Source organism: Centroberyx gerrardi, chromosome 19, assembly GCF_048128805.1.
Source record: "Centroberyx gerrardi isolate f3 chromosome 19, fCenGer3.hap1.cur.20231027, whole genome shotgun sequence".
NCBI lineage: Eukaryota > Metazoa > Chordata > Actinopteri > Beryciformes > Berycidae > Centroberyx > Centroberyx gerrardi.
In genome coordinates, this window is record NC_136015.1 from 2,427,551 (window position 1) to 2,571,729 (window position 144,179).

The 144,179-nt window shown below is 40.4% G+C and overlaps 8 protein-coding genes across 11 annotated transcripts; 6 read left to right on the forward strand and 2 right to left on the reverse strand.

Annotated features, from left to right (window-relative positions):
- The first annotated feature begins 860 nt into the window (after positions 1–860).
- Positions 861–3,991, forward strand: c19h6orf47 (chromosome 19 C6orf47 homolog). Its single transcript, XM_071919145.2, has 2 exons — positions 861–1,862; positions 3,158–3,991. Exon 1 carries the CDS (start codon positions 927–929, stop codon positions 1,860–1,862), a length of 936 nt encoding a protein of 311 aa, XP_071775246.1. The 5' UTR covers positions 861–926; the 3' UTR covers positions 3,158–3,991.
- A 3,065-nt stretch (positions 3,992–7,056) lies between these two features.
- On the reverse strand, positions 7,057–9,881 carry ppp1r11 (protein phosphatase 1, regulatory (inhibitor) subunit 11). The gene is made up of 3 exons (XM_071919172.2): positions 9,603–9,881; positions 8,739–8,847; positions 7,057–8,124 (listed from the first exon to the last, which is right to left on the reverse strand). The coding sequence occupies exons 1-3, from the start codon at positions 9,678–9,680 to the stop codon at positions 7,940–7,942; spliced, it is 372 nt and encodes a 123-aa protein (XP_071775273.1). The 5' UTR covers positions 9,681–9,881; the 3' UTR covers positions 7,057–7,939.
- Positions 9,882–10,280: 399 nt separating this feature from the next.
- vars2 (valyl-tRNA synthetase 2, mitochondrial) lies at positions 10,281–35,394 on the forward strand. The gene is made up of 30 exons (XM_071919137.2): positions 10,281–10,501; positions 10,599–10,810; positions 11,300–11,381; positions 11,497–11,597; positions 12,415–12,536; positions 12,644–12,710; positions 14,059–14,156; positions 14,255–14,336; positions 15,450–15,569; positions 15,855–15,963; positions 16,046–16,134; positions 17,517–17,607; positions 18,123–18,250; positions 18,795–18,898; positions 19,984–20,065; positions 20,884–20,960; positions 21,221–21,308; positions 21,915–22,008; positions 22,792–22,862; positions 22,957–23,082; positions 23,672–23,776; positions 24,531–24,599; positions 24,695–24,773; positions 25,620–25,750; positions 26,450–26,602; positions 27,507–27,752; positions 28,685–28,796; positions 33,507–33,712; positions 34,379–34,528; positions 35,036–35,394. Exons 2-30 carry the CDS (start codon positions 10,622–10,624, stop codon positions 35,111–35,113), a joined length of 3,249 nt encoding a protein of 1,082 aa, XP_071775238.1. The 5' UTR covers positions 10,281–10,501; positions 10,599–10,621; the 3' UTR covers positions 35,114–35,394.
- A 1,754-nt stretch (positions 35,395–37,148) lies between these two features.
- On the forward strand, positions 37,149–48,700 carry mgat1b (alpha-1,3-mannosyl-glycoprotein 2-beta-N-acetylglucosaminyltransferase b). 3 transcript variants are annotated; one of them, XM_071919142.2, is made up of 3 exons: positions 37,149–37,468; positions 41,971–43,285; positions 46,328–48,700. In XM_071919142.2, exons 2-3 carry the CDS (start codon positions 42,413–42,415, stop codon positions 47,027–47,029), a joined length of 1,575 nt encoding a protein of 524 aa, XP_071775243.1. In that variant the 5' UTR covers positions 37,149–37,468; positions 41,971–42,412; the 3' UTR covers positions 47,030–48,700. The 3 variants fall into 3 exon arrangements, with proteins under 3 accessions (XP_071775243.1, XP_078146444.1, XP_071775242.1); XM_078290318.1 differs by lacking the exon at positions 37,149–37,468 and adding an exon at positions 37,629–37,705; XM_071919141.2 differs by lacking the exon at positions 37,149–37,468 and adding an exon at positions 38,199–38,237.
- Positions 48,701–49,319: 619 nt separating this feature from the next.
- Positions 49,320–70,752, reverse strand: ddx39b (DEAD (Asp-Glu-Ala-Asp) box polypeptide 39B). Its single transcript, XM_071919144.2, has 11 exons — positions 70,687–70,752; positions 68,577–68,809; positions 67,910–68,037; positions 66,873–66,965; positions 66,580–66,763; positions 66,139–66,257; positions 62,553–62,684; positions 53,235–53,344; positions 52,488–52,632; positions 50,601–50,748; positions 49,320–49,831 (listed from the first exon to the last, which is right to left on the reverse strand). The coding sequence occupies exons 2-11, from the start codon at positions 68,797–68,799 to the stop codon at positions 49,815–49,817; spliced, it is 1,299 nt and encodes a 432-aa protein (XP_071775245.1). The 5' UTR covers positions 68,800–68,809; positions 70,687–70,752; the 3' UTR covers positions 49,320–49,814.
- Positions 70,753–70,803: 51 nt separating this feature from the next.
- Positions 70,804–73,742, forward strand: polr1h (RNA polymerase I subunit H). The gene is made up of 5 exons (XM_071919181.2): positions 70,804–70,903; positions 71,489–71,608; positions 72,744–72,847; positions 72,926–73,035; positions 73,222–73,742. The coding sequence occupies exons 2-5, from the start codon at positions 71,491–71,493 to the stop codon at positions 73,244–73,246; spliced, it is 357 nt and encodes a 118-aa protein (XP_071775282.1). The 5' UTR covers positions 70,804–70,903; positions 71,489–71,490; the 3' UTR covers positions 73,247–73,742.
- Positions 73,743–74,124: 382 nt separating this feature from the next.
- gtf2h4 (general transcription factor IIH, polypeptide 4) lies at positions 74,125–85,376 on the forward strand. 2 transcript variants are annotated; one of them, XM_078290594.1, is made up of 15 exons: positions 74,125–74,240; positions 74,944–75,062; positions 75,165–75,269; positions 75,431–75,562; positions 76,726–76,911; positions 77,425–77,533; positions 79,252–79,320; positions 79,453–79,536; positions 80,686–80,757; positions 81,548–81,728; positions 82,299–82,429; positions 83,182–83,229; positions 83,344–83,422; positions 83,957–84,018; positions 85,035–85,376. In XM_078290594.1, the coding sequence occupies exons 1-15, from the start codon at positions 74,238–74,240 to the stop codon at positions 85,143–85,145; spliced, it is 1,491 nt and encodes a 496-aa protein (XP_078146720.1). In that variant the 5' UTR covers positions 74,125–74,237; the 3' UTR covers positions 85,146–85,376. The 2 variants fall into 2 exon arrangements, with proteins under 2 accessions (XP_078146720.1, XP_071775268.1); XM_071919167.2 differs by lacking the exon at positions 80,686–80,757.
- Positions 85,377–86,234: 858 nt separating this feature from the next.
- sh3bp5lb (SH3-binding domain protein 5-like, b) lies at positions 86,235–97,909 on the forward strand. Its single transcript, XM_071919179.2, has 6 exons — positions 86,235–86,504; positions 86,871–86,933; positions 87,111–87,239; positions 91,322–91,483; positions 95,150–95,323; positions 96,538–97,909. The coding sequence occupies exons 1-6, from the start codon at positions 86,235–86,237 to the stop codon at positions 97,156–97,158; spliced, it is 1,419 nt and encodes a 472-aa protein (XP_071775280.2). The 3' UTR covers positions 97,159–97,909.
- Positions 97,910–144,179: the final 46,270 nt, after the last annotated feature.

Below are 144,179 nucleotides of genomic sequence, written 5' to 3' on the forward strand. Positions count from 1 at the left end.
AACAAGCAATGCTAGTACAGATCTTCCAGCCAAACTGCAGTGAAGGTGAGCTTCCATTATCAGACTAACGTATTTTAGAAACTCACAGGAAACAATTGGCCAAATAACTTGCAAGCTCTCATGACCTGAAAAATATTTTTTTTCCTAGCTTGATGTTTGTGAATGTTACCTACGTTACTGGCTAACGTCAGACAGGTAAGGTTAGCTAGCGTCAGTTGCTAATTAGCTGCTAGTGAGGACTTACCTAATGTTATCTGTATAACTCATACTTATGTTATCGTGGAAATTTAAGTCTGATTTCATGCTTAATTGAAAAGGTCTTTCCTTGGCAGGTACGGGGAGTGGAGGAAAACCATTCGGGAAAAGCTGTTCTGATAAAGTTGGACAACCAAAATAGTCAAGCACTAACGTTAGCAAACGTTATTCTAAAACGGGAAACCTGAACCAAGCCAAGCAGTCCATGGTCAACCTAACCAGTTCAGTTGTATCTAGCCAGTGCTAACTGCATATCTGAAATGTTATTGAGTTACTGAAAGCATTGCTGCAGCAACGACCTAACGTTAGCAGCACAAGGGATTGCCAGGTTAATCCAAAGATAGATATGTAGACCAGAAACTTTAGATATTTATGCAATAATTTTATCAAGGGCGTTGATACTAGTGTGGGGGGAGTGGGGGAGGCCTCTCCCTTTGTTTCAGTTGAACTGGTAAAACACACCTACAGGTGTGTCCATGGCCTGAGGAACTCACTTTGCCTTGGCCTCAACCCATGTGAACAACTACTGCTTTTAAACTGAAATCACAGTAGGCTCATGCTTTTTAATAAAACTCACGGAGCTGCACAGTCAACTAAAACAAGGGGAACCTAGAATTGAATGTCTACAGATTTTGTTCACATATAAAGTGAAACAAGTGTAGTGAGAAGACATGACAGCTGTGATAGGCAGAGTATGGGGGTGGGTTCGCCCATGGGGCAGCAGTGCTGTGTCAGAGAATACCACAACGGCAACAACTGAAGGCCAGAAGACCAGCAGCCGGGGCTTTAGAGGGTTGACGTCCTGGGTCTGGGGAGCGTGTAAGAGTCAAAGTGACCAAACCAATCTGGTAGAAGAGTATTGGGAGGCACAGGAGAAACTCCAGCCAATGGAAATTGAAGATCTCGGCGCGGGGAAGCAGGAGACAGAGGCGAAAGCAGAACATGTTCCTAAATGGTGGAATAAGTTTCTTCCAACCTCTTACTTTTTCTGGTCAAGACAACCAGAGTCAAGCGGGCTAAGAGGAAGGAAATATGCTGGTTGGAATCAAAATGCTTGGGACTCTGATAATGAAGGGGAGTTTTCTGACTATGGAACTCCTCCACCATCTCCTACACCTCCTTCCTCTCAGCTCATGTCTCCTTTACGACTCTTTGCGAACAGCTGGAAGGGGGAAATTTTACCAGAGCACTACGAGATCTGCTTCAACTTTCTCCGCCACTTGTTTGACCTGTTTGTGGTCGGCTTCCTGTGGACTGTGTCCCCTCCTACCAAGCTGATCCTGGAGGTTTTGGGGGTCCATGGAGCGCTGAGGCTGTGGTTTCATGGGATGGCCATGTTCTTCGTCTCCACTGTGGGAATGGCAGGGTTGCTTTGGTTGATCCAGGAGTACCTTCCTCAGTTTGCTTTGATCTATGGTATTGTGCAAGCATTGGTGATCTCCGTCAGCGTCAGACAGAGTGTGCTCCTAGGAGAGGAGGAGGAAGAAAAAGAGGAAAATGACGATGAAGTCAAGGAGGGTGAAGGAATGAAAGATAATGGGGAACATAAGGAGAAGCATGTGTCTGCAAAGGACAAGATTAAGCCTGGAGTAAAAGTTGGAATTTAGGTAAGTCTCACTCTTAGTGTTAATGAAATTTTGGTTCACAGGACAGTGCAAACACCAAGAATAAATGAAAGAATGCAGGATAATCATGTTACTGTTTAGAGAGCATGAGAGAGTGGCTTAATATTTGGCTAAATTGCATTTTCTTTTCTGTGAATTTCTAACCCCGATACTGTAAGAACAACGTGTAACATTTGAACTGCTCTCTCAGCTGGCACGCATCCCCATACACATTCAGCCAGCCCGTCTTGGAGCTATTTTAATCTTGCAACCAGAGAAAAAGAACTGTGACATTCTCCAAGTGGTGTGAAACCAACTCGACCCACTGACAGAGAAGACAAGGCTTCTTCTGGGAGACGGATAATTGAATTTATTTGCCTGGAGTCGTGGTGTAAGAGCAGGCGGATATGAATAGGAATTCTTCTCATTCTTTGTTCTCAATCACTTTTTTTCATCTACCACTGTTCCCACTCTCTTTAAAACATTACTTTAAAACAAACAAATATGAGAGAATACTTTGTGAAGTTTGTAAGACTAGAGACAATTGCAACTTAACTTGGCAAACCCTTGGCCAAATTTAGACACACGGTCTTTGATATGACATTTATTTTATTTTAGATTATAGCTGATAAAGTATGATATCACGTCGCTTGACTTCCAGCAGGAAAGTGTTCAACATTTGTGTTAAAAGACTAGAGGTAACTAGGCTTGGTCCCACATTCACGAATATCGCGATATTTCACGAATATTGCAATGTTTTCCGTCTGGCCACGACACCATGAGTTGCTTAGATTACAGTTATGCAAACTTTTAAACTGATAAACCAATAATCTACTAAATAATCATAGTTGTAGTGAAAATTTTGTTCAAGTGGGTTCCCTTTTCCACATTCAGACCATTTTCCTGGAAATGGCAGGAATGAGCAAATTACACCAAATGGCCATTGTTTTTGCTTGAATAATAAGATCAAATTTCTAGGTTATTAATAATAATAATAATAATAATAATACTATGATGATGATGATGATGATGATGATGATTATTATTATCATTATTATTATTATTTGATGTAATTTAGAAGAAATAAAATACAAAAAAGGGGGGGAAAAACAACAACAAAAAAACTCATCGCATATTGCGCTATTTTGGCGGGACAGCATTGCAATATTACATTTTGGATATTGCCCAAGCCTACTGGTAACTGTACCAAAGTGTGTGTGTCCGGAATTGGCCACCGGTAAGAGTGCAGCGGTTTCCAGATAATCTGTTCATTAAGGGTGTTCCTTTTTTCCCCACAGGCGGCTTCACTTGAGAAAAGTTGCTGTGTATTTTGGGAGTCCACCAATGCCAAGAGAATCCCAGTTGGATCAAATCCCCTCCAGATGTTTGACACGTATGCAGTGGGACTACAGAGACTGACTATATTTCACTGCTGGAATGAACTTGCAATGGGACTGAGGCAATGCATTGCACATTCACTACAAACTCATAGAAGTCGTACTTATTTCACTTTATGTTCAACACTATTGCTCTGCCTTTCTTTGGAATCTTTCGTCACTTGACCTTAGTGTTATTATTATACCAGAATTCTGACTTTGATACCAATACTAAGTTTAATATCTAAAAGTAAGATACTACAATACCACGGCAAACGAGAAAATCCATCAAGTAATGTCACAGCCACTTTGGTTTATTTTAACAAGCTGTGTTACCACATTGACTTGGACAGCTTTGGAGCAACTTATTCACAGGGGTTTTAATGTTGGTTGGGTGTTCGTCTTTGTCGGCTCTGGAAGTGAAGTAGTTCCACATTTGGCTCTGGCACCAGTTGGTCAACCAGTTTAGGTGGACTGGGATCCAGTTCAACACATGGTGGACTGTTTGATGCTGTCGTCGTGGTTTCAGCGCTGCAGTCCACTGTCAAGAGCCGGACTGACGCTCTGCCTATTCCAATCCCTATCACTCACATTTTGTGAGCTTGGAATTCTAAGGTTTTTATCTGGGTGGAGTGCGGTTCTGGGATATTTACCATCAGGATTCAAGATTTGACATACCAGCTTGCACAACTATTATGTCATTTAGTCTTTTGAAATATTGAACACCGAAAGGTTGTTTTAAAAATAATGCCACCATACAAGCATAAAGTAACATTCAAAGATCATGAAAACAAGAAAAGTCAGACAAAACCTTTTAATTCCAAGCTCACAATTTGTGAAAGTATTGAACATTTGTAAAAATTCAATATTCTCTGTGGTAACGGCATGGAAGTAGTAGAAATTGCAGAGAGATTCCTCAAATTTGAAAGCTCTGAGAACGTGACAATATTGTTGTCTGTTGACGTATCTGTTCCGATAATTTGAGTATCGACGCAGAATACCAGCACTTTTTGATATGTGTTCTCTGTACAAACTGGTTTTGCCTTATGTAGTTTTCTGTGCCACGATATTGCTTGTTTAAAAGTTAAATAGGAATACAGGCCACTGTCCTTTTCCGCAAGTATTCTTTTTATGTATTTCCTCTGCCTTGTCATGTTTTGGTTCCAAAGGCACAAATTATAAAACCGTACATGTTTGCAAGTTACTGTATACTAAATTTGGTCTTAGTGCACACTACACTCCTATGTAACCACATTTGACTTGCAATATTTATAATTTTCTCTGTAGCACATGCCACTAATTAATTTCTTCATAAATATAAGGATTTTAAGTTCCCTATCTGCATCACAGCTTTTAAGAATGTCAAAACTGTCGTGGGTAATTTTTGTGTTGTAGCAAAGTGAAGCTAAAGCTGTCAGTTTCACAAATTTACATTAACAACGGGACCCCAAATAGTGACACAATGTCTACATCTGCTTTGCCTTTAACTCATTGTGTTTGCTCATGTAGGGCTTTTATCCCAATGGTATTACCGTGATAACTTCTTGTAAAGAAAGATATTTTTGTAATGAGAGCAGCCAATGCCCCTAACAAGTGCTGGATCACTGTAGCAAATTACACCTAGTCCTAACTCCTTAAATAAGGAGGGAGATTCTCAACCGTACCAGTGGTATATTAGTATCTTGGAAGAGGTAAAGAAAGTATCTGCTGAGACCTCGAACTGTACATCTATTTTATGGCCATTTTAAACCCATCACTGTACACCGATCTGGAAATGGTCCCACTGGCTAAATAAAACTGTGGCGTTTTTTCTGGATTTTCTGCTTTGGGTTTGATTTCCTACACAAGTTTTTCTTTTGTATGCGTTCTGTGGAATAGATAGTCTGTTACATGAGACAGATGTTACTTTAAATACATGTTCCCTGCCACCATGTTGCTCTTGTGCTAAGGCCAGCCAAGTGAGAGAAACGAGCAGTGTCTTCATGTGAGATTGGATTGACTCACTTTGGACCAAATGATTGATGGCAGGGTTCCCACTGGTCATGGAATTCCTGGAATATCATTGAGTTTTGAAAGTATTGCACACAGGGAAAGTCAGGGAATTTGATGAGTTCTCTGTGGAATTTTACAAGAATATAGCAGAATGTATTTTCCAATTTGCTTCACACATTCATTGCATTAGATGCTTTTTGGTCCAACTGGAGTGCAAAACAGACTGAAAAACATTAACAAATCTGTAACATTTTTAGGTCATGCAAATGCTCCAAGTTATTTATGGAAACGCCTGGAAGAGTTCTGGAGTTTTACATCAGGAACCCTGCTGGGAAACGCCTGACTCACTTTTACAACAGGTTTTCTGTCAGCTACTCATACTGTGTACTAATATGTAATACACATTTATCAGCCAGTTCAATCACAGTTCAAAACTTTTATTCACATTAAATCTGCTCTCATATGCTTTATAGTATATACAGAAAGGTGCATTACCAGTACAAGAACAATGTACATATGTAACAATGTAAATTTGTGAGTACTGATGTTATAGAAAATGGTGGCATGGATGACTTGTGTGTAATCCACAGTATTGTCACATATCAAACACGAGTAGTGCTGTCTGAAACCATTAAGGATGATGTTGGAGACTTTGGAAAGTGAAATTTGGTCACAGTTGAGACACGAATACAAAGCCTGGGCCAGCAATCATGCACCTTCAACTTGTCTATACTGAATGCCACATTATGTTTTATCCAGTTACATATGTACAGCGTAGTGGGGAATGTACCTAAAATCAAAGAATGCTGCCTCTTTTTATTTACTCAACTCACCCCAATAAAACACATCAGTTTCTCTGTAGAACACAGCAGTAAAAGCACAAATACCCACAGGCTTTGAGTACAATAAAGCCTTTAGTCTCAAATTGCAGATTTTCACAACCGACATGCAGCTGAATTTAACGGTAATGTTTTGGTACATCGTCCTAAGGAGTGAAGCAAATGAGTGCACGAACAAGAATCAACATTTGTTACTCGTCCACATTGATCTGTGGTGCTGACAACTCTTCTTCCTCCCTTCTCACGTTACGCATTAGCATCCTGCTTTCCAATGCAGCATCAAATCAATGGCAATAAATAAAAACAAATGTCCTGATGCAAAAATGTTGAGTCTGCTGTGCTGTACTATGATTTATCATGTAACAGCGACGGAACAATTTATGATGGCCATAAATTCTAGGATTGTCCTTACTGGATATTATGATTGATCAAAAATGTTTACTGCATCAATTAAGTAAATGAGGATTCATAGGTTAAAAATATGAACACTCAATCTGTTACTGATCCGATATGAAATCGAATTCTGCCATAAAAGGAAGTAAGACTACATGTGCAGTGGTCTGAAATTCATTCATTCATTATGGGGAACTGGTATTAAGAGCTCTGCAAATGGATAGAGGAATACATTTTTCCCTCAGAAGCTTTGGGCATGGAAGCGTGAACAGTACTGGCAGCCTTTGGCCCAGTCTAACTCATTTCAAGAACGGGGGATGTCTTGCCTGAAGTTTGGTTTTTGCCCCGCAGGTCACTACCAGAACTCTACTACTGTTTAGTTTGGGCTGGCAGAAGTATACAGTATACTGATGGTGCCAAACTGCATGTGTAGTAATAATATCATTACACTCTACTGTTCAATGTTTTGACATCGTTCATCACAAAGGTCGGCATTAGCTTTGAAACTGGCTTTAAGTCCAATCAAAAATAACAAGTGTCCACTCAGTACATTATGAATGAGAAAGAGTGAGATCTTTGTTCATAAGCAGATGAACGCTCAAGTTTGTCTTTCGTGATAAAAATCCACTCAATTAAAATGCTCGCACGCTAATCCCGTAATTCCAATGTTACTACACAGACTATGGTCAACTGCATGTCAAGTATTACCAAATCAAGCATTAAGACAAGCAAATAAATAAGGTAATCTTTAAAAAAAAAAAAAAAAGGTTAATTGCTGTATTATATACAATAAACTCTGCCACTTTGTCAGAAGGAAGAAATACATAGCCACATAGCATCTTTTTCCTCTCTATCGCAATCTTTTCACAGCTCTTCTATTATGCTGCGTTCCAGAGATGTCGGAAAGTTGGAAATTCCGACTGGGAAAAGTGCAATGGAACGGCCTTTCAAGTTGGAATTCCAAGTAGGATACTCGGTCCAGATTTGTCAACCCTGAGGTTTCTGAGATGCGGTTATGGTAGCATACACTGTAAACTCTACTCAGTATTACTTTAACATGTTTGGAATCCAGTTTGATTTACAGCATTGCATGACCTTAAATCTGTCACAATGCCTGTGTGGTAAATGGTTAAATATAAATTTGAAATGCAAAGTGGCACTTACAGTTGCTAACGTTCTGTGATAACTAGCTAGCCAACGTTGCTAAATATCACTGACATTAGCTGTTCCATGGGGAACAGGTTTTTACGTTCGGCAAATTAAATCTCGTGAAAGTCCATGTTTCCCTGGGTTTTCCAAGTTGGAGCACAAAGAGGTTGTAATTACGACCTACCAGCTGGGAATTTCTGACTTCCAACTTTGACTGGAACGCAGCATTAGGCCTGGCTCCCAGTAACTCAGTGACGGAACTAAACAAAAAAAAAAAAGTGTAGTTTTGTAATGTGTCATTGTCATGGTGAGAAATCCCTAGCAGTGCTCATTAGTGGGCATTTGATCCTCCAGAGTTTGGGGGCACTGGTGTCCCACCGCCCCCCCTCTGTCCGTGGCCTCCTCTGCCATGGCCCAGAATGCAGTGTGCACTTCCACAGCCTTCATCGTCATCTTCTCCCTCGCTTTCAGAAGACGACTCTCCAAACTGTCTGGGCTTCTCATACACACAGCAACCTGAAACGCATGCGAGAGAATTAGTATTGACCCAGATGAGCTACATCTAAAGTGGGAAACAATCACATGATGCGTTCAGGGTCTCCTCGTAAGCTCCAAAAATGCGACTTGTGACTGCTTTCAAGTGTTAATGATCAAAAATAGAATCAAAAGGGAGCCTGTAACAAAAATAGTTTATGTGACCAGTGACTTGTTTTATTTTAAAAATCAAGCAGCACAGAAATACTTTGTGCTGCAGCAGCAGGATGAAGAGGAGGAAATGTGTATCAGGCATGTAATTTGTGTTTTAATGAATTATCAAAATGTTGTACAGTGTATTTGTATATGCAAGAGAACATCTTGTATGCATAAAAATGTGTGACAGCTACAAGTTCGGGCAAAAATAGAAACATACATCAATACTAATTACTTTTGTAGAATGCCACACGAATTGCATACAATAATAAAATATATAACTTTTCCCAACACTTGGTAACATGGCTTCCAAGCTCTCCTCCCAGTTTAATGGGTCGTTCATGTGGGCTCAGCTCAAAATTACCATATTTCCGACAGCACTTGAAGGCAGCACAAGCTATGAAATGCCATATTCAACCAAATGCTGAAGAGGAACTCACATTTTGAAGACCTCCTTCCCAGATGCTCGTTGTCAACCGTGTCGCTGGACCACTCCACTTTCTTCTCAGTCTTTCTCTTCCTCAGCTTGATTGTCAGGCTTCGTCCCTCCTATCACACACGTGCAGAGGGTTTAGTGAACTGACGCCCCTGGTTTTCCCCATTCAGAGGCAATTAGGTTGATATGCAAGGATGGATGCAGTTTGTTCTTTACATAGGATAACATTACACTTGCCTTGTGCTATGAGGACATACCTTGAATTACGGTACATAGATGGATGTTTTCAACTAAGGACTACAAGGAAACAAGGTCTCAAACCAGTACAACCCTTCAAACACTTTGATGTGTGTATCTTAGGTCCGAATGTGTTCATGTGCTACTGTTACTCTGCATTGCCCCTGTCCTGTATTAAGCAGTAGGATAATCTAGTGTTTAGTATGATCATCCCCCAAACAGAGGGCTCGGGTTCGAGACCCTGCTAAAGTATTCTGGAGCAAGACACTTAACCCCTACCTCGCTGACCCTGTGAGAGAATTTAGCTTTTAGTGGATGAATTAAGTAACGTTACATGACATGCTATGTGATTTAAGTTAGATAGACCAGCCTCTTTATACTTTAATACGCCAATACCATAAAACAAGCACCGTCATCTTGAAGTGGCTTCGCCGTTATAACAGGCCTCGGGAACTTTGATATGGCAGCGCTAGAGGCTGTGTTCCAATTTCAGGCTAATAACGTGAACGTTGTGTCAGTAGACGGTGCGGCCTCATTGCTGTCGGCAACAGCTGATATCAACGGCTAGCTAATGTATCATGAATTAGCAAAACAGTCAAAAGGTCGTCGTGACCAGCTGTTCATCATTTACCTGCTGGGGCGGCGGCGGTGTGTTAGCCTGAACAGTCTCCGTTATCGTCTCACTAGAAGTCCCGGGAACCTCCGCCATCCCTGACGCTGCTTTGCTAACGCTAATGTTAGCTAGATAGCTTTTAGACGTAAGAGAACTGGAGTCAACCGTCAGTAAGAGACAGTGTCTGGAATACAACGTTATTATAGCTACAATAACTGACCTCGGTTCATAAAATCACAAAATCAATCAAAATTGAAGCGCGTTAGCCTGAAGAATATGGGGTTTGAGCACTATGGTCAGATGTGGCCAGCAGAAAGTGGGGCTGCAACAAGCAATCCAGAGTTAGCCAGAATATGACCGGAAGTGTAATGATTTCGCTTCCAAAATAAAAGCGTAGAATTTGTCACGTTTGGAAAAATATATGTATGTAAATATTGGTGCCGCACAACAATAACAAATCACGCCAAAACATTAAGTAAAATCGTTACATTATACATGAAATGAAATTGTAGCTAAGACTTTAATAGCACACTGTAATTCGTGAATATTATCTCAATGGGTTTTATTTTGAAAATTCGACAGAACGTTTTGTTTTTTATTCTGGCTAGCCTGACACTAGTAGAAAGTGTTTCGCTGTTGTGGGGAAGATATTTCCAGACGGACAACGGTCACTTCCATTGGTCCGTAAATTAAAATAGTCCGCCAATAAACGACATCCTTGTGGCGAGAATTAAAAAGTGTTTTGGATTATAAAAGCACAATTTCAATGGGACACATTATAATTTCGTGAAATTAGAATGTGTTGGAGCGTGTACACGTGAAGTATTTGACAGAAATGCATTTTCTCCGCTGTACAGGCGGGTGTTGCTGAAAGGTCGTAGCTGGCAAGTCTGAGCATACTGTATATTGAAAGTACAGTAAGTAGAAATGTTTCTCCTCATCGTAGATACCTCACAAAATACCTGAAACGATATCAGCTTGAATTCATTTTTGTTTTCCTGCTTCTCCATTCAGCCTCCCTCTGTGTTGTATTGAGGATGTGGAGGGCAGGTCGTGTCCTCTGCTTGATGCAGACAGAGAGAGGAGCAGCCAGACTCTGTTCCAGCAAGCCGCCAAAACCTTCTTCCTCCTCTTCATCACAACCGAATTCCTCTCTCCGGACCCAGACCGAGAAACAGAAAAGGAGACGAGAGAGGGACAGGGCCATACTGTCAAGTCAACACAATGTAAGTTATTATCAGGTCTTCCAACACCTGTTTTCTAACTCAGTGGTTCTGAAAGTGGGGTCCGGGGACCTCCAAGGAGTCATTGAGGGGGCTCCAGGAGGTCCCTAGCAAAATGAGAAACACTTTACTATGATTGAATTCACTAGAAAATAGCCCAATTAGAGAACATATAAGAATGACTATTGTAATCACAAGTATGACTCACCACTATTATCTCCCCACAGACAATTCAACAATCCAATACTAAATCAACAACAACTAAAATCTTCCCATATGAGTCTCTGGCTGTAAAGCAGCCTATCTGTTACAATTCTTAATTTATTATGTGATTATGTTACAGTTAAGACAGTGAAAAACAGGAATCAGATACCCAACCAAGCACCATTGCAACTGTGTTTAGAACAAACATTTTCCCTGGACTTTAAAGCCCAGTGCACACTGTGATTTTTACCGTCTTTAGGTTTTCTCAGACAAAATGTTCACTTTCAGAATGCTGAAGATCAAGGAATGAAATGGAGCGAGAAAGAGAGGATAGAGTACACTGCTGCAACAGCTTCTGGAGAGAAGAAAGGTAATATGCTTCCTCCATATTTTTTTCCCCCTCATTCCTATCATAGGTGTTGGTCTTTTCCAGCACCTCTCTCTCTCTGCAGACTTAGCGAGCTGTCTTTGTATTTCTTCGGCAGACACCACCCTGCCTTTCCCATCGTCCTACAGCCCAGAGTATGTGGAGTCCAACTGGTATCAGTGGTGGGAGAAAGAGGGATTCTTCACTCCAGAGCATCATGTGAGAATTTAAACTTTACAACACTAACATACAATGACAGTACTTTCTTGAACAATGCTGCAATGGCTTTACAAGAATGTGGTGTAAGGATTGTAGAATAACTTTTCATCTACAATAGGTCTCATCATTACCTATTGGAATGTAGTGTTGAATGATGCTGATGTTTAGTATGAGCTGTGGGAATTAGAAACTACCAACTGTCCTTGTATTGTAAGATGCTAAAGGTTGTAACATGACTTGTAAACATGTAACACAAATGTCAAAATATGTACTCCAAAAAAATATGTACGCCAATCAGTAAACTTAAAAAGCGAAATGCGTGTGTATGATACAAATTGCAAATTTCCAATGTATTTTGTAATTGTAAACAGCTATTTGCAAATGTGTGAAATACATTTTGCAAATGAATGTATTTGACCATAGGAGCTATCATCAATTTTTACTTTTGTGAGTCATCAAAAATATTTGCAGTGTCCACTTGCAGAAAAGTCATGCTACAAGCTGTCATACTCGTATTATAAGGTGCGTGAGGTTGTAACATGACTTGCAAATGTATAAAACACATTTTGCAAACTTGGGAAAATATTTGTGAACAAATGTATTTAATTTCCTTTTTTAAATCATTAAAAACATTTGTAGCCATTTTGTGTTTTGCAAGTCACGTTTCAACCTCACGCATCTTATATTACAAGTACAACTTATTTCAGCATTGTCTTATTACCATAATGTACTGTTGATGTGTTGTGTGCTGTAAAAAAAATGACACTCTGAAATAATGCGTATATTGTATGAAATATGTGTTCTCATACCTCTTCAGGACAGATTAGCTCATGCTGTGGATCAGTCCTTCTCTCTGTGTATCCCTCCGCCAAATGTGACTGGCACTCTACACCTCGGCCACGCTCTGACTGTAGCTATAGAAGATGCCCTGGTTCGATGGTAACTACCACCAACATATATGACATATTGGGTGGATTGGAAAACGTGGCTGGTTGAGAACTGAATCGGGATGATGGAATTTAATTCACCATTTTATAATCCATTAGGAGGAGGATGCAGGGCTACAAAGTACTGTGGGTCCCTGGATATGACCATGCAGGTATCGCTACACAGGTATGGCAACTCCTTCTCTATCTGTCTTTAAGAAGTTATTTCTCTCTTACAAATAATACTGTTACTTTTAGGAATGTTTGGGGGCTGAAAGTTGCAAAAGGTCAGACTGTATTTAAAATGTCAATTGTACATGTAGCCCATACATGTACAATTGACATTTTAAATACAGTCTGACCTTGGGCTGGTGGCATTGTAGATATTACTATATTCAGTTATTTTTTGTGAATAATATTTTAATATAAGGAAAAAGACATTAAACATAGCAGTCATATGCTGAAAAAAAGAAAATACAAGGGTGAATTGGATTGACAACAACAAGACATACTGAATATTTTAGAGGAAGATTAAAAATGCTCCAAAATAAAATAAACATAATCATAGTTTAGAGTTTTTGGGAGATTGTCCCATTGGTCAGCTGTGTCCTTACGTGATGAGAACATAAACACCAAAATCATCCATGTGTGTCCCTAGTAGATCGTTGGCTCCATACTAACACTTTAGCATACACTATGTTGAGTGATAGTAGGCTCCATTCTTTAGCATACATTGGCCCTGTCTCTAACCCAAGGAAACTTCTTATTTAGGTAGCATTTCTAGGTAGGAAGTCAAAATTTTCAAGTTTGTCTCATTCGGGTAGGACACAGGAAGCATACTTTTAAGGTACCTTGTTTTGGCTGACTTTGAAGGAAGCATACAGTGATCCTCAGGCAGAGTAGGACATCCCACAATACCTTGGAACATCAATGAAGAAGAATGAAAGTTACACAAAACTGCCAGACTTAGCTTCATATAATTTAAGCATAGCATATACATAGCTTAGCATTTAGCTTTAGAGCTGCTACAAGTTCTCATTTTCTCACTCTCGATAATGCCTACTATCAGTCATCATAGTGTATGCTAAAGTGTTAGCATGGAGCCTACTATCACTCAACATAGTGTATGCTAAAGTGTTATCATGGAGCCTACTATCACTCAACATAGCATATGCTAAAGTGTTATCATGGAGCCTACTATCACTCAACATAGTGTATGCTAAAGTGTTATCATGGAGCCTACTATCACTCAACATAGTGTATGCTAAAGTGTTATCATGGAGCCTACTATCACTCAACATAGTGTACGCTAAAGTGTTAGCATGGAGCCAGAGCCAAGGATCTACTGGGGACACATGGATAATTTTGATCTCTCTGTTCTCATCACTTAACAGTTAAGTTGACCAACAGGACAATCTCCCAAAATCTTGGTGTATTCCTTTAAGCTCAGACATGTGAATAGTATCTCCACAATGTGGCATGTGAGGAAACCTGTTGTGCCTCCTGTCTTATTTTGTCTTTTGTGTTTCCATCAGACAGTGGTGGAGAGGAGATTGCTGAGGGAAAAAGGGAAGCACAGACAGGACTTCAGCAGGGAGGAGTTCCTACAGGAGGTCTGGAAATGGAAGAACGAGTGAGTCCGCCATCTTCACATCCATATTCCTTATCACCGATATAGTCTTTGGTGTAGTGGATGGAGGTTTGCATTGGTTTTGTGTCTGTATGTCCCAGTAAGGGAGATGAGATCTACCACCAGCTGAGGAAGCTTGGAGCTTCTCTGGACTGGAGCAGAGCCTGCTTCACTATGGATCCAGTAAGACACCAGTGATATACGTTACTTAGTTAATAAGCTGTTGGCATCCTTGACAAAGATGAGTTTAAAATTCTATATAACTTGGATAGAGATGGATAATGTGTGTTAAATTTTCACTGGCAAATTCCCTCAGAGTCAATATGAAAAAAGCTTGAAGAAAATACCATAAAATTAGCTATCTTTGTCTTGGTGCATGGGGATAGTACTGTAATGATTTTAGGATAGTTTTAGTTACCTACAAATCCAAATATTTTGCCATTATTTGGTTAACCATATACTCCACACTATATGAGTAAAAAATCCATAACCTGATTGTAGCAACTGATAATGAAACAACCGACAATATTGTAATAATTGGTCAAAATGTAACTAAAGTGTCCCTTTTAAATGGGTTGCAAATGTAATAATGTGTTACATTAGCAGGAAAACAATATTACAATGTCAGATGTTATTGCATTATCCAACAGTTTGATACCTCATCAAAAGGTTTTATTACATTTTAAATAGTATATATTGTTTTCTCACAATCATGTGTTCCTGAGGGGTTCAGATAACTTTTATACTTTTATCTATTACAGACAGAAAATAAACTTTCAATCGAAACATTTACTTTTAAATAAAAAATTTTTTTAACCTGAGCATTAAAATATGACCCATTACTGGTCTTTTTTTCATTATACATAATTTAAAACTCATCTTTAACAGGCGTGCCAATACATTCCGCTGCAGCTGTTATTCAGTTGTATTATATCCAAAATATATTGTGTAGTAATGATGATATTAGATGTTAAATGTGCTACATGTAGCATTTTAACATTAATTTCAAGACATTAGTATAACAACTGATATGATATTAATATTATATTGATATTATATATTATTATATATATTATTATTATCAGCATTATTGCTTTATTGTATTTCAATGGAAGCAACAGGGTTTATGGGAAATGTAGTCTTAATTTAGAGAAACATTAGCACTGAACATACCATGGTCTCATTTGTTTGTGGTAATAATACCAAAGTATCACATTTAATTTGACAATGATATTGATGTTGAAGAATGATACACAAAGCATTTTAAAATGTGAGTGAGTGTCTTGTGCTCTTCAGGGTTTCAGCAGGGCTGTGACCGAGGCTTTTGTAAGGCTGTGTGACTCCGGTCTGATTTACCGCTCAGAAGCTCTGGTCAGCTGGAGCTGTGCTCTGGAATCTGCCATCTCCAACATAGAGGTACCAAAGTTCTATATGGATGTATATACAGTGGATGGAAAAAATAATAGAAACCACCTATACAGGACTGAAACTTGAAACTTGAGCCCAGACTGGCTTACGTTCAACCCACAATGTGTGTTGCCAACTGTTAAACATGATGGTGGATCTGTAATGGTAGTGTAATGGTAATGTAGCGCCATCTACTGGGAGTCAATATGTTTCAGGAGTTAATCATTTCACCGCTTTTAAAATTGAAATAATAGATGATGGATTTTAATTTTAAAGTTGTGGTTTTGTCCTCAGGTTGACTCAAAGGAGTTGTCTGGTCAGACCATGTTGTCTGTTCCTGGCTATCAAAAGAAGGTGGAGTTTGGAACAATGGTTACCTTTGCGTACCCTATAGAAGGCCATGGTGAGTATTTTGAACCATATTCTGTTTTGGTCGTCTGTTTCTCTGCGGGTTTTTAACTTTGTTCCCTTTGTCCGCTCTCCAGACGGAGAGGTGGCAGTGTCCACCACCCGTCCTGAGACTATGCTGGGAGACGTGGCCATAGCCGTTCACCCTGATGATCCCCGATACCAGGCTAGTACCAGTCAAAACAGTTTCTGATGGCAGGGTTCCAAATGGTCCTGGAATTTCTGGAATGTCATTGCATTTAGAAAGGTGTATTCCAGACAGGGAAAGTCAGGGAATTTGATGAATTCTCAGGGAATATCATGGAGTTTTACAAGTGGGTCACTTTGCAGGAATATAGCAGAATGTATTTTCCAACTTGTTTCATACATTAAATTGTTGCATTAGATAGTGGTTTTCAGCCCACTGGAGTGGAAACCAGGCTGTTTACAGCTTTATAAAATCAACATTAACAAACCAGGAAGGAAGAACATTTTCAGCTCATGGAAGCACTCTGGCTTTGTTATGGAACGTCATGAAAAAGTCATGGAATTTTATATTGGGTTCACTGCGATGGTTTATTGGACACTTTAGTTTGGTTTAGCTGCACAGTGCTAAAATATTGAAGTGATGTGATAAAAACGCTACGATAGAATACATTGATTTAAAAACAAAGAAAAAGCAGATGAGATTAAAAACAAAACACAGAGAGAAGAAAACACATCTCAGAATGAAGAAATTCCCGCAGTACATAATTATTTTATTTACTGTTTCAGTCCACATTGATCTTCATCACAGTATGGACATTTTGGAAATGACAATGTATCCACTATAAATAGTTGTAGCAACCCCCCCCCCCCCCCCCCCCCCCCATACACACACACACACACACACACCTGCACTTATGTATTACTAATGCGTTATTAATGTAAGAGATATGCACAATGTTAAATGATAAAGGGTGAATTTATTTAGTCATCCTCATTCAGGAAAACGTCCTATCAATGATATTATCACCTGTTCCACTTCTGTTATATATACAGTATATATGATCAAATGTCCATGTGGTTTGATGTATGTTGGGAAAACCAGAGAATTAGTGAACATAAAAGTTAATCTACGAGAAATGATAGTGATTACCCAGTGGCGGTCCATTTCAGTGACTTCTCGTTAAACTTCAGTGATCGAAGTGGCTGATATTGGGGAAGTATACTCTACAGACTATATCACCTAAGGGGTTGAATGATGAGATCCTATGACATGTAATACTCAGGTGATAATCTAGATATGGTCCTTTGAATGACTGAAATTCATTTTATGAAAGATGTCATTGGCAATCTTTGTCTGTGTTTGTATTTATTTAGTGATTCCAGTTGGTTTTGAAAATCAAATTTATATGATATAACCTTTTATATAGTGGATTATTGGATTATTTATGTCAATTTTTCTCTCATGTTTGTTCATCTCATGTTTGTATTTATAGGCCCTATAGACAGTTTGTTTAGCCAAGCTCATATCATCATATTCTGTACATTTACCATGTTTATTTTCACCTGCTATTGTTTTTCCAGGATGTTCATGGAAAGCACTGCAGACACCCCTTCACCAACAGACTCCTGCCCATCGTCACTGATACAATGGTGGATATGGAGCTAGGAACGGGTAACAACCCTTACAAAAAAATCACGTGAAAAACATGTGAATTCACTGCACATGTGCTTTTTGGACACATGTCGGTTTTAATATGTGAACATGTGGAATTCCCCATGACATTTTTACCTGTGAATTGTCTCTTTGCATGTAAAATTCAGTTTTCACATGTGAAATCTTGTCATATGTAATGGCAGGTGAAAATGTGAGAAAAACAATTTCACGTGAAAAATAAACAAAAGCACTTTTAACCTTTAACCTTTTAACCTATTAAAATTTTCACATCTGAAGTAAAAACTGTCATATGGGATGTCAGAGTACAACATGAGAAAAACTGAACTCACATGTAACTTTTTTGTTAGGGAAAAGCAGTATTGTATGATATTAACATTGTAGTAGGTTATGTAGATAATGAACAAATCTATGCAAAGGAAATGTTGTTGGTTTAGTGTTCTTTGCACTGTTGAAGCTTCCATATCCTCTGAGCTGGTTGCCTTCATGAATTTTCCTATCTGTATATTTTATAGGTGCGGTGAAGGTGACTCCGGCCCACGACCACACTGACTTCTTGCTGTCACAGAGACACTCGCTTCCACGTCTCACTGTGATCGCGGGAAACGGGACAATGACGCCTCTCTGTGGACAGTGGCTGGAGGTGCATGAACATCACTGTCATTGTCTGATAGGGTTAGACCATAGACTGTAAAAAAAAGGGTTAGACTCATATATATTGGCTGAGATTGGGCCAGTCATCCACCTCTGATATGGTGGAGGTGGAGTGATTACAGCTAGTGAATATGTTTTTATTTTATTTTTTATATCAGATGTCTGACCAGTGAAATCATTCCAGTGTGATGTGGGAGGATTTTACTAAACAGTATGCAAAACTGGCAATGAAACTCTGCCTTAAGGAGCTGCTGACCCACTTAGCAGAATTTAATTAGTCTTGCTTTCATTGGAGAGTTTTAGTTTCCCATAATGGTCTAAATGCTGTTTCAGAGGCTTTTTCCGCTGAATACTTCAATTATTTTGGGAATGAAAATGGTCAAATTTAAAGATGACTATCCGCTATCTCCAGCTTCAACTAAAAAATATCAGTATTGGCCTCCCAAAACCCATATCGGTGGACCCCTAGTCTCTTCTAGTCTTTTCACAGTTCTTCCTATCTGTCTGCGTGTCCTTCCTCTGTCTGTTTTAAGGGGGTGAAGCGTTTCGAGGCCAGACAGCGAGTCGTGGACGCCTTGGCCGACAAGAAGCTGTTCAGAGGAAAGAAGGATCACGCCATGGCTTTACCCATCTGCAGGTAAAAGAAGACATGCAGTCAAACCAGACTGACTCACTCTGGCTCTCTCTGTGTACATTCATCTCTCTGTTCCTGTTCATAAAGTGGTTTTTTAATGGTCATGTTTGAAGCTGCACTAGGCAACTTTGCTGGCGGCTCCAAATACCAGCGTGAAGTAGCCTAACTATTTGACAAATTTGATCTTCCAATACCCAGAATTCCTCTAAGGTGACGTCAGTGAACTGCACACAGCAAGTTCATGTTTACCAACCCGACTGGTGTTGTGCCAAAATTTGTATCCCCTAAAAAATGTGTTTCCTCTGTGTGTTGTTTTGTTACTGCACATTAAAATTAGAATTAGAAAAAAGAATACCAAAGGGATGAATTAATGAAATGAAGATGTTAGTTCCCTTCCCAGGCTATTTGTGGGTCCTTAAAAAGTGTCACAAAATCTTACAATAAATGATCTACATTTAAAGCCTTAAAATTTATTAGAATGTCTTCAATACAGTTATTTGAGGTCCTATTTTTTTCACCATATAATTACTTTGTGCTGCATGTCCCCTCTTAGATTAATACAGAACAAGGTTAATAGTATCTGCGATCTGCTTCACTAAACACAGTTGGACTTCATGTTTCTTTCCTTTCATTTCCTGGCGTCCTTTTTCTTATTCTGCCCATTTATAGTTTCAGAACCTCCATTAGACATGTTAAATCAGAAACAGTCTGGTTTTCCTTGCTTTTGGTTGTTAAAATTGGTCTTAAATTCAATTCTAGGTAGCATTAAAAAGGCAGATAGCCTGCAGATAGCCTGAAGTAAATCTCTTATTTAGAATAATGAGCATTTCCAGCAGGTAAAAACAGGTTACATCATAGTTCATTTAGAAAGCCTTTAAGGCGTTTCCAGTGATGTGACATGAAATTTGATCATAGGCCATCTTCTTGCTTGTATTTCACTTGCCTTCACCTTCCTGATACCAGACAATGGCAGCTACACTACACCACGGTAAATCTCTTTTGTATACTTGGTTTCTATGTGTCTTATGTCTTTTACGGTATGTCTACTTATTTTCTCTTTCTTTCCTCCCTCTCCATCTCCATCTCAGCCGCTCGGGGGATGTCATCGAGCCTCTGTTAAAGAAGCAGTGGTTCATGCGCTGTGATGAGATGGCCAACAGAGCCATACAGGTAATTGGAGTTGAGGGTTGTGGCGTTATGCTTTCTAGGTCAACCATTTGTGCATAGGGGTTTGCAGTTACACCACAAATCCCCTATCAACCACGTCTGAATCCATCATGGAGTGGAGAATTGGCTGTTACTTAATAATGTCTAAATATATAACAACCAAGCTAGAAAAAGAGAGATACCTGAAAAACATTGTTGTGGTGTGGCTGCAGGTCCATTCAGTAATGTTAGTCGTAAAAGTGAATAGTGTGCTAAGGTGGATTTGTTTCCAAATGTAGGTTACTGTGACACAGTAAACTGTCTTGTCTTTAGCCCTAGTCTCTACTCCAAAACACTCTGAGTTGTAGCTTGAGAAGAGTCAGCTCAGTTAACCTGAACAAACAGCTGGTGTTTGGCTTTGTTAGCTAGCTAACTAGCCAGCAGGCTAATTTACCAAAGCATATACCAGTCACTGCCAACATTAGCTTCTACTAGATACGTTCGCTAGTGTACAAATCAGATGTGTTAACACAAAACAGTTCGCTTACTAGATACTATGGTTAGCTAACTAACAAGCTGACATTATCAAAACACAAAATTGATACGATTTATTAGCGATGAAATGACCAAATACGGCACAGAAATTAACCATGTCTACTCAGTACTGTTCGAACAGCCAAGTTGTACATTTAAAAACACATTCAGCTGTTGCCCAAGAGCTGAAGACCTCCAATATGGCTGCCAGAGGTGTGTGTTGCGTCACCTGAAAGCCCTCCATATCCTTCAACGTCATTTACGAACAGCATTTACACGATACTCAACTGTGACTCTTTCTCTCTCAGGCTGTGGAGGAAGGACAGTTGGAAATCATCCCTCACTTCTACACCAAAACATGGAAAAACTGGCTGTCCAACATCAGGTAGCCTGTCTTTCACCTGGAAAAAGTTAATGTATTTGATAATTGCCAATGGACAATGGTGCGAGGTGGAACAACACTGGTTTGTGCCGTCACTACTGGTCTGACATCAGTGTGAAGTGACACCACTAGGCTATGTGATTTGGGAACACAGCCATTGGTTATCACTGCCCTTTTCTCTAGTATAGAGATGAGATAAAAGAGTCCTTGTTTCAACATATGGGATGTCAACAATGTACTTTCTGTTTGCTTTCCCTTCACAGTGATTGGTGCATTTCCAGACAGCTTTGGTGGGGTCATCAGATCCCTGCTTATCGGGTGGAGCTTCCCAATTCTCCTAACAAACAGGAGGTTGGTATATTTCCAGAATGATACTGTCATGTATCGTTACGTTCATACATTTTCAGTCATAGGCCATGGTGTTGTCATGTATCACAACATACATGTACTCTGTCAGTAGAGAATGTGTCACAGACTAGGTAGTGCGACCGATTCGATTTTTTGAATGCCGATACTGATATTTTGGGATTGAAGGCACAGATTTGTCCCAATATTCAATATCTTTAAATTTGACCATTTATATTTGCAAAACATCCCAAAAATTATTATTATTATTAAAAGTATTAAGTGTTCCCCCCAGAATTTTATTCTTGCATTTACACCAACACAACCACCCCATTGAAAGTCACACTAATTAAATTATTTTATGTGGGTTAGCAGCTCCCACACTTCTCTGTAATGATTTATCTGGTCAGATATTTGATATGAAAATAACAATAACAATGAAAACATATTCACTAGCTGTGGTCAAGGACGAACCTCATAGGGGAGGACATTGACTGGCCTATATCCAATATTTAATAAAATGCTTATATCGACCCTGTATATGGATCTAACCCTGTTCCAGACAGTCTTTACAGTGGGGTGAGCTGCTGTTGTTTATGTCATCTCTGGTAGGAGCAGTGGGTTTGGGGAAGGAGCGAGGACGAGGCCAGACAGAGAGCTGCTGTCAAATATGGAGTGAAGCCGGAGTCCATCACTTTGACTCAGGGTGACTCACCTCCATCGGGACCCATCACATATCATCTGATCGGAACATTACATTAACCTTTGCATTCACTAATTGCAGCTCATTTATCCACTGATCAACCACATGTTTGCTACTACTACCACTACTGCCACTACTGCTACTACTACTACTACTACTACTACTACTACTACTACTACTACTACTACTATACTACTACTACTACTGCCACTACTGCTACTACTACTACTACTACTACTACTACTACTACTATACTACTACTACTACTGCCACTACTACTTCTATTACTACTACTACTACTACTACTACTACTGCCACTACTACTACTACTACTACTACTACTACTACTACTACTAATATTTATACTAACACTACTGCTACTAATAATTTTATTTGAAAGGTTCCTACCAACATAGTGCTTTACAGACATTAAGGCAATAAGATAAATGCTCAATAAAAAGGCCAGACCTACTACTGCTACTACTACTACTACTACTACTACTTCTTCTTATATTATACAATAATAGTAAGACTGCTGCTACTACCAATATTTATACTAATACTACTAATAATAATAATTTTATTTGAAAGCTTTCTACCAACAAATAAGATAAAAACAAACAGGCAAATCCAACAGGAAGAAACAGGTTAAAAAACAATTACTTAAAAGCATGTCTATACATTCATATTTTGATCAAAGTAGTGCCACTTGTATTAACACTGACATTTATATACGGTAGGTATTTTGTTTTTTTGTTGTTGACATGTGCATGCTCCCTGTTTCAGACACTGATGTTCTGGACACTTGGTTCTCCTCTGGGCTCTTTCCATTCGCCATGCTGGGCTGGCCTCAGCAGGTACTGGATTTCCTTCACCGACAATAACTCCTGAGACACCCACCCATGCACACCCTGTCACCTTGCATTATAACTACACTCTCATTTCCCGTAGACCAGCGACCTTCAGCGGTACTACCCCAACTCCATTTTGGAGACAGGGAGTGACCTCATCTTCTTCTGGGTGGCGAGGATGGTGATGCTGGGCACGGAGCTGACGGGCCAGTTGCCCTTTAAACAGGTAATCCATTAACAGCAAATCATTTCTTACTGTTAAAATGTGCAGAATGGATGTTAAAGGGTCTGAAACATATAGATGTAAATCGTCCAATTAAAGAGACACTTTATGTTTGGTCTCCTAATGCCTGAGAATGAAGAGTTGGCCTTTAGAGCAATTGATAAAGGCTCAATGGTAAGAGCAAAAAGGAGGGGAGAGAGCGGGCAGCCTTGGCATGTGCCTTGTGTTACTGGAAAAAAACTTGAGCTAGATGAATTTGTGCATACACACGCTTGGAGCGAGGTATAGAGCATTTTTATAGAGCGTTTGTAAAATTCAAAATTTCCCCAAACCTAAATAGTTTTAACGTGAAGAGCACACAGCCCCACTCCACCCGATCAAATGCTTTCTCCGCATCGAGAGAAATCACTACTTCGGGTTTAGAAAAGGAAGATGGGGAGAAAATGATATCAAGAAGCCTTTGTTTGTTTGAGAACATGTATCTGTTCCTTATGAACTCTGTTTAGGTCAAATCATTTCATGGACGAATCGCTCATTCAGCCTGTTTTCTTGTTTTTCTCTCTCTCTTTTCTGTTCCGGTTATGGCTCTCAGGTTCTGCTTCACTCTCTGGTGAGGGATAAACATGGCAGGAAGATGAGCAAATCTCTGGGAAATGTTATTGACCCATTAGATGTTATATCTGGCATCTCTCTGGAGGTAGGTGGCATGTGGGCTCAGCCCGCAGAGACATATTACTGTTTACGACTTGCTGTTATTCATCACATTGAAGGGTCAGGATTGTAATGGTGCCTTAAAGTGCTGTCGGAAATATCGTACTTACGAGCGCTCGCCAGTGGCTCAGCTAAGTGGTAAATACAACTGAGAAAGTGGGAATTTTCTGCCTGTGATGTTTAGGAGGCAGAGAGCATGGAGGCCTAAAAGTGATGTATTTTATTATTAGATGTTATTGTTTGGAATTCATTGTAAATCAGTAGTAAATAATTGTCCTATTTTTCAAGTTTCACTCTTTAACTTTTAGTTCCCGTGCTGCAGCACAAAGAAGCTCTGTGGTGCTGGATTTCTAAAATAAAACAATAGCCACCGAAAAACTACTTTTGTTTCAGGCTCCATCTTGCTATTATTTAGGAACTAAAGCACCAGAATACACAACAAGTCATATTTACGACTTCCACACTCGGAAGTAGGCGCTTATGATGAACACTTGAAGGCAGTATTTATCCTCCGGGATGTAGGAAGGACACTACTGTCACAGAATTGATAAGTGTGTTGTGGTTGTGAATAACAGCAGAGAAGAGGCATGGGATGCTGCAGTGAACTTTACAATAAAGCTGACAGTTGCGCTTGTTAAACAGCCCCTCTGAGACCCCTGTCTATCCTAATCCGCTCAGCTGGATTCAAACATAATGTCATTTTGTCGTCAAATTCCTCTTATTTTTCTTTCTCCTCCCAGAGGCTTCAAGAGAAAGTGAAGGATGGAAACCTTGACCCCAGAGAAAGGATGGTTGCCATGGAAGCACAGGTCAGCCCGCCCCATATATGTTTTCTTTTCTGGCTGACTGAGCACACTCATTACATCCCCTCTCATCGCTCTCCGCTCTATCTCCTTCCCTACAGAGAAAAGACTTCCCTAAGGGAATCCCTGAGTGTGGTACCGATGCTCTGCGATTCGCCCTTTGCTCTTACAAGATACAGGGTGAGTGACTCTCATCACTGTTCACTTTATCTGACAAAGAAGACCATTTGTCAAAGCCACTCACCTCTGTCTATTCTCTGTCTATTCTCTGTAGCTTTACTCTTGGTAGAAGCCTGGGGGGATAAAGCGGATGATTGTGGGTGCTCTATTGTCAGAGAGACAAGTGAAATCACTTCACGGTATTTTCAAGAGAAACCTAGCAGTAAACGTCCCTTCTTTTGAGAATGTACTAAGATAACATGAAGCTTTAATGATCCCCGTGGGGAAATTGGGTCGTTGCAGCAGCAGCAAATAATAATAGGATACAGCTAAGAAAATAGAATATAAATAAGAATATTATGGGGGTTACATAAACTTACACAACTGACAATTTCAACGCTAAAACGTAGAAATGTACAAATGGAAAAGACAGAGAAAATTTGGGTGTGCAAAATAGCAGCAGTAGAACTTACTACTTGTTGACTATGGCAGTGGTTCTCAATGTGGGGTCCAGGGACCACCAGGGGTCCTTGAGGGGGTTCCAGAGGGTCCCCAGCAAATTGATGAATTGTTAAACTTCATTATTTCATTTACAAGAACAATTAAAGAATGTAGAAGAATGATTATTTTGATCATAGTTTCTCTGTTATCTGTCTTCCTACAATACAGATAGTCATGGAATTCTGGACAAAATCATCTAACAATAAAAATATTCTCAGATTTGGGTCCAAGAGACAAAATCTCATCAAATGGGGGTCCGTGGCCCTAATGTGGACTAAATTAGGGGTCCTTGATATGAAAAAAGTTGAGAACCACTGGACTATGGGACTGTCTGTCTGTCTGTCTGCCTGTCTATCTGTCCGTCAGGAGAGGACATCAGCCTGTCTGTCTCTCAGGTCCTGAGCTGCAGACACTTCTGTAACAAAATGTGGCAGACAGTGAGATTCACACTGGGAGTGTTGGGTGACGGAGGAACACAACTGGGAACACTGGAGGAGGTAATGGAGACACAGCACAAAGAACCAGTCTGTCTGCTGTGCCGCCTCTTATTCTCACTACTGAAGACTTTTTGAGAAATAAGATCTTTGAGCAACTCGGACTGGTAGCAGTTACTGTCTTCAGTGTTTAGTGTGACATGGTGTTTTTAGAGATTTTTACATCAATAAATCATTACCACATTAGTTTTGAGACATTATAATTACTATAAACAGATGAGACCAGATGAGAAGATTGGTAGCCTCTACACTGCATTTTACATTGTGGGTCACTGTCTTTATGCAGAACAGGAAGATGGCGTTGTTCTTCCTGCACACACCAAGCCCAAACTTGCAGTTTCTGGCCACGTGGCAGATGGTGGAAGGGGTGAAATGCTGACGGGAATATCACATCCAACATGTTCATCTGATGTTCAGTAAAGACAAAGACACCAGGGAGGGGGAGGGGGGGGACAGGAAACTGCGGGGCTTATGGGAAATGTAGTCTTAATTTTGAGAAACATTAGCACTAGCAATACCACTGGTATGAGATAGAGGCTACCAATCTACCTACAGCGTCTCAATTAGGGGGAGGATAGGATACTGTCCCACTTTGAGACGGATGAAAATTCACTTCTAGTTCTAAGTAATTAATTGAATATATTATATATGTTGTCTCTTGTTGTCTCTAAAGACTTACATTTCCTTTTTTACAACTTTCAGACCGCTCCTCTGAGCAGTATGGACCGCTGGGTGTGCTCTAGACTCTACAGCACAGTTCTGCAGTGTGAACAGGGCTTTGAAGCCTGTGAGCTGCACACTGTCACGTCTGCCCTGTATTCCTTCTGGGTGCACAGTCTCTGTGACGTCTATATGGTGAGGAACAGCTTACTGCTTCACTGGTTCTTATATCTCTGTCCTGCATTTTTGCCAAACTGAAATCCAGGTTAATCAATTAGTCACTTCGCTCCTCTATATGCTATATAAGCTATACGCTATTAAACTACATTACTCCTCTACACCTGTATACTATCATTACATCACGGTTTGGTAAAAAATTATTTACAAATCTGTTAGTTATTGAGCAGTTCGTATATAATAAATAGAAGTTGTATTACTGTAAAACGTAACTTTAACAATAAATCTTCACATCTTAGCTGCAATTTTTACACAACCCCCACAATCCTTTTCTTGCATGCAAATAATTTAAATGATGTCACACGATAGGAGAACGTACTTCTGGGTTTTTCCTCAATTATTTTGTAGTATGGTAATATATTACTCCAGTAACCTGGTTTTGGGTCGACACATGTAAACGTCATAACTGTGTTAGATTAGAAGACTCTGATTATGAGAAACCAGGTTAAGGTCCCTGGCTTACTCCCATATTAAACTGGTTACTGTGGCATGGAAACATCGTACTGCTTCCACTTTTGGTTTTCACCATCAGACTCTCACAGGATTATGGGGTTTTTGATGTCCATTTTGATGTCAACAAAAAACATTGTACAGATAAGAATTGGGATCATCATTGTATTATAAGTAAGCTACTATTGCTCAGTCAAACAGGGAGGGGAATATTCTGTTAACTGGTTTATTCCTGACAACAGTTAGACTCAATCACAGGGTATCAAAGGTTCATGGAAACAGATTAACCTGAATAAGACCTTAATCAGAGTACGGGCAATAGCCGTCCCTCTGGCATGGAAATCGCTGTTTTTCATCGCTGCTCTCTTTCTCTCTCTTTCTGCCTGTGTGTGTGTGTGTGTGTGTGTTGCAGGAGAGCGTGAAGCCAGCGCTGGGCCAGCAGGATCAGAGGGCAGCGGTCCAGCTCCACACAGAGCACAGTGGCCGAGCGAGGCAGGTGGCCAGCAGCGTCCTCTATCACTGCGTGTCTGTGTGTCTCGCCCTCCTCTCCCCCTTCATGCCCTTCCTCACCGAGGAGCTGTGGCAGAGACTCCAGCCATTCAGGCCCGCCGCCGGGGCCAGCCTGTGCCTCCAGCCTTACCCGCGCTCCTCTCAACTGGTACGACAGCAACCAAGCTTACTGATGATGGAATAAAATGTTATCTGTTACCAGTCAAAAATTTGGACCCACCTGATTGAATGTACTATGTTTTTAATTCTCTTAAATCCATTTTGATCTAAAGGCTTATGCTTAAATGCAAATATGAATAGTGAAGTTGATCCTGTGTGTGAATTTCTTTCCAAAGCCATTGCCTTTCCATCAAGGCAAAGGGCAGCTACTTTAATGAATCTAAAATATAAGATAGTTCTTTGTTTAACATTTTTTGGTCACTGCATAATTCCATTTGTGTTATTTCATAGTTTTGATGTCTTTACTATTATTCTAAAATCTGGAAAATAGTAAAAATAAAGAAAAATCTGGTGTACCCAAACTTTTCCCTGGTAGTGTAGGTATATTATATGCTCTAGGCTGTTCCGAGAGAAAAATATATATATAATTCAGTTCAATTTACATCAGTGTTTGGATGAGATTAGCAGATAAGGATACAGGATTTCATTCAGTCAGTTGTATTTTACCGTGCTACTTTGACATATCTCATATTGGGAAAACTACAAACCTCCAAAAAAAAGACAGTGTTTCCCCTCCAGAATGGTGACAATATTAATAATATTAATGCAACCATGAATCCCATCACGATGTCTCATTAGAATCAGTCCAGGTTAAGGTCTTCCTATAGACAACCAGTGTAGTATTGATCAATTCTACAATAAATATGTAATCAGTCAAACTGCATCATATCCATCATATCAGGACTGGACCAGGTCTGATTTTTAATAAAAAGCCAATATCAGCCCTATATATTTGTCTAATCCTAATCTATAATTCTGACATTATTTTCTCTTAAATGTGTTACATTACATTGTTTGTTTTGATTTTCCACTTTCCCTGTGTTTTCTTTGACCTGGGTTTTAACTTTTCCATCCTGCCAGGCACACTGGCATTTCCCTGAAGAGGAAAGAGATTTCCCACTGGTCCAGGAAGTGGTCAGAGTGGCCCGCTCCCTCCGGGCCCAGTGTGGCATGACCAAAGAAAAACCTGACAGTAAGTCATATTACAGTTCAAAACCACTGACAACATAACTCAAATTCACTTGGACACAAATGTCCATATACACGATATAGATAAATACTCAAAGAGTGCTTCTTTGGATGTTACACAAGCTCCGTTTCCATCCAACTGTGAGGCAAATTTTACGCAAACGTATGAAATGTTGCAAAAAATAAAGTGTGAATTAGGTGCACTTGCATTTGATGGTTGAAAAGAATAAATAGACTTGCTGAATATCAAAAACACATCCACCAGAGAAATGGAGTCTTTCAATAATTGATGATGTTAATAAAATAATTGATAATGTTGGCCATATTTCATGCTTTCATCTGAAGATGAAAAGAAAGAAATGCACTTGTTGATATTCTAATGTACAAACTAATGGCCATACAACCATGATGGAGACTTCTACATGTTGGAACACATATGATATTTCTGGGAGGTCATATTGGACAGATGTTTCAGACATTTCAGAACGTCCAAAGCCAATTTTGAACTGTTCTACAATGAGACTGAACCATTCGTCAAACTGATTATTCCAAACCTACGTCATAATATTTTTGAAAAATGTATTTCCAGCATCATTTATTGCAAAATTTCATTATCAACAAAGAAATGTTTGGCTTCAAGCGAGTGTTAAAAGTTGATTGATATTGATATTTATTTCAATTTCAACTACAACAAAGCTCCCTTCAAAAGAAATAATTTTATTTATCTTTATTAATTAACGTCAAGTTACTGAGAAAAAAAGTAGTTCAAAAATATGCCACTGATTAGGTAGGCAGTGGGATGGGTTGGACACAGTGTATTGTCTGGACCTTCAGCTGTCAGGATGAAAATAAATAGGGAGGTTGAATCAAGACATGAGAGGCAACAATTTAAAAAAGCATCGACAAAACTAGGCCACATAATTCAATAACCATCAACATCAGCTACACAAAGTAGTTGTCAATTAGTCTCCACAAATTGTATAAACTATCTCCAGATTTTTGAAAAGATCTCTGACTTGTACATGTAGTAAACTAGTTTTATAACATGTAGTTAAACTAGTTTAGTTACATGGAGTGAAACTAATTACATGGAGTGAAACTAATTACATGGAGTGAAACTGGTTTAATTACATGGAGGGAAACTAATTACATGGAGTGAAACTGGTTTAATTACATGGAGGGAAACTAATTACATGGAGTGAAACTGGTTTAATTACATGGAGTGAAACTGGCTTAATTGGCTTAATTACATGGAGGGAAACTAATTACATGGAGTGAAACTGGTTTAATTACATGGAGTGAAACTGGCTTAATTGGCTTAATTACATGTAGTGAAACTAATTACATGGAGTGAAACTGGTTTAATTACATGGAGTGAAACTGGCTTAATTGGCTTAATTACATGTAGTGAAACTAATTACATGGAGTGAAACTGGCTTAATTGGCTTAATTACATGTAGTGAAACTAATTACATGGAGTGAAACTGGTTTAATTACATGGAGTGAAACTAATTACATGGAGTGAAACTGGCTTAATTGGCTTAATTACATGTAGTGAAACTAATTACATGGAGTGAAACTGGTTTAATTACATGTAGTGAAACTAATTCCATGGAGTGAAACTGGTTTAATTACATGGAGTGAAACTGACTTAATTACATGGAGTGAAACTGACTTAATTACATGGAGTGAAACTAATTACATGGAGTGAAACTGACTTAATTACATGGAGTGAAACTAATTACATGGAGTGAAACTGACTTAATTACATGGAGTGAAACTAATTACATGGAGTGAAACTGACTTAATTACATGGAGTGAAACTAATTACATGGAGTGAAACTGACTTAATTACATGGAGTGAAACTAATTACATGGAGTGAAACTAATTACATGGAGTGAAACTGGTTTAATTACATGGAGTGAAACTGACTTAATTACATGGAGTGAAACAAATTACATGGAGTGAAACTGACTTAATTACATGAAGTGAAACTAATTACATGGAGTGAAACTGACTTAATTACATGGAGTGAAACTAATTACATGGAGTGAAACTGGCTTAATTGGCTTAATTACATGTAGTGAAACTAATTACATGGAGTGAAACTGGTTTAATTACATGGAGTGAAACTGACTTAATTACATGGAGTGAAACTGGCTTAATTGGCTTAATTACATGTAGTGAAACTAATTACATGGAGTGAAACTGGTTTAATTACATGGAGTGAAACTGGTTTAATTACATGTAGTGAAACTGACTTAATTACATGTAGTGAAACTAATTACATGTAGTGAAACTGACTTAATTACATGTAGTGAAACTAATTACATGTAGTGAAACTGACTTAATTACATGTAGTGAAACTGACTTCATTACATGTAGTGAAACTAATTACATGTAGTGAAACTGACTTAATTACATGTAGTGAAACTGACTTAATTACATGGAGTGAAACTAATTACATGGAGTGAAACTGGCTTAATTGGCTTAATTACATGTAGTGAAACTAATTACATGGAGTGAAACTGGTTTAATTACATGGAGTGAAACTGACTTAATTACATGGAGTGAAACTGGCTTAATTGGCTTAATTACATGTAGTGAAACTAATTACATGGAGTGAAACTGGTTTAATTACATGGAGTGAAACTGGTTTAATTACATGGAGTGAAACTGACTTAATTACATGTAGTGAAACTAATTACATGTAGTGAAACTGACTTAATTACATGTAGTGAAACTAATTACATGTAGTGAAACTGACTTAATTACATGTAGTGAAACTAATTACATGTAGTGAAACTGACTTAATTACATGTAGTGAAACTAATTACATGTAGTGAAACTGACTTAATTACATGTAGTGAAACTGACTTCATTACATGTAGTGAAACTAATTACATGTAGTGAAACTGACTTAATTACATGTAGTGAAACTGACTTAATTACATGGAGTGAAACTAATTACATGGAGTGAAACTGGCTTAATTGGCTTAATTACATGTAGTGAAACTAATTACATGGAGTGAAACTGGTTTAATTACATGGAGTGAAACTGACTTAATTACATGGAGTGAAACTAATTACATGGAGTGAAACTGGCTTAATTGGCTTAATTACATGTAGTGAAACTAATTACATGGAGTGAAACTGGTTTAATTACATGGAGTGAAACTAATTACATGGAGTGAAACTGGCTTAATTGGCTTAATTACATGTAGTGAAACTAATTACATGGAGTGAAACTGGTTTAATTACATGTAGTGAAACTAATTCCATGGAGTGAAACTGGTTTAATTACATGGAGTGAAACTGACTTAATTACATGGAGTGAAACTGACTTAATTACATGGAGTGAAACTAATTACATGGAGTGAAACTGACTTAATTACATGGAGTGAAACTAATTACATGGAGTGAAACTGACTTAATTACATGGAGTGAAACTAATTACATGGAGTGAAACTAATTACATGGAGTGAAACTGGTTTAATTACATGGAGTGAAACTGACTTAATTACATGGAGTGAAACAAATTACATGGAGTGAAACTGACTTAATTACATGAAGTGAAACTAATTACATGGAGTGAAACTGACTTAATTACATGGAGTGAAACTAATTACATGGAGTGAAACTGGCTTAATTGGCTTAATTACATGTAGTGAAACTAATTACATGGAGTGAAACTGGTTTAATTACATGGAGTAAAACTGGTTTAATTACATGGAGTGAAACTGACTTAATTACATGGAGTGAAACTGGCTTAATTGGCTTAATTACATGTAGTGAAACTAATTACATGGAGTGAAACTGGTTTAATTACATGGAGTGAAACTGGTTTAATTACATGGAGTGAAACTGACTTAATTACATGGAGTGAAACTGGCTTAATTGGCTTAATTACATGTAGTGAAACTAATTACATGGAGTGAAACTGGTTTAATTACATGGAGTGAAACTGGTTTAATTACATGGAGTGAAACTGACTTAGTTACATGTAGTAAAACTAATTACATGGAGTGAAACTGACCTAATTACATGTAGTGAAACTAATTACATGTAGTGAAACTGACTTAATTACATGTTGTGAAACTGACTTAATTACATGTAGTAAAACTAATTACATGTAGTGAAACTGACCTAATTACATGTAGTGAAACTAATTACATGTAGTGAAACTAATTACATGTAGTGAAACTGACTTAATTACATGTTGTGAAACTAATTACATGGAGTGAAACTGGTTTAATTACATGTAGTGAAACTGACTTAATTACATGTAGTGAAACTAATTACATGTAGTGAAACTGACTTAATTACATGTAGTGAAACTAATTACATGGAGTGAAACTGACTTAATTACATGTAGTGAAACTAATTACATGGAGTGAAACTGGCTTAATTACATGGAGTGAAACTGACTTAATTACATGTAGTGAAACTAATTACATGTAGTTAAACTGACTTAATTACATGTAGTGAAACTAATTACATGGAGTGAAACTGGCTTAATTACATGGAGTGAAACTGACTTAATTACATGTAGTGAAACTAATTACATGTAGTTAAACTGACTTAATTACATGTAGTGAAACTAATTACATGGAGTGAAACTGGCTTAATTACATGTGGTGACTTTTGAATAGTTTCAGATCTGGCTTCTCACAGACTGTGATGGCTCCCTTGTGCCTTTGCTCTGTGTTTCAGTGTGGGCAGTGTGTTCGCCCAGCCAGGCCCAGACCCTCCTTCACTTTGGTTCAGCTGTTCAGACTTTAAGCCGGATCTCCGGCCTCCATATCTACTGTCCTCAGGGAGACGACGGCCTCCTCTCCCTCCCCTCCACTCCTCCTCCGCCTAAAGAAAGCCTTGTGGGTGTGGTGGATCACTCATGTCAGCTCCACCTTCATGTTCAGGTAACTATCATCAGCTTCTGTCTTCTGCTGCCTTCAGGTGCTCCTCGTAAGCTCCTTCTTCTTTTTCGGTGGCTGTCGTTTTACTTTAGAAATCAAGTCACACAGATCTGCTTTGTTCTTCAGTGGCAGAATAGGGGAGACAATGTGTATCAGGTGTATAATTTATGTTTTAATCAATTTATTCAGCACTTAAAGGCAGCATGACATTCATTGCACTGTACACTGCGGTTGGCTGCAATTTTAAAGACTATCCAGATGGTGCCGAACTTGTGGACAACTGTTGCAGCAGCTCTCCCATCATTTTCTATTATTCTTATATTATATTTATTCTATTATATATTATTCTTTATTTTTTCCCACCGTTCTACTATACTGCCTGACTATACAGCATATTGTAAAATTGTTGATGTGAATGCAATCCTGTGTATTTTGCTGTAAATTCACATATATATTTTCTTCATATTCCCATGTCCTTTACATTGCATACATATATTGCTATATTTATAATTTTTCCACTTACTTCATACTGCATACATTTCATATGTTTGGTATATTTTCATATCATACATATTCTGCATTCACTTTTTCTTTTGGTATTTTCTACACATTCTAATGCTGCAATCCATATTTGTTCTTACTTTTCATTCACACATTTCTACTTGACAGAGTGGAATGAACATCGACAAACAGATCCTCCAGCTCTCCCAACGCAAAGAGAAGCTGCTTCCCAAGCTGGAGGAGCTCCTCAGGAGAACCAGATCACCGGACTACCTGGAGAAGGTTCCAGCACATGTGAGGCGGGAGACGGAGAATAAGGTGAGTGGATATGGTGCGGGATAGGTAGTGGGAGTGGTGCTTCATCAACTCTCCACTGACTAAGGGTGCGATCACACCTCCATTTGGTTTTCTTTGGTCTGAGCCAGAGTGGAAAATATGACTTTGTTGCATTTTTGTATTTGGTTCATTTCAGTGAGCCAGGGCTCATAAACAAAAGTTAGGTGACTCATACGCAGCTTGTTTATTGGACGGAGTTTTGGTAACCTGTCATCCTGCCAGGTTAGAGATTTTGGCAGCGGGTGATCAAAACAAATCCAATTCCAGTCCCAGCTTTTTGTTTCTTTATTTTGGTTGTTAAATTGGTCTTAAATCCAAGTCCAGGTAGCATTAAAAAGATCTTAAAAGTCTTACATTTGGCTTTCTGAAACCTGCAAGATACCTTGAATACTGGAGTTTTGAAGTTGCTCTCATTGTTTGCTATGCAGATATATTTTACAAGATATTGTCATAACACTACTTCATTCCTTTATACTCGTGTCTGTTCAGATCTCAGCCTTGCAGCAGGAGGTGAAGAACATGGAGGAGCAGCTGATGGTGCTGCAAGAGACTCGGACGACAGCATAACGACACTAAATGATAAACGGCAGCTCGCTGGGTGGACTGCACGACATCAGAACTGAAAGTGATGAAAAGTGAGCAAGACAGCATGTCTTGACCTCATCCTGATGAACTATTTATATACAGACGTCTGAATCAAGATCTCTACGCTGCAGAATGACGGTCAAAAGCGATGACTTCTAGGTGTTTTTCTGCAGACTTTGGTCACTCCTGATCAGCCAGTAGTTGTGTCCTGTCGTGGCATTTTAAGAGTTATCACAAAATTACATTTGTGTGATGAAAATCAATCATACTGGTCATTTTATTTGAAATGAATGTATCATTCCTTAAACTTGACTACAGTCATTTCCTTGTTGGAGATGTCAAAATTCAGGAAGCTGGAGAAATCCAAGATAAAAATCGAAAATTATCAGTTTTATTCTGAGTGAACAGTATTTTCTAGTAGTATTTACCATCTGAATGCTGAGTGAACAGTATTTTCTAGTAGTATTTACCACCTGAATGCTGAGTGAACAGTATTTTCTAGTAGTATTTACCACTTGAAAGCTGAGTGAACAGTATTTTCTAGTAGTATTTACCATCTGAAAGCTGAGCTGAACAGTATTTTCTAGCAGGAGGTTCTTATTTACTATCTTTCCCATTGAATTGAATGCAGCATTAACAGCAGCTTTGGCCAGCTGTTATATTTGGCGTGGTTTCCAGCTGCAGCACATGTTTGAATCCAGATATGTTGCAATGCGTGCATAACAAAAAGAACATAGCAACAATGCAGTCATTATTTTAGAGAATTATTTTATACAATTTTGCACACTTTCTATTTAACATAAGATTCAACTTTATTGATCTTTATTGGGGAAAATTGGGCTGCAGCAGCAGATAGTAATAGGATATGGCAAAGTAAAATAGAATATAAATATGAATAGAGGGTCACATAAATATAACACAACTGAAAATTTCAACACTAGAACATTAAGTAGAATATATGAATCAAAGTATGAAAAGGTATGGATTGGAGCATTAAGAGAATGTGCAAAATAACAGGAAAAGTATCTAGGGGAGACTGGGGCATGTTATCACACTTTTTACTCATTGGTCAATTTCTCAGCAGTGCCTTACTACTGAGATACAACATACTGTGTACATTTCAAGATGAGGTCCTCAAAAAAAAAAAAGTCATTTTTACATTTTGAATAATTTACTGGAAGCAAAAGTTATTACTGATGAAATACCACTTGACAGCTTACCCCACATCATTCTGATATAATTTATAAGAGTGTGATATATTAATGTACATGTAATATACACAAATCTAATTTGATGTTTTAGCAATTGTAGTAATCCTCCTACCTACTGTGGTTGTATGTGAGGCTGGGCCAGCAGTGAGGCCACTTGCTACACAAGCCAAAGGTTTGTGGGCTCAAGTACCAAAATCATATTTATTCAGAATAAAATAATGTTAAGTTATTTCTAGACAAAAAAAACTATTTGGATATTATGACACCATGCCCTGAAATCAATATGACAACATGCCCCAACCAGGCATTCCTTACAAAGGTCTCTTCCCTGAGCACATAGCTTCACTAAACCATTCAACTTTATTATCAGGTTATAGCTTTTATGTGTCACAATATATAATTATTTTGACTCCCTTATTAGAAAAAAATGAGAAGACAACAATATATGCAATACATAACAAATGACAGGAAAAATTAGAATATGATGAAAAACTTAATTTAAAGCTTAAGTACATCATGTGCACAGCACATTAGCAGGTCTCCAGAATGGGGGGAAAAGGAATATCTTATCAATATAGTTTAGTTACAGTGTCAAACCGCTTTGTCGTCAGGGTGAAGTGGTAGGAGAGGGGAGGGAGGGGACGGCTCGGCTCGGCTCGGCTCGGCTCGAGCTTAATGAGCCAATCCGGAAGTGTAGTTTGTGTACAGAGTCAAATGAAAAATGCCGTCATCATACATCATGAGACTGTGAGAGCCAGTGCCTGGTAGACCCTGCCGGACTGAGGGAAACTGATCCAGGGCAGAGTAAAGGACTTCTCGCTGCAAAGTGACACTGTGGATACACAAGCTGCTGCTAAAAACCATCTATGGCGGAGCCGACGCTGTAGACAGCTAACGGTAGTTAGTGCGGGGTAAAAGACCAGGGGGAATGGGAGCCAGAGGTGGAGGTACAGCCAACACTGGGACCGCTGAGAACCAGCAGAGAGATGTGTTGTGAATGTGACACTGAAGGAAACACAAGGGTGGCTTTACTAGCTAGCTAGCTAGCCGGCCAGTACTGTAGCTTGATGCAAGCTTCCTTTCAAGATGCAAGCCGCACCGAGTCCTGCAGAAAGGCATGTAAAAGGTGAGTGAGATTTCTTCCAGCTGCTTCATCCATGCAGTCAGTGTGGGTTATGAATGAGAAAACCCTCACTGCAGCTGCTCAGAGTTAGCTAGCTTAGCTAACGGCACGTCAGCATAGCAGGTTAGCTTGCTATTAAGATATATTTGATGTTCCTGACGCCCAGAAATCATGAAAGCTAACCTTATAGCAAAACACTGTGAGCGAGTTGATGCATCAACTTGGTGTCCATGTGTCTTGGTATGTTAACTTTGCTAATGTTTGTTTGGCTTTAGCTAGCCTTATAGCAGCTTGCTAGCTAACGGTTGCTTAAGTAGCTTATTAGGTAGCGTGAATAGTAACAGTCGGGGTTTATCTCAGCGGACTAGACAGTTAGTGTACTGGTGACCTGCTGTTTGTTTCACTTTGTAATTTTGCATCAGTTGAGGTTAAATAGTATTCATTGACTGACAAGTCTCATTTAACCTTGCAATATGATTATTGCCTGAGCCATGGATGGAGCATAAGTTGGCTAAGCCATGTCAGGAGGTTACAGTACTGATGCCACATTAGGTTCCTCTGAGTGATCCTACCAGCCAGTTCCACGTTGTCTGGAGAAGGGAGGAGGGGGTTAAAGAAGAATAGAGTTTCAGCTGGTACAGTTTCTCAGAAGAGCAACAGTTCCCTCCCACTCTGCCCGTCCTCCCTCCTATTTCACAGCCTCCTCTTGTCTGTGAGCTTACTATAGTACTGAAAGGGAGACATGGCAGATCTCTAGCTGCTCTGAGTTCAGGTACAGTTTTTTTCCCCCACACCTTTTTATACCTCAGCTGTGGATTTCACTTCTTGTCAATGACTTAACCTCTATAGCTGAATCATTTTATTCTTCTGGCTTGGATGTCTCTGCCCCTTCTCTGCTCACGCCACACAATGCCCAGGAGTTCCTTCAAAGCTATCCGACTGTATCTGTCTCTTTTCCTTTTCCTTTATATTGTTTCTGTTGCTTTTCTACTTTAAGGTAGAAGCTCAAAGTAATTTAAAGCCTAACCGTGTGCTGCTGTGCTAAATTGTGCTCGTGCTGTCCCATTCTTTGTCAGGAAGGATATAGGTTTAGGTATTGGTCATTTTCTTATCAACACTGTAATTTCACCTGCTATTTCTTTGTGAGGTGACAGTAATGCGGACATAAACGGGTTTGACTGGTTTGTTATAGCCTACAGAATTGTGTTTGCTCTAGCCCGGAGCAGTTGAGCCCAGTCAGAAATCTGTTACTAATCAGATAGTTTGTGCTTAGTAGTCAAACATCCATCCTTACAAGATTATTGTTAGCCTATATTTATCAGCAGTAATTGGTTTAGGCACCTCTTCTGCTCAGGATCTCCTGTGGAGTAGGCAGTGTGACCTTCCTCAGCCTCAGTTACTCCTTTCATCCCTCCTTCAGTCTGCAGCAACACATAATACCTTAACTGTAGACACTGGTAGTAGCTTTCTTTGCTTAAAGAGGACAATTCACTGAGAGTTTGTCCTGAACGCATAGTGTTTCCTGCTTGATCAGGGACGACTACGTGGCCTTGAAACCATTGGAACATTTGCATAGGTAGGCCTATTTGTTTATAGGAAGTTGGACTCTGACTCTTCAGCACAATCTCAGATATTGACTGACACAGAGGTAGAAGGCAAATTCAATGATTCAGCTTTCTATGTTGATGTACTTAGTGCAGTCCTAGATTGTCCTAGAAGTAGAGACTGTTAATGCTACAAATCCTGATCCCGTACTACAGCTTGAAAACATGCCTATTTAAAGGGAAATGCCACTGAAGTTGAGAATTCCCATCTGATTTTGTTGGCTTAGGAGAGTTCAGTCAATATGTAGGAGCAAGAAGGACTCTCCCATAGTCCCGTAGCCTGAACTCTGATCAGAAATGTCATCAAGGAATGCAGATAATAAATTAATAAATGAGGACCTGACTGTGTGAATAGTCCTAGACCTAGATAACCTAGGTCATTTGTTTTAGTAGTGTTAACACCAGAAAATGTAGGCTGCTTGGTAGGGCTAGACCAATATATTGGTTTTCCAATACATCAGGCCAATATTGGCCTTCAATTAAAAATCAGATCTGGTCCAGTCAGTGTCATCAACCTCTGATATGATGGATATGATGTAGTTTGATGGATTACATATTTATTGTAGAATTGATCAGTACTACACTGGTTGTCTACAATTTGACATTTTGATTAGATTGCCCACAAGTAGGCTACAATATGTTTATTATGCTGGATTCCAGTTGAAGATTTTGGTATCTCATGGTTTAAATGCAATTTAGTCTTTTCCACTCTGACAAGAACAAAATTCTGAAGGAAACACTGAATACTTGTGACATGGAAATAGTCAAAATGAAAGATACTGAATATCAGCACAAAATACTGGCTATGCGAGGCTTCAATCCAAAAATATTGGTGCCAGTATCAGCCTTCAAAAACGCATATCAGCCAAAAGCTACTGTCATGAGTTAAGGTTCCGAGATAACCAGAGATTATTTTTTTTATAGTAGCGTTAACACTTACTGGATATTGGCACAAAGTATCTGTCATCAGCTTCTTTCCAAAAATATTGGTATTGGTATCAGCCTTCAAAAACACATATTGGTCAAAACTCTGACCAAAACTTCCAGTCACCTGAACTTTGGTGCTGCCATGAGTCACCATTTCCATTGAAGTGGACAGGAAAACATCATTTCTCTTGTTTTTGCCTATAAGGGATAGCAGTGAATCATCATGTTCATGAAGAAATCTGAACAGTTACATTAAGAAAAAAACGGAACACTGTCAATTACTGGTATTCCCCTCTGCAAGGAAATCTTCAACATTAGTGAGAGTGAATGAAGTGGTTAAGCGCTTACCAGGAAGTGTCTCTTGATCTTTTGACATCTGTGTTTAAGTCAGCTGTTTAGTAATAGGCTGCACATCACATGGAGAAGAGCAGGAAATCCTGTCAGCCCCTCTGGACATTCCAGATAAAGTGACTGTTCAGGTGTCTCTGGGTCATTCCATCTGAAATTATTCACCTATGTCTCAGAATTGGACAGTTTTCAAACATCACATGTTCGAAAATCACATATGGGCATATTTGTTCAGCCTCAGAACTTTCACATTTTACAGATATTTGTTTAGCAGCCATTTGGTGAAAACATTATAGAAATAACACACCAAGAACTGAAATACATATTGCAGCAGAAAAAACACGGTCCTTGTGACTCATAATTAGGGAGTCGACTGTAGCTTCCATCAAGACCAAATTTAACACAAAAAAAACGATTTTCACTCAATTTGTTTTTGTGAATTGTATAATCCAGTCACTTTTTTGTGTCCAGATAACATTGCCTCACCTGGGCTCAAAAATATAGGGTTAGTGTAGTTTGGTATTTTTCATTAGTTTTTATTTCCATTTAGCTTTTAATTTCGGTTTTCAATTTAAAGTTTTAGTAAGTTTTCGGCATGGGTTTGCTAGTTTTAGTTTAGTATATATTTTTTAAGTTGAAAGTTTAGTTTTAGTTTTTATTTAGTTTCAATTTTAGTTTTAACATTTTTGTTAGGCCTACGTGAGGTATTTGTTTGGCAGTGTTAAAGAAGTTCCAAAAAAGCATTGTGTAATACAAAATGCAACAAATTAGAAATAGTTTTTTAATTTTTATTTACATTACATTACAGTTTACATTTTTTTGTAAATCTAGTTTTCTAGTATTCTCATTTGAGTTTAAGTTTTTCAAACATATTTTTCATTTTAGGTTTTGGTTTAGTTCACGATAGTAACCTTGCTGCTCACCAACACAAAAAGAAAAGATAACAAGCAGATTAATACAATTAATTTAGGGATTTGTGCGAGAAATGTGACTTTTTATCCCTGACGATAGACAAACAAGACTAAGAGTCTAACAGCCCCGCGACATTGATTCTGCTGGGAATCAAACTCGGGTATCCTGATTGAGAGTGCAATTTAACTCCCAGCGGCACACTTTCACCCTCGTGACCAAAACTGGTGAACAGAGCGACCGACTGACTGACAATGCGATCCATAGAGCGCCTGCTGGCGTGGGCTAAAAATAGATTTTTAATGTCCTGTATCCATAGTTTTATCAATATCTTGGTGATTATGTGTTCTGTGTAATTACCACAATAAAAATCATATTTTTAATTCCTTCATTGTATCGTAAAGGTTTTTTCCCCCCAAGATGGTGGCCATTTTGGAGGCCATTTGGACCCCTGTATCTTTAAAACTAAGTAGAATATCATCAGCAAAGTTAATCTTTATTAATTTGAATACACCAGCATTGTGTGAAAACAATATGAGGACAATGTGAGGCCAAACCCTGTAAAACTGCCAAATCTTGTCTGATTTCAGATGGAATGATTCCTCTACAAATACCACTTCACTCCACTTTTGTTTCTGCTTCATTACAAAACATTAAAATGTGCTGCATTTATTTTGCTACTTATTCCTTCTTCTTCTTCTTCTTCTCTGTTTTCAGGATGATGGCAGAAGGATAACATCCAAGGAGTCGCATTCCCTCACCCCAAACTGACCCCCATTTTCCTCTTTTTTTTGTTTTTGTTTTTTAATCTTATCCATACTTCCGCAATCCCCTTGTTAAACTTCTGTGTCCTCCTGTCCCAGCTCATCGTCACGTCTTTCTAGGATTTCATGGAGTGCATGCATTCCAGTGAAGAATCCCGTAAATTAATTTTACGTGGGTCAGTTTGTCTCCTTGACACCATCATGGCCTAATGACAGGATGAGTCTATTTCCTACTAATTAGAATGTGATCCGTTATCAACTTCCTGCCCAGTGTTTTCATCTCTCCCTCATCTGATTGCGACCCGGGCCTGTAGGAGTTGTATTCTTATTTCATCACTTGTTCCCAACCTGTAGCCTTTTCCTCAACCCCATCCCTCCTTCGGCGTCATTGGGCCATGGTTCGCAAGAAAGGTTCTCTTATACTGTGTGGAGCTTTCCTATTTGTTGCCTGGAATGCTTTGCTTCTACTTTATCTTTGGGGGCGTCCTCCAATCGGCCGTCTCGGAGAAGGCGGAGGAGCCGAGCCGGGGGGAAAGGAGGAGTGGGGCATGGGCAAAGGAAAAGGAGGTCGGGTCAACCTGGCCGGGGAGGTGATCCGACTGGCAGAGGAGGTCGAACTCCAGCTGGAGACCCAGAAGAAACTACTCAAGCAGATTGAAAGTCACAGGTCGCTGTGGGCTCGGCGGAAAGATGTTGGGAAAAGAGAGACGGAGGGTACAAAAGAGGAGCAGAAGGAAGAGGACGCCAACCAGCCGCCGGAGCCTCCACTTCCTCCAAAAGACAATTTGAATAACGAGGACCAAACTGACGTAAAAAATACACTGAACCTGATTCCTACAGCAGTTCCAGACTCCAAATTGGAAGAGAAACAGGGCAATGACATACAGGAACAGACCGTTCAGAACAACAAATTGGAGGTTACAGTTGCCAGTCCTCAAGTTGTCATTCCCATTCTAGTTATTGCTTGTGACAGAGTGACGGTAAAAAGGAGCCTCGATAGACTGATACAGTATCGTCCCTCTGCCGAACTCTATCCGATCATAGTTAGCCAAGACTGCGGCCATGCTGAGACGGCCCGCGTGATCAGCTCATATGGCGATCAAGTGACTCACATCAGACAGCCGGACCTATCCGACATCAGAGTCCGGCCGGAGCACAGGAAGTTCCAGGGCTACTACAAAATCTCCAGACATTACCGCTGGGCTCTCAACCAAGTGTTCAACACCTTCTCCCAGTCCACTGTGGTCATAGTGGAGGATGACCTAGAGGTAAGAACTCTTGACTTCCATACTCTCATCCGTAGTAACATTACCACTTACAAATAACCATGCATTCACATTGCAGTCGGTTCAGTTTCTTCTCTCTGGTTGAAGGTGTGCTAGACTCTCGGCCCTCCATGGCACGATTGCCCACTACTGATCTAGACAGTGGTCTGCAGCTACTTTTGAACAGGCAAATAATGTATTTTTCACTGCTTTGGTATTTCCTTTCATAACGTTACATAATTTTGATGAGTTAACATAGCTAGCTGGCAAGTGCTAAAGAGGCAGCATTATTTGAAAACAAAAGGAAAAAACCCCAATAAAATGACTTCAGAGCTTAGCATCAACCCCAACAATCATGTTCTCCAAACATCATTTTTGATACGTTTATTCCTGCAGTCTTTCAAGTAAAAGTTGTAGAGAACTGGGAGAACTATTGTTCATGAAAGTAAATTGCATTGGTAGGGAAACAAAGAAGTGTGGAAATCTGATTGGTTGATTGTGTTGCTCGCAGTGTGAATGCATGGTAAGGCATTAAGTCTTATCATTTTCTGCACTTACATGAATACCAGCACATTTGTATATGTTGTATTTCATCATATTCCTCTCATTTGTTCGATTGAATATATATTGATATTTTTTGTCATTTTTTCCACTTTTTATACTGCACACATTCACATTCTTGCTGCTATTTTGCACACCCTCTTAATGCTGGAATCCAAAATGTTTTATACTTTCATCCATACATTTGTAGTTAATACATTCTAGTGTTTAAATTGTATACGAGTATGTTTAAAACCCCCCATTTTCTTGAGTCTACTTCTAATCAATTTTTCTTTGCTGTATCCTATTATCTTCTGCTGCAACTTTCCAGTTTCCCCTGAGGGATCATTACAGTTTCATCTCATCTTATGTTAATGTTAAGTGTGCAGTTTGCAGGGACTTGTGTCAAGACTCAAATGGCATAGTGTTTATAGTGATGCACTCCACATGCAGAGAGATGCAGCTTTTAATAAGACGATCATCCACCCCGTCCTTTAATAAAGCATTAAGTGTTCAGGCCAAGCCCAGTAGCACTTTAAGGCATTCTGACTGCTCAGCACTTTCCGTAGACTTAAATGGCCTTTTTATGGGAAAGGTGTAATTATATCTGGCTCAAATTCAAATTTGGGTTAATAATGACTGGAGCCGGTCCCATAATGTTCCACATTTGTCTGCAGTGGACATTATTGAAAACATTTTCCTCTTTCAATTTTGCTTTACAGTCACTACTGAATCAAGAAACAAATGATGTGCAGCACTAACCCATTTATATTATGTGATTACATTGCAGTCTCTACCCAAGTTAAACTTGGGGTGTCCTCTCAAGGCCCAGTGCAGTGTCCATTCAGAGCCATTCTATACCATGCATATCATATTAGTTCTCGTACTTCTGTACACCAAATGTCCTTACAAAGATACACGTGATGGGAACCCTATTGGAATTGTAAGGATTCTTCTTCTGCCCTAAAAGTATCTTGATCCCAGAAACCGTAAGAGCTACAGCAACCAAACTTGGCAGACGGATTCAAACAAAATTAGAAACAAAATTATTTTTCCTCGTAATTCCATGGGTCATGCTGAGTCCAATGCACACATTAGTGTTTTCCATCATTTTGAATTTTGTCCAAAACACATTTTTAGCTACTACTCCTACAAATTAGAAAACCAATTCTGGAGACTTCTAATTCAGTCAGTAATGGTAATTCATTGCTGTGAACAAGAGGCCGGCAATCGCGTTCACTGTTTCATATGAATACGCACAAATCTGATCTCTGGTTGTAAACAAGAAGGGGGAAGATACTGCTTCTGGTTCAATATGTGTCTGATTTTCCCATTTTCCGGGCCAAAATAAATCTTTCAACCAATAGCTAACTTCCTCTGCGGATAACCCAGTCAAGCCAACAGACAACCAGCAAGCAAGACGGGAGTAACTCTACATTTACTCTGATATTTTACCTTCCTCTTTAATTGTTTTTCAAATATCTCCTAATGTGATAAAAGCACTGGAAAACAATCTATAGTGATGTAAAAGACTATACAGGGGATAAAAGGGGATACAGGAAACGAGCAAAAACTCTCTCACTCTGTTTAGGAAGGCAAAACAGAGGGAGTGATAATTGGGACAGAGAATCCACATCAAATACAAAATGGACAGCTGTAATCCCAGATTTGGGTAAAAACTGCTTCAGCAACAGAAATGAGTTGCATGAAATTTAGAATAACTGTTGACTTAAACCAGCAGTTTTAGGGAGAAACTTTGCCCTGTAAAGCAGCAATTTTGCAACTGAGAAGGGAACATCTGGGTTAACTTATGTAACTGTTCTCTAGTCACATTTTTTGTCACTGACAAGTCAGGGACTAGTTTTCCCTGTTTGGTTTGGCCGATCTTTTCAACTTGACAGATTTAAAGGGCACTTAAAGCAGGCAACACTTCTTATTGTCAACAGCCCCGTGGGTCTGACTAAAACTTATTACGCCTTGCAAAAGGTTTTATATTCATGGTTTCTGTCACCTCACTTGCTTACATTAGATTCACCCAGTTTAAAATCCATGATGGACCCGTGGCCTGTGAGATGAACGAGTGCTGTTAAAGTGATAGCTATGGGGAAAATAGGTTAATAAAGATGCCGTCCATTGCTCTACGCTCTGTTCACCACTTTTGGTCATGTGGGTAAAAGTGCGCTGTGGAGAGTTCGATTGCAGACTCTCAATCGGGAGACCCGTGTTCGATTCCACAGCTTTTTGTTTTGGTTTTGTATCTGAAAAACGTGCCGGCAGTTACCGTACGTACACACACCAACGTCGTTACCAATGCAGATAGCTTAACGTTACCTGAACACACAAATCCGACATGCTCACTTGCAAATAACAGTGTGGACAGTCAGAACTAAAGATCGGATTTGAGAAACAAATCGGATTTGCCTGCAGTCTGAACAAAGCCTTAGTGTTGTTACTGTACGATTGAAGTGCCAGCACCTCATTATGTCTCTCCTTTTCCTCATACAGGTAGCACCAGATTTCTTTGAGTATTTCCGAGCTCTCTACCCCATCCTACGCGACGACCCCACCTTGTGGTGCGTTTCTGCCTGGAACGACAACGGCAGAGACGCCCTGGTGGATCCGGGCAAGGCCGAGCTCCTCTACAGGACAGACTTCTTCCCCGGCCTGGGCTGGATGCTTCTGAAGGACATGTGGGACGAACTGGAACCCAAGTGGCCCTCGGCGTTCTGGGACGACTGGATGCGTCAGCCGGAGCAGCGCAAGGATCGGTCCTGCATCCGGCCGGAGATCTCCCGGACTATCACCTTCGGCCGAAAAGGCGTCAGTTTAGGTCAATTCTTTGACCAGTACCTGCGCTACATTAAGCTAAACACTGATTTTGTGCCTTTTACCAAACAGGATTTGTCTTATTTGCTAAAGAAGAAGTATGATGAAGACTTTGTTAAAGAGGCTTACAGTGCTCCGCTGGTGAAGATTGAGGACCTACAACAAGGGGGCAGTTTAAGGGGAACGGGTCCATACCGGGTGCAATATTCCAGCCGGGACAGTTTTAAGGTCTTTGCTCGAAATTTAGGGGTGATGGACGACTTGAAATCGGGGGTTCCTCGTACAGGTTACAGAGGCATCGTCAGTTTCCTGTCCCGGGGCCGAAGGGTGTTCCTGGCCCCACCAGAGGGCTGGACGCAGTACGACGTCAGCTGGAGCTGAAAGATTGGAATCCAGACTATAATGTGAATGGTGTTGAAGAGGGGAGAGAGCCTTACTCAGAGGAACACCCTCTCAAACCAAAGAATATAGTTAGACAAAATGGTTAATGAAGGAACTTGAGCAAAACAGAAGGGGTTGGACGTCAGTGGAGTTGGGAGAGCAGGACAGGATGGGAAAACCTTACATTTACGAGCGTAGACAACAGGCCTGTTTTCATAAAATTTCTAAAATAGGGTGCTGATTCAGGGTCATAGACCTGGGAAAAATCCACCCGGAAACACTTAAACACTGTTAAAAACAGCTATTGGTGATGTACCTTGCATTTTTGGCTTCATTTTGATTGGTGTATTTTTCTTATTCCTGCAAATAACTAGCCAAATGTAGACAACTTGACGTCACGTTGCGATATTTCCAGCACAGCTTCAGTCGAGTTTGATAGCAGAAAATGTTTCAGCGATCTTAAACATGTTTTGGTGTCAGTCCCTCAGAATCAAAGAGCGCAGGCTTCTTTCTAGATCTGCCATTTTGCACCGAGGTTCAACAATCCTAGAGAGAAATCCATCGTAGAAGAGGCAGAGAGACCAATTTCTCCACTGACAGTAGCCTCAATAGACATAGACATGTTGGGTTTAGAATAAGCGGTGAAAGTCATTTTGGGAAATGTAGGAAATCATTCTCTTAGGTGATAGTAGATGGTATGCAGGTGGAGGGAAAGTGGATACACCAAAAAAGTAAATTACAGCACTTCACCACAAAATACCTCCTTGAATATACTGAACATCACACATTGATATCTAACAGTGGAAGGGTCCAAGGGTGGGGTTTTCTTTTAATTATCAGCATTGCTATCCTGAGATAATTTATGAATATGGGCCTTGAAAGCAATGTGACGACGGCACAACACAAAATGAAACCACAGAGAAATGAGCCTGTGTTCTGGCCGATCTCCTGCTCGAGCTGGTCTTGGAAGGTCTTTTATTTTTAAAAAATGTAATGTCTTAAACTTTTCTGAGTAGCCCAACTTGAATTCCATCAATCTGATGGCTGAAGAGAATCGCTTTTGTTTCATTCCCTAATGGTAGCAGATGCTGAAGGAGAGATGAAGTCCTTTTCTACGGCTACTCTCTCCTTTCTGGGTGGGTGGAAGAATCTGCATTTCCAGTACACCACTCACTGCGAGTGAATGAACTTGGTGTCAAAGTAGATAAGAGGAAGTTGTTTTTACAAAGAAATACTATGTATATGAAGGATTAAACAGATTATCAGTAGGCTATTTTGGAATGTCCTTGAAATGAGTTCTAACAAGTTTGCCATGTTGCAAATGACTTGAGATTCAAACGTCACTGGGTCTGACATTTTGTTGAAATATCACCATGAACCCCAATACAGGGCGAGTTGTAATTACAGGACATCCAAACCACGGTTTGTTAAGGTTAGGTTTGTTGAAAAACCAATGATTGTTTTGTGGTTTTTATTTGTTTCTGCAATGAGAATTCTTGTGAGTGGCCAAGAGTTGGATAAATGGTAATCATTGTACTGTATTCAGCTTTGGGAGATTATCCACAAGATTGACTGACTGATTCCCATGTCTGTATGGTGATGTGTAAAACCACTGCCTGACGTGTTTATAACTTTAATACATTGCAAATAAAATTGACTATTTTGATATTTGTCCACATGTCTAGGGAGTCCCTCTTTTCATTGGTGGCATTTATTCAGCTGTACAATCCTTCCACTGCATAATGTTCATGGAAAAATATAAACATGGTTGTGCTTATATTAAGCAAAGTGACCTGTGATAGGCAGTTATCTCTCCCTGCTTCCCTTCAGTTGTCATCCTGTTGGATTCCTGCCCTGCTTCCTGTTTCACAAACATGTTGAAGTTACCTGATTTGAACACCCTCAGTCCAGAGTAGAAGCAATGGAGAAATTAAATGAGGCTCAGCCAATACATTTACATAGGGCCTTGATAAGAGGAAATTGACTGAAGATGAGAAATCTGCCTGAAGTGAAAACCCTAAATTTGTGTGATGACATGAATTTAAAGTAAAGTATTTCAGAAGGAAGTTTGCCTGCATGTACTTAGTGAAGCTGGCAGGATGTCAGTGTGCAAGCCCTTTTCTAGCTGTTTGTTAATATTTATATCCATAGCGAATAAAGAGCAAACAAATTGACATCACAGTCAAATATTTAGTGCATGTCAAACCAAACTGTACATTTTGTGAATTGAACTAAACACTTGCAGCAGGCTGAAGGAATCACACAGCTGGATCAAGAACGAGAGAGACAATTTATCAGCCAAAAAACATATTTTTTTTGATCCACACAGTACTGAACAGGATTTTGTCATTCCCTACACACATTTCCTCTTTTCAGTCCTAGGAACAACCTCTGGTAACAAGTAAACTTAGTTAACACATCTATAAAACAAGCTATCCGTGCTTCATAAGACAACAAAATAAAATATCAAAATTAAATATCCAGTGACAAGTACTGAGATTAGAAACTTAAGATAAATAAAACAAAATAACATCATTTAACAAACGGCAATGAAAAAGTCAGTTTTCAGAAATATCCTCACTTCTATCTGCAGAGGGTGCTACACCACAATCCCATGTCCGGTTTTATTCTTTCAAAAAGCAAATGATGTCATAGGATTAGGAAAATATTTGCTGTTTGACGTGTCCAATTTGATATAAAGACTTAAACTGCATCTATCATTAGTGTTAAATTGCAAATACAAAACAAAGTGTCTGCAAAATGCACAGAATCATCCGTCTTGTCTCTATCGTGTCGGTTCGACTGCAGGGAGAGAGACAAAATGAAGGTTAGTGGTGAGGTATTGGTTCACAGACCATTAAACACTTAAACACACGCTGAAACACTATTTATTTCCCCCCCAAGTGATACAAGCAATTAGAGTATCTGCAGGTTTCAGAAAGGCAAATTTAAGAGTTTTTAAGACCTTTTTACTGCTACCTGGAGTTGAATTTAATTTACCAATTTAACAACAACAAAAAAAGACAGCCTATTTCTGATTGAACAAATATGCAGAATAAGGAGACCAAGAAATTAAATGTTTACGGACATGAAGTCCACCATGTTTGTCATATTGTATTAACCCTGTTCTGTATTAATCTAAGAGTGGACAAGCATGTGGGTCAAACTTACTGCGACCAACTGGAAGTGCAGTAATGTAATACAACATAAGAAACTAAAACCAACACTACTGCCAGTCCAATTCACATGTTTTGGTGAAACTACACACGTCATGCCACTTACCTTATTTTCAAATTCTGCCTTTGAATAAATATCACTGAATGTAAAGAATCTGTCAATACCAATATCTACTTTTATAGCTGCATCAAAATAAACTTAAAGATATACCTGCATTGCATGGTGAAAAAAAGTAAGACCTATGTTTTAATGTATTAAAGACATTTTAATATATTGTAAGGCCTTAAATTTAGATAATTTAAGACATTTTTAAAGATGCTCGGATATCCTAAATTCCCACTTTACAACTGTAAGAGCCTTAAGATAATAAGCAGTAGTGAATGAAAGTGCTTACTGTAGGTGGAGATGTCGATCTCGTCGGGCAGCTCGCTGATGTTCACCTCGAAGCGATCCTGGACGTCGTTGAGAGTGCGAGCGTCGCCCTCATCGGACACGAAGGTGATGGCCAGGCCCTTGGTGCCAAACCTGCCTGCCCTGGCAACCTGGCGAACACATAGACCTCATTTACACCTGGCATTACAAAGCCATCTGTATCCTGATATGAAGTCTGGGTAATGAACAATCCAATCATGCCTGTGCATTTATAGCTAGCGTTTACATGCGTTCTGGTTGTCTGTATTCTGTCCACATTCTGTCATCCCTGAGACATATAGCCTACTCACCTCACTATGGCTGGGCTTTGAGAATTTCCAAATTGCCTAATTCACCGGAATCAATAAGCCACCGCACTAACGATACCTCTGATTGATCATTAATGTTGAAGAGCTGGATGCTTCTCCAGTGGCTGTGTGCTGTCAATCCCAAACAATGACTGAATGAATTTGTTATTATCTAATCTCCCTCATGTCAGTCGAAAACCACCAGCAAGTTTGTAAGTCAATATAACATACAGTGAGTTTGCAAGCACAGCTCCGTGGCAGCCTTCCTCAGAACAACAGAAGTTGCTGGAGATCGTTTCTTTAGAGTTCCAAAAACAGCAACAAAAAAAAAAAGACCATAAAATGACTCCAAACAGCTTGTGCAGCATAATACAATAGTTCTGAAACCAAATGATTGGACAGTGGGTCCAAGAGATTTTCCGCACTTGTTCTGCACCTTGCCAACAGTCACAACAGCAGCAAGCAGATGCTGCCTTCAAATGCTGTCGGAAATATTGTAATTACGGGTAGAGCACGACTGGATCACCCAATAAAGTGGCAAGTGGCAAGTACAAATGAGAAAGTCAAATTTTACATGATACCCAAGATGCCAAGATGTGATACTCTCACTCTTTGCTTAAGTTTTAGGTGTCACGTATAACTTTTAGCCAATAAACTCAAATTACAAACATCAATTACAAAACTGATGCAAATATTCTCCTCTTCATTCTGCCATTGCAGAACAAAGTAGTTCTCTACCACTTGGCTTCTATAATAGCCATCAGAAAAAGCTACTTTTGTTTCAGGGTCATTTCTTTTTTTTTGTATTTCTCACTAAAAGTACTTGAATATGCGTCGAGTTGTCTTTACGATTTTCAATCTTGGAACTACAAGCTTACAAGGAGCATTTGAAGGCACCAAGACTTCCACCAGATTGCTGTAGAGTGGCCAGGAACACCTGGATTATACTGCACAAGCTGTTTGGAGTAATTTTAGGGTAATTGTTTGCCGTTTTACAGAAATAGTCTCCAGCAACTTATAAGGAGAATCGAAAATAGCACTGGAGACGGTAAAATCCTAACGATACAGCCCGAGCATCTTGTGTTTTTGTGACTGGAAAACCATCGACCCAGCCGTCATGACCATGGACCTTCAGTACATCTCCTCTCCAGCCCTCACATCTGGAACTGAATCAGTTTTATAACACCTCTCTGAGCAGTGTATTTGATCACCCTGGATTTCACTGTTAAGTTTTGATTTGTCACTTCCTGTGTGGAGAAGTTTTCCCACCAGTGGCCATACTGACACCAGAATTTTATTTGGACAAATAGGGTGAATCTACAGTGTCTCAATTAGAGGGGATGGGACACTCTTCTCCATTGCAGCCCTACTTAAGACGGCTGGAATGTGACATAAAAATGTTACCTAGTACAGCTTTAACATGCACTTTACTTAACCGTATTAGATATCCAGATACAGATTTCATTTTAATACCAGGTGTAAATGGCCATTGACATAGCAGGGGTTAAATGGATGAATGTATTTGTGTATGTGTGTGTGGTGGGGAGGTGTTTAAGGCCTACCCTGTGTAGGTAAGTGTCCGAGTCTTCTGGCATGTCATAGTTAAAGGCGATGTTGACTCTCTCAATGTCCATCCCTCGACCAAACAGGTTGGTGGCCACCAGGATTCGCCTCTGGAAGTCCTTGAACTGCTGGTAGCGAGACAAACTAGAGGAGGCAATGAAGGGGAGGGCTGGAATTAGTGAACCTCTATAGTCCACCATAGCCTGCTATCTGCTAACAACAATAAAGAAGACTTCAATATACAAGACACAACCACTAATAATTTGATTTTGGCAGCAGATGAAGAAGTATAAGGTATATGGCAAATCATTTTATTCCAAACAATAAAAACCAAATGAAAATATTTTGTTATTCATGTGAAATAGTTGGAACAGCCTGATTAACACATTTAGCTAAAAGCATTTAAACTGCAGAGAATTTCACAGGGGTTCCCACCGTGGTCCTACTTAGCCATAAAACAGTTTTTCCTTCCTGGTTTGTTAATGCTGTTTTTCTAAAGGGGTAAACAGTCTGGTTTCCACTCCAGTGGGGCCAAAAACCACTATCTAATGCAATGAATGTGTGAAACAAGTAGGAAAATGACCTCTCCAGAGAATATTACCTGACATTCTAGAATACACCTCTCAACATTCCACGATATTCCATGACCATGCACATTTCAAATTTGTTAAGTGTTGGTCTGGAGTTTCAAAACATTTCTGTCTCTCTGAACATCTGATTTTCCTGGATCAGCTCAGTTCAGTTACCGTTCTTCCTGAGGCATCCCTCGATGGATGGCGATGGCAGGGAAGTTCTGCTCCACCAGCAGCTGAGCCAGAGCTACACAACGCTGTACAGACTTCACAAAGATTACCACCTGGAGAACAGCATAACGCACTCACTCAGCTGTTGCCATTTCTGTACTCAATTTGTGCATCCAAATGAGGAATTAATGGATTCTTAAATCTTATCCATGTTAACATGCTTACTGTAATAAGTACACAAATGCAAACAGGAAAATGGAAATGCACTAGAGTGTGAAAACACTGGCTTTCTCCAACTAATGCTGCATTCACATCACATGGAAAGGATAGTAGATATGAGTTTCCTACAAGAAAATATCATTCACCCCAGCTTTCAGCCAGTGAGTAGTATAGTATAGTATAGTAGAGAGTGGCTAAACTGGACAATGAGACACACCTACTCCCAATTAACCTTGCCCTATATACGTCTCCCAGTATGTGGAGAGGTGGCTGATCTACATGTGAAACATGCCAATCTGATTGAACCAGGGAAGCACAGCTGCACACCTATCCTGAAAAGGCTACTACTTTACAGACTGTCAAACTCAGCCCCAAGGGGGTATCAAGAGTGGTGGAAACACTGGTGGTGTTTAATTGATGTTGTGTTTTGTTGCAAATAAATTACAGGCAAGAACCAGAAGGAAGATCTCCAGTGTCCTTCTGGTCTAGAATGTTGACCGTTGTTGTCATAGTGGTATTGAAACCCTGGATCATGGAAGAACACGATACAGGAAAGATTGAGATTCTGCTGCTGCAAATTCTGTCCAACCTTGCCTGCCTGCAGGACAGCCAACTCAGCATGTTGCAGCAACAGCATCACACGCTGCATATCATGGTCACACCCAAGCCAAGGACCAGGCTCTCCTCAGAAGTTGCCACCCTGGACAATCTACCCTTGGTGGTTCCGCATCTTCCCCACTTTGCCTTATTGATGACCCAGATGCCTTTCTTGCTATCTTTGAGATACTGTAGATGTGGGTGGCCAGAGGACAAATGTTGTGTCTGACTGCTTCCCCTGCTCTCAGGGGAGGTGCAGCTTGCTCGAGTCCTCTCAAGACTACCAACAGATAAAGGCGACAATCCTGGACCGGCTTGGCCTCACACCGGACATCAACGGCGGTTCCAAGCATTGAGGATGCCGGCCTTCCCGTCACTCCCTGATGAGTACAAGCAGTGGCTGCAGGCAGAGGTCCTATGACCAGGTGATAAAAACTGATAGCCAACTGCCGCACTCTGACAAAGCACAGACAAACCCAGTTTTGTTTGGTTAGGGACAGATTGTACAGAGTGAGTTGTGACACTCAAAGAAACAAGGAAATAGCCCACTTGTTGGTTCCCAAAAGCCATTGGCACATGCTTTTCTCACCATAACCCGATGTCTGGTCACCTGGCCAGGATAAAACACTTAACGGTTAATGACCCGCTTCTAATGGCCGGACATTCACATGTGCATAGGTGGTGCGCCACCTGTCGTGAATGTCAGCTAGTCCCCAGCCACCCCAAAAGCCCCATTATGCCTACTCTCTTTAGTCGAGGTCCCTTTCAAAAGAATTGGCCAGTAAGCACCACCTCCGGACAGACAGGTTGGTGGATCACTTCAATAAAACACTTAAGGCAATGAGTAATGATTCTGAATAGGTTTATGCAATGAATAATGGATAAGTTCATGCACAAAGATAGCTGTAATTGGGATAAATGGCTGAACCTTCTTTTATTTGCAGTGGGGATTTCCCTCCCTTTGAGTTGCTGTACAGTTGCAAACCCAGAGGTGCCTTGGACATGATTAAAGAAAGCTGGGAGAGCAGTCATTACATTGTCATTTAGCAGACGCTTTTGTCCAAAGCGACTTACAGTAAGTGCATTTTGTCAACAGTAGCCAAACCAACTGTATATCACAGTCTTCATCAGCTAAGCCTTTAATAGGAATAAGTAGCATTTGTAGAGTTTTTATATTTGTTTTTATTAAGAGTAGAATGGGAAGAAGATTGTTACATGATGGTTATTTCAAGTGGGGTCCAGGTGTAACCTGAAGAGGTGAGTCTTCAGTCTCCAGCGAAAGATGGTTAATGATTCAGCCGTTCTGACAGAGTTTGTTCAACCATTGTGGTGCCAGGGATGACAAGAGTCAGGACTGGGATGAGCGAATGAGCCAGAGTTTGGAACCTGACCAGTGATTGTAGATACGGAGGGGTGGTTCGATGCACTGCCCTGTAGGCGAGTACCAGTGTCCTAAATTTGATGCGAGCAGAGATGGGAAGCCAGTGAAGTGACTAGAAGAGGAGAATGACGTAAGAGAATTTTGGTTGGTTGAACACCAGATGGGCTGCAGCATTCTGAATGCGCTGTAAAGGTCTGATGGCAGAGGCGGGTAGCCCGCACAGAAGAGCTTTGCAGTAGTCTAGGCGGGAGATGACAAATGCCTGGACCAGGAGTTGTGCCGCCAAACAAGAATGAGATTCAGTACATCCTGGACCTGCAAAAATCCATTCACTGTGTCAAACTGCATGAGAGAATTTGCTCCAGATGCAGGGACGTCAATAGCACCTGTGTAACAGAGGCAGACAGCTCAGACAATTTTCACCAGGAGATAAACCACTTGTATTACTGCCTACTTCCAGCTCTAAATTACTCACCAAGTGGCAAGGGCCGTTTGTGGTCAAATGGCAAGGGGGGAATGTGAATTATGAGGTAGTACGTTCAGACAGGGGCAATGCACTGCAGATTTACCACCTCAATCTTCTGAAAGCCTGGAGTGAGGTGGTCCCCGTTTCTCTGGCCATGATGCTAACTGAGAGAGGAGTTGGGACCGGAGGTACCAAAGTCATCCAATCCAGAACCTGTCCATAGTGATGACCATCTTCCCACCGGGCCAGAGAAAGGTTGCTAAGTAGCAGAACACTTTGTTTGATGTGTTTTTGCCTCTGCCAGGATGCACAAACCTCAAACACCACCACATTGAGACTCCTACTGGGGAGGTGGTGCGGACACAATGCTATTGTTTGCCTGAAAAGCGGTGCAGGTGGAATTGGAGGTGATGCTGAAAACAGGAGAAATAGAAAAGTCCCAAAGTGACTCGTGTTGCCCCATTGTGCAATGGGCAAGTTTGGTGCCTATACCATGCCCAGGGTTGATGAACTGCTGGATCTGTTGGGCACAGGTTGTTGTTTTTTCAACACTGGATTTAACCAAGGCCTACTGGTAGATTCCCTTGTTACCAGAATCCAAGAACAAGACAGCCTCCACTCCGTACAGTTTGTACCAATTTGGGGCACTCGCCACATTTCAAGGACTCATGGACAGGGAGCTGCACCCTCATGGCTCATATGCTGCTGCCTACTTAGACGACATCATCATCTATAGCGACAGCTGGCAGCAGCATATGCAGCATCTGAGGGCCATCATGGAGTTCTTGAGGAGGGCAGCGCTCACAGCCAACCCAAACGATTGGATGAGGGAGGTACAGTATCCAGGGTACCACGTGGGCTGCAGGCAAGTCCGCCCTCAGGTACATAAAATAGTAGCCATTGCGTCTTGCCTTTGGCCCAAGTCTGTAAGGTGGTTTCTGTGACTGGCTACTACAAGCGCTTCATCCCCAACTTCTCAAAACTGACCAGCCCACTGACCAACCTCACTTGGAAAGGAGTCTCAGATCCAGCCCACTGGACAGAGCAATGCCAAGTAGCATTTGAAAGAATGAAACAGGCCTTCTGTGGGGCAGCACTCCTGCATTCCCCTAACTTCTCTCTCCCTTTTGTCCTCCAGACCAATCCATCGAAAAATGAGCTGGGGACCGTTTTATCCCAGGAGGTAAAGCTGCAGCCAAAAGCTATCACAGTGGGAGGCTAAGTACCCGTCTCACTGAACCAAGAAAGCACACCTGTACGCCTAAGCCTAAAAAGGCTACTAACTTTACAGACTGTCAGACTCAGCCCCAACGGGAGGCAAGCTTGGCTGGGCAAGTGTGGCTGAAGCCCCAGTGGTGCTTAATGTTGTGTTTTGTTGCTGTTGTAAGTGCAAAATAAACTATGGGCAAGAACCACAAGAAACATCTCAAGTGTCCTTCCTGTTTTTTGGGGTTTTTTTTTGTATTTTATTTATTTTATTTTATTTTTTCTTTTTAATATGCTGAAATTTGCATAAGTTAAAGCATACATTAGACTATTCGAAAAATAAGTTCTGAAAAAAAGGGGTCTAGGAGTTAACAGGAAGAGCTGACGCACGTTACTCAATTTGGTTTTGGGAAAGATAAGGCGTTCATTCTCTTTGATAGAACGCACACTTTACCATGCAATGAGGAATGCATGGACAAGTAGAGTAAGCTACCCAAGCTTTAAGGTAGCAAATCAGGAAGTCACTTTTAGGTTTTATTATGCACTTAATTTGGGTCTGGTTGTTTTCACCCCCTTCTATGTTGTTTATATCCTACCTACTCTCCTCGAAGCAGTATATAGTACAGAACAAATAGAGTCACTAAATGATACAGGAAGTAAATACCCAAGATCATGCGTATACCTAGGACAACATAATATATCTATTTTATGAGTAACTTGAATATTATTTCTTTAAACGTTAACGGCCTCAATAACTGTATTAAGAAAAAAGTTTTTCAACAATTGAAGAAAGAAAAGGGAGATATAGTGTTTCTCCAAGAAACTCATCTGATACAAGAAGAACATAAAAAGCTAAGTAAAATAACAAATGCACAAGTATTCTCATCCTCATATAGCTCAGCAAGAAGGGGCGTTGCTACGATTATAAAAGCCCATATTCCCTTTGAAAAGATAAACTGTATACAGGATAAGGAAGGAAGATTTGTTTTGGTTGTGGGGAAAAATAGAGACAGCTGAAATATCTCTGATGAATGTTTACTACCCTCCAGATGAAGGGCCTGAATTCATGACTCAAGTGATAAAGTTAATAATGACACAAGGGAAAGGAATAATTATTATTGGCGGAGACTTTAAATTGGTCCTTAACCCCAATGTAGACTCAACAGCTGGAATACATAAGGCAGAAAAAACAGCTGCAATACTAAGGAGAATATGTGCAGAGACAGGATTAATAGATGTATGGAGAACATTACATCCGACAACCAAAGATTATACATATTACTCCGGTAGACATTCCACTTACAGTAGATTGGATTACTTCTTTATGTTTAAAAAAGATATCCCATTTATTAGTCAATGTGTTATTGGAACAATGACTTTATCAGATCATGCAACCGTCACCCTAAAGGTGAAGCTAAATTCTAAAAAAGGGAAACATCTATGGAGAATGAACAATTCCCTCCTGCAGGACTTGAAGTTTAAAGAAAAAATAAAAAAATGCACTAATGACTACTTTGAACTAAACGACACAGGGGAAATCAATGAGATCACCTTATGGGAAGGAGCAAAAGCTGTATTAAGAGGAGAAATAATAGCTTATGCATCTGCAAAGAAAAGACAGCGGGAGCAAGTTAAAAAGGAGCTTGAATTACAAATTAAACTCCTGGAGGATAAGCACAAACTTAACCCTAATACCACTATTACACAACTAAAAAAGAAACGATCAGAACTAGATAAATTGTTGATAGAAGAAATAGAGAGATCACTTATATTTACAAAACAAAAACATTACGACGGAGGACCAAACTCAATTAAAGTTCTGGCATATAAACTTAAGAAGCAAATTTGTAAATCCTACATTACTAAATTAAAAGATGATAATACTAAAATCATAATTGAGAAAGAGGAGATAGCGGAGGCATTCGCAAAATTTTATGAAAATTTATATAAGGACGAACTAGGAAAAATGGAGATAACAAAAATGGAATTGTATCTGGGAAAACTTAAACTAAAACAAGTCGCTTCACATCAGAATGCGTCCCTTATAAAAGCGATATCAATAGATGAAATATCAAGACAAATACAGAAACTTAAAAAGGGTAAGACTCCAGGGGACGATGGATATACAAATGAATTTTACCAAGAATTTAGGGAATTACTGACACCAATCCTACATAAAGTCTATAATTTTGCATTAGATTCGGGAACCTGGGCACCAACCTGGAACTCATCAGTAATCACAGTCATCCCTAAAGAAGACAAGGATTTAACTGAGTGCTCATCATACAGGCCAGTATCATTATTAAATACAGATCAAAAAATATTATCTTCAATAATAGCAGAGAGGTTAAAAGAAATAATGCCAAATATAATAAATAGAGACCAGTGTGGTTTTGTTATTAACAGGTACTTAGCTGATAATATAAGGCGTACTTTAAATATAATTGATCACTGTCAAAAAAATAAAAAAGATTTGCTGTTGCTAACAATCGATGCAGAAAAAGCATTCGATAGGGTACTTTGGCCCTATATTTTTAAGACAGCAAAAGCCTTTGGTTTTCATCCCAAATTCATCTCATGGTTACAATTAATGTACAAAAACCCTGTAGCACAAGTAAAGGTCAATGGTACCCTATCAAGACGTCTAAAAATACAGAAGGGAACCAGACAGGGAGATCCACTGTCCGGCCTGATTTTTGCCATGTGCATGGAACCTCTGGCTGAAGCAGTGAGACAGCAGAACCACATTAAAGGAGTAACAATAGGACAAGAGGACCATAAGTTCGCACTGTACGCCGATGATGTTATCATGTATATAACATCACCTGAAACCTCACTACCTGCCTTAAAGGAAACAATAAAAGAATATAGTGAATTCTCAGGATATAAATTAAATGAAACTAAATGCGAATCAATAACCACTGGTAATGAATTAACGCAGATGGCTAAGAATAATTTCAAGTTAAAATGGAATCAGAACAAAATAAAATATTTGGGAATTTTTATTCACAAGGACTTGAACGAAATGTATGAAATTAATTATCAGCCTTTAGAAGACAAAATCAAAACATGAACTTAATAGGTGGAAAATGATACCAGAATCCATTTTTTGCCGAGTAGATACAATCAAAATGATGATCCTCCCACAGTTTCTCTTCCTGTTTCAGACCTTACCAATTCCAATTCCTACAGCATCTTTTAAACGGTGGAATAGATTAATAACTAACTTTCTCTGGAATAACAAAAGGAAAAGAATAAAATTCAATAAATTAATCAAAGCAAAAGAATGTGGTGGTTTAGCCATTCCTAACCTGCAAAGCTATTTTAATGCAACACAAATAAACACAATAATGATATGGTCAAAGGACAGAGCAGAAGCAAAGTGGCTATCGATTGAGAAAGAATCCATACCAATATCCATAAAAACATTACCGTATATAGACAAAAAGGATTATTCACAAATCAAAGGACTAAACAGATGGGTAGATAATACACTAAAAAGCTGGAAAAATATATGTAGAATCCACAAAATAAATAATCTGGTATACTTCCGAGAAATGGCATGGGATCCCCAATTTGAACCAAACAGAACGGATAACATACTGCAACTATGGGCATCAAAAGGATTAAAAACATATTCACAAATGCTGACCAACAATACCGTAAACTCATTTCAGTCATTAGTCTCTAGTTATGATTTGGCACAAAGTAATTTTTATAAATATCTGCAAGTAAGGACTTATCTTTCAAAATTTTTAAAAAACCAAACTAGTAAAGAAATGCACCCTTTAATTAGCTTTCTGATTAAAAACCATAACAAGGTAATCAAAAACTCTCTGTCAAAAATATATAAAACTCTTGAGAACAATAATGGCATTCAAAAATTCAAAAGGTAACAAAAATGGATCTCCGAAATAGGACATCAGCTGAATGAAGAAGATTGGAAGTAAGTATGCAGAGAAATTCATAAAACAACAAATTCTAAATATTGTAGGGAATTTGCATGGAAATTATATACTAGATTCTTTCTTACTCCAAATGTACATTCAAAAATTAACACATCAATGAAATCAGACTGCTGGAGAAAATGCGGTGAGACAAAGGCAAACCACTCGCACATTTTCTTTTTCTGCCCCGTTTTAAAATCATTTTGGCATTTAGTCATAGCGGGTATTATGGGTATTTTTAATATGAAAAAAACAATCAACCCTATATATATTATTCTTGGAAAATCACCACCAGAGCTAATGCAGGAAACGGACCAGTACCTATATAGAATACTGAGAATCGCAGCCCTGAAGCAAATAACTAGGAATTGGCTAAAACCCGCAAGTCCATCAGTTCAAAGATGGAAAGTAACGATACAGGAAATCTCAGAAATGGAGAGAATAACTTATAGAATTAGAAATGAAGAGACAGAGTATAAAAGACGTTGGTTTAAGTGGATGAGATATGAGGCCATCAATTAATTAAAAGAATTTACAAAAGGACAGAGGCAGATCTTGGGAAAACAAATAATCATAGACATACTCAGTGAACACATCTTAGAGGAGTAGATACATACACACATACACCTTTTTCTTCTCGTTTGTTTGTCCTGGTTATCTTTAGTTAGTATAATTAACAACCTTTTTAGTTAATTTATATAAGTGAGTGTAGATATATCCGTATGCGTGTATGAAGCTATGTATGTACATATAAATATTTGTGTGCACACGTGTGTATAGGTATGTATGTGTATATATGGATGAATATGTAATTACTCTTGTTTCTTTTTTTTTCTTTTCTTCTGTGTGTATCACCGGGTGTATAAAATACAAAAAATGGAAAAAAGAAAAAATTGCAAGGACATGAAAATATATTAGACATCTTGTGGTTGTACTGATTTATGAATTAATTGCAATAAAAGTATGAAAAAAAAAGTGTCCTTCCTGTCTAGAACAAAGATCATTGTCAAATCGGGGTTTGGCGATGGGTCCTGATTTCTCAGACTTTCTGAATTCTGATGTCACCAAAAAGGAAATACCTGTGGTCAAGTGTAGGGAATAATATATTCATTTCAAATAAAACCAATAAAATTAACAAATTTCATCATATAGGTCACATTTGTAATTGGAAGTCTTATGTATCAAATGCTATGGCTGGACACAACTACTTGCTAGATTTTTGGTTTGTGGTTAACACTGCAATATTTAGTTTGCTGTAAAACATGAACTCACATGTATCAGCATATGTGTTGATTGTGAAAAAGCTGATCAGCAGCAACCAAAATCTACAGAGAACTTCAATCATGGCATTTTGACAGCTTTAAATTCAATTGTATGTGTGAACTCTCCCAAGTCGTTGCAACGATTATTCCCCGTGACGTGAATACAGCATAAATCAGAACTCTCTTTCCTAACTCTTCCACAACTTCCTGTCACCCCATGGATATAAAATAGATTAATAGTACCTGATTGAACTCCAGCACATCCAACAGGTCAAAAAGCTTCCTGTTCTTCTCGTTGTCCTTCAGCTTGACGTAATACTGCTGCAGCCCGTGGAGTGTCAGCTTGGTCTCGTCATCCACAAAGATTTCCATTGGCTGGAGCAGGCAGGAGTTGGAAAGGGTTAAGGGGGAATGAGAAGATGGGAGGAAGGATATGGACGTGGGAGAAAGGGAATGTGGAGGTGTGGTTTATGTAAGTAGGTTAGACAGGGTGATATCCAGGAGGAGGAGATGGTTCAGGTATCAGGCAATGAGGTCATTTTTGCGGGGTAAATTAGCAGGGATATACAAGAGTTTGAGATGCATGAAGTACAGGTTATAGGGAGAAATGTATAAAACAAGGAATGGTCCCATGTGGCAGCAGTTGAGGTGAGAGGGCGAAATGAAAGAGGACATAGAAAAGAGTAAGAGAAAGTGCCAGGATACCCGTGGAGGACAGGTAACAGAGGAGATAGAAAGACAGAAGGGTTTGGGGGTGGGGAGGGTAGTTAGGAGGAAACCCATCCCTCCCAAAAACACAAGTGTCAACATCCCACAACCTCACACATACACATACACACACACAAACACACCCAACCACCATAAAGACACTAAACAGATTGGGCCTAATGCAGAGGAGATTAAAACGACAACGCAATAAATCTACTGCAAATTCTTCTTTCTATTCCTCACAAAATGAGACATCCTGTTCCCTGTGATTACTACAGCTGCTACGGCTAAGATTAGATCGATACAAGTTCACAGCACACACCCAAACAGACGCATCAATCCTCGCACTAATTTCTGTCTGCCTCTTGAAGGTATGTCTAATTAAAGAATGAGGGAAACCTTCTCAATAAAACAAAAACAGCATAAATCTGGAGCTGCTATATTCTAACAACATGTGGAATTATCGGTCGAAAACGCGGAATCAGTCTTACAGAGCTTCAACTGATCCTTGTTTATCATAATACTAAAATGCTAACACTATATATAAAATGCACAACTTGAAATGTAACAGAAACATGGTTCAAACCACTATGTTGCTGAGACACAATCAACACACTTAATCCACTCATTCATTAGTCCACTCCAATCATTCTCAGTCAAGTCAGTCAGTCAAGTTTTTTTAGTGAATACTTTAAAAAAATGTTTTATGTTATTTGTGTGTGTAATATATTATGTGTGTCAATAGTATTGTTCAAACTATAGTAAGGTAGCTTATGTGTACATACAGTATGCGTTTTGTGATATGAGTAATGACAAAATATCTACTAAATTGTCTAATTTCATTTTAGGAGTGTTGGGTGGACTCCAACATTTTTCCTGAGGCATCTACAGTATACAGTTGTTTACAGCAATCAGTCCAACTGAGTCTATTCAGATTGATTTTAATCTCTTCATCCGCTGATGTTCTTTTTCTTGATATTCTAGCAACCATGGTAAATGGAATATTTTTTCCAGTACACATACTTGCTCTCTTAATTTTTATTCTTTATGATCTCATCATTTGCCTACTCCATTCTTTCAGATATTATAGCTTGCTACTATCACTTCTTATTTCTTCACACTACATTTTTCCTGTCTTCTGCTAAGTGCCACTATCTTAGAGAAGCTTCATGTCTGCCATCAGTTGGACACAGTGTGACGCCTGGACTGTAGGCCAAAAGATTGCTTCAATTTTCCTTTGCAAGCTGGAGCTGGGGTGCCTACTAGGTTATTAGTCTATCTCGAGGCAGTTATTTCAACTCCATTTAAGTAGACTCGGCTGACAAAGAGGTTATAGCGCCGTTCTGGCAAGACTGGCGGACTCAGGCAATTTCAGTGCACTGTTCACTTTGTTGGAAAAGTAATTAACTGCAGAAGCCCCAAGAGCTGGTCGTGGTGTGGTTCACCCTCAGGGGCTCAGCTCTGTCAGTCTTCCTACAAGCAGCCTAGCCATGGTCATTTTATTTGTTTGAGCTTATTTGTGATAATGCTTTATATTTTCTTATTAGCTTTTCTCTCCTTGGAGGGATTTGTACATTACCCAACGTTACAGCTCAAGGAAGACCTTGCCTATTAACTACAGGGCTTATGAGAAACCTGGAGCAGAGATTTGGTTTCCCTGCCAAGATAATAGAGCTTTCCTTCATAACGAAACCTGACAGTTCAGCTATTATGACTAATAGTTTTTGCTCTGCAAAATTACATGATTATCTAGAGGCTACATGTTTTTGTTTGATTACGTTATTTCATAAATGACAATGCAAAGGTTTGATGGTATCAGTGCTAAAGCAGTGAGGGCAAGGTGGTCCTGCTCCCTGTGTTACTTCCGGTACACTGCAGTTTAAAATAGCTCTTATCTGGATACTTAAATCATGATGTGGACAAACTGTACCCTAAATTTGTTGAGTAAGCAATGCCAAATAATGAACTTTGTGTATCTTTATTTCTAGAGCAGTGGGGACAATGTTCTAGCAGTGGAGAGCTGAATGCGTCGAGCAGCAGTCCTTTAACTCTTTCAGCCTGGCCTCAAAATGAGGAATTTAGTCAGGGAGCCAGGGAGACGAGCTCATGGTTGCCTTTCGCCATGTGGGCAACCAGAACAGGTAAACCTGCAGCCCATTATGACTCCTGACCAAAAGCCAAGAGTGTAGTGATGTTAAATGACACATTATTTGCATAGCGAATGTGCCATATTGTAATTTGAACTTAAAGCTACAATATGCAACTTTTTGACATTAAAATATCAATGAATTAATAGGATACATTATACGTTATCAGTCTGTGACCCTGTGTGTTAATGCCTAAATAGGTCTGCCTGAAATTGTCTTTTCAATGATTTTGGGGACATCTTGGGGTGAATACCATTTGCTGTAGGTGTGTCGAATGGACGTGGCCAGTGGTGAGCTGGTTGTGGCTATCAAGATGAGGCTAGCAGCCACAGAGCAAGGAAGTCATAGCAACAACAACAATGGAGTAAAGCAGTAAGAAAAGAAAGAACTGCAAAGCTAAACGTTCAAAAACACTGTGAACATCAGCATTGCTTTTTTAACTGCAGATTGTCTGTGTTCGACGTCTGCTTCTCCAATGCCTCTGGTGGATTTACGGATGCCTGTTATCTCAGCCTCAGGCTAGAGGCCGTTTCAAGGTAGGTAGTCATCAAGAAGTGACAAGTGTTGGGGCTGGAACCTGACCAACTCAGGGGGAGGAGGGCGGGACTAACAATACACGTCCTGCCTCAAGGCGAAAAGTTGCATATTGTAGCTTTAAGTCAGGCAGAACAAAGGAACTGCAGGGTTTTTTCAGGCTGAGTGAGCGACCAAGCGTTGGCCATTCACTGCATTAAAGGGCCATGACATGACAGTGGGTTGACGTTTCCCCACATTCCCCAATCATTGACGAGGCCGGTTGGAGTATGGAGAGAAATTTCTTTCTCGCTCGTAACTTGGATTCATGGAGGTCGTAAGGCAACATCGACTCTGTGCCCCCCCACTCCAGCGGGCGTGGCAGAACAGGGGGAGGAGTAGTGGAGGTGTGCAGGGAGCAACAAGAGGCATTGTGGATGCAAGAAGAGAGGTGTAATTACATCTTGCATGAACTTTCTGCAGACGGGACGAATCTCTTTACTCAGGGTGGCACTGAACATCATGACCTGCTTCTCATGGGGAGTCATACGGAAAATCTCCTGGACGTCTCTGCGCATGTCTGAATGAGGTGGAGAGAACGGTGATTCAGGTCAGTGTTCGCTCAGTTACGGCCATACAAAGTGAATTAGTAGACAGAAAGTAAATAAGGAATGACATGGGAAATTAAAAGAAAAACTCCACCCCTCTCACACTGTTATTTGTCATTTGTGATGTTCAATGCATTCCAGGAGTTATTACGTTTGGCCAGTAATCCAAGGGAATAAGAAAAATACTCCACCAAACAACATGCAAGGTACATCACCAATAGTTGTTTTTTAACAGTGTTAAAGTTTTCTAGGGTGGATAAATATGGGGATATATGGGAGGGCATATTTACTCACCAAGCTGCTCGAGCATCTTGTCACACTCGTCCAGGATGAAATGTTTGATATGACGCAGGTTGAGTGTCTTGTTGCGAGTCAGTGCCAAGATCCGGCCCGGCGTTCCCACCACCACGTGAGGACACTCCCTCTTCAGCACCTCCTCATCCTTCTTAATAGAAAGACCTCCAAAGAACACTGCCACCTGGAGGCAAACGTAGGCATACAATGAGTTATAAGGACTAACCAAGAAGCAGGGAGGCAGTTCCCTGGAATAGTAAAGATGAGGAGGATCATCAGTTCACAGTGTTTACCTTGACAGTGGGCATGTACTTGGAAAATCTCTCATACTCCTTGCTGATCTGAAAGGCCAGCTCTCTGGTATGGCACATCACCAGGACAGATACCTACAGCAAGAGAAGGGGGTGAGTGGAATGACAGTGGCACGCAAAATTAATGGACTCAAGCAATTCTTGTGAATTAATACATGTTTTTAAGCAAAATTTCCTCAAGTAAGTAAGTAGTTAATCAAGTACTGTGCTGCTTATGAAGACTAGTGTGCATGTATATGAACCGCTGGGTTTGTAATCCAGTTTTATAGTGAAGTAAGGTTAGGTAGTCCACTTAGTTGTGTTTGTCTTCTTTACCAGCCATTTTGGCAGAGAACCATCCATTGCTCAGAGGTTGCTTTATATTCTAAAAAAAATGAGTTTGCTGGTAAAATAGTAAAAGTGTCTGGAGATTTGGATTTTCTGGTGATGACAGATGGTGAAAGGCCGATGGAAATTTAGAAAATTCTAAATTATATATTATGTTATTGGATAAAAAGTAGGGTAATTTTTATTTTCATCTGTGTTGTTTTATAGCGTCATGTGATATAAACAGCAACAATATAAACAGTCCGCTGGTAATAGTAGCCTATACTGAATTATCACTTGTACAGTATGCAGTACAAACTTACATACTGAAGTATATAGTGTGTAGTAGGTTAGTATCCGGTTCCAAACACAGGGTAAGGGTGCAAATTTTACTGAAATAAGTGGTGCTTGGTGTATTAGATGTATGCTGAATTTAAGAATGGATCCTAATGATTTGGAAAGGTACCTGTAAGTACCTGTACCTGTAAGTGCAACTTAACATTTCAAATGTATATGTTTAACCATTTACCACACAGGTGTTTTGATGGATTTAAGGTCATGCAATGCTGATAATCTGGACCGAGGTTCCTACTTGGAATTCCAACTTGAAGGGCTGTTCCATTGCAATTTTCTTAGTAGGAAGTCAGAATTTATAACTTTCCAACATCTCTGCAAGGAAGCATTAGCTGTTGGGTGTTGGCAGGGAGGATTACCTGTCCAGTGACGGGCTCCAGCTGCTGCAGTGTAGCCAGAACAAACACTGCCGTCTTCCCCATCCCAGACTTGGCCTGACATAGCACATCCATACCAAGGATTGCCTGAGGGATGCACTCATGCTGAACTGCAAGAAATACATGAAAACATTTTGTTTTATGAAAAAAATAATAATAATACAATGTAGCAATTGATAAGTCTCTGAAATGAGAATTGATAATAGTTTGATAATGGTAACCCTGCTCTGTATTCATCTAAGAGTGGACATGCATGTGGGTCAAACTTACTGTGACCAACTGGAAGTGCAGTAATGTAATACAGCATAAGAAAATAAACCAACACTACTGCATGATTTTAGATAATTTAGACTTTTTCAGACTTTTTACTTGTGCTTGGAAGTTCTTTAGGTTGGCATTTAAACAGAACTGTACTGGTTTGTCATCTTTAACACTAGAAACATCAAGCCATAGTCACTTGATAGCGTTTGAATTTTACAACTGAAACATCTCCACTTTGAAAATGTCCCTCCATGACTTTCCCCAACACAACATTCTGTCCAAACCAGCATTGTTAGATTTTCAAAATAAGGCAAGGGAATAGTCATTCTGATTATATTTACCCGTTTGTCAGTTTGTTGGCTTTTCTCATGTTAAATCGGCTACTCACCCTCAGATGGATGCTCAAATCCACAGTCCACTATGGCCCTGAGCAGCTCCGGCTTCAAGAGGAAGTCTCTGAATCCAGAGGAGTGGATGGACACGTAGGAGCCCTTCACGCCTTCCTTCCTCATGGACATGGCGTCCGTGCCCCCCACGTCCCCCACCCCCGTTGCCTCCACCTCGTCCTCCTCATAATCCAACAGCTCATTCTCCACGTCGTTCTCAGTCATCCTGACCAAGCTGCAAAGGTGCCGTCAGTATACTAGTCAGAGGTATAGTCTTTTTTTTTTTTTTACTTGTGTTTATATTAGGGAAGGGAGAATATATAGAAATTCAATACATTGCAATACAAAAATGTGTCAATATGTATCGTGGGCCAGAAAAATGAAATGTGATATTAGCTACATTTTATTCTGCTGTAGTAATCTCAAATGACATGGTTTGTCCATCACAATTTCACAAGCTCTCCATCCAAATGATCTTATTTACACTTTGTAATAACATTTTTAAATTGTTGCTTACACTAGCAAGCCAGTACTACTGCTAGAAAGATTTGTCAGAAAAATAAACATAATTCAGCAGTCATACTTTGTTGTCATTCAACTTTTATTTATTACATTGTATCGTGGTAGTATTGAATTGTGAACCCTAAATCACGTATCGAATCGTATTGTGAGATAAACATTTCGTCTAGTTTATATGTGCAAATTTACAGCTCTGGAAAAAATTAAGAGACCACCCCATAGTTTCTGAATATCTGTATTTTTCTATGGCAGCATTTCCCAAACCTCTCTTGGAGACAGCCAAGCCCTTCCCTGTATTTGTTAAATTCCACTTCCAGCACATCCGATTCAACTTAATGAGGTATTGGTTAGGTATTGGTTGAGCTGCCAAAGCGCATCAAAGCTGTAATAAAGAATCAGGGTTAATCCACCAAATATTGATTGTTGAACCCTTCCTAAATTAAGACATTGTTATTTTTATGATTTATGTATGGGTATAAATTTGTTTAGTCTGTATTATTCAATGTATGAGGTTGTGTATTCTTGGTATTTTGACCTGTTGTCATTTTTGGCAAATAAGTGTTCTGAATGAGACTATTTTGTTTGAAATTACAATCAAATGTGGTCAGCAGTTCATAAAAGAACATCAAAAGTTACATTTAACACACACATACCCATAAACTAAACTAAAATTTGGATTTATTTATTTTTCCAGAGTTGTACATTTAGATGTGGTTCTCAACGTGGGGTCCGGGGACCACCAGGGGTCCTTGAGATTCCAGCAAGTCCCCAGCAAATTGAAAAACTGTTAAACTTCACCGTTATTTAATTTACAAGAAGTTAACACAATTAGAGAATGTAGAAGAATGACTATTTTGATCATAGTTTCACTGTTATCTCTCTACCTACAATAAAGAAAGTCATGGAATTCTGGACAAAATCATATCTAATAATAAAAATATTCTCAGATTTGAGTCCGAAAGACAAAATATCATCAAATGGGGGTCTGTAGCTCTTATGTGGACTAAATTAGGGGTCCTTGATACGAAAAAGGTTGAGAATCGCTGGATAGTACACAGCACTGTAGGGGGGCGGGGCATGTTATAACATGCTATGTTCCGTTGTCTTTCTTATGGAGAGAATGTCACGCCAAACTCCATTAAAAATGTGCCAATGTAATCTTGCCTTACTTATTTGGAGACGTACACACTCGGTAGCATAACACTTAAGACATTTTATTAATCATTAGGATCCAGTATTCAATTTGACATCCACCCTTACACCAAATATATCTGAAGTTAACGATTTCTCCCTACAACGTATCACTATCGGAGCAATGCGTTAGTTAGTTAATGCAAAGGACGGATTTCTAATCTTAATGGCAGTGTGTGTACTATCAAACAGACATGACAGAGTCGTACATCAGTACACCTGCCAAGACCAAAACATCTGACTAGCTAGCTGCCGTTAGCTGGGACGCTAGCAAGCAGCTCGCCAACTCGACTACTGTACTAGTTCACCACTCACATTTCAACTTTAAAAAACGCTCATAAATAAATTACCGACGGTACTGTACATGCTTTAAGTTGTAATTTATTTTTTCCCGTAACCTACCTTAATTTTGACAGATCAATATGAACCACGGTGTCCGTTCAAAGTGAAGCGCTATCGTATCGCAAGACGTCATAGGCTCACGACCGTAAGGAGTTGAAGGACCCCAAAGTGTGCGACCACGCAGATGCCAGACTGGCACTAGAGACAGAAGGGTTTGGAAATTTAACTGAAAAGTCTGACTTATTGGCAGCTTAGGTGTTATTTACACGTCGTACACGTAAGTCAACTTACATTAATTCTGGATGCCGATGTCTTGATGAAGCTGCTAATGTTTAATGGAATGTTTTGGTCCCGCTGTTAACACGTGCTGAAGTGACATGCACTCACAACTTGAGTAGCCAAAAATGATTATAAAACCATTTCTTTATAATGGAATATAATGGACAATATCAAAATCGGAATTTTCGTGGAGAATAAAAAATACAATTCCTGGCTAACAATTTAGTTTTACTTGGGAAATACCATATTCACAAATGTACATTTATTAAAGCTCCACTCTAGCCAGCTTTCGGCTTTTGAGACCTCTGGAAAGCCTTGAAATTGATCTTACTCAATTGATGGATAAGCAAATCCTAAAACTGAATGCGCAATACGATTTCCACCTGTTATTAGAGATGCTACATGCATGTTTTATCATTTATAGTGAGAATAATATTATTTTGTTTGACGTTTTATGCTCAGGCTAACACTGAATCTGTTGTTTTGGAATATTGCATGCGGCTTAAATAAAATGCGAAAAAAGAACAACAACATTGTTTCACGGTGACTGGCTGGTTAAAGTACGTTTCTTTGCTTTTCACAGTGATGTCGTGTTTCAGCGGTGATCCCAACTTTTGCCCTGAGTGTGGGAATGTCCTTCCTCTACCGGGGATGCAGGACACCGTCAGCTGCCCCCGCTGCGCCTTCAGCATCCCTGTCCGAGGTACGAACCCTCTGCCATGTCCTGGCTGGGACTATACACTTTCAAATCACTGTAAATTTTTCAGCTAGCCTTGGCTGCTGTGAACAGAGCAGCTGACAACTAAGGAAAGACCATGTGACGGCCTGGAAAGACGGCTGACATGAGGGAACAGACCCCACTCAGGCTGTCATGGGCTGGCAAGTCATTTCACTGAACCCCAAGCTAGCACCAAGTCCCTGCATGATATCAGTGATGCCAACAACACTTTCAAACCCATTGATATCCACTAAGTGTATGATGCCAGCTGATGCAGGAGCATCAGCTGGCCTATAATGGTTACTACCACATGGCAGTTAAACAAGGACCTACTGAAAATCCTACAGTCTCTTAGACACATCAGCACATGGAGAGGCTGGACCTTCTGGTTAGTGTAAAAACTACAAGGTTTGGGCTAAGGCATGACAAAGCGCTACACCTTGCCATAGCCAGTTGACACCCATGGGGGCAACTTATGACAGCCTTATCCTGGGCTAGTTGGGCCAGTTGATTTAGTAGTAGTAGTTATACACCTAGTAGCCATGAACAATGAATTTAAATGGATTTGACTATGAGTAGGGAGGGCAATTCACTGGAAGCCACCTGTTAAGATAAAGAGGGGAAAGACGCTTCAGGTTTACTCTCATGGTTGGGAAAAGATAACTCCGAAAACATGACATAAATGGCTAGCTATGTCGATAATAAGATAAGATGAAGCTTTGGGGAATTGAGTTGGACAATAGAATATAAATATAAAACAAGAATATGGAAAATTGGGGTTCAGTAAACATATGCAACTGACAAATTCTGTATGTAACAACTGTTAGCAACTGCAGTAACAACTGCAACTTAATCCATACATTTCAGTAATCCATACTCCTCCCTATATATCCAATTTATACAGTCTACATAACATGTTGAAAGTGACACCAGCATACATTTATATAATTATATTTATTGCTTGTGTTGTGTTTGAGTGCTGTCTTTCTCACTGTTGAATCCGTTGAAGTTAGTTTTGCTGCTGCAACTACCTCATTTCCTCATGGGTGATACAGTATTTGGTTATAGATTGAAACAACGCACAAATAAGATGTGTAACTGTATGTAATGTGTTGGCCAGAGTTCTTGGGTCATGAGATCCGGTCTACGGTGGTCTTCAACCCTGTAGAGCAGTCGTCAGTAGCGGTGGAGGACGAAGAAGATTCAGAACTGAAGGGACCCGTGGTAAGAATGACTGGTTCCTATCTGCTAGTTTCTGAACCCTGATTGTGTGCTGTATATTAATAAAGCATTTTTTTCTAGATTGACAGACGCTGCTCTCGCTGCAATAAAGAGGGGATGGTTTACCATACCAGGCAGATGAGATCTGCAGATGAAGGGCAGACTGTCTTCTTCACCTGTATACACTGCAGGTAATGAATGTGAACATACTGTATGTTGTGTAAAATGAGTTCTACCTGGTTGATGCACCACCTACAATTCCCTCACAGTACACAGAACAGTCTGAAACACCATCTGTAACTTCACAATACTAATATTTGACCATAGAGCATCACTGCTGTGTGATTTCTTGCTTATAATTTTGATGTGGATTGCAGGTATCAAGAGAAAGAGGACTCCTGAGAAGACGGAGCATATGTTTCCATTTCCCCGCCGGCATTGTCATTTCTCTACCCGCGTCTGTTTTCCCATTTGTCAATATTTAGTTCAGATGGATGGATTCTTGCACACCGTAATATAAATGAAAGACTGAATGAAAGAAAACACCCTTCATCGCTTTTGTTTTGTATGAGGCTGTGCAGTGCAAAGCATCTCAGTGACTTTTGCTGAATTAGTTGTATGCACAATGTTGAATGAAGTGTGTTTACTTAATGTGTGACATTTGTCTAAAGGGTTTTAAACACTGCTCTGTTGTATGCGGGGATGGAGTGGAGGTAAACCCACCTAAACTCTGCTTACCCAGCTTTCCAGGCTGACATAAATACATAGTATACATCATAAAAGAAAAAAGCAGAAAATACTGCTTTTCAGAAAATATAACAGATTTTTGTTCTATTACTGGTTGTTTGCTTTATGATGACTTGACTCATCACTTTTCATTGTGTAAATAAAGATTCTTGTTCTCAGAATGTATTTTGTATGTATTTTTAAGTATTAGCATTGCCGCAATGGCATCCATTTTAATAGATCAAACATTTATAAAGTACAGTAATTATTTTTTCATAATTGTATGATGTGGTCAATACATAAATTATGACATATGATTTATATAATTATAAAGTTTAAGAAAACAAAAGCAATTCCTGTATTTCAGAGCCATATAGAGAGAGAGTTGCGTCAACGGAAGTCCAAAATGCTTGATCGTCACGTGATTCACGTAGCTTCAGATAGTTCCAGGAAGTACTTGGCGGAGTACATCTCTCGTACTCTAGTACATCTCTCTATATGGCTCTGGCTCTGCTGTATTTTGACCAAGAGGAAGACTCAGTTTGAGGTCACGTGACGTGATAACATGGCGTCCTGGTGAAAACTTGCCGGACGAGGATGCTGCTGACGCATATGAATATTTAGCGATATAAAGCAGGAATTCGGCGATATCTGACATCCCATTTCTATGGTAAACTGTCTCTTTTTTTCATTTTTGCTTATAAGCTCATTTAAACCCTGTTGCCATGTCCTCCTTACCGTGCGTTGTGTTGTGACTGGCTGATGTTGCCCCGGTGCGTACCGTTCTCTGTGTATGGCCAAATTTCGTTCAAAAACCTGTCACTGTAATGTAACCGTAATTGGTGGCAAGGTTACATAGACCATAAATTGTGACTCAAGGTCATTTCTGAATCATTTCGAGCCACTCTTAAATTCGGCACACATATAATCCACCAATCAGCATTTATTTCAATAAAAATTCAACGTTTACACTTGGTTCACACTGTTCGCTCCTGGCCTCCACGGTGTAACGTTATTATGGTGGAAGAAGATTCTGTAAATAATGGCGAATCAGTTCTAAAAGTTTAAATTATATTCTAATAAGTGCTTTTGGTCGGTTATATGTATGCCTAATTGAAATGTGGATCCCAATGAATCGTAAAACGTCCTGAGTAATATGTTTTGAGGTATGTACATTTGCCAATAACCAAAGCAACATTAAATTGTACGATCTTTTGATGGATTTGGTGTGACGTTCTCCTGCATCGAAAAAAGACAACGGCACGTATCGGGACAGTTAACTAATATATAGGCTGTAGGATCTACGTCTTTCTTTAAAGAAACTGTCGGCCATTAGGATATACAGTCTTTGATTACATTTCTTTCTTTTCTAGAAAATGAAGCTGCGCGTCCAGTTGCAATGCAAGAACTTACATGAATACTTGAAAGAGTTGAGTCCGGAGATTTTGGACAGATTGTACAACCATCCAGCCACATGTTTGGCTGTCTACAGGTGGGTAATATTTAGTTATGTGCATTATGTTAATATACGAATAAATATATGACTCCAGAAGATCATAATGTGCAATTTCATTCTGAGTTTCATCCTTTACAGGGAGCTCCCTTCCCTGGCCAAGAATTATGTGATGCGAATGCTGTTCCTAGATCAGCCTCTCCCCCAGGCAGCAGTGGCTTTGTGGGTGAAAAAAGACAGTCAGAAGTGAGTCAACTATCTTGTCATGCCCTCAGTACCTTTTAGCTTACAGACTATTTGTTACACTTGTCAGATACTTTGAATACATGCTCATAAAATTCCCAGGCTTGACACTGATAATCACTGTCATCAGAGTCTAATTTTGTGGCTCTGGCTTCCAATGGCAGGGATCATGATGAATGTGTGTCAGTGTTGTCAGGACTGCGCCTGTGGCACAGCCAGCAGCTGCAGGGTGGACTGCAGGGATACATTTTAAACCCCGTGTTCAAAGACAACCTGAGGATAGCGCTGCTCGGCGGGTAAGTCAGTTCCCTGTTAACACACGTTTTAATCGTAGGGCTACAGCAAGTGGCCCACTGAAGTGCGTACGACCACCAAACACATAGTGAGTTAGCTACTGCAGTTCCATCTCACTCAACTTAAGTATTTTGTAGCCAAATGATTGCAGTGTGAGTCCAAAAGCCCTAGATTTGCCTCATCATTTAACAGTTAGTGTTATCCTAGGTAGAAGAAGTGATAACTCATGCATTCCAGAGATGTCGGAAAGTTTGAAATTCTGAATTTCAACGAAAAATGCAATGGAACGGCCCATTAAATTGGAATTACGAGTAGGAAACTTTGGGCAAGATTTGTCAACCCCGAGGTTTCTTGAGATCAACATGGTGGCATACACTGTAAACTCTACACAGCATGACTTTTAACATGTTTATAATCCTCACAATACACTTAAGTTTGATTTTCAGTATCACATGACCTTAAATCCATCAAAATGCCTGTGTGGTAAATGTTTCAACATATATGTACATTTGAAATGTAAAGTTACACTTATAGTTTCTAACTCTCTATGCTAACTAGCTAGCTAACATTGCACAATATCACTGACACACAACTGTCACATTACATGGGAAACAGAGTTTTAAGTTGGACAAAGAAAATCCTGTGGGCGTCCATGTTTCTCCGGTGGCTTTTCTGGCACGCACAGAGGTTTAGCTGCGACCTTCCAATTGGGAATTTCCGACTTCCAACATTGAATGAAATGCAGATGCAAATAATGGCAACCAGAACAAGGAAATGGGCTGATCCTGTTTACGACTGGCCAGCCAGTAGAGGAGGTTAGGGGCGGTGTGTGCTATCCCAGCAAGCTTTCTATTGGTTGGCCAGTTGTTTTGGTTGCCATACTACACAAGAAGTTACTGTATTCTCTAGAGTAACACTAAATGATGAGGTAAATCTCTGACTTTTGCACTCACAGTGCAATCGTTTGAATACAAAACACGTTGTATCCATTATTATTATTATGCCGCACAAGTTGTTTGTCCACTGACAGGGGGGTGAGTAGAGAATGACCGAATTTTCATTTTGGGGTGAACTGTTCCTTTAAGTAGGGCTCCCAATATGCATACTAAAACTCTGTTTTTCTGAGTGTTTCTATTGAATGTTCCACTGCTCTGTACATGCGCAGGGGCAAAGCGTGGGCAGATGAGGGCAGCTCTCTCGGCCCCGACCGTCACGCACGGGACATAGAGAGTCTGGACCGCTACGCTATGGAGCGCTGGGAGGTCATCCTGCAATTCATGGTGGGCTCTCCCAGTGCTGCTGTCAGCCAGGACCTGGCTCAGCTGCTCATACAAGCAGGCCTCATGAGAAGGTAACACACTCACACAGCTGTATTAAAGTAGCAATCTGCGAGATATGTGGTTTATTGTTTGATTGTGTCTCCATCTTTGGTGCTCAGCGCTCATTGCTGTGGTGTTTCTGCACTGCTCTTCCCAGAGACCACCTGTCAATCAAACAGTGTGTCCAGTACTGTGACGTCTTTTTCCTTGGATTTTCTGTTGATGAAGTTTGAGTTTCTCTTTTCTTTGTCTGTTCAGCCATGGTGGCTATCACTGCTCATACTAACTACCCAGTTCTTCTTTTGACAAACAAACTGGGAATGCATCACTTCATGTGCGCCAGAGGATTTTTCCCAGGAAAGAGCTACCAGACACCGGGTGTTTAGAACAGACAATGGAAAAGCTTTCATGAGCTGGATATAGGAGGAATCACTACTGTGTTGTAGCAATCGGTGATGGAGACTAGCAAAACGGACATGTATTCATATGCAAATGTTGCAGATGATCACTTTAACCTCCCTAACATCTTGTTCTCCCCTCCTCAGTGATCCAGGTGAGGCGCCCTGCATCACCTCGGCTGGTTTCCAGTTCCTCCTGCTGGACACGGCCTCTCAGCTTTGGTATTTCACCCTACAGTACCTCAACACTGCACAGGTACCTCTATTGAATACTACTGAGTAGATTTGCATAGATTAGAATAGAATACACCAGTGGTTCTCAACCATGTGGCATCATCTAAGAGTCTGCAGCTCCCAATATGACAAACACTACAGCAGCTCATTTCACTGATTAACACACCTTCAACCAGACAGGAGGAACCTACCAGTGAAATAAGCTGCTAGTGTTTGGTTGGAATGAAACGCTGCAGACTCTTGGGTCACAAACATGGTTGAAGACAAATGGAATAGACTATCTCTGGGATTTCTGCTTTGTACCAGGCACTGGTTAATAGCCTGCAAGAGCCTGATCAATGGCCTATTGCCTGGAGTGATATGAATGCAAAATAAACAAGGACAAAGTGGACCTAATTAATACTCCACTGCTATCAAATTGTGACACGGAGCTATTAATTCCCTCGCTGCAAAATAGTTATGCAGGAGCAGGTAAATTAATCTCAACACTTTTTGCTCTGTCAGCTCTGAGTAACCTATAATTTTCGACTAAAGTTGAAAATTAAACAGGCCTAATATCGAAAACGTTCTCTCCAGTTGACCCAATCAGACTTCCACTCTGTTCTTCTGTTGAGACTATTTAAATGTAATTGCTAATCATTCTGTCATGCTCCACTTCCAACAAAGGGAGAACATGAATGGAGAGGGGGAAAAATCAGAACGGCTCTGAAATATTGAGAAACATATAAGCCCCTGTTCCAAATTGGAGAGAAATGAGGGAAGAGGTAACAATCAAAGGCAAACTTGACAGGAAATGTATTTATAGAAGTTACTAAATAATCCAAGAAATTATTGCGCAAGATAAGTAACATCAAGTCTTTCAAATGAGAATCATTTTCAATTAATAAAGTCTATCTTTTGCTTGTCCTAGTACAAATGTTTGGGGTTTTTTCAGAGAAAAGTGAGGGAAGGTGTTAAAATTATAGGCAAACTTGACAGGAAATGTATTTATAGAAGTTATTAAATAATCCAAAAAATTCTTGCACCAGATCAATCACATCACATCTATTAAAGTCCATCTTTTGCTTGTCGTACACCCAGACAAAGGAGGATTCTTCCAAGTTTTCTTTGATTAGGGTATTCGTTCTATATGGAATGATAATGACTTAAAGAAAGTCTCAACTGGCAAATCAGAATAAATTAGCCAGTATGTTTTTTAAAAAGTAGTTCTAATGCTGTTGATCTGAATCATTTTATGCATTAAAGGGTTCTTTCCAGGACTGTGAAGAACCATTTGAGAACAATTTCTGGTACTATATAGCAGTGATTCTCAACCTTTTTCATATCATGAACCCCTAATTTAGTCCACATTAGGGCCACGGACCCCCATTTGATGAGATTTTGTCTCTCGGACCCAAATTTGAGAATATTTTTATTGTTAGATATGATTTTGTACAGAATTCCATGACTATCTGTATTGTAGGTAGAGAGATAACAGTGAAACTATGATCAAAACAGTCATTCTTCTACATTCTCTAATGGTGTTAACTTCTTGTAAATGAAATAATGGTGAAGTTTTGTTTATTTGTTTATTATTAGGATCCCCATTAGCTGTTCATGATGCAACAGCTACTCCTCCTGGAACCCCCTCAAGGACCCCTGGTGGTCCCCGGACCCCACGTTGAGAACCACTGCTATATAGAACCCTTTTCTAAGAGCGCAGCACAAATATGTTTTCACATTGGACTCTTTCTCTTGCAGACACGAGGGATGGATCTAGTGGAGATCCTGTCATTCTTGTTCCAGCTCAGCTTCTCCACTCTCGGCAGAGTGAGTTGGTAATATTTTGATTCTCAAACGAAACATAAATCAATGTCATAATGCGGCATTCGATTTCTGAAATGAATGCTTGGTTTTAATTTTCTTTGTTATTATTGACCACGCGTTGCCTGTGTGCCTCAGGATTACTCGGTGGAGGGCATGAGTGAGTCATTACTCACCTTCCTGCAGCACCTGCGGGAGTTCGGCCTGGTCTTCCAGAGGAAGGTGAGGCGCCGAGGAGGAGAGAAAAGAATCACTGATAACACTTCAACAGTTTCCTCCCCCATTTCCTTATCGCCCCTTTAAGATAAGAAGGAACCATAATGATCCTCGTTGCAGCAGCGACATAGCAATAAGATACAGCGAAGAAAAATGGGATAGAAATAAGAATAAAGTATCAAGTCTGGATTGCAGCATTAAGAGGGGGAGCAAAATAGCAGCAGTAGCAGCAGAACTAACTGAGGTGAAGAAAAACAACCGTACCATATGAGAATATACTAGAAAAATGAAATGTGTGCAATGTATGAATGAAAAATATGAGTATGAGAAAACCTGTGTAGGAGATCAGTTCTATCAATGTGGTTGCAATTGCTACTGGTTGCCAGTAGAGGTTGATACAGGTCATAATTAATGTCCCTTTAAGTAGAAGGTTGGAATGAAAAGTATGAGGATATGAATGAAATGTATGCGGAAAGAGTATGGATTACAGCATTATGAGGGTGTGCAAAATAACAGCAGTAGAACTTGCTGAGACACAAAAGACTGAATGCAGATTATGTACTGTATGAAAATGTACTAAAAATATAAAATCGGTACAGCAGCTTTAAAAAGCATTCATCGCCCTTGGACTTTTTCATATTTCATTATTTTAGAAGATGGAATCACAGTGGATTTAATTAAGCTTTTTGCCACTGATCAACAGAAAAATACTCTATAATGTCAAAGTGAAAACAAAATGATCTAAATGAATGACAAATATAAAACAGAACGTAATAGATTCCAAAAGCATTCACCCTTCAGTATAAAGTAGAGGCACCTTTGGCAGCAGTTACAGCCTTGAGTCTACAGTATTTGGATGAGTGTCTATCAGCTTTGCACATCTGGACGCTGCAATTTTTGCCCATTCTTCTTTGCAAAATTGCTCAAGCTCTGTCAAGCTGGATGTGGACCGTGACCTGCCACAAATTAAATTGGATCGAGGTTCAGTCACTCCAGGACATCGACCTTTTTGTTTTTAAGCCATTCTCGTGTGGCGTTGGCTTTGCGTCTGGGGTCATCATCCTGACGGAAGTTGAATCCTCTCCCAAGTCGCAGTTCTCTTACAGATTTTCCTCCAGGATTTCCTTGTACTTTCAATACCCTCTATCTTCACAGGCCTCGCCTGGCTTGGCCCTGCTGCAGAGAAGCAACCCCACAAGCATGATGCTGCCACCACCATGCTTCACGGTAGGGATGGTGTGTTCGTGGTGATAGGCTGGCGCCAAACCTAGCGCTTAGTGGTAAGGCCAAAAAGCTCAATTTTGGTCTCATCAGACCATAGAACCTGCTTTCACGTGGTCTCAGAGTCACAGACAGAGTCACTCACATGCCTTCTGGCAAACTCTAGCCGAGATTTCATGCGTTTTCTTTGACAACGGCTTTCTTTTTGCCACAGGTGAGGCGCCCAGTATGCACAGTTTCTCCCATCTCAGCCATGGAAGACTGTAACTGGACATAGGTCTCTTGGTGGCCAAAGCCCTTCTTGCCCAGACACTCAGTTTTTGAGGACGGTCTGTTGTAGCCAGATGTGCAGTGGTCCCATATTCTTCCCATTTCTTTATAATGGAGTTTACTGTGCTTCGAAGGATATTCAGCACCTTGGAAATGTTCTTATTATATCCTTCCCCTGATTGGTGCTTCTCAATAACCTTATCTCAGATTTGCTTGGAATGTTCCTTCACCTTCATGATGTAATTCTTGTTAAGAAATGCACTGGCCAACTGTGGGACCTCCCAGATACAGGTGTATTTCACCTAAAATCATTTGAGACACCTTAATTGCACACAGGTGATCAATTTGTAGAAGTTTGATTTCACTTTGATATTTTTCTGTTGATTGGTGGCAAAAAAAACCACTTAAATCCACTGTGATTCCATGTTGTAAAACAATAAAATATGAAAAAGTCCAAGGAGGGTGAATACTTTTCATAGCCACTGTATATACGCAATATTGTAATTCTTCCCTCTTTTCTCATCAGAGGAAGTCAAGGCGGTACTATCCCACCAGACTGGCCATCACTCTGGCTGCAGGGGTCACTACCAACTCTTCCTCTTCCTCTTCCTCCTCCTCCTCCTCCTCTAACATGGGTGCCACCCCTGGGACCGGAGAGACAGGGTTTATTGTGGTAGAAACCAACTATCGCATCTATGCCTACACAAGTACGTCTCAATACAGGAAGGTTAAAGGTTCTACGTGTAGCATTTTAACATCGATAAATCATGTCTACATCAATGCTGAGAGATTAAATAAACAAGACCATTGCTGTGAAGGTTAGCAGCCTCTACACTGCAATTTTATGTTGTGAGCCACCAGGTCAGATTTGGCGGGAAATCTGCTGGATTGCTTTACGGCACAAAACAAGAAGAGGGCGCTGTTCTTCAGCACAAACAGAGCTAAAGCTAAAGTTTCTGCCAATGACAGATGTTGGGAGGAGTGAAAGGCCGATTGAAAATCACTTCCAACATGTTTATCCACTTCAGTAAAGCCAAAAACGCCAGGGAGCAGCGGGGTTTATGGGAAATGTGGTCTTAATTTTGAGAAATACCACTGCTACTACTGTTGTGAGATAGAGGCTTCCAATCATCTCCATGGTCTCATTTGTTTACAGTAATTATACCAAGGCATCACAAATAATTTGACAATGTTTAAAAATGAGACATTTCAGGTTGTAGCAGCGTGAAAAGCTTACGTATTTTGTTGACTTGAACGCATTTGTGTCTCACTCCCAGACTCTGAACTTCAGATCGCTCTTGTGGCTCTCTTCAGTGAAATGTTGTACCGGTTCCCCAATGTGGTGGTGGCTCAGGTGACAAGGGAGTCAGTGCAACAGGCCATCGCCAACGGCATCACCGCACAACAGGTACCCAGCTACTTTACACACCAGCAAACCATGCTCTGTCAATATAAGGCCTTCAGTAGAAATTAGGGATGGGACGATATATCGCAGTACAAAAATGTGACAATACGTATCGTGGGGCAGAAAAATGAATCGCGATATTAGCTACATTTTATTCTGCTGTAGTAGACACAATTTCACAAGCTCTCCATCCAAATTATATTATTTGCACTTTGTAATGACATTTTTAAATTGTTGTTTACATTCTAGCAAGCCAGTGACATCGCTATAAAGACTTGTGGCTCAGAAATAAACATAATTCTGCACAGTCATACTTTGTTGTCATTAAAGCGTATCGAATCATATTATGACATAAGCATATCATCCCATCCCTAGTAGAAAGGTAGGCCACAGAACAACAATTGATTCCAAGCCATACATACGGCGATGATGTTTCTGTTCACGGGTGGCGATGAAGACATTTTTACACTGTGAGCGGATGCTTTCTGTAATGTATGGATTGCATTTCCACCTGGCTCACTCTGGCAGATCCTATTGCATTCCCATTGCAGCGTGACCTTTACACCGTGCACTGACGTGTTTTATCCATATCCAAATAAACTATCCAGATACAGCTCACATATTAATACCAGGTATAAATGGGTTCTATGACTGCTCTGTGTGGATGTGATTTTCCGTTGTAAACTTTGTCTCCTCCACCTTATTATGCATAATCTCCATCGTGACTCCATGTCTCTTTTGCTTTTTTTTTTTAGATCATCCACTTCCTAAGGACCAGAGCACACGCTGTCATGCTCAAGCAGGTACATTAAACCCACCCGTCCTTTTCACACTGTTAATTCCAGTAATACTGACTGACCTGTGACGGGCCCACCACGGCGCTCAGCCTGTCTTCACCTTCTATTTCTGTCCTTCAGACCCCGGTACTGCCTCCAACCATAACGGATCAGATCAGACTGTGGGAGCTGGAGAGAGATCGACTACAGTTCACAGAGGGTGAGCGTGCACGTGTGTTTGCATGCGAGTGCACGGCCGGGGAGTGGATGTTGGTCTCGCAATCATAACCGACTATGGATTTTAGATTCTTTTGGTCTTTATTTTCAGCTTCAGTAACATGGATCAAACATCTTTTATTCACAATATAAAAAATCATCGCTTCGGGCCAAATTAACACAGTTGTTTTTAGTTTTGAGACAAAGCTTGGAGGAATTTAGAATCAATTTGCTGAAAGGAAACCTAATCGAAAGCTGAACTGCTCTCTGGTGGAGCCTCAGCTCTCTGGAGAGCTGCTAAGCTGATTGATTTCTCAGGGCTTCTTCATTTGTCCTGCCTGAAGGTTATGACTGACAGAGGTTGGCCTCAGTCTGTTGATAGCGCTCAGTCAATACAGCTGAGTTGTAACCCTCGCTCTCCGATGTGTTGTAAACTGTAACAGAGCGAATGAGTATTGACTTCATGCTGGCCTTTAACCTCATTTCTCATCTGTTTGTGTGTTCATTCTCCTGTTGTTCCTGTCAATGTCTCCATCAGGAGTGCTCTACAACCAGTTCCTCTCTCAGGCTGACTTTGAGGTGCTGCGAGACAGAGCTCAGGTTGGATTTTGTTTCCTATCTCCAGGAGTCAGTTCAATTACAAATAATAATTTATTACAATTAATAATAATCTTATAATATAATTCATTATATTTTCTAATAATGTATAATTCTCCACCATTTCATAATGCACAAATGTCACATTGTCTTTCTGTCCCAGTAAGTCAGCTGCTACTGATACTACAGCTGCTATTTTGCACATCCTGTTAATGCTGGAATTCATACATTTCTACTTACAGGAACACATCATGTTTTACCATATTTTTCCTCCATCCATGTGTAGATTGTTGGCTCCTGTGCTCCATGCTAACACTTTAGAATACACTATGTGTAGTGATAGTAGCTCCATGCTAACACTTTAGCATGTATGTGTAGTGATAGTAGGCTCCATGCTAACACTTTAGAATACACTATGTTGAGTGATAGTAGGCTGTGTTAGCATGGAGCATCGGAGCCAGCGATCTACTGGGGACACGTATGATTTCGGTGTCTCTGTTCTCATCACTTAAAAGCTAAATTGACCAACAGACTTTTTTTTCCTTTTAATGTGCCCTAGTATTTAAGTTGTAGGTTCAGTTTGTTTCTATAAGCCCCTACTCGCTCAATTCTTGTTTACCGTATATCCTGTTTTTCTTTGATGTATCCTATTTTTGCTGCTGCAACGGTCCAATTCCCCCACAGGGATCATTAAAGTTTCATATAACCTAAACCACGTTCTTTGTCTCAAACAAATGTTCTGGCAAATTAACCTGTTGCAGTTACACCAATACAGATCTACGGAAGGGGAATAGGGCCACATGTGAAAAATGTATTAGAGTTCTGTCAGAATTCTGACTTTATACTCAGAATTCTGACTTTAAACTCAGAACTCCAATTTTTCACGTGGCCCTAATCCTCTTCCGTACAGATCTGCAGTACCTGTTAGATGCATATGACCTTTTTAATGTATTCACTCTGGAATTGCTGATATTGTGTATTGCTCCATCAGCAGGCTGTTGAATGTTGTCTCTGTGCAGGGTCTGGGCTGTCTGGTGTGGCAGAACGTTGCTCACAGGGTGATGGTGGTGACGCCACAGGGACACAGCGAGGTCAAGAGGTTCTGGAAACGACAGAAGTCACACACATAACTGGAGGAAGAGGAAAAAGGATCAGTGATTTCACACTGGAGGACAATTATTCCTGTAACGATGATTTGCAAATGTTTTCTGAATCTTGGGATTTCCTGCTACTGAGATTGTTCAGTGTGTGTGCAGCAAGACAAAAAACAATGACTTTGGCTGTTAAGAGGAGATTGTAGAATTGTTTTGTATATTGACTTTCCATGTGTTTTGGATTAAATGGTCATATTGAAAAAATGAGCACCTCATCACCTTACCTCATTTTTACCCCTTCTGTTTTAATGTGATTTGCAGATAAGCCAATAATTAATTTAATGTCTTATTTGCATAAAGCAAGGAATAAATATGGATTTGGATAATAATATTGTTAACTCAGCAGTCAGCCGGGATCCCACTGGTCATGGGATTTCTGGAATATCATGGAATTTTTAGAGGTGTATTCCAGACAGAGAAAGTCTCTGGGGAAGTCTTGTTTCACTGGAGTGGAAACCAGACTGAAAAACAACATTAAGCCAGGAAGGAAGAACAAGCACTCATTTTTCATCATAGCCACAGTGGGAACCCTGTGTCAGACAAGAAGGAACCAGGAAAACTAGATTTTTTTAAATGTGGAATGATACAATTTGGCATCATACAAATATCAAATTATATCCATTTAGGACAAAGCACTATATGACAAAATCTTAAAGGGACAACTGACATAAATGGTGAATAAATAAAGATTCAGAATTAAAAATATAATAAACAATGGTTTGGAAATAAAAATAAAGATAAGATAACCAAATGCATTCTTGTTATACTAATTTATCACGTCAGCAGATAAAAATAAAGTAGTACAGTAACGTTACACGGTGTCAGTGGTGAGTTATGCAGCCTCACTCAGCAGGGACTGAGGAAGAAGCAGTGCGGCTAGCTGGCTAGCTAGCGTTAGCAAGATGATGTTCGGGTCCAAGGAACAACGTGACACTTTAACATTTACAACACCAGTATTTACCGCGTGCGCTTTCAATAGCGCACACGCTAATACTGCATTGCCTTATCAAGTTCACGCTTAAGCGAACTTGACTAGAACCGAGCCGAACGACCGACGGGCCGCAAATGGAGCGGGGGAGTTCGCGTGAAAGTCCAACCGGCGCCGGGGGCCCTGAGCCGAGCGACCTGAGGGAGGAGACCCCGGGGGAGGAGGCGAAGGACGGAGAGAGCAGCACCGTGATGTTGAGAGGGAGAGGAAGAGGAGGGGACGAAAAGACAGCGGACAAGATGAAAGCAGAGCGTGAGGATGATGGAGATGCAGGGAACCAGAAAAAGGCTGGGGGTGATGAAGAGGAAGGTGGCAAATACGAAGAGGAACTGGACCCAAGAATTCAGGTATGATGGAAACATAAACATGCTTATTAAACTGGCCACTTAAGATGGGTCATATTGCAGTTTATATAGATAATCTATGCAGCCTATTATAAGTTGGTGCATGTGGTTTCTTACATGCATCATTTAGTTTCCAGTTTCATACAGTACATTCTCTAACCCAAGCTCAACATTATAACAAATATGAGTTTGCACAAATCTGTTCCTTTCAATTGCACTTGGGATTTTGCAGGCTCAAGCCCCCATCTGGGCTGCAAATCTCCATCACTATTGAAAGCTTTCATATTGCCTTCTATTTCCATTACCTTTCCAGAGGATAATCTTTTTGCATTCTACTTTAATATATGTCTTTTCCCTCTCTGTTATCAGGAGGAGCTGGAGCACCTCAACCAGGCCAGTGACGAGATCAACAAGCTGGAACTGCAACTGGATGTGAGAGAGCTCTTTGTCTCGGACCAGAATGCTTGTATCAGACATCACCCGGCACCGGCTGTTCACGCATAGTTCCATTATCACAAGCTCGGATATCGCAGAGTGAAATGGCCAAGGCTCACTGAATACATCAGAATGTAGTTTCAGATGTTTCTGTTGTGTCTTTGCTCCCCACAGGATGCCAGGTCGAGCTACAGGAGGATTCTCACAGATTCTGCAAGGAAGCTCAATGCTCAAGGCTCCCAGCTAGGTACCTGCATTGAGAAAGCAAGGCCCTACTATGAAGCCCGTAGACTTGCCAAAGAGGTGTGTGTGTGTGTGTGTGCGTGCAGTGTATGTGCATAGATTAGGACACAATAGATATGTTGGGACACCAATATTATATGCTGAAATCTTTTTATGAGTTTAAGATCAGCATGACATGATATCCACAGATCTAGTTGGCGTAGATGATCATTAAATCCATGAAGACAAGTAATTGGCTAGTAATTTTGATGGTGGGGCGTCCTGGTGGAGCATACCATGTAACCACGACGTCCTGGCTTCCAGTCCAGCCCAGGAGTTTAAATAGACCTTTTAATAATTTTGATCTTGACAGATACAAAGACATTAATTGTCAAATGGAAAAAGAAATAAGCCATTAGAGCCTTTTGTCATCACAAGCCAAATTGGAGTGAGCGGGGTGAGAAAATGATATGGAGTTGTAAAATAGTCCATATTTTCCGTTAATTTGGAATTAGGCGTACTATGCTATATCAAACTTTAAAATCCTGTATTCATCAAGGCGTAACATAACCACAGAATGGTATGTCCAGCCTACCTCTATGTCTTGTAATAGCATGTTCTTTAAGCTTATGAAAACAACATATCTATCTTGTCATAACGCTTCTATGATCCTCACATTTACATAATGTATACATATGCTTGTACTGGCTAAATGCAATTTTAAATGATGGTAATGCATATGTAAGTAACCAGTAAGCGATTGCGCAGGCTGAATGATTTGGCTCTAATGAATCATAATTGATTACGTAAAACCTTTAACCCTTGAAAAAATGGGGCAGGAGTGGCAGTCATGTTTAATCAACATTGTGAAGGGTAATTTCAAACTGTAATTGAACTAATGAAAATCTTGTGGATAAAGAGCAGGGGTCTAATTGAAAACAATTAAGCAAATAATGGATTATAAATCTGAACTGGTTAGCACTGTCATTTGTAGAGTTATAAAAATGCAGATTACAAAATTATAACGTCTAGTCAGTGTAAATTCAGAGGAGTTCATATCATTGTATATGCAGAATACAACAGTCTTTGCTGTTGTTTATCATGCGACCCACAAACCAGACGCCACAACATATCTGACAGCCGTTGAGCGAGGCTGTCATGTTAAGATTCCAAATCATAAAAATGATCATGACGTTGAAACTGAAGCAGTCATCAATCTTTTAGCAGCGACCTTAAACTTTGGGTATCCTTCTACGCCCAGCCGGGCCCTCCTGCTGCTTCCTCATGCAGAGATGTTGGCCAGATCCTCCCATGTGATCTGAGTCACCTTGACTTTAACAGCCTCCTCCCAAACTAACCTAGACACATCTCCCCCCAGGCTTTGACATAACTCACTGTGCTGCATGACTGGAATACAGTCAACTTTTCTTTACATGTCAAGTGTTTCTATTTGTGGCATTTGGCTCTGTCTACTTTTTACCATGTGATCAGTACTAGACCTTTCCTGGTGGTGTTTTCTGGAATTGCATATAGACCTTTTGCAGAAGCGTTCTAAAACACCATACCAACCATACCCAACCACTGGAAGACCACTGACAAGTTAGTGGAAGACCATCACTTCGTCATTATAGAGGCCCGCTGGTGAACCTACATGAACATATGAAAAACTGTGAGCCATTGTAGGCAATTTTATGACACCCATTTCACACTGTTTAAAGGATAAGTTCAGCGATTTTGTACCTATATGTCTCTTACATACCTGTAGTACTTGGACCCACAGAGAATATTGACCCCCGAGTCAGCTGTCAGTTGAAACGGTGAGCTCCATTGCTCGGCCTCTCGCTGCTAACAATGAGTCCAAATGGGGTTTGTCAAAATATCTCCAAAAAAGCCAGTCTGTGAAAACGATATGGCGACCAACCGACGTATTTCTATCCACAGCCTGGAAAGCAGCAGCTCCGCACCATTTCCACTTGGTGGATAGTCTTCTACCAAACTCTACTGTTTATAATCTGACCTGACCGTCCGCAAAACCAGATCACTCCACCTGTAACGCACTTTCACTAAATAGTTCTGTGATTTCTTGATTAGTGAAAATGTGCGTAATGGTTGAATTGTGTCATGTTTACTCTCAACTCCCCTGTGGAGCCTACAAATGTTTTTTTTGAGACATTTTGACAAACCCTGTTTGGACTCATATGAGACATGGAGCCTTTTATTTCACTAATAATCAGAATAGTAGCCCAATCAGAATAAAAATGCCTCATGTAACCACCTTAATCAGAATAAACCATCCCGTTCCGAATTAAATATCATTCCATTTGAGAGGGATGGTATAACCCTTTCATAATACGTTCAATGGATAAAATTTCATCATGTAAAAGCTCATTCCGATCACTTTGGTTGGAATATCTATACTCTTTCTGAGCATGCTTGGCCATTTGACGCAAGTGACATCAATGACGTTTACGTTTTTTCTGAGAGAATTTGAATCATTGTGGGTACAAAACAAAACATCTGTTGCTGACATTTTTGGAGTCGTATGTTCTGATAAAACTGTTGCTTCATCAGAAACAACAGCCGTAAAGCAATAATGGTGCCAAGTGCCTGACGCAGGTCCATCTTTTAAAAACATAAGCCCATGCTAGAGTGCTGGATTTGGTATTTTGTGCATGTCAGAAACTTTTATTCTGATTGAACCCAACAGAGTTTGCAGTTTCAACCGACAGCTGACTCGGGAGCCAATATTCTCTGCGGGTACAAGTACTACAGATATGTAAGAGACAAATTATGTATACAGTAGGTCCAAAATCAGCAAACTTATCCTTTAAAATAAGAATGTGTTATGTGTATTAGTGTTAAGAAAAAATTGCTATTTTAGTCAAAGTTTAGGAAAGTAACGGCTGGGTAGTGCTTGGTAAATCAACAGCTGTTTGAACAAATCTGTGCCACTAAGCAACAAAAGCAATAGATGGTGTTATGTATGATAGCAATGGGTCCGCTTGTGGCCCGGGTGGGTGTGGTTTTCATTCCATTTAAAATCAGCACATGCTGGGGGAGATGGATAAAACAGTGAATTGATAAATGTCATTCAGGCTTAAACAAAACCATAACTGGTCTGCATGCTGGCAGTCATTTCATATCACTGCTTGAAGGTAGATAGACTACTTGACCTACAGAGCTGCCAGTACAGCGTAACTGCGAGTGTGGTGGTTCTGATTGGAGGGACGTCTGTGAGTCAAATAGGCCAGCTACAACCAGGCTTTTGCTCCGTCGTCCATTGTCGTTTGTTTACTCAGCTGTCAGGTGTGCCGACAATGTTGTGTTTGTTGCCGGCTGACAGATTGCACTCCATGTAAGTGGTTTCCTCGACCCTTGCTGCTACCGGCTCACCTAGCTTGTCTTTTTTACCAGTTTTTCTTTGGATTTTCTGTTGATGAAGTTTGAGTTTATGTAGGTGGCGCTCTGTTCTTTGTCTGTTCAGCCATGGTGGCTATTGCTGCTCATGCAGTTTTTCTTCTCTTTATTCCAAACAAACGGAAACGTAAAATGCATCACTTCTGTCTGCTAGAAGATTTTTCCAATGAAAGACCTACCAGACAGCTGGGCGGTGTTCGAAATGGGATAGCCTACTACTCACACTATACACACTACATGCAACATGTAACGATATGGCACATACAGTATGTTTAGTATGGTAGTACCCTATTCCAAACGCGGCCTAGGTGTTTAGAAGAGCAAATACAAAAGCTTTCAGAACTGAGTGTAGGATGAATCACTGATGTGTTATATCCATCAGTAGAGTAACAAAACGGACATTTAGATCAAAATGTCATGGATTATTACTTTAATTTAGATCAAATAACGTACAAATTTACCAATTCTAAAAATTCATGAAGGTAGTTTATTGTTTTTGTTTTTAAGTCAAGAGATCAACAAATGTACATGAAGTTTGAATGTTTCTTTAGATACATTTGGCTGTGAAGTTGAGAAGCATTTACTGGTTTACTTGTGACTTTCTGTTTTGGTTGTTGGTTGGTTGTTTCGGTCGGCAGCCTGCTGCCGGAAGGACCAACTCCACCCAGCTGGTATCCCTTAAATGATTGTACCCTCTTATTGATGCCATGGATTACCTACCTAGCTGTTACTGGCTGTTCCTCCAGGCCCAACAGGAGACCCAGAAGGCAGCTCTGAGGTATGAGAGGGCCGTGTCCATGCATTCTGCTGCCAGAGAGATGGTGTACGTGGCGGAGCAGGGCCTTCTGGCTGACAGGAACACCCTGGACCCAACCTGGCAAGAGATGCTCAACCACGCCACTGCCAAGGTACAAACCCAGGCTTCTCACTGGTCCTGTAATTTGTAGAGGTGTATTCCAGACAGGGAAAGTCAAAGAATTTTACCAATAGGTCACTGTACATAAATATAGCAAAATGTATTTTCCAACTTGTTTCACACATTCATTGCATTATATGGTCGTTTTCAGCCTAACTGGAGTGGAAACAAGACTGTTAACCCAGGGCTGTAGTCAATACCACCTTAGTCGAATCTGAGTCAATTCTAAGACCAGGTCCAGTCAAGTTCAAGTCAAAACCAGGTCCGAAGGGGGTCAAGACGTGAGCTCTTTCTCAAGTTGCGATCTTGTGCATTCTTGTATCCTCCATGACACATTTGACATAATATCTAACGGCTGACGTACCATTCCAAAACAAAACATCACAATGATGGAGGGTGGATAAATATCCCAGGAGTTAACATGCCAACCGAGGATGCCTCGGATGGTGACTTGACCGATGAGAACGAATGCTCCCAAGATTCATTGTGAGAACAACACATCACGTCCAAACAGTGGGTCCACACCATTACCACGCTGGCGGCACCTCCGACCGGCTGGGTGGGCGGAGTTTGCAGACCATTTAAATGGCATCATAGCTGAATTTGAAAGGCAACAGACGGCATGCTGTCGGAGATGGACCACATGGCTAATAAAACAAAAACACTGCAGCGTAAGCCTAATGCTAATCTACAACGAAATCTTAAAATACATAAATGATGTAGGCGTAACTACTTAATGCCAGAGGAAAATACATGCAGTAGTCTCAGTAATCCAGTGTTACTATTCAGACCTCTAGATGCCAGCAGAAGTGGTCCACTCCATTTCAAAGACACGCCCCTCCCTCACCTCTTGTCATCATGTCTCGCCGATTTGTGGCCCGGCTGTATGAAAAGGAGCGCACCCAGTGCTACAGTCTGTTGTATAGAGGCAGTTGAAACATTCCTGGGAAAATGAACAGCTGTGCGTCTTAATTGATTGCGCACGTCAAGCACACAGGTCATCTCAAACTGTAAGGATGCTTCTCTGTGCTTGCTTTCATGAGAAGTTTGTTCTCTCCAAGACAACTTGGGAAGAGCTTTCTCCACAAGCACGTATTGACTTGGCATTCTTGGATTTGATATTTGGCCCAAGTCAAAACCGACCCAGAGCAAATCGAGTCCTATTCAAGACCAAGACCAAAATAGGCAATAAACGGGGCATCCTAGTAGATCAGTGGGCTAAGGCGCGTCTTGGGTTCGAATCTGTCCTGGGACCTTTGTCACACGTCATCCTCGCCTCTCTCTCCTAATTTTTCTTGTCAATGGGTTAGCATATCTTTTCAGATGTAAAAATAATGATTAACGAGTTTAAGGATGAACAGAGATGTAGATCAATCTGCAGGAGCTCTGTACTAGACCCTTCAACATCAAACTACTCAATGCATAGAAATGGATTAATCAATGTATAGAAGTTTGAGGACCATTACACACAAGTGTAATCCCTTTTGTGTGTAGTGCTGGGGAGAAAATAAACCAAGGTGGACCAGGTAGAGAAAAAAATATCTTTGAAAATGATTAGATAGGCGTGAAAAAGTCGAGTCAACATCCAATGGTGGCCAAGACAGAGGCTATTTTCATATCGTACATATTCTGCAGTCTAAATTCTTCTGCCGTTATTTAAACACCTTCATAATGCTGTAATCCATACGTTTTCCTCTTTCAGTCACACCTTCTACTTGAAGGGGCCTTAAAGGACAATTCCAGCATGATTGGAGTTTTCACTCATTCCCTGCATTCCCTTACTGTTTTACATCACTGTAAATCATTTTTCAGCACTTTGAATACTTTACTTTAAATACTCTGCTTTTATCACGTTATGAGATTTTTGCTTTTTTGCCCTCGTCTTAGAGGTACTCCAAGTAAAGAAAAGGGCACCAATTTTAAGCCATAATTTATTTAAAGCTTTATTTTCCGTTTAATTTTATGGACTACTGCTAGTGGAAGCCCCTCGCTTTTCTTTTGGCTTGACTGGGTTGTGATTGACAGAAGGCGGGTCCTAATGTAACTGCAGAGAATGTTAGCTATTGCTTGAAAACTTTTATTTTGGAGAGGAAAACACTGAAATCGGATAAGCAGAAAGTGGAAAGTGTCTCGTCTCGGCTCTTGCAGTGTTCCTGAATACGCTCACTGATATGAAACGGTGAAAGGAAGCTCGTTCAAAATGTAAAAGTTTAGAGCCTGATATTAGCATTCTGATGCAACTTTTCAAAACGCAGTTGGCAGCCTTTTTTTCACAGTGATGGATTAACGTTACTGACACACTGGAAATCACACTGGAATTGTCCCTTAAACAATATTAGTATTTGTATGGTATTGATTAACAACCCTGTCAACCCCCCCACAGATATATTATGGTTGTCATTACATAGTGATTATTAAAGTTATATTTTATCTTATCCTAAAATGGTTCCATTGCAAGTACAAATCCATGGAGTCTTATCAGCATTGGTACGTAGTCCAAGAGCACTCAGACCACCGGGGACCGCTGCTCTCTGTCACTAATCAATGATGATTAATGTGCACTTACTCTTAGATCAAGGTTGAATGTACTCATTCACACACTAATTTCCCCTCCAAAGCACCCATTATACATCCCTGCTGTGTATTGTAATTGAGCACTCGAGTAGAGTTATTTCAGAGTATTCATAACATTACAAAGTGAAGATGTTCACAATGGCTTGTAGAGATTCTCAACTCAATCACTCGCCAGGACAAGCACATCCTTGAATTAATATTCAGTGTCATATTCAGGTATTCCGCTCTGTCTGTATTAAACTTTAAAGGTCATTGTGCTGTTGTGATTTTAATGATTGATGGGAATGGGTAAAGGTGCCTGCAGAGTTCAGCTGGAGCTGCTGCTGTGGTTCAGTCTGTTCTGTAGTCAGGCTTCCCACTGGTCATGGAATTCCTGGAATATTATGGAATTTTGGGAGTGTATTCAAGTCAGGGAAAGTCAGGGAATTGGATGCATTTTCTGGAGAATTTTACAAGTGGGTTTCTTTCCAGGAATATAGCAGAATATACTGTATTTTCCAACTTGTTTCACACATTGCAATAGATGGCTTTCAGCCCAACTGGACTAGAAAGCAGACTGAAGAACAACGTTAACAAACCAGGAAGGCCATGGAAGCACTTATGTAAAGTCATGGAAAAGTCAATTTTACATCAAGGCCACGGTAGAAACCTTGGGCATTGCTAGAGTCCAGACACCATCTTGAAGCCTGTTAAAAATGACTGGGGGAATTATCTATATGGTGTGTAAATCTTGGGGGAGCTCACTGTTTTATAGTAGACTACAAGGTTGACAAGACTGACATGGTCTCTAAAGACCTGTTAATGTGAATACCATGCACATTTTGCACAGTGTATTTGCTACACGTATCTGTGTCCTTCATATTCCTATATCCTTCTCATTGTTATATATTGCTTGTTTATTTTTAGAAAAGCAACCTTAGCAAACCAGGAAGGACGAACATTTTTAGGTCATGGAAGCGCGCCCACTTATTTGTGGGCATAAGGACCATGGTGTGAACCCTGTCTAGTCTAGGCGACAGGTAATGTCTGACAAGGGTGACTTTGCAGTATGTCTGCACGGATTCATGTTTTCTGTGCTGGCTAGGTGAACGAGGCGGAGGAGGAGCGCCTCCGGAGCGAACGGGAGCACCAGCGAGTCACCCAGCTGTGCCAGGACGCCGAGGCTCGCGTCCAGACCCTCCAGAAAGCCCTCAAGAAGGTCATCCTCAAATCCAAACCGTACTTTGAGCTCAAGGCACAGTTCAACCACATTCTGGAGGTGTGTACCAGGCACATGGGAGTGAATTCATGTGCTCTTAATGTGATATAGTGCTTCTTTTTCTACAGCTAGGAACAGGGAGATCATGTATTTTTCACCCCTTTGGTATTGCCTTTCATAACATTACATTGTTTTGATGAGTCAACGTAACTAGCAAGCAGTAATTGAATATAAACAGAAATAACTCAATAAAATGACTTCAGAGCTTACCATCGACCCCAACAACGCATGCAACCGTTCTCCAAACATCATTTTTGAGATGTTTATTCCTGTTGTCTTCCAAATAAAAGTTGTAGAGAACTGGGAATTTTTGAATGGCTATCATCAACTTCTTGTCCATTTTCCACTTGCCAGGCTGAACTATTCATGAAACAAAATCACATCAGTAGGGAAACAAGGAAACACTGAAATCATATTGTTTCCCTGGTCAATCAGCTCTATAGGACATTATCTGGTGACTTGTTGGTCCTGTTGCTCACAGTCTGAATGTACAGTTACAAATACCTAGCAACAGTTAGCCAAATTACAACTGCTCTCTAACAGCCAGGGGTGGACAGAGTGCCAAAATACCCCTAAGAAGAAGTACTGAAATTTTACTGGTATAGAAATAAAATTCCTGGTGTAAAAATCTACTACAGATTTCAGTATGTGATATTGCATTTTATTATGTGCAACATTACTATGTTGAGTGTTATAAAAATAAGATTCTGAAATATATGACATTATTCAATTTGTAATTAAAAAACTGAAAATGGTCAATCACATTACTCAATAATGTTATTGCTGTTTCTTTTGCCACTAGCTATCCAACTAGCTAGCTAGGCAAACTAGCTAGGCTAACACAAACTAATGCTACTGTAGCTGGATGGATGTTAACTAAGTTACTATCATGGATAAATTTGATCATTTAACGTTACAGTTAGTTAACTTAATGTTTATTTCACATGATTTAACAGCTTTAATGCTGATGCAGTTTACTGCTGGCCAGTTTCTGATGCAATGCTAATGCAGAGGCTACAAAATTTGTACTCTAATGGATGTGATTTAAAATGAAGCAAAGTATAATACTTCAGGCAAAACATACTGAAGTAAAAGTGAAGTTACAGACTTTAAAAAGTATAACTACACAAAAAAGCTACTCAATTACAGTAACATTAGTAACTGTAATTCGTTACTTCTATCCTTGCTAACAGCCTGTAACTATGTGTTTGCAGGAACATAAGGCTAAGGTGGTACAGCTGGAGGAGCGGGTGGTGAAAGTAAAAACGCGCTATTCTGTCGCTCTGCGCAACCTGGAGCAGATCAGCGAGCAGATCCATGCCCAGAGGGGGCGAATCCGAACCAAAAGGGGGCGCCCTGCAGCCTGTGGGGGGCGAAGCTCCCCCGTAGGGGCCGAGGCCGAGGTCAGAGCTTCCGTCGGGATTCATGTTGGTAGCTGCGGAGGGGTTGGCGGTATAGAGAGCGACTGGGCAGACGGGGAGAAGACCAGGCAGTGGGTGGAGAGGCACCGGGAGTCCGGCTGGGGCCAGAGGGAAAGGCTGGAGGCGGAGCAGGCCGGATCGGACTGCATGTCCGTCATCAGCCTGCAAACCATCGCCTCCGACCTGGAGAAGTGTGACTCTGTGGAGCACCTCGGGGAACTCAGCGACGCCGGGAGCCTGGTGGGGGAGGACTGGGACAGGGACAGGAACGCGAGGCCACCGCAGAGGGCGGTAGGGAGGGAGGCGGTGATCGACGGACCGCCACAGGACAGAGCTAACCAAGAGAAGGGAGTGGCCGGTAAAGAGAGGCAGGAGAGCTTCGTCAAGCAGCACCACAGGAGTGTTAGCCTATGAGAATCCCTGGAAGAAGGAAGCTGATGAGTGATGATGATGGTGGATCACAGTGGCCGTATGATGAGGGATCAGAGAGGAAATTAGAGGGGCGCGAAGAAGGACCGAGACTTGAGAGATGGTAGACAAGCTGCCGGGAATTTGAAATGAGCGTTGACACTGATTGACACAGCATCATGGTGACAGTGCAGTTAGGAATAGCAGGGAGGGTTGGCAGGTACACCAGGCGCACATTAATGAATCCCTGCGTGACAGCAATAAAGAGAGAGAGGAGTCCTAGCGAATGCACTGACCTCCCCTGGGACTAGTAGTTCTCATGCTCTGATCCTGTCTGTTGCTCTGCAGGGTGAAATATCAATGACAGTGCATGAAACGAACAGCAGGTTGCAAAAGTCTAATCACTGTAAAGTAGAAACAGGCAAAACTTATAAATAGCGCAAAATGTGCTTGTTTTTATTCATGCTTCTTGTTTTTACTGTCTCTGCGCACCATTTTAGATAATGCTTCTCCGTTTGGACATACCACTGACGTTTCTTTGCCCTAAGGATGGACAAATACGCTTATTCTTTAATGCAGGCAATATCATGCACTACTGAATAATCCATTAATTCAATAATGCACACACAAACTCAAAAGTAAATAAGTAAAAACAAACTAAAAGACCCAAGTTTAAGCAAATAAAAAATACAAGAGGGACTATTGTTCATGCATCACCTCTCTTCAAACCTTTGAAATGGAATTTTGAATCATTTTGGAGGGTACAGGCTTCATCTTCTATCATTATAAGAGGTCTGTTTAATTTAAGCGCTGTGGCCAAATAGCACTTTTCCATTGACTCATAAAGTCGTCTTATTCATATTCCGATGCGAGATATGTACTGATGAGATCATGAACAAAACTTTTTTTTCTGTAATACAGTTTGATGAAAGTCATTGCTGTGTTGTACTGTAGACATATACTAAAGGTCAGCGCTAGTTGTCAAAAAAATGCCTTTACTGACAGTGGTTGTCGTTTGACCTTAAATATCCACAAAACTTCTCATTTGACCTTTTAGGATCTGGTTTTGTCAGGAAGAAATTGCTTCAATAGTCTACTTAGCTGAAGATGTAACTCTAACCTACCTAGGTCAAAGCTTAACGGAAGATCTTTGCACACACATAATACATGGACAGTTTGCATGAAAAATCAGTTTACTGTTACACAAGGTCTCTGCTGTTGTACAGATGGCCATTACCCCATTCACGCTTATAGAAATAGCCAAATAGATGATAATATAGTAATTTTATTTTTTTCTATGCTCATTTTTTCAAGTGCCTTTGGGTCCTAAATCAGATTCTCTCAGCCAAAATATATCCTACTATCAAAAGATCCAAGGGGTTGATGTCAAATATCTGAAATTACATTGAAATTGAATGTACTTAAAACCTTTTATTGTTCATTAACAGTCAGTACTTCAGATGGAGAGAACAGTATGTACTTATTTTTTTAAATATTGAAGTTAGGGTTGGACCAATATGGGTTTTTGAAGGCCAATGCCAGTATTTTTTGTATTGAAGCTGCCAATAGCTGATATTATATTGTGCCAGTATTCAGTACCTTTAAAGGACCCATATTTTACTTTTTCATTTAGCAATTGAACAGTTCCCTGTCGTCTTTAAAAACCGTTTATGAAGTGTCTAGCAAAAAAACCCACCCAAGTGGCCTTTCACACAGAAATGCTCACTGAGAGGGAGAGAGATGAATAGCGACAAAAAAATAGGAGGATACGCAGCTTTGGTTTCCAGTCGACCAAATTAAACATCCACTCCCCCTCCCTCCCCCCCTTGTCATTCATTGGTCGCCCATTGCGGTTTGACAAGTGGTCCGTTTTTTTCACCCCTTGCTCTGCGACAAAAATACACCAGCCGTGTCGTAGCAGGAGCCAGACGTTCTTTTTGTGTGTAAGAGACAAATGTATTAAGATCCAAAATCGCCGAACTCATCCTTTAAGGCAGGGTGTTGCTATAGATGAAGTTACTACAGTTCTGGAATAATCAGGATAACCACATCATTACTATACAGCTACACTCATAGTAGCCTGTTAGCCAAAATGTTTTGTTAACATTGCCCAAACTTAATAAATTCCACAACTATTGCACCAAAAACTGCTCTGCTAGCTCATTCTAGTTATAACTAAAATATTCGCCAGCAAATATATTTTTTGTCAACATAGCCACACTTACAAATTGTGATATGAACACTGGGCGAGCGAGCATCACTTAATATACAGGTGAGAGACAGCATGGGGCAAACCTAATAAACTCAAAACCTGTTATGCAATAAACTGCTTTCCTAGCTCAATCTAGCTGTAACTAAAATATTCGTCAGATTTTATTTTTTATTTTTTTTTGTCAGATTAGCCACGGCAGTGGGTTAGGGTTACTGATGGCAAACTGGCAAACTGATATTTTGGTCTAACCCTGCTTCAAGTAATGTGAAATTTAATTGCTTTACTCTTTGTTTTGCGAACAACACATTTTGTTGTGACTCAAGGAGAAGCAACTGGAAGGTTCTTTTTACTAATGGGTGTATTTCACCTTTTTTTCTCATTTCACTCCACACGTTTACATCAGACACTACATTCACAGGCAGTGGAATCTGAAATGACTAAAAATTCTAATCAAAACGGTATTGTATGTACTTTGTTTTGTAAAGCTGTGCCATTTGAATTAATTTCAAACTTAGAAAGTGGGTTTGCGTAACCTGTACTTGTTTGCACTTGCCTTCTGTGTTGTATTTTAATCACATAGGTCTGAACCCCTTTTATCATTGGCCAACTTTCTTGTAGTACATACTGTACCTCATTTGTTCATGTAAGAGATGAATGTAAATTTTCAAGAGTAGTAGGGTAGATGTACGCTACTGCTGAGCATCAGATATGTAACTTATTTAACATGGAAATGTTATTTTATGGAACTTCATTTATTAAAATTTTATTTAACATGCTTTCATAAGTGTTAATGGAGGGGGGGTGATGGAGAGAGACTATACCTAGAGTATGCTGTAGATCACATTCAGAACACTTTCTATATTTTATTCTATGTTTCAACAGTGGATTATATCTTACCAGGTAATGATGGCTTTTCACAGTGTCAAGCCCTCTACGAATGCCTTATCCTCTGTCATTATTCTATGTGCACATATTCATTTTCCTATTTATTCATGGTGTACAAAATTGAAATGACGCACATACGAAGTGCCCCTATGGTGGCTTCTGCTGCCCTGTATATAATGCATATCAATGAGACAAGTCGCATAGAGATGGATTTCATAAGTGAACAATTCATCCTTGTTTCCTCTTAAGGGAAAGTAGGCTCAGGTAAGAGGGCTGTGACAGGATCCACAGTCACTCACTTATACGTAACAGAATAAAGGGCATGGCAACAATAGCGGAGAACAGCTGAACACGTTTATAAACTTACAACTTGGCCATCTCAACAGAATTGAATAGACATGGTTAATTTCTGTTTCTGTTTTGGTTCATTTCTGTGCCGTTTTTGATGGGGATTGTGATTGTGTTTAGATAATGTCAGCTTGTTAGCTAGTTAACCATAATATCTGGTGAGCTAATTTGCGCATTAGCTAACATTACGTAGCTAGTAGCAAGAGTTATTGGTTAGTAGTTACATGTGAACATTAACATCAGTTGGTTTTCTAAATTAGCCTGCTGGCTAGTTAGCTAGCTAACAAAGCCGAACACCAGCTGTTTGTTCAGGTTAATTAGCTGACTCTTCTCAAGCTACAACTCAGAGTGTTTTGGAGTAGAGACTAGGGCTAAAGACAAGACAGTTTACTGTGTCACAGTAACCTACATTGAGAAAAAAATGTACCTTATCAGACTATTCACTTTCACTTAAAACATTACTGAATTGGTGTTCAGGTGTTCTCTCTTTCTAGCCTGGTTGTTATATATTTAGACATTAACTAAGAGCCAATTATCCTATTTGGACCTCCATGATTTAGCCAGCTGTGGCTGTTAGGAGATTGATGTTGCAACTGCAAAACCTCTATATTGGTGTGTTTTACGCATAGTGGGGAGGTTAATGGTCAGGAAATAGAGAGGTAACAAACAATTATCTTCTACTTCTGGGCTTCAATTATTCAGCAGTGATATAAATACACCACAGACTGGCCACAGAGGGAGAGAGATGACATGAAGAGCAGAGGAGTGAAAGGGGATGGAAAATGTGATAATTGATTGCGATAGTGAAAAGGGATAAAGTGGGGGCAAGTTGAGACGAGAGAAATTGGCCGCGGACTATAATTTTAGGGCCGTAGTGAGTGAAGGTGACACATGATGGAGGAGGGAGCAATCATACAGGGACGGATGGGAAATAGGGAAGGAGGCTGATGACAGCTCTGAAGATGGAGAGCAGCCGGAATGCCCTTTGTCAAGCTCGGCTCCTTATCCATTTCCCACTTCAACAAGGTGGAAAAGGAACGTTTATACGCGTGATAATGAAGCTGATCCATTTATAATCCATTTATAATCGCAGCATGAAAATGGCAAATGCCGCCGACTTGACGGTGAAGCACTGCTGAGGGAAGAGAAAAGGGCAGCAGCAAGAGTGGTGGTAGTAGCTCCTTGGTGTGTTTCTGTAACCTTGAAAGAGATAGTGGAAAGGTGTTGTGTGTCAGTGTGTGTGAGTTTGAGCGATTTTTGAAGGCCGATACTGACAACGATATTTTTGGATTGAAGCTGCTGATAACAGATATTTTGTCCTGATATTCTTCTTTCTTCCATCTTTCTTTTTCTCAGCTAAAAGTGTCTGCAGCTCAGAAACCGTAAGTCCTACAGCAACCGAGCCGTTTGTCGTAGAGAGAAAATTCTTGCGTCCCGAGATTCTTTCAAAGGTGCTGAGTCCAACCCATACATCACTTCCACCGTCTGCCATATTGGATTTTCCACCATTTTTAATTTTTTTAAATCACTTTTCATCTCATCTGATTCTTGGGACCATCCTCTATAAAACTCTCATAAAGGTGATAGGCCAAATGGTTTGGCTTTTATCAACCAATGAACTTTTAACGAAACATAGCCTAACACAAAACTGGCCATAACTCATTGACCATTCATCTAATCAAACCAAAATTTTAAACACATGTTGAGGAGTGTTGCTTGAGTACGCCCACAAAAGCATTTTGAGTTCTACCACTAGTGGGCGCTACAAATGCAAAAAGTTTATATCTCATAATTGACCGCAGATTTGTTACATGCTCTAGGATGATGTCCAAGTCGACCTATGAGATTTGGTCATGATTGATGAAAGTGGGCGTGGCTTATTGCATAATAATCAAATCTCCATAGAAAAAGTCAGCCGTATGTCCTAGAGAGCTGAAATTTTCAGGACACATCAGCTGAAGTGAGATAAATCTTTCGTACATTGGTACCTACCCCCGATTCTGAGGTTGCCCCCCTCTGTTTATAGCAAAAACTGACTGTAATCCCACTGCATTGTCTTCCTAAACCGTAAGTTACAGAAAAAAACCAACATGATTTTTGAAATCATCATACCTTAATTAGTAAAGAGACAAAAAATGGTAATGATATCTTGAAAACTGAGCGTACGGTAGATGGAAATGTGCAGCTGCAAATAGTTTGATAAATTGGCAATGTGATATGTTCAAGATAGTTTGATCAATCTTCATCAAACTAAAGACAAATGATGTCTGGACTCTCAAGATGATGTCTGTAAAGCCATGTGTAAATTGATTAATGGAGGGAACTAATACAGTTATAATATTCTTTCTGAGGTTTTCAAGATAGGATTGGACTATCACAAAACGTCCTTTTGTTTTGTTCCCCACTCTAACACCCCAAAGTGGAAGTTGGTGGAGTGGCTAAGCACAGGTATTCCCCAACCTACTGTAAAGTCATGAATAGCCAAGCAACAACAAACAGGTAATATTGTCAGGATGATGTGTAAGATATTACATTTTGAAGTTTCATTAAAGAGTAAATCAACACTAAATCACATAGTGCAGAAAACTCTCTAAACTCTCGAAACTGTAAAGCATATTGCAGTCCTGGCCAGTTCTGTAACTTTTGTGCTCTTCTTCTCTGGTGTTCATACCAGTTAAGAACACATGAAGAAATAGCTGAACATGAGTCCAGGCTTCATTTTGTTATGCTAGTCTTTCCAAGCATGAGGAACTGCTGGCTATCAGATGTCAATATCTGTCTCCTTATACCCATAATCCCTTGCGTTTTGTTGTTTCCTGTAGTTGGTCTGGATTAAGTTCTCACTTCTAACGAACCGAACCGCAGTTCTCTTGGCACTCACATCTTGGGACTCACATTTTCAGGCGTCTCAGTGTGGTTATTTGGTGCCACCAGAGTTCGAATGGCATTGTTCTCACCTGGCCGAAACGAACTGAACTAAAGTAGTAAATGGTCTAGAATTCAAATAAACCACTTAGAACATGCTTGGTGTCAACATGCCCTAAAACTCTCCATTGAAAGCCATACTGTTGAAATTGTTAAGGCAGGGTGAGGCAGGTTTCATTACAGGTTTTACAGACTGCAAGGAACCTCCATCATAATGTTTGTCAGGCCGATATCCAGTGTTTAATAAAAGGCCCGTATCAGCCCGATATATCGGCAAAACGACCTATCAGTCTGACCCAAGTGCAAATGCACCCGTTCCCACTCTAGTTTGCATGTGTATGAAAGAGGCAATTCATCCATATCTGTTAGTGTGAATGTGGTAGGCAGGATTACACATCCTATCCTCCCACGCATGATAAAACAGGAGATGTGCAGAAGACGGAGGCTGTGATGATGTGAGGTGTCTGGAGACGTGAGCTCACACAATCCCACTGATTTTGATACCTATAGCACAGTTAAGGTTAGACTGATATATGGGGCTGATATTGGCCTTTTATTTAAAGTGTGTCGTCCACCTCTGATATGATGGATATAATGCTTCATTTATTGTATAATTGATGATTACTACACTGGTTGTCTATGGGAATCCCTTGACGTGAATTGATTCTAATATGACATTTTGATTGGATTCCACATAAGTATGTATGAATATACTTTATTACATTATTGTTGTTGTCATCCTGGGTTTCAGTGGAGAGTTTTTGTGTCTTGTGGTTCCAAATGCTGTTTCAGAGGCTTTTCCATCCTGACAAGAATACAATTCTGTGGGAAACACTGAATACTTGTCTTTTTTTTTTTTTTTGGCATCAAATTTAAAGATAATGAATATCGACGTGAAATATCAGCTATCGACAGCTACTGGTCCAACCTAATCCCAGTAACATGATATAACCAGGCAATTGAATGGGATTTCACACAATGCCATGATGCAACACAGAAAATAGATGTAGCATTTGAGGCTGAATTAGACTGAATGTCTGATAAAATGAATATCCATTTTTCACCTGTGTGACTCATCCCTCTCTGTCTCTGCAAGCCCGGACTCCTCTCCAGAGCTTTTCTCTACAAACTGCAGGAATAACAAATGATAAACCACATCATCCCAGCAATGACAGTCTGGGGTGGCTCGCTGCTGATATTACCATCACAGTGGAGCTGCAGCAGGCTAGCTTGGCAGCTGGATGACTGTATTATAGCCATGCAGAGACTACATACATCACTGTGGCAGAGGGAGCTGACTGGTCAGCTGCTGGGGGTCTGCACTATTTATCTAGCATGGGATCGCGCCATCTGTCTTTCCGTCAACCAATCAGCGCTGTAATTTCCCCCGCTCTGCCGACCCTTCCTCGTGCAGCGGGCCGTACTGCAGAGAGAGAGAGAGAGAGAGAGAGAGAGAGAGAGAGAGAGAGAGAGAGAGAGAGAGAGAGAGAGAGACAGTTATGCTGCGTTCAGGCGCATGGGAAAAAACGTCTGAACGATGTATCGGTTAAAAGCAATGACTTGATTGAAGCCATCAAAGCCAACCACAAACCAAAAATCTAGCAAGTAGTTGTATCTTGTCGTGGCATTTAAAGAGTTGCACTGTTGCGTTGTCACAAAATTGCTCATGTGATGAAAATCACTCATTATGTTTTATTTGAAATTAATATATCTTCCCTTCACTTCATTACAGGTATAGAGGCTTTGCATCACAAATCTGACAACTGTGGCTGGTGCTAGCCCCACAGGGACACTAGATGGCTGTGCCATTACTAGAGTCCCAGTGGTGGCTCTACAAAACACAGCTATCAGGAACTTCATTTAGCATCGCCTTTCAAACGCCTGCTCCTTGGTGGCTCAAACTTACATTTAGTGTCCTTGGCCTTAGTATCATGTCTATGGCACCATAAAAGTTCCAATAAAGTCTTCTGTTTTCACAAAACGCAGCTTTTGGGAGCTGGGAGCTAATGCTACCACGCTGATGACGCCGACCCTTCAGAGTAAAGGTTCCTCAGCAATATACCAAAACCTGTGAGAGAGAAGGGCTGCACACAATACTTTGCGGGTTAAGAAGTGACTTCTGGATGACAGAAAAGTTTTGTCTAAAACATTCTATTTAACCTCACAGGTTTTGGTATATTGCCGAGGAACCTTTACTCTGAAGGCACCAGCCCACCCCTTTTGGGGCTGGGTTGGTGCCATCATGGAGGTCCTCTAGGTGTATATGCCAAGGAGTATATGCTTGCCTATAGACCTCGTAAATCGAATGACGTCAGCCTTGCCTAAATGTGGCTCACGGATCCATAGTGATTTATCCAAAGGAAAAATGAATGGGGTTTCACATAATCGTCTCTGTCACAGTCTATGTTTAATGCAGGATTTTCAAAGTCGGTCCGTTTTTACCTACGTATATTTATATCTCTAATGGCACTGGGTCCGTTGATTTCTGTAACCGTTTTCTAGTCTAAGTAGTATTTTTGCTAGCAACAAGCTAAAAACTTACGCAAACGTAGACTGTGACAGAGACGATTATGTGAAACCCCATTCATTTTCCCTATGGAGAAATCGCTATGGAACCGGAATTCCATATTTGGGCTTGTGGGCATCTGACTTACGAGGTCTATACGCAGCTTTAAATTGGCAGATTTTTGAATAGAGTCACGGCGTAACATTCTCCATACGTGAGAGAACAGGCTTGTTTATTCTTTATTATTTACTCACATAAATTGATCTCATATCTGTATAGAATAATGATGTTTTGATTAGCAATTAGCAAAGCTCTTGTGCTGTTCACAAAAATTGTCATGATTTGATGTCAATTTATTTATATTTCTGGTAACGCTAAACAAAGACAAACACATCAAATAAGCAAGACAGTTTCATTCCACTAATTTCTTTATTGTTTCAAGTCCATACATCAGAGTTCATGCTTTCATCCAGTCAGTGAGTTACATCTTGCACATTTGTACAACTGTCTAAAATTACAATATTAATGAATAATAATGATTATATTTATATTGTAATAATTATGATTATTAGAGAATAATTAATTAACAATATTCACCACTGATATCACATTTTGCCATACTACACGTGCGAAATGGGAGCTGCTGCTAAACGCAACCTTACACATTACACTGTTTTGCCTAAATCAATGAGCCTCTTGCAGAAAAAAAAGATATTAGTCTGAATATGAGACACTCTCATTGATTCCCTGGTGGTGGGGGCTAGCGCTGAGTATTTATGATTTCAGTGATTCCAAGCAGTGTAAACACTGAACTTTGTCTGCAAGCTAGGCTAGCGTTGGCTACGTTAGCCTATCTGGAATGTGAATCTAATCCCTGCCCTAAATAAAAGCGCTTCTCAAGTCCACACACAGCAGGCTTGCACTACACCTTGCTTTTTTAAACACGTGCAAAAAGGTGTCACCTGAACCAAGCAGCCAAAACAAGTCAATGGGACCACAACCCAACTTGTTCCTAAAAAATATAAAGTCAATAAATTTTTTCCAGAAGAGGTTATGGTCTAAGTAGCTAATTTCACTTCTTTTTATGTGTCTCCTTATGGCGATTTTCAAAATAATTTTGTCATTAACAAGATATAACGGATATAACACGGGGTTGTTTCAGGTTGTGTTTGCCTAGTGATTGACAGGTCGCCTATCCAATGATGCTCCACTGATTATGGGCCAATAGCCATCTTGGCTCCACCCTTTGCCTCACTTTGGCTGCTCCGGGTCCAAAAAATGTCAACATGGCGGCGACCATAAACACAATCTCCAGTCTTCAAAACGGCCCTTCAGAAGCCAATTGGTGACGTCACACTGACGTCATGTCCATCTGTTTTTACGATCTGTGATCTGATCTATCTATGATCTGAAAGGCACCCTAATGGTGTCTTCAGGGACGACGGAAGTAGTTGGAAGTACTACTACTGGCACACCCACTTTATCGTCATAAGTTGTGAAGTCTGAGCTCTCTGAATTTTTTGACTTTCCCACAGCTGAAGATGACGTGCACTCTTCTCGTGAACGGGTAAGCACGACACCTCTTGAAGGCACCATCACACCCAATGCATTCATGTCATATGGGAAGAAGCGCAAGAATGGGATGACATCTCGTTATAGCGTGTTTCACATTCAAAATATTCTTTATTTATGAATTTAAAATCAACCATAAACGAAGTGCACCAGACAATATTCATTTTTTATTAAGTAGACTTGATTGTCGCACTGTGAAAATTACTGATCATTTTGACTTGTATTGCCTTGGACTGCCGACATCGGCGGATTCGCAGCCATGTTTGCTGCTTCTGTTGACACACTTTCGCAGTTTTTGACGCCAAGTGGGAGAAATTGGAATCCGCAAGTCCTATTTATCCTACTTGTAATTACCGTAATTACCTGTAGGAGGTTGACGTGAACGTTTTTTCCCAAGTAAATCCGATACGACTTGAACGCGGCAAAAGCCCACTTTACCTTGCTGGTGACATCAGGAAGTGATAGAAATATGGTGGTCTATACGAATTTATTTAGTAGCATTTACCACCTGAATGCTAAGGTGAAAGATACTTTCTAGTAGTAAGCTCGTATCTACGGTCCTTCCCATAGGACGTGAATGCAGCATAAGGCTGCATCTCCCAGTGACGTCATCAGAGAGTGAGGGAGTGTTGTGTTGGGAACGAGAGGAAGGAGGTGAGAGAAGGAGGGAGCTACACCGTGTAACGTCGCTGGTGTGTGTGCGCGTGTGTGCGCGTGTGTGTGTGCCGTGCTTTTCGAAACAACACTACACTCGGTAATGTGCTGACAGGATTTAATTTGGTCCACGGAATAGGCGTTTTATAATCTCAGTTGAACGCTTTCCGGACTAATTGTCTGCATAAAGCACTTTTCCACACACTGCCGAGATTGGCGGTTAATTTCTTTCCCTACGAGTGGTAACGTTAGTCGATGGGAACAAGGCAATAGAGCGGGCGTCTAGTATGTGTGAGTATGACTCCTAGGTAGCAATACAGTATGAAATTGCTATATAATATGTTAACTGAAACCTCAGTTGAATTGAACTTTGATTTTTGTATGCTTTAACAGTAGATTCAATTGAGCGAGATGTCAGTGATATTTTTTAACCGTATGGACTTCTGAAGCACAGTAATTGAACAGATTTGAGCGTTATTAATTCACAGTTGATTTCACAGTTACTTTGTATTTTGTATTGCTACACTATCCGTTTGCTATCGATGGGGTAGTGTCAGCCTGCCATGTTTTATAGTTTTCTAACGCATTTAGGGGGATTTTAATTCATCTCGCCTGTCAGTAACACCACACTGCTTGTAGCTAGGTAGCCTGCCTTATAGCTATTGCTCGTGGGCATATTCGCGCGCTTGCACGTGCACTCATCATCCACGCACGCCAACCCGTCTTCGACGCGCTGTCACGCACGCGACCGCGCACAGCGGGCAGACTGTACCTCTGTGTGTCATCCTGAGACTAAAACCTCAACAGTACAGTAAGTGTGGACGTTTCTATTGCTCTCTTCATAGTGCTGCAGTGTGATCCATTTGTCTTCCACTGTCTTCTGTCATCAGTACACTAAACACTGGGCTATAAGTCACTGCACCTAATAGCACTGATGCCAACAACACTTCCAAACCCACTTATATATACATCCACTGCATTTCTGGGGACAAGGTGGAGCAGCGACTGACAAGATATTTATGTGATAAACTATTAGATGTAGACAGTGATGTAGTGGTAAATTAAAAGGTGGGTAAACAACCACCAATATGTGGTATGTAACAAAAGTCTGTGTTACTTTTAGATAAGCTTTTTTCCCTTACCCTCATATAATTTACATCAGTTTGATACTACTACCTCCAATGATGTATACTTTGAATTGACCTCACATAGATTTATGTTTGGCAAAAAATGTGTTAAACTTTATTCTGCAAATAAGAAGGTGGGTAACTGGGTTTAGGTGGGTTTACCCTCCACTGCATCCCTATCTGTCAGTTTAGAGGGAACATTGGTCTTGAATCCCCTGATGTGACTTGTTTTTTTAGATATAGCTGCCAGATGGATTTCTGGCTATTTTTGCTTTATCTTTGCTGTCCATTATAATAATCCCAAATCTGGATTCACTCAGGCCAAGGTATGCCAAGAGCTGCACTTTACCATACCTAAATGCCAACCGTGTCTGTCACCCTGATAGAAGGAAATTCGTCTTCGTTTTCACTGTCTGTCCAACTTTCAGGATGCTCACTGTTTTGCTTGTAGCCTAGAGTAGCCTGTCTTGGGTGGTATTATTATGCTGTGTTCCAGAGATGTCGCAAAGTTGGAAATTCGGACTTCCTATTAGGACAAAATGCAATGGAACGACCCTTCAAGTTGGATCCTGAAAATACACTGAAGTTTGATTTTCAGCATTGCATGACCTTAAATCCATCAAAACATTTGTGTGGTAAATTAGTTAAACATATACATTTTGAAATGTAAAGTTGCGCTAACATTCTATGCTAACTAGCTAGTTAACGTTGCCAAATATAACATTAGCTGTTGCATGGGGAATTGTATTTTATATTCGATAAAGAAAATCTCGCGGGTGGCCGTGTTTCCCTGCATTTTCTGAGCTGGACCATTGGAAAACACAGAGGTCTTGAGTACGACCTACCAGCTGGGAATTTCTGACTTCCAACTTTAAGTGGATCGTAGCATTAGTTTGATTCCTATATTTATTTTTCTAGCGGATATACTGCCGATATCATCTCTAAAGTCACAAACTGAAGCTGTTTTCCATGTGAACTTTGCAGTGGCAGGTTTCAGCTTTGTGTCGCTGTCCATGGTGCTGAGCCATATCACTAATGACAGCTGTTATGGAAACACAGTGGCACAGCACAGCCTGTTGCCTATCAATAAGCCTTGTGTGTGTGTGTGTGTATGTGTGTATGTGGCAGCAGTGGCACATTTTCAGTTTGCATATATTTGCTGCTTATTTCCATTCCCTGTGTAGGCATTTAGTTGACACTCTCATCCAGAGAGACTTACAATGATAGAGCAGGTAGGGGTTCAGTGTCTTGCTCAAGGAGACATGGCTCTTGCTGGGATCAAACCTGAGACTTTCCAGTGACAGGACGCTCTCTTTAATTGCTAGGCTGCCCTGCTGCTGCCACAGAAATCCAGTTGCCTTGTACCACTGAGCCACAATACCAACAACTTCCCGTCACTAAAGAGCAGATTACCTCAGGATTGTATTGATGGACGGAGTCTGTGTTGGGATTTATTGACACATGGGCCTGAACTCAGCTAGCTATCTGATTTTTTCTGTCTGTTTTATTGCCATCCACTGCTGTGATACAGAGGTGTCACAGTGTCTCAGTGAGAGTTCAGCACTGTGTCCTCACAGCCAGAAGGTTGCGGGTTCGATTCCCGGTGCTTTGCGTGTGGGGTTTCCATGTTGTTCTCCTGGGTTTCCTAACTGCCAAATAATGTAACAGGATTCCCGCTGGTCATGGGATTCCCATAATACCATGGAATGCAGAGTGGTGTATTCCAGACAGGGACAGTCAGGGAATTTGATAAATTCTTAGGGGAAGTCAGGGAAATTTACAAACGGGTGACTTTCAGGAATATAGCAGAACTTGTTTAACACATTCGTTGCACTAGATGTTGGTTTTCAGCCAGCGTTGCCAACTCTCTTCTAGGAAAGTAGCTATTGGCTGCTCAAAAAGTCACTAGAAGTTGCGAGATGACATGACATACACAAATTTGCATCTAACTGGACGGAGGGGGCTACACTGTGTATGCATGGGAAGCGCTGTGATCAGACCTCTTTGGATTAGACAAGCAAGTATAGCGCAAATGTATGTGTATCGGCATCAGCCTTACCGATTTATTACCAAATGCTTTGGGAGTCAGCACATTAAAATTTTTCCCAGTGGTCTGAAAAAGGAGCTAGATTTGTCGCTAGTTGCTGGGGGGCTCTGAAAGATTGCTACATCTAACAACTGTATTAGAAACCAGATTGTTCGCCCCTTTAGAAAAACATTAAGAAAGAAAGAAAGAAGGAAGAAAGAACATTTTTAGGTCATGGAAACGGTGCAACTTAGTTATGGAAATCATGGAAAATGGATCAAAATGTAATTAAATGTCCTAAATGGGTTGAAAATGTAATAAAACCTGCTAATATAATTAATTGCCAACATTTAATTTGTAACAATTTTAAAAAATGCTACATCCTCCTAATGTAATTATTCTGATTAATATAAAATGTATTACAATATCAGTTTGAAGTTATTAGACTATCTGTCTGTTATTGCATTACCAGTTGCTCCAGCAGCACCCCTGATCAGGAACTTGTGTTTCACTTATTGTACAGTAAAGAGCACAGTTAAAATGACTGCAGCAGAGAATGAACGAGGCTTGCAGGGTTTGTGAGGAAACATGCCCTAGAGGTAAAGAGAGACAAGTCAGAGGCATGTAATATTCATGAGCTTACCAACAAGAAGCTCGATTTTTAGATGTAACATCATAACAAAATAATAGATCAATGAGAAGAATGCAAAATTGATGGAAAATAAATTTGAGGGAACACAGAATAAAGTACCCCACTGCATCAGCTTTTTTAAGCAAGTGTGCTCTGACACTTTTTCTGTTGGATGTGCATTGCTTTCATGTGGTATGTTAGGCTTTTCCATAGCAGAGGGCCTTGATAACAGAAAATTGTCCTTGAGTTGTTCTGTTACGGTGAATATGATTATTTGGAGAACAGGTTATTATAGCTGGCTGGTGGGAGATTCAATTTAGATTTAAAGGCAAACTGACAGATCTGTTGAATATCAACAGTGATGATAATAAGTATCTAGAGACCGTGGAGCAATAGTGAAAAGTTGGTGAGAACATCAGAAAACATGGAAAATCAAGTGGGGTTTTCCTGCAGGGAAAAGAGGAGTTTAAATTTCTGTCTGTAGGTGTTAGCCGACAGAATATTTTATTGACTAATTAATTATTGATTATTAATTATTTTTGCCTCCAGCAAACATGACAACTTCAGTGCAAAACGGTATAAACACAATAACAGTTCCATGTAAGAACAAGAAAAGCAGTAAAGACTGAGCCAAAGCTCAGACTGAATCAGTGTCTTATGTGGTAAAAGAATTTCCTAAAGCGCTCAGTGGAGCATTGAGGCAGGACAAGGCCATTACAGTTCACATTGTTACAGTAGAGGGATGTATCAGAGCAAGGCTCCTCAACCTTTTCAGATTGAAACCCCTAAAAATAAAGCGAGGTGTTCTCTAACCTGTTGGAGGTGTAAACGGGCCAAATGAACTTTACCACCGAATATTGACTTCTGTTCCCATTTTCAGGCTATTTTACTTAAAATATTAATTAAATATGCTATGTATAGCATTTTAACATCAAGAAATCAATACCACATTATTTTTGAGACATTATTATAATTACCACAAAGACACAATCATCACTGATAAAATGTATTTTACATTCTGTGCCACCAAGTCGAATTTGGAGGGAAATCTGCTGGATTGCTTTACGGCACAAATCAGGAACCATTTTGACTTTGCAAGTAATCCACAACTTAATTCCAGTCCCACTTCCAGTCCCAGTCTAACTGTATAGTCTAATCCTGGCGTTAGCTTACCTGGTCTGATTGCATATTGGCTGTTACCAAGGGCTGTTATCAGCTCTTATCTTCTGGCTCTCCAAAGCAAACAACAGTGGGGAGGGGGAGGGCAGACAAGTAGCAACAGGGTTAATGGGAAATGTGGTCTTAATTTTGAGAAACACAAAATGCTACATGTAGAACCTTTTCAAATTTGACAAAAACTAAAGGCAGGAAATATCCATTATTTCAAAAGAAAAGGGGTTTTGTCACAAAATCACCTGGTAACTCCCTGGGGTGTCCTGACACCCATGTTGAGAATCACTGCATCAGAATATAAACCATTATATGTTTTTTTACTCTGCTAATGACTCCAATATTTTAGCATTTTTATTTGAGATTACTTAAGGCACGTTTTATTTCTACTAAATCATTAATACACCCAGGAATATAACAAAGGGCACATAAATCAAAGATAAAAAAAACACCTCTATTGAGATTGTTTTTCTGGTAGAAAGACCTTGGTAGTATGACCTCTGCTTTAAGGGACAGTTTCTGAACAATAGTAACTTTGCTTATTTTAGTACGCATTGAGGAAATATGATTATAAAATCAGGTAATATATTATTGTCAAAAGCAATAAGTAAAAAAGCATGCCTGCATTTATATATTCACTATCAAAAAAGTAATGGACCAAGAAGTGAACCCTAAGGCATGCTATTACACAAATATAAATAGTCTTTGGCAATATCATCTCAGCAAAAATGTTGCATCTGATTGCATCAATAACTTTTTTGTTTTTAGTTTGTTACTCTCTGTCTTGTAATTGCCAGTCCGATGCTCTTCTAGGCATGTTCCCTTTCACACAGGGTGTAGTGGCTATTCCGTTTCAAAATTATAGCCACTGCCCCAGCAATAGAAGAGTTGTTTTAATGCACCTTTGTTGTAGATCCAGGCACCATACGGATGTTCATTGTTTGAAAATAATAAACTCAAATATCCTACCAAAACGTTGTAGGCCAGCACAATAAACAGCACAATAAAGTATGTTCAAATGTGTGTGTATGAAAGAGAGAAAATAGATGATAGATGTATATAAGATGATACTATATTCTTAAATGATGAGATGGTTAAAAAACTGTGTTTGCTCTCAACTAAAGCTGGGACTCCATTGTTCCTCAAACTTTTCCCACGTCCCTTTGTTAACTTGCACCACACCCCAATTACTATGGGTGTGGCCAAGTTGCCAATCAGTGGCCAAGCTGCCAATCAGTGGCCAAGCTGTCAATCAAAATCAGTAAATCAGAACTATAACAAAATATGGGAAGTCTTGAAATTATAATTATTATTCTTTAAATATAAACAAAAATGCTATTTTGGCTCCTACACAGGGTATCTATCCTTTTTTTCAGCATGCAATGACAGGTTTCTTAGTGCTGCATGTCCTGTCTTAGATTCATACACAGTAGGGTTAGTGGTACAATATACATCCTTTCTGCTTTACTAAACACGACTTCATGTCCCTTAACAATTAATTTCCTGGTGTCATTTTTCTTATTCTGCCTATTTACAGTTTCACAACTTTCATTAGTTATGTTCAGTCAGAAATAGGCTGGGTTTAACAGCTTTGTTTCTTAATTTTGGTTTTTAAATAGCATTAAAAAGGTCTTAAGAGTCTTAAATTAGCTTATCTGAAAATGCAGATAACCTTTTGTCATATTTTGCTATAACTGTGTGTGTGTGTGTGTGTGTGTGTGTGTGTGTGTGTGTGTGCGCGCGCGTGCCCCATATGTGTACAGGTGTAGGAAGCCTGTGGGTGCAATGGAGCTAACTGACATTTCCGCAGGGAAGCAAGGTAGCTATCTTTCAGTGACAGCGCCCCTTGCAGGGGAAGCTGTGGTGCTAAACCAATGTTGTAATTAGAAGGTAAAAGAAGAATGGGACGGTCTCCAGCATTGTGTGTTTGCTGATAGAGATGCTTTATATTTACATGTCTATAAAGGAACACAGGCAAAGATTAATACAGCTTTAGAAACACTGCAGTATTGATCTGCCATTGTAAACTCATGGCAAATAGAGAATTAATGAATGGAACTGGTCTGATATGTATATGTATAGTCTGTCTGCAGTACTTCTAAAAGGTGCGGTAGAGCAAGGCACTAACACTTCCAGGGTTGGAGGTTCCATTCCCAAGGCACTAACACTGCCATGGTTAGGGGTTCCGTTCCCTAGAGCAAGGCACTAACACTGCCATGGTTAGGGGTTCCGTTCCCTAGAGCAAGGCACTAACACTGCCATGGTTAGGGGTTCCGTTCCCTAGAGCAAGGCACTAACACTGCCATGGTTAGGGGTTCTGTTCCCTAGAGCAAGGAGCTAACACTGCCAGGGTTAGAGGTTCCGTTCCCTAGAGCAAGGAGCTAACACTGCCAGGGTTAGAGGTTCCGTTCCCTAGAGCAAGGCACTAACCATAGAGATATAACACTAGAGGGGACATGTCATAGAGAATTCCCATTCTGGAATGGGACCATATGGCAGCCATCTTACCTGGGTACACTTCTCAGCTGACTGTCATTGGAATCAATGGTGAAAGTGGCTTATGCTGCCATTTTAATGCTAATATTTTTGTATTGAGACATCACTACTACTTTTTATTTAGCTCACTGTATGCAAGACAACTGTGACTGTCTAAAATGGTACCAAACATGAGCATTTTTTGTAGTCTGTAGATAAAAATAGCTAAACTATGTTAAGTAATTATGTTTTAAATCATAAAGATTATCTTCTGGAAGTATTTTAATGGTGCATTACTTTACAGAAACTATGAATCCTATTTTCAAGAAGACTTTATAATTCTCAGATTTATTTGGTACTCTTTGGTACTGTTGTATTAAGAGTATATATGAAAATCTGCTTATTTTTAATGTAAAACCCCCAAATGTTGTTGTAGCAATAGACAGATGTTGGCAGCAATTAAATATCACGATCACTGAAACACAACTAACAATACACCCAGATAAAATATACCATAAAAGGCAAATGTAATGCCATTAAGTGGTTAGTGTGACAGCTTTAAGCCAATTTAAGCAGGTAATAATGGACATAGGCCCTCACATTTTTTTTTTACTTTATTGGCATGACATCTTAGCCTGCAATTAAGATTACAATCCATAAAGAAATAATTTATATAGATGCCATCATGTAAACAAGTAGGCTACTACAGTAAAAACAAACATCTCTACACTTGAATCAACTTAAAATCCACAGTAGCCTATACAGATATGCAAATGAATGTCCTCTCTGTCTGCCACCACACGCCACTATGTGTCACCTCCATCATTAAGGTGCGTCTTGGCAGAAATAGCCTGCAATTAATAAAAAAAAAAAATCTGCGCATTTTCAGCAGCGGTGCCGCTACTGAGTACTATACAAATACTATAGAAAACACTATAGAACATATTTTTAGCAAGTCGCGACCTGCCACAATAGAATATAAACACTTGTTGGACATAATGCTGAATGATGTGTGCTGATTGTTCTCAGAAACGTGTTTGTATGGCAGCAGAGAGCTAGCCAACTAACATACAGCTGAAATGTAAAGATTACATCTAACAGCTAACTAGCTAACACATACCGTTACAAACTGTTTCAAATAGAACTCCAGTCTGTTGGCTACTACTAGCCAGAAATGTTGTGTTTTAAGTTGTGTCAGTTAAATTTAGCATATAAAACAGCCTCTATCTTCTACTCTACTGACGTGTGGAAGTTGATGCCAGCTTCTCTGGTCTCTTTGGTCCTTTTAGTGCAGCAGTTTGGTCCAAAGCAGGACAACAGTGGTTGCTTCCCATAGACAGCTGTTGTAGTTGCTGGTAAACTGTACCCAGGTAAGATGGCGGACGGTTATCCCACAGTCTATGACGTAATGTCCCCTCTAGTGTTATATCTCTATGGCACTAACACTGCCAGGGTTAGGGGTTCCATTCCCTAGAGCAAGGCACTAACACTGCCAAAGTTAGGGGTTCTATTCACTAGAACAAGGCACTAACACTGCCAGGTTTAGGGGCTCCGTTCCCTAGAGCAAGGCACTAACACTGCCAGCGTTAGGGGCTCCGTTCCCTAGAGCAAGGCACTAACACTGCCAGGGTTGGGGGTTCCATTCCCTAGAGCAAGGCACTAACACTGCCACGGTTAGGGGTTCTATTCACTAGAGCAAGGCACTAACACTGCCACGGTTAGGGGTTCTATTCACTAGAGCAAGGCACTAACACTGCCAGGTTTAGGGGCTCCGTTCCCTAGAGCAAGGCACTAACACTGCCAGCGTTAGAGGCTCCGTTCCCTAGAGCAAGGCACTAACACTACCAGGGTTGGGGGTTCCATTCCCTAGAGCAAGGCACTAACACTGCCACGGTTAGGGGTTCTATTCACTAGAGCAAGGCACTAACACTGCCACGGTTAGGGGTTCCATTCCCTAGAGCAAGGCACTAACACTGCCACGGTTAGGGGTTCTATTCACTAGAACAAGGCACTAGCACTGCCAGGTTTAGGGGTTCCATTCCCTAGAGCAAGGCACTAATACTGCCAGGTTTAGGGGTTCCATTCCCTAGAGCAAGGCACTAACACTGCCAGGGTTAGGGGTTCCATTCCCTAGAGCAAGGCACTAACACTGCCAGGGTTAGGGGTTCCATTCCCTAGAGCAAGGCACTAATACTGCCAAAGTTAGGGGTTCTATTCACTAGAACAAGGCACTAGCACTGCCAGGTTTAGGGGTTCCATTCCCTAGAGTAGGCCTATTCAACATAGTAAAATGAAAATTCCGGACACACAAGATGTAAGCCTATGACATATTCAATTCTCTGTACCTGCAGTTAATACTGTCTGTCACAACTATTATTCATTCAGTCAAGTCTGTTACGCTTGCCTGCCAATCTGTTACTTCGCCTACCTCATCTTTACCTCTGCATCTTAAAGTTTAGGTAGATGATAGAAATATGTCACAAAATCTCCCTCAAAGCCAAAAAGAAGGAAAATTGTAACCGTGAGCCAATCAAATCAAAGTAAAACAATGGCTCTGTATCAAACAGGCTTCTGATTGGCTGCCTGCTACGCTGCTCTACACAAAGCAGCAGCATCTAGCCTAAACATCTGTTTCTCTGATGTCTGGATGGTTAACTAGCCTAATTTTAGCTAAAACTTAATGTTATTCCCATGTGGCAACACACAGCAGGTGTGAAGCCACCAAGAAGAAAAAACTGAAGGGGAAGACAAAAAAGATACATTGTAGTATACATCAAGTTTTAAGTGAAAACTCTAACTCTTTATTCAATGTTTCACACAATACCTGATTCTGTACATGAAATGGCATTGAAAATGGGGAGGGTGACATATTTCTATGACTTATTTCTTGGCAGTTAAATTTATTTGGTTTACCAGCCCTTGGCAGGTGAAGCGAAAAGTTAATTTTGGACACTGCTCGGTATACAGTCATACTGGGATACTGCCCAAACCTGATTCCAATACGTTGTGTGAGTGGGATAAGCTGTTCATCTGGCTGCAGTGGTCCGTCTGAGAGACTGAAGCTATCTATGGACTCTGCAGGACTGAGCTGTGGTTGCAGTGCGGTGTGAGCAGCGAGACAGTCGGCTGATCCACTATTATATGAGCTGTCTACCAGCTGAAGGATGTGGTGATACAGGTCATTAGCAGCCAGCAGCCAGACACACATAGATCCTGATGGACACTTTAATAAAGTCAACTCTCACCTTCACCACTCCCCCTTCCTCCTCCTCACTCATCTCCTCTATCAACACAGACCCGGAGACTCGTCACTCTCTTACTCTCTCACTCATTTTCTCCGTCTCTCACTCACTCTCTCTCTCTATGCTGACTTTGATTGACAATTGAAAGTGGCTTTGCTGCTTCTTGTTGTAGCGGGCAGGTAAATGGACGTCCAGGCTGACACTCCAGAGCCAAGAGTACAAGCCGAGGACAAGCTGGAGACAAGCTATACAATAGACAGAGATAGTACCCAGTACAACCAGTACAACCCCCCCCCCCCCAGGCAGGAGGGAGTTCAACTACCACTGCTGCTGGTTATACTGGTCACACTGGTCATACATTACTAGTTAGAGCCAGGTCACTTGACTCTGTCTCTTTGTCCCTCTCCCTTTCTGCTGTTGTTTCTCCTTCCCTGTCTATTATTTCTCTCTTTCATTTAATCAAACACACACACACTGTCTCCCTGTGGTATTTCTTTGCCCTTATTTCTATTTTTCCTTCTCCATTCGCACCACTGTATCCTCCTCATTTTAAATGGTGCCACTCCACATCGGAGAGCAGAAAAACAAAAATGTTATTCATGTTTGATCTATTTTTACTGTTCATAGAAAGCTACCTATTTGAGAAGCAAGACCGGCTGTAAGGAATTTACAATGTAAATCCTTCATTTTTATTTGGAGCTGCTTTCGCTGTGCAAATAATTTTGGAGAATTCGCTTCCAGAAGGGGGAACCTTTTTAGTTAAGATTAAAGGTCTAAGGAGATAAGCACTGGAAAAATATGAAATCTAACAGTAGTGACAAAGAACAGCTCTTGTGGGAGAATTGATTGGATTCCATTGACAGGTTTAATTATACGTGATGGGACTATTTCTGGCCTGGCAGATTAGACCAAATCCTGACTTTATCGCAGAGCCATCTCCCTCAGAGAGAAACGAGGGCCGTAGCGTTTTCTCATTCCTCTTTGGCTATGAGCCTTTGAGGCTTGCAGGTATTTCAGTGATAAACTTTGGCCTCGTCCCCGGCCTCTGTCTTCCTCTCATGCCGGCGATAAGCTTCACTCCTCCATCAATGGGCCGGCATCAGCTGCTATCAGATCGGTCAGTTTCTGCTCACTCCAGTGGTCAGCTTCTAGATCTGTTGGGCTGCCGAAGGAAAGATGCATGTTCACAAGGGCTACAGTCCTCCTGGTGGCGGTAATAGCCATTCTCTTTGACTTATGGTCTCACAGTAGCAGAGGAGAGTGCTGACTTATTGTAGATTGTGGCTTTGCTGCTTTGTTTATTGTCAGGCCCTCAACAAGGCATAAGTCTTAGCCATCTTAAGCCTGGGCTAAAGACAATACCATAAAAATAAGGTTATAGTTTAATAGGGATTCACAGGAGTGCACACTAACATGTAATGACTATTTTCGGATAAAAACATAGATTTATTTATACATGGTTATTGTGCATTCATGTGCTGTCCAGATTATTGGATATACGACTTTCCCAAGGGGAAGAACTTCTTGAACGCCTCTCCAAGTCGGGCACTGAAGGCGGGGAAATCGGTATTCTAGGTGATGGTAACAAATTGGTTGTGATGTCCTAGCCAACATGACTGACAACAACATGGCTCTGTCTGTTCCTAGATAGCCGCTTACTTAAAACTTGATAAACCACCATATGCATCTCCTTTCCTCAAGTAGTGGTAACAACTGTGTAGATGTTTTTTAAAGGAAATGTGCAGCCAGACATAAATCAGATGCTCCATCACCTTCATGCTTGTTTTTATCTCCAACCAACAAGCACATGAACCTGCAAGTTGGGCGTCCGACTTCACAACTCGACAAGAGAGCAACAACAACAAGAGGAAAGGTTATGAATGTTGTGCACATGAATGCAACATTAGGCCAGCGGTGTCACAAACAGTCACGAAGCAGTGAACAATCTGTTAAACACAGTGCTAGATTGAAATTGTACTTTATTTTGCTGTTAATGCTTGTGCATTGCTACATGATGTGCCGTTGTGAGTAGAAAGACTGGGTAAAATGTATAATTTCAGTCGGTGACCGGATTGGTGATCAGCTGAAAAATCAATACAAAATCGCTAATGGAAATGGTCCCAAATAACCTGATTGGTGCATCCCTATAGCTTAGTGTGTTAGAAAGAGGCCTTGTGAAGTATAAGTCGACAGATGGCTGAAGGAAAAAGCGGGGAAGTTTAGTGACAGAATTACAGAGAAAAGATTATGCATGACTGTTGTAGTTTGGTAAGTGAATAACTGCCAAGGGCCGTAGGACCGGGCTGGTTTCCAATTAGCCCAATGACACCCTTTCTCTTCAGTTGCCAGTCATTTCCGGAGTGTGTGTGTGTGTCTCATTTCTGTTCCCCTTACCTCTTGTGAGGCTCTCTCATGAAGAAGTGTGTGTTTCTGCGAATGTATTTCCCAAGTGTGTGTATTCCCGTGTGTGTTTGTGCCCCGTCCTGGGCTCTAATGAAGGTGGAGAGCACGTTAAGCTCAGATCAGACAGTCGGAGCTGCTGTAAATGGCCCTTCATCTACAGGGAGCTGCTGTTGACATGCAGCCAGGACTGGAGCTCTCCAACAGTCCAAACACATGGTCAGCCTCATTCCACTCCAGGTACATCAACTCCGCTGCTGCCTCATGCTTTTCTCAGGTTGGAGAGTAGCTGTTTTTTATTTCTAAACACCATGTGAAGTGAATATATCTGGAAGGTAGATTTTATCAGCCTTTATTTATACGGGGAAAGGTGATAGAGCTCCATCCTCCTTTCCAGCACCACCCTGCTTCACATTCATACAGTTGTATGCATTCATACTGGGAGCTGACCAGTACAGCTTCTTCTTCTACTGGTGGCCTCCTGTACACCTGTTAATGTGGATTGTTAGATTTGTTTTAGAATTGTCCACTTTTGTCATAACACACAAATCTCACATTGTCTTCTGTCTCAGTGAGCTCTGCTGCTGCTGATACTACTGCTGATATTTTTAAAGACCTTTTAAAGCTTGAATCCAGTATTTTTGCACATTTTGCATTTATACATTTCTACTAAATATGCCAGAGTGTTGGAATTAATGGCTGAGTTTGTCTCCCCCATTTGCTCTATTCTTATTCATACCCCATTCTTCTTTGATGCATCCTATTACTATTTGCTGCTGCAATGACCCAATTCCCCCATATGCTTCAATAAAATTTCATCTAATCTAATCTCTTCTAATCTTGGAATGGGAGTCCAGTGCCTGGCTGTCAGCGGTTTTGTTTGCATAGTGACTGGCCAAGCCTGGTGCTTCTAATTTCCATAGCCCTACAATGGGCCTGATTGCTCTGCATAAGTGTTTGGAGTGAATTGTAAATGGGCTGTTTATGTCTTTGTGTGGTGGGAGGCTCTCGGCAGTGCTCTTTCAATGAATGCATGTTTTTGCCTAATTTTTACCTTGTCACAGCACTCCTGCTCTGTGGGGAGGAATGATATAATTCATAATGTTTGTAAAGCACTGAACGAGTCTCCCTGTCTCCCTCCCCAGTTCACACCTTGCCCACGGTATCTGTAATGCCTGGGAGCAGTTTGAGCCATTTCCACATCCAGTACTTCAAATCCCAGCCCACATCCCCCGGAGCGTCACATAGTGTAAACACTATATAAGCCTTTCAAGCCCTCTTAAGGAGGGCTTCTCTGTTCATATAGCACACGATGAGCCATTTCTTACCGCTGCTGAAAAACTGCTGCCTCTGCCCAGTGAGGATCAAGGCGGTGGCCAACGACACCCATGGAGTGTTTGTTGCTCTCTGAGGGTGCTTATCACTAGTCCTTGTTATGTGGGTTGAAACAGAGCTGGCTTTACCGTGACCCAGCCCGGTCTGGCATGTGGAGACGTTCATGGCTTTAAAGTGTTGAGCCCTGCCTCGGGCCAGCGCTCAGCAGCCGTGCCAAGAGAGCGGTCCGTAAAGGAACAGTTCCCCCCAAAATGAAAATTCTGTCATTATCTAGCCCCTCCACCCCACGTCAGTCGAAGCTTCATTCAGGTTCATATGACAACCAGACGCACAGCAAGTTACACCAGCTGCAGACCACACGCGATTTCAGGAGGCAAACAGTTTGCCTCCATTCATTTTCGATAAGAGCCAGTATGATGGGATAGGTGGTGACGTGAACCAGGCCCACGTTATGACGAGAAAAAGCTGAAAAATTGTATACAAATGAGCATGATGGTCATGGCACGAAAACCAAGCACATTCAAAAATCCGGTTCTCAAAATGTCCTCGTCATTACATTTTTGTTCCTATAGTTCCACTTTGTATTGGAATGGAAGATGTAAAAGAGAATTATTACGGCTGTGTTATTTTCTGAATTATATGACCCATCTCCGTCGTCTTGTAAAGGTCTTGACAAACAAAATAATGCATGGAGTAAAGTATTGATTGTTGATCTTCTTGGTGTGCTTCAGTCCCTGAAGTAACCTAAACTATTTTAGCTGCTAACTTTAGCTCTGGTTGGCTGAACAAGTCACATTAGCTTCCTAGTCTACCTATCCCATCACATCCAAATAGCTGTGGCCACTTAGCTAGCTAGCTTGCTAGAGTGAAGCATAATTTCAACATTACGTTTTCCAGGCATAAGATAATGGATTTTACAGATGACATTTCTACTTTTCCATCTCAGTGTTCTCTCAAACAATTAAAGTGAATGGGGTCTGGTTGTTTAGCGCTCCAACAATGGCATAAAATGACCATCAAATTTCTCTACATGCTCATTCAGCATAATCCAAGTGTTTTGTAGCCAAACGATTGCACTGCGAGTCCAAACAGCAGAGATTTGCCTCATTTTGTAGCATCCTCATTGACGTTTCCTTTTTGAAAGCGTGAACACACCATACTCTTTTCTAGCCTTTTCTATTGGCTGGCCAGTTAGAAACAGGATGAGTCCATTTACTTATTACCATTTACTTATTTAGTTTCTACGCTAAGAAGTTACCATTTCCTCTACCTGAGGTGCAGGCCAAATAGGCCAGAAAGGGGCCAAATCCTTCAAATTCATGTAAAAGCACCAAAATTGGTATACATGTGCAGTTTGATGCTGTGAATATTTTTAGAATTGGATGATTTTTCTTTCTCCCATTACCAGCAAATGGGTTTTCCTAACCATCTAAAACTATAGACTGAAAAAATATGTCTACACCAATGTTTTGATGACCAAGGAATACAATAGTGCTAAAGAAAACATGATACACTATTCAGATTGTCATGTAATGGCCAATTCAATTATGTTGTGTAAAGAAATGCAATGAATATCTAATTTTAAGAGAACTGAGAACATTGCCATTTCCCCATATGCCTAATTGTCATAGATAGTAAAATGGCAATGTTCTTTCTTCTTGTAAAATTGCAATTTCATTGTATTTCCCCCCTCTTTTTCTCCACTGTCACTTACTGGAATGTGTTTGTCCTATTCCTCTCTCTCTCGTCTCCTCACTTTTTCTCTTACTGTAATACAGTCTTGACAGTATTTCAGGCATGTAGGCCAGAGGCAGCAAAAACAAGGCGAGCGCCGACAGCTGTTTGATAGGTTTGTTCATGCTATTTATCAGTGAGGGTGATTAATCGGCATCAGAATAGGTTTTCATCCCACTGGCTGTATCCGCGCTCTATTTTCTCCTCCAGTCCATATAAAGCACAACGCGTCCTTCCCCTCGCTGCTCTTTTTCCTCTCGTTTCCCATTACCTCCTCCTTGTTTTGAGTCCTTTTTCACCCCCCCCCCCCCCCCTCTCTCTCTCTTGCTGTTTCTCTGTCTGTCTCGCTATCTCTCTGCCATTCTCTGATGTGTACTAGAGTTTATCCCAGCAGGCCTCAGTGTGAGATCCCTGTTCTCCTGCAGCCAGTCATAATCAACTAGCCCCCCCCCCCCCCCCCCCGCAATCTGCAGTACACTCCTCTTTTCTCTGCGATGTGACTAGCACTCATTTATTTTCCGTCCCGCTCTCAATGTTATTACTTTATCTCTATTACTCTCTCTCCATCTCTTTGGCAGTCTCCCCCTCTCTCTCTCTTTCTCTCTCTCTCCCTCTCTTTCGCTCGCGCTCATTTGCATAACATTGTTGCAGGAGATGTCTTTCATCTTTTCAATATCAGATTGGAAGGGGGGAAAATTACATTACCTTTCCTGTCGTATTACAAAGAGCTCTATCTCAAGAGTTCAGCAGATCAGGAGTGCCGAGCCTTCAAATGGCAGAGTCAGGGGATTTGGAAACCATTCAAAAAAATGGAAGTGAATGGTAGAAAGTCAAGGGTCAAGATAACCTATTTAGTCACAGTTATGAGCTGTAATGCAAATTTGTATGAGTGGGAGCATGGCTTTTGGGCAGGGATGTAGTGGAGGGTAAAGCCATCTAAACTGAGTTTATCCACCGTTTTATTTGTGTAATAGAGTTTATCACCTTTTTAGGGTGACATAAATCCTTATGAGGTAAATTCAGAGTATAGATCATGGTAAGTAGTATCAAAGTGATGTAAGTCAAATGAGGATTTGCGTCCTTTTTGTTAGATATCATCAAAGTGTTGCTGTTTACTTTTTCGGCGTACACACTTTCCCTCAACCTGCCTCGTCTACTTCCGCTTCAGTTAGTCATTTCCTACGTTTCCCAGAATGCCTTTCAACATCCCCCAGAGAAGTGACTGCTGCTTTCAGTCAAACAGAGAGTGTCATTTTGCTCAAAGATGTTCGATTTTACGTTGTCTCACCTGTTAGCAAGCTAGCCAACCAGTTTGTGAACACTGGGTCATGTTCAGATTTTTTTTTTAACCGAGGGTTGAAAAAAAGTTTGACCCATATACAGTAAATAAGAATGATTCGCTCTGAAGTTTGTCAGCAATGCAGCGACAGCAATATTGCAGCAAATATCTTCAGACCAGAAGCATATTTCTACGAGGTCCAGCAGCCTCGCTGAGTAGGCTAACGCACTACACTACTACTCTCTCTGTCTCTCTCTCTCTCTCGCTCTCTCTCTCTCTCTCTCTCTCTCTCTCTCTCTCTCTCTCTCTCTCTATCTAGCCCCAAATTATTTACTAAACATCTAATACATCTTATTTTAGTGATCCGCGCATGGAGAAAATACACTTGATGCTGAAACTATCGCTGCAAGTCTGCGAGCTGCAAGTATAGCTCGTCATATGCCCGGCTCTGGCAGCTTTCGGCCTATTGAGGCTACTGTCGGCGGAGAAACTGGCGTCTCTGCCTCTTCTACGATGGATTTCTCCCCGTATGATGTTGAAAATGGCGGCTCTAGAAAGAAGCCCTGGCTCTTTGATTCTGAGGGACTGACACCAAAAACTCATGTTTACCATTGATGTTTTAGATCGCTGAAACGTTTTCTGCTATCAAACGCTGGAAATATTTAAACGTGGCATCAAGTTGTCTACATTTTGCCAGTTATCCACAGGAAGAAGAAAAATTAAAGTGTTTTACAGTTGATTTTTGCTTTAAGGGGAATTTATGGGCATTTTGCTTCTATTGTTGGGTGTTTGTCTTACGATGATCACCAACTTTAGGTCATAGTTTATATTTACCACGACATCACTTAGAGGAGGGGCTTGTTGAATTTTGGTCTTATCAAAGAGTGTGAGTGTGTGTGCACATGTGCGTACGTGCACATGTGTGTGACCGTGCGCGTGCGGTTCAGAATGCGAAGCGTGAGCCCGGTGTGGGTGGACAGTGAGAGCTGAATCCGTGTGAACAGATTATCGTCTGGCTAATGTGCGGAGTCTTATTGGATTCACGTTGAGGCCGTTTCCCCACCATCCCCTCATGTCTGGTCACGTCCTGGAGCCGCTCCTTCCCTCCTAACTCAGACATCCCCGGCGATTTTGGCAGAATGAGAATTGACATCTTGGATTTTTCTCAGAATCCAGAGATTTATCTGCAGTGAAAAGGACGGAAGCTGTTTCCACGGGGCTCCAGATAAAAGCCATGTTGATGGGGGGCGGGTGGGGTGGGGGGGGTGGGGGTGGGGGCTGCCTGGCTCTGAATATTTAAACCTGCTGTCCAGGACTCTGTATGCACAGCATCCTTCCATGTTGCAGCTCATTGGGAGGGAATCAATCAACGCCCAGAGAACTCCATTCACAAGTTGACTAGTATATTCTAGTTATCATAGTTATTGAAGCTGTCTTTAGTTCAAATTAATATGTTTAATATTATTATTGTAGTAGTAGTGGTAGTAGTAGTAGTAGTAGTATCTTGTTTTAGTGTTCCATGGTCTAATTCCTGTTTCAGAGGTTTTTTCCTCCCTGACAAGTATAAAATTCTGGAGGAAACACCGATTACTTGGAATTTATGGGAATTCTTTGGCATGAAAATGGTCAAATTTAAAGATATTGAATATCAGCTTCCAGCTACTTCAATCCAAAAATATCTTTATGTTTATCAAAAATCCATATTGGTAGGGCTGAAAGATATTGACAAAAACTTTTGATTATTTGACAGAGTGTTGCAATTGTGATTTAAACTGTGATTCATATCGTCAAGTTTTTCTTGTCAGAATCTTTTTGAACTTTAATATTGTTTAAAGAAAAATAGATGTCAGTGTGCACGATTTATTGAGTTTGACTATGATAAAAGGTTTTCACCAATATTGTACTTGATTCATGGACCAAAGATTACCTGTAGCACTAAAACACCTTGTTCAGAATTCCAGTTTGGACGTCCATCTCTTTCTTAAGCAATTAATTGTAGCATATGCGATTTGGAAATTGCAGAAGTGCAATTTCGAATTTTTTTTTCTATTAATTGTTCAGCTCTACATAATGGTCAAACCCTAGTAGTGGCAACCATGTTCTCAGGTTTGTGGTTAGCCCTAATGCTACTAACTGGGTTCATTACCCTGAATGTGTTACAGTCCAGTTTTTGTTACTTGTAGGCCTGTATATGGGTGTTTGTGTATGTGTGCATGTGAGCATGCATGCATTTATATTCCATATGTGTATATAAAGGGTATGACCAAAAAAAAGGAAACAAAAATAAACACTGAATCTGTTGTGATATGTCGTTTTGGCTGAACATGGCATATAGCGTCTTGGAATGGACAGCCACCAATAATCTTGGCTACCTTAGTCACTGTATATCCATGGTCAGTGGTGACTATGGATTCCCAGGGTCAGACTGTTTACAAAACTCTTATAGGGGTATTGGTGTTAAAATGTGAAAATGTTCTACTAGAGTGACATATCACATTAATAGGGTTTTTGCCAACTATCAGCTGCCAAAAAAGCTTTGAGACGCTTGCTCTCTGTATTCTATAAGAGGGATGCAGCACCATTCAGAAAGGACTTCTAGAGTTAAGTACTGTAAAATCCCTTTCTGTTGAGCTTGTGACGGTCTCTGCTTACTGAAATGGCCTGTTTACAGCCTAAATTGAAATTTTGAGCCATTTAATCCAGAGTTGTCCACCCGTTTTTCCTCGCACATCAAACCAATACCCACACATCATGGCTCAACCATAGCTGCCCCTTATAGCACCTGTCCAAATTGTCTTGCCAGCAAAACCCAGTGGGTCCCAAGCCATCGTGAACCAAGAGTATTCAGATTCACAAAACTTGAAAAAATGAAAATTGTCCTCAACATGGGCTCATCAATCAATACAAAAATGTTAAAAAGACATGAAGAAATAGCCAAACTAAAGGAGTAAATGCTGTGAACGCACCTTTAGTGTGTCAAAGGTACTGCTTGTTCATAGTTGTTGTTCTTAGAAGTTCTTGACCTGCGGTATCTAGATTTTCATTCCAACCAAACACTACAGCAGCTCATTTCTCTGATTAGTTTCTCCCTGTCTGGTTGAAGATGTGTTATAGTTATAGTTGTCATTGTCCTTCTGTAAATATATTTTTTAGATGCTATACAGGTTTTATATGTTAATGACATGCAAGAAAACAAAATTCTTCTTTCTGGTCACATGACATATGGAACCTGCATGGAACTTCTAAAAGAATCTGGGCACAAATGAGTTAATCAGTGAAATGAGCTGATGCCTACCTACTGTCATGGCCATTATTCCTAGGAATAATGTTCACTGTTTGCACTGTCTTTATCACAGCAGCTCCCACCAAACATGGCCAGACTCATTAGTGATTCCATTGTTGTCCGGTAGAGATGGTAGTCATGAAACAAAAGTCATGAAAAAAAGGAAAAACTTTTTTTGCATCTGCCTGCATGTCATTTATTTATGTATTTAGGTGTGTGTGGGTACAGTCTGTGTGTGTGTGTGTGTGTGTGTGTGTGTGCAGTGAGGTGGTAGCAAATAATGAGGGTAAACTATGACCTCCAGTCAGTGATAGTCATAAGGCAAACCACTAATATGAACAAAATTAAATTTTCAGAATTAATTTATGCTTTTTCCCCTTCAACGACCCTATCCTGATATAACTTACATCAGTTTGATACTAGTTACTCACAGTCCATGAATTTAATGCTCAAAGTCTAAAGTGGGAAATTCCCTGCTGGTAGGTTGTAGTTAAACGTCTGAGCGTCCAGCTTGGAAAAACCAGGCCAGAAACATGGAATGGACACTTTGGGTGTCTGGGTGTAACCGCTAATGTTATGTCAGTGATGTTTCGGCAATGGTAGCTACCTTAGGTTAGCATAGAACATTAGCAACTGTAAGTGCAACTTAACATTTCAAATGTATATGTTTAACCATTTACAACATAGCTGTGTCAGGTTAGGTAATGCCATGATACAACGTTATCAATGTATTATATGGATTATAAGCATGTTAAAAGTAATGCTGTGTAGAGTTTTCAGTGTATGCCGCCATGTTGATCTGATGTCAGATAACTGCATATCAGAAACCTTGGGGTTGACAAATCTGGTCTGAGTTTCCTACCTGGAAGTCTGCGCTGAAAGGCCGTTCCATTGCATTTGTCCTAATAGGAAGTCAGAGATTTCTGACTTTCTGACATGTCTGGAATGCAGCATAAGTCAAAAAGATTTATGTCAATATTTATGTCAGCCTAAAGACATGGTTAAAATAAAACGGTGGGTAACTGAGATTTGGTGGTTTTACCCTCCACTACATCCCTGTGTGTGTGTGTGTGTGTGTGTGTGTGTGTTCGAGTACGTCCTCTGATGTTCAGCTCAGTGTGTCATTGATACATTAAACATTGTTATGAAGAAGAGACAAAAACAAGGAGCGAGGAAGTGGTGCCTGGTGTTTTTTCAGCTTGTCAGCAGAGGGAGACGACGCTGTGACAGTAACCAGAGGAGACAAACCGTCGTCGGGGGTTAAATGTGGAGAAGCATCCGCACACGGGAGGAGAGTGTGTGTGAATGGTTGCCAGGCAACAGAATTAGCCAGCATCCAGCTTCCCTTACAGTCAGAGGAGGAGACTGCCTTCTGCTGTGTGTCACCTGTCAGTGTGTATGTGTGTGTGTGTGTGTTGTTGTACTTCTATCCTTGTGAGAACCAGTTTGTTGTTAGACCTTCATAGTGAGGACATTTTGGCTGCTCTTCACTTCTCCAAGAGGCTAGATTGGTTAGGATTTGGGTTAAAGTTTAAGATCAGAATTAGCTTTAGGTTATACAGGTTAGTTTAGGATTAGGACTTGGGTTTAGGGTTAAGGTTAAAATTAGGTTTAGGTTAAGGTAAGTGGGGGTTAATAATAGGCTTGGGCGATGTCCAAAATTTTATATCGCAGTACTGCCCCACAAAAATATTGTGATATAGCTACAACATTATTTTGGGGGGTATTTGTTTTATTTCTCCCTATTATTATTATTATTATTATTATTATTATTATTATTATTATTATTATTATCAATAACCTAGAAATTTGATCTTACTATTCAAGCATTGGAGGAAACAATGGCCATTTGGTATAATTTGCTCATTCCTGCTATTTCCAGAAAAATGTGCTGATTGTGGAAAAGGGAACCCATATGAATTAAAAAGACAAACTTCACTTCAAGTATGATTATTTTGTTTTTTTTGCTATCCCACCACTAGTAGATTACAGGTTTAAGTTTATAAGCTTGTACAATTGTAATCTAAGCAACATGTGCGGGAAATATCGCGATATTCTCGAAATATCGCCATATTCGGGGATATTTATATATTATAATATTGGGCCGATATTCGATAATATCGAATAGTGGCCCAAGCCTAGTTGGTAAGTGTATTGCTATGTCTGTTAACCTCTAATATTTAGTTGCATCATCTTTAAATCACTCCACATGGATATTAGTATGGTAGTGTGTCAGCCTTGCCAAAAAAAAAAACCCAGAATTGCATGACTTTAAGATTAGGATGAAGTTTAAGAATTATGCGGTAGAGTTGTACGCTGCAGGTCAAAATAAACCAGTCAAAAGTGTGAAACCAGTGGCTAACACAATTTTAATAAATGTGGTTTATCAAAATTCTAATTATTACTTGTTCATAATAGCAGCAATATTAGGCTGTTATTAATTCGCTGGGTGGCTTCCCTTGAGTCCCAGGACCTCCAAAAACAACAATGTATCCATGGGTCCTTAAAAAGTCTGAAAATGTCTTGAATGATCTAAATTTAAGACTGTAACACGTCTTCTGCTGCCCTACAAACTTTAACGGTAGGCAACGTTATTATCTTGTGGTATTTAAGTAACAGTGGAATTAGGTAACTTAACCGTGCTACATTGTTTCAGTTGAACACACGCGCCGTGGGCCTGTACAGGATCTGTGCTTATTTTTAACCACACCATAAATATCTAATATGACCAAAAACCAAACACTAATACATGTGTGTGTGAGTGTTTACACATACATGTTTACATACCCAAATACATTTGTACATAATTTACACACATATATACAACACAATTGAAATGTTACTCTTTAAGTTTGTACTTTAAAATGGAAGTGAGGCATAGGTACAGAGGTTACTGTTATGATAAAGATGGATTCAGTTCCCTCTACAGCTGCAACCACACTGTGGTCTGCCATGCAAATGTACAGTTTTATATAAAATATTGAGTGTTGAATGTGTTAAGTCTATAGGCAAAATTGAATTTTAAGCATTTTATAATAGAGTAGTGCAGACAGACGAGACGTTATCCACCGAGAAGTCAATCCTTTGTTGTGACATCACACTGATAGAACTGGTAACACTCTCCAGAACTTTAAAGAAATGTGAGTTTGACTGTCATTTCTCATTTGAACTTCTGATGTCAACTGAGAACCTGAGAACAAGGCAACACCTGTAAAATATCTGGTGAACTTTCAAATCCAGAACACAATTCTTCGGATTTACAACGAGTTACCCGCAGCTGATTGAGGCTCTGAGAAATTCTGCAGTGAAGATGGATGATGTTGAGGACATGGGCTGGCAGCCACTTCCCCAATATGCCAACTGCTTCACCAACATCAGCTTCTATCCTGGGGCTCAGTCAAGCTCCAGCTCCACCTCTGTCTTGGGGGGACAGACGGTGAACAACAATGATGTTGAGGACATGGATTGGAAGCCACTTCCCCAGTACTCCATCATCGCACCAGTGAACCCAGTCTTCCTCATATCACCGTTCACTGGAGGAAACTCCAGCTCCAGCTGTGTCCTGAAGGAACAGAAGGCCTCAGAAAAGAGCAAACGGGAGGTACAGCCAGAGGTAGGCCTGCCTGCAAAGAGGAGAAAGACCATGCATTCCAGCCACGGGTCAGCCTCAACCCCCTGCCTTTAGGAAAAAAGGAAGAGCTGGAGGATGAGTCTCTTCCACCAAAGAAAAGGAAGAGAACTGACTAAACAGTCCATCAACAATCGGACTGATTTAGGAGAACAGAAAACATCTCTTTACAACACCTGAGGATGTTTTTTCTGTTCTTAAATAAAAGTATCCTAAAAGTATACCTCCTGTCTCTTCAGATAAGGTTTTCATAATGAATAATAATGCTGTAGACTTACTGCATGTGATACTGTTTTTGTTCAAAGCAGTTCTATACTGGGGAACATTCATAACATACATCATATATCACACTCTCATCAACTCATGGTGTATCTTTAACTCACATACATGGTTTTGTGTGAGTAAATGCTTGCAGTGACCACTGTCTGGTTAAATATTGATTGTACTGTATATCAGCATATGCAAATTTATATTTATTCTACTATTTTAAGAAAATGATGCCTATTTAATGCAGACTATTAGCTGTAGTCAACAGTAGCCGATAAGCAGAACACAGCCCAGGGGAAACAGATAATAGATATTCCACCTCAGGATGGTATGCTTTATATAATTAAGGAATCTATAAATTATTCATGATGGACTCACCGTATTACAGGACTTATTCTTCAATATGTGCAAGATGTTATGGATAATTGTGAACTGTGATGTGGTGAGCATTTATAATTAAAACAGAAAGCAAAGATAAAGGTTAAGAATGTACTGGCCATAATAAGATGATCATGTTAGCTTGTGCAGCTTGTGCATCTAAAAAGACAAATATCAGGATGGATTTATATAGCCTAAATATAGAGTGAAACAAAAAAAATGTTGAAACTTGGATTTGCATATACAGTAATTTGAAAACACGTCTTCTGCTGCCCTACAAACTTTTACTTTTACATTGAATTGAACAGAATTCAACGCGCCATGGGCCAGTACAGGATCTGTGCTTGTGTTACTTTACTGCATTCCCAGTTGGTCACATTATGCATGTCCACTCTTAGATTAATACAGAACAGAGTTAACCTTATGTCCCTAAACAATTAATTTCCTGCTCTCCTTTTTCTTATTCTGCTCATTTGTAGTTTCACAGCTTACATTAGCTATGTTAATTCAGATGAACGGTCAGTTTTTGCTTTTTCTTTCTTTATTTTGGTTGCTAATTTGGTCTTAAATCCAATTGCAGGTAGCATTATAAGGTCTTGGCTTTCTGAAAGCTGCAGATAGCCTGAGCAGCTACACATGATGCTTTTGAGGCAGGTTGACTGTATGAAAAGAACAGCAGTGATGCTTCACGCCTCTCTGCCCAGATGACTGCTTAATGTGTATGTGTACTGTGTATCTCAACTGGGTGTGTGTGTGTTTGTGTGTGTCTTTGAGCTGTGTTAAAGGTCCAATCCATATTCCAAACGTGAACACAAAGGTGTACTGTAAGTCCTGCCACAGAATTGTTCTGTTTTTCTTATGGAACTAATATTGGGACTAAATGTATGCAAAGTATAGACATACATTACATACAGGGTCAATACCCTTGTAGTTTGAGTTACAAGGTTAATGAGGTGGCAAAAGCTTTTTACCCTGCTTCAATCTTACTTCACACCTAATACTAATATTGGTGCCATCACATCAAATATTTGTATCTCCAAAAGAGTCATTTTTACAGGAATTAAAGTAATAATCTTTGACATTCTCATGTAAATAAATGTCTTTTGTTATTCTGATTGGTATAACACAATAGTGATTCCAGTTCATGAAAGCTTTTAAATTGTCTGTTCTAAACACCTGGTGTCTGGTAGCTCTTTCCTGGGAAAAATCGCACAGGAAGTGATGTGTTTTACATTTCCAGTTTGTTTGGAACAAACAAAAGAAGAGGAACTGGGTAGTTAGCATGAGCAGCGATGAACAGACAAAGAAAAGAGAAACTCCATGAAGTAACCACAAAAAATATGCTATTTTCCATTTTAAGTAAAAGTAATGTGATATAGAAGTAAAAACAAGACAACATAGTCAAGTTTTTGGCATTTATTGTTAAATGTTATGATATAGGAAATTGGCTAACCAGGTAAAAAAAAAAGAAGACATTTTTAATTTCATTGTGACTGTAAGAAAACACCTAATTTCAGATAGATGTCCAAGCACTTTTAAAATCATACAATAGCTTTTGAATGGATTTAAATGCCCCTAGCATGATCCTAGTTTTCACATAGCAGCAACAATGTTCTCCAAAGCATTGCAAAGTGAGGCTTTAACCACACTGCAGCACAGCATTGCAGCCTATAACAGTCCTACAACAGGACACCTCGCTCTCTGACAGCCATTTCACATTTCCCCTCTGGGCAGGCGACTATAAAGGCAATGGCACACTCTTGGTCATCGTCATATAGTCATGTACTCATACAGTTATGACTGTGTTGGCGCTCCTTCACCCAGGCATGACCGGCATGTACTCCCACTTCTATTGTTTAAGACGAGAACGAGTTGAAATTCATTCCCCGTCATTTCACGGCTGATTGAGAGCTCGTAAAGGCGACGAAAAGCCAATTTAATCAAACACCCCGATCCATTCGATTTTCCATTACGTTCAGCGTACTGGGGAGCACAAAAAGGTAAATGTATGGATGGGGCAAAGCCTGTAGTTTGCCAGGATTTATACAGTCAGAATAGCAGTGTGAGTGTTAGGATCATTTACATGCAGTCTCTGGAGTCTGATATCACATTAGCCAGTCACTGCCGCTGCTGGTGTCTCTCTGCTCTGTGCATTTCCACCATTTGTGATTTTTGTAGCAGTTGGGCAGAAAACAAAAAAGAAACGCCTCAGCGCTCTCCCTTATTGTCCTCCGTGCCCCTGCTTTTCATCGAGCCACAGCCGTGGAATCCATTGGGTCAAAATAAATGATCAATCCCTTCAATTATTCGGCAATTACGCCCCCTCAAATGCCCAGGATGAAGTGGACCTAAATATCTCCTGTGTGTAGTGCTGCTAGCTGGCTAAGGCAGCCCTCTGTGGGTCCATGCCTTCACCATACACTGGCATGGTGACTCACTGGGAAGCCTGTTCAAACCGTCATGTCACACACGCAAACGACACAGGCCAGGCTTTCATTATTCTCCTCTACGTTTCCCTTGGTCAGTGAGTAATTGTTCTCTGTCACATACCCCATGTCTTTTATCCTTCTCTTTCTCTATTCCCCTTTGTTCCCCTCACGCCTCCCTGCGTGTAATGAAGGCCTATATAAATAAATGAACTTGAACTTAAACCACTTAAAGGTAAACTCGCCCCACGGATAGCCTGTTAAATATCATCAATCTGTGATGTGTTCATTGCATTCCAGAAGTGTTGTAATTTGGTTTTTTTTCGGTGTACCCACTTTCCCTCAACCTGCCTCGTCTACTTCTGCTCCACTTATTGATTTCCTACGTTTCCCAGAATGCCTTTCGACAACCCCCAGAGAAGGGGGTTTCAATCAAAGGTGGGCACATGTGCATCACCTGTTAGCTAGCCAACTAGTTGTTGAACATTAGGGCGTGTCTATGATGCCGGCCACAGCCCCCAACATGTCTTCTGGCTGCATTGCATTCTGGTCTATCTCCTGGTCCTGTGGGTGGAGAAATTGGTCTCTCTGCTCTTCTACGATGGATTTCTCCCTGTATGATTGTTGAACATCTCTTGGTGCAAAATGGCGGCTCTAGAAAGAAGCCCTCGCTCTTTGATTCTGAGGGACTTCAAAACCTGACGTTTACCGTTGATGTTTTAGATCGCTGAAACATTTTCTTCTAGCAAATTCCATTGTAGCTGCTGGAAATATCTCAATGTCACATTGTTGTTTGGCCAGTTATCCACGGGAATAAGAAAAATGCACCACCAAAAAATGGAAATGCTTTTTTTGAGCAGTCTATCCCTCTCTGCTTCCTCCTCTGAATATATTTCTCTTTCCCTCTGTTTCTTTCACAGGTGGAGGGATGGCACTGCCCTTTCTTCTCTTAATCGTCTCAGTGTTCCCCTCGCTCAGTGCGGCTGTACACAACACATCTGCCGGTAATGACTGGGCTGTCTTACATAGAACTGTTTGTCTTTGACAGACTGCCTCCAGTTGTCTGTTCAAAGAGATGGTCGCTGCACCAGTACAATGGATGCTCTGTGGGTGTGGTGGTCTGATGTGTGTGTGTGTGTGTGTGTGTGTTTGAGGAGGTGTGACATTTTTCAAATGGTGGACCTCTCAATTTGGAATGAGACACTTCATACTGCATGTACCCAGCAAGCATTTGATGGACAGTGACATGCAGGAGGAGGCCATGTTTAACAAGCACAACATATTGACAATATGATATTATGATACTGTAAAAATTCATATTTATACAGCTTTGGAGGTATTACTGGTTTGACTCCGGCCTGGGACCTTTGTTGTATGTCACCACCTCCTCTCTTTTTCCCAATTTTTCCTTTTTCTCTCTACTGTCAACTATCAAAAAAAATCTTAAAAAACAGCTTTAGATCTGTTTTGAACTGTTATCAGGAAGATATTTAAGTCCTGATTTCACAAAACGATGCAGGTAGCGGCTATGGGCGACTACGCCCACTATCTTAACTTTCATTTTGCTGCTACACGGCTGTCGTATCAACATCTATTCAATGTCAAAATGCTCGCTGGGCAGGCACCGGTTCTGCCTTTGCACGGTCAGATGTCTCCCGTTTGATGCGATTGCTTTATATGTATTTAGTATTCTACATTTGTGTCTCTGGCCTTTTTTCCCTCTGTCATATCAGTCAGCTCCTGGGCATGAAATTGCTGCCACAGCTCTCGAGACTAGTACTGGACAAGCACCATTTCCCACCTCTAACAGCCAGGCTAGGCCCAGCCCCGCGTTTAAAAACCAATCTGCAACCAATGGGAGCTGAAAAAGCTAATGGATATTTGCTGTAAACACATAGTGCTTATTATCATCCTTTTATATCCTAGCTCATGGTTTGACGCTAATGCTCAGAGGCAGATGTCAGATCTCTGTAATACAGACATAAACCTGCCGCCAGATTAGCGAGCTGTCATTTCCCCTTTGTGCGGAGCGTGGGGGTGGGGTGAGGGGTGGGGGGGGGGGGGGGGGGGGGTGTTTGCTATGGGAGTCACGTCCAGTGGTCTTTCCTGCCCTCTGGTGAGAAATGTGGCGAATGTTTAGTAATTAGGGCTTTACACTGTGTGTGAACCTGGCTGGAATCGCAGGCTCCAGATGTACTGTCCTCGGGGGAGGGAAGGGAAAACGAGACAGAAAGACGAGAGATAATCAGATACATGCAAAGTGCTGCTATGATGTCGCTTCAGTGAAATAGAGGTTGATGGTGAACTAGCAGGGAAATAGGGAATGCCAGTGCACAGAAGAGGCCTAGTGGTTTGTTCTCAAGACCGATTGATTTCCCTGCGCTTCAGTGAATTACTGATGGCCATAGTGTGAAGTTAGGTGGTGGGTGGTGGTAAGCATTGGTAAGCACTGAGGTCACTTCCCATCTACATCAAAGCTAGGCTGACGTCTTAATCAAAGAGTCTGTTACCACTCTTCTTATTTCTCCCTCTCTCCTTTTCTCTCTCAGCAGCCTGGTTTTTATTAAAGCACCAGTCAGATTTAGAGTACTGTAGGGCTGTTGCTTCTTATTGTCAGTAGAGATTATCCATCAGCTCTGCCATAGTGGCATGCATGTAGCCTCAAGAGTGTAGGTTTCATTTTGGCTTTTGGGGGGGGGGGGGGGGGATACACTCTGGATCAAACTCTAGGCAGCAAATCACACTGACATACTATGGGCATTGTGGTAGCCTGAATTCAACAGCAAGGTTGAAACAACAGATACAATTTTACATGGGAAAAGTGTGCAGGTATGAGAGAAATACAGAAAGATATTTCTAAACTTAACCCCTGATCTGAAGAGCAAATGATCAAAATATGAAATATGGCATAGGCTATTCATGCATTCCACAATGCCCTGCACAGTCTAATTTGTTGTTGAAATGCCACAACTCAGCAATTTTCAGCCAGGACATTGTTTTCCGAAAATCTTGTCAATTGCTTCACTGTAGAGCTTGCCAGGGTGCAGCTCTGCAATACAGTCCTACAAGGCCAATGGGCACAAAAGCAAAAAGCCCACAAAGAATTTTTCAACACATTGATTGCTTACTTTGTATTGAGACGTGTCAGTAGATGTAAATGAAGTCTCATCGAAGTCATGCCCTTCTCATACACTTTTGATGCAACCTTGGCCGTTGCTCTAGCAACGCTTTGCCAGCCGCTGTGCAAAGTTGTGCAAAAATAAATAGTTAAAGTGGTCGATATGTTGAAAATGACATGCTTTGGGTGCTTTTGGGATTGATATTCGGAGTGTCCACTGCATTGGAGAGCTGCATGCAAACAAGGCGTAAGTAATTCTATAGTGAACCAATTGATGAGATTTTGGTCGGAATTGATCGATGCGATGGAAAATGACAAGAAAAAAGGGTCCAGGTCGGAAATGGCCGCAGTTCTGCTTGAAGGAAATTTTAAAAGAACTAGGAGAAGGATTCAATTTTTTCCAGTTTGTACTTGTGACCAACGCTAATCACAAAATGTGCTCAACTGTGGGAAAACAGACTTCTACAAACAAACTTCTAAAACTGCAGAGCAAGTAAAAATACAGTACAGGTAGAAAGGCAGAAATGATTCTCCTAATATTGAGGGGGACATGTACCCCGGTCCTAAAACACCTAAAACCTGTAGTGCATCAGTCCCATACAGTCTGGAAAATGGAAAGCTGTCCCCTCCCTGCCAGTCAAGCTGGCCTCCCCAGCTGGCTCCATTAGCCACATTTCCACCTCAGTGAAAGCACAATTTCTTCATGTGAAACCATCGCTCATTTGACAAATCAGCTCTGCTGGCAGCAACATGCAAAAGCCTCACATGGATCCTGTCTTGGGGGAAAAAAAATCATTGACATGGATAATGAGTGAGCCTTATAGTGGAAAGCAGCCTATCAATTGTTTAGCATTTGCTTGAAAACGTAGCAGATATCCCCATCTAGTGGTGAGGACCTGGAAAAGTCTGAAAAAGCCTTCATCTAAATTTATAGCCTTAAAATGTATTAAAATGTCTTAAATGCAGTAATTAGAGGTTTTGTTTTATCACCTTGTTATGCAGGTTTATTTGTAATTAAGTTTCATTTTGATGCCAGTATAAAATTAGACGGTGGTATTGACAGATTCTTCACATTCAGAGATATTTTGCCAAGGCAGAGTTGGAAAGTAAGGTCCCGTTTAAACCTTTCTGAAACCTGCAGATAGCCTGAGTGGCCATCAGCAGTCAGCGTCAGCAGCGAGTAGCAGAGCCATCTATTCGGCAGCAGATTAACGCACAGAGCAGATTAAGATAGATAGGGGCCGGAGGGAGAGCTGGATGTTTTTTTCTGCTGTATCTGATTTTTGCTGTCTTTTTTCAGGCTGCGCTATCATCCGTCCTCCTCGAGATGGAGGGATAAGGTACAGAGGTCTGACACAGGAGCAGGTAAGGGATGGCTGCTGCTATGCTGTGATGTAAGAGCTGCTTTGCTCCTATGAAAGCAGCAGAGATTAGATGATTTCAAATTCACAAGAGTCAGTTAATCGTTTAAAATGCAATACCTTGTACTGGGGTTAGACCAATATTTGGGGCCTCAGATCTGGTCCAGTCAGTGTGGCCCACCTCCGATATGATGGATATGATGCAGTTTGATTAATTACATATTTACTGTAGAATTGATCAATACTACACTGGTTGTCTATAGGAAGCCCGCACAAGTATGCATGAATATTCTTTAGATTCATACCTTCCAAAGACAGCTGCTGATTTTATTGCAGAGCCCATTCTCTCTTTTCAATCTGAGCCTTGTTTCTAACTCTATTATAAAGGTCGCCCTATGCCTCAATTACCTCTTCTGGGTAAAGTCTTTGAATCATTAGTGAATGCACAGCTGAAGCAGTTCTTAATGGAAAATAATATTCTTAATGGATTTCAGTCAGGCTTTAGATAAGGGCACAGTACGATCACAGCAACCATGCTTGTCACTAATGACATTATTAGTTCCCTTTATAAGAGGCAACATTGTGCAACATTGTTTCTTGACTTATCCAAGGCTTTTGACTCGGTAGATCATGAACTACTCTTACAGAGACTAATTACCTTGGTCTCAGTGAGAAAGCATTAGGCTGGTTCTGAAATTATCTGGCAGACAGAACACAATGTGTCTGTGCTGAGGACCACAAATCAGAATTTCTAGAGATCACTAACGGTGTTCCTCAAGACTCTGTTTTAGCACCTGTTTTATTCTCTGTTTTCAGAAAACAGAGAGGTTGTAAACAGCCTGCACAAAATGTCACCATCCTGACATTGTTACGCAAGCTAGATTCTGTTTATCATGTATGCTAAATTGCAGTCATTACTGTAGCCTTTATGATTTGATTGGTTGGACTTCACTGTTGCTACGTAGGAAGCTTCACATGTATCTTTTTATCAGGAATCTTTCCAGGAACGTTGTAACTGCTTTTAACAGACAAGGCTGCTCTATGTGCCCTATGTGACTTGTTATAATGTACTGTATATCATATGTGTTTTATGTGTGATATGTGTAATGTGTATTTTCTTTTAACTTATTCATGCTGCAACCTTGGTCAGGTCTCTCTTGTAAAGGAGATATATCTCAAGAGACTTCCTGGTTAAAGAAAAGTAAAAAAAAAAAATCTTCTTCTTCTTCTTCTGCACTTGACGATACAAGCTTGAAAGTTTGTACATGATATATTACACGCTAGTCATTTTAGCATTGGAGGTATTCTGGATGTGCCTGCTTGTGGCTAGGGGGTGCCATTCTAATGTGTCTGTAGTGGCTATTTGTCCATTGATTTCCATTTGTTTCTATTGTCCAATAAAGTTAAAAAAAAACACTGATGCACCAGTCAAGCAGTTGATAACTCAGGCAAGAAAAGAGATCCACTGTCCAGTCCAAGTCTTAAGTATGCAATTTGATTTATTTCCAGGTTCCAAGAGCAAACAAACAAATCTCTGTCTCTCTCTCGCTCTGGTAAAAAAACATATGCCCTTCCTGGCTGCATGCCCGCCCCACACACCTGTCCAACTAAATAGCTATTGGGGCTCTCTACTGCCACCAGTGTTAACACAGAAAATAAACATAGATTTAAACAAATCAAATATTCAAAATAAACAAATAGCTCCTACAGTGTCAATATTGTTTCACACGATTTTGAGCTACTTTTTGCTCTTTGGTGTTTGTTCTTTGGTTATTTTGCTCTTCTTTATTATGCAAAGTTATGTTGATTGTGTTTTTGTGAATATATATTCAAAATCTATTCTGAAGATATCACCGCCTCATGAAAGATGACAAGTTTGTTGCACATGCCAAGATGTTATTTTTGAAAAACAATATATGCAGATATTTATTGTGTTAAAATGAATGAGTAAAGCAACAGGCAGCTAGCCCAAGAGCCTAAATAATCAGCTTGAGATAATTCATAGTCAGTGCAGTGAGTGAAATATGGTGCTTAAGCGTCCCTTCATACAAAAACAATGAGGCTGCTCTTTGTTTCAGATGTATATAAATGCCAGGTGGAGGAACTATGCTCCCAGAAGAAGGCAAAACGTGTCAGAGCTAGTTTTTAAACATGTTCTGCAGAACTGCAATAAACGCATTTTTAATTCTTTTCACTTCAAGTTGAGTGCCTTGGTTTCTTGTATCCTCCTAGTTAATGTATCCTCTGCCAAAGAGCACCTTCTTGTTTGGTACAGTTGATAGTTTGAAGAAGCTCTCCAGTCCTATTGTTCTCTACTCTGTGTATAAATGGCAATTTGATGAATTCATTAAAGTGAACAAGGCTTTCAGATTGGCCCAAGACATCACCAGACCAATACAGGACAGTGATGCATCTTTTAATTGGAATAAGTGTCTATTCTGTCTATTTTGTCAGGAAGATACAACTGAAAACTCAGCTGCCCAGCAAATGTTACATATGTTACATACATACATACATAAATTCAAGGGAGCTGGTTATTCTGCCATCGTGAAGAACCTTGTTGCATTCAGTGACCTGGGTTGCCTACCACCAAGTATTAATCTTACTATTAGTGTCTAATCTTACTCTCATGGATGATGGAAGTGGACTGGAATCTTTGATGATGCCAGACCAGCATTGTGTACACTTACACGGAAACCAACAGCCAAGATCCATCCACCACCACATCCAACCATTGAAAGATTTATTGTTTTTGTGTATGACAAAGGAAGCTCTGATGACAAAGTGAATGTGGCCGCACAGACCCAGTTTACACAGAGAGGGAGGGGCTTAGAGAACATTCCTTCAACCCAGGATGACCCAGTGAATCTACTGAGTGAGAAGTCTCATGGATGACTTTACCCCCTGCTGGTGCCGCATGCCATGCTGTAATCAAATGTGGCTGTACAAAGGGATGCAAAGCACGCTGTAAATGTCTGAGAGAAAATGGCCCTTGCTCATTACTCTCCAAGTGTGGTGGCTGTGAGGCAGGAGAATGAGCAATAAAAAGATTCAAATCTGAAATGAAATATGACAGGATATATTGGTGATAATTAAAAGGTTGAAATTGCATAGTTTCCTGTGCCTGACCATTTATCTCAGAACTACCTTGTGAAAGAAAATTAAAAAAGTCAATTAACACAAATCTTTCTAGTGGTATGGTCACGCAACTTTAAAAGTGTTTTAGTAGAGAAGCAATATTAAACTAATAAAATAGTCTTTAATTGTCTTGAAGTGACATTAAAATACTTTAAAAACGAGTCTATTATCACCATCTGTTCCACCCTTACTAAATTAATTATAGATAACATTATATGATCATTTTCAGATTGTTTGAAATGATAATAGTCCATGCTTTGCCAATAGAAAAATATATCTGCTGGGTGCATTTTTGGCTGCAAACTGTCTGCAAAAGATGACAGCAGTGATATCCAGAGTGCCTCCAATGCTCAAAATGCTTCAAATGACATCCATTAGTAGTGTACCAAGCTTCATATTTGTTTTGTAATATGTACGATTTTTTCACATATCCGTTGGACTATATGGGCCAAACTCTAACCTCCACCACTGTAGACAGAGCTCACTTTGTCAGTAGACGTGTATGTGTGTGTGTGTGCAGATTCGCAGTGTGCAGGTGCTGCCGGTAGACTATGAAATTGAGTACATCTGCAGAGGCAACAGGGTGATCGTGGGACCCAAGGTCAGGAAATGTTTGCCCAACGGCACTTGGACCGATCTGAGCCAGCGCAGCAGATGCTGTGAGTTCACCGCCAAACTCTAACTCTCTAACTCATCATAGACCCATACTTCTACCTCCTGAAATGCACTACCTTTGTCGGTTCCTGCTCCAGACATATTCCATTTGTAGATTTCTGATCCTCTGTCCTCAGATGGCAAAAAGATGTCTTCAGATGTATTGATTTTATGTTGAGTGTATCGGAGACTTGTGTAGGAGGAGATAAGTTCTATCAATGTTGTTGCAATTCCTACTGGATGCTGATAGAGG

Excerpts from the sequence above, each read along its gene's own strand:
- ppp1r11 (XM_071919172.2), bottom strand. The coding sequence starts at position 9,680 with ATGGCGGAGGTTCCCGGGACTTCTAGTGAGACGATAACGGAGACTGTT. Across the intron at positions 8,848-9,602 it reads CACCGCCGCCGCCCCAGCAG|GAGGGACGAAGCCTGACAAT; the intron begins GTAAATGATGAA and ends CGTGTGTGATAG. Across the intron at positions 8,125-8,738 it reads GGGAAGGAGGTCTTCAAAAT|GTTGCTGTGTGTATGAGAAG; the intron begins GTGAGTTCCTCT and ends CATGCGTTTCAG.
- ddx39b (XM_071919144.2), bottom strand. The coding sequence starts at position 68,799 with ATGACTGAGAACGACGTGGAGAATGAGCTGTTGGATTATGAGGAGGAC. Across the intron at positions 68,038-68,576 it reads ATTTGAGCATCCATCTGAGG|TTCAGCATGAGTGCATCCCT; the intron begins GTGAGTAGCCGA and ends TATTTCTTGCAG. Across the intron at positions 66,258-66,579 it reads CAAGATGCTCGAGCAGCTTG|ACATGCGCAGAGACGTCCAG; the intron begins GTGAGTAAATAT and ends CACCTCATTCAG.
- vars2 (XM_071919137.2), top strand. The coding sequence starts at position 10,622 with ATGTGGAGGGCAGGTCGTGTCCTCTGCTTGATGCAGACAGAGAGAGGA. Across the intron at positions 12,537-12,643 it reads GAAGATGCCCTGGTTCGATG|GAGGAGGATGCAGGGCTACA; the intron begins GTAACTACCACC and ends ATAATCCATTAG. Across the intron at positions 22,009-22,791 it reads GTCCATCACTTTGACTCAGG|ACACTGATGTTCTGGACACT; the intron begins GTGACTCACCTC and ends TCCCTGTTTCAG.
- polr1h (XM_071919181.2), top strand. The coding sequence starts at position 71,491 with ATGTCGTGTTTCAGCGGTGATCCCAACTTTTGCCCTGAGTGTGGGAAT. Across the intron at positions 71,609-72,743 it reads CTTCAGCATCCCTGTCCGAG|AGTTCTTGGGTCATGAGATC; the intron begins GTACGAACCCTC and ends TGTGTTGGCCAG. Across the intron at positions 73,036-73,221 it reads TTCACCTGTATACACTGCAG|GTATCAAGAGAAAGAGGACT; the intron begins GTAATGAATGTG and ends TGTGGATTGCAG.
- mgat1b (XM_071919142.2), top strand. The coding sequence starts at position 42,413 with ATGGTTCGCAAGAAAGGTTCTCTTATACTGTGTGGAGCTTTCCTATTT. Across the intron at positions 43,286-46,327 it reads TAGTGGAGGATGACCTAGAG|GTAGCACCAGATTTCTTTGA; the intron begins GTAAGAACTCTT and ends TTCCTCATACAG.
- sh3bp5lb (XM_071919179.2), top strand. The coding sequence starts at position 86,235 with ATGGAGCGGGGGAGTTCGCGTGAAAGTCCAACCGGCGCCGGGGGCCCT. Across the intron at positions 91,484-95,149 it reads TCAACCACGCCACTGCCAAG|GTGAACGAGGCGGAGGAGGA; the intron begins GTACAAACCCAG and ends TGTGCTGGCTAG. Across the intron at positions 95,324-96,537 it reads AGTTCAACCACATTCTGGAG|GAACATAAGGCTAAGGTGGT; the intron begins GTGTGTACCAGG and ends ATGTGTTTGCAG.
- gtf2h4 (XM_078290594.1), top strand. Across the intron at positions 76,912-77,424 it reads CAAGCAGGCCTCATGAGAAG|TGATCCAGGTGAGGCGCCCT; the intron begins GTAACACACTCA and ends TCCCCTCCTCAG. Across the intron at positions 83,423-83,956 it reads TCGACTACAGTTCACAGAGG|GAGTGCTCTACAACCAGTTC; the intron begins GTGAGCGTGCAC and ends TGTCTCCATCAG.
- c19h6orf47 (XM_071919145.2), top strand. The coding sequence starts at position 927 with ATGACAGCTGTGATAGGCAGAGTATGGGGGTGGGTTCGCCCATGGGGC.